The sequence below is a fragment of the Heterodontus francisci genome, chromosome 29 (assembly GCF_036365525.1).
Source record: "Heterodontus francisci isolate sHetFra1 chromosome 29, sHetFra1.hap1, whole genome shotgun sequence".
In the NCBI taxonomy this organism is placed as follows: domain Eukaryota; kingdom Metazoa; phylum Chordata; class Chondrichthyes; order Heterodontiformes; family Heterodontidae; genus Heterodontus; species Heterodontus francisci.
The window spans coordinates 49702668-49846846 of NC_090399.1; the positions used below are offsets into that span (position 1 = coordinate 49702668).

The window sequence follows — 144179 nt, forward strand, 5'->3', positions numbered from 1 at the left end:
ATGGATCCAGAGAATGATCCGTGGTTAAGAGCTAAAGTTTCAATACTCAATGCTGAGACCGAAAGGCTGTAAAGTGCCTAACTGATAGATAAGATACCTCTTGAGCTTTATTGAATCAGTGGTGGTAGACGAGGACAGAGAGATAAGACTGAGAGTGGAGCAGGGTATTAAAATGTCAGGAGACCGGAAGCTCAGGGTCGTACTTGTGAACTGAATGGAAAGCGAACACCCATCTACATTTGGTCTCCCGATTGTGGAGGAGTCCGCATGGTGAGCAGCAAATGTAGTATAATAAGTTGAAAGAATAAATAAATCCTGCATTAAATGGTGCAGAGGACACCGATCCTATTTCCTCATCCTCCTCAGTGCCTTTTTACCTGTTTTAAGTACTCCAAGGTACTTCTTAGTTCGAATCGTCCTCAATAGCTGTTCATGACCACGGTTCAGCAGTTAATTATTTTCATCCTCAGTGAGTCATCACAACTGCAACACACATCCATCCTCTGCAGACATGTCTATGTTTCAATTACCATGAGTATTTAATTTGACAGAAACTCCATTTTAATGAACATTGCTCAATAAATCATGACAAACATACTTAGAATAAATGTAAAATTAGAGCTAGGCCATTCACAGGTGCAGTCAGGAAACATTTCTTCACACACAGGGTGCAACTCTCTCCCTCTCGGCCAATGATCTAACGGAATGCCAGAACAGACTGAATTGTCTATTCCTGTTCCGATTGCTTGCAAAACAACATCACAATAGATAAACCCACCCCATTCCATCTATAAATCTGCCACCTCTTGTAGAGGACCTGTAGCCTTAGATCAGGGCAAGGACGGCATTGCCAATGGCTGTGGAGGTGACAGCTGCCCTAAGAACATAGGAAATGGGTACAGGAGGAATCCGTACAGCTCCTTGAGCCTGCTCCACCATTCAGTAAGATCATGGTTTATCTGATCTTGGCCTGAACTCCACTTTCCTGTCTGTTTCCCATAACCCTTGACTCCTGTATGGTTCAAAATGAATTTCTCTGAATTAGGATTCTTCCAGGCGGGAGCAGGTGACCTCTGTAACATCTCCCAGTTCACATTCCACTGCTGTATAGGAGAAGTGACCAATGCTCTTTATGCCAGGAGAGAGGAGTAGATTGTGTTCTCTCTGATCAGAGAGAAGCAGATGGAGCATGCGCGTAGCCTTTACCAGCATTGTGGGTTTCCCCGTGGTGCTGGGTGCCGTCAACTGCACACGTGACTTTGCGAGCACCAATTCTAAATGCAGAGATGTAGCAAAGGGTTTCACTTCCTGAAACGAGAGCTGGTGTGCGACCATGCTCAGCACATCATGCAGATGCACGTCTTCTATCCTGGCAGCAGTCATAATGCCTTTATTCTGCACCAGTCTGCTGTTCCCTCAGTATTTGAGCCTCCAGGGTTAAACCAGAGGGCAGCTGCTGTGCGACAAGGGCTATCCACTTAACACCTAGCTCATGAGTCTGTTGCACAATCCAAAAACATGTGACCAGCATGTTTATAATGAGAGCCTTGCTGCCACACAAAATATCATAGAGCTGGCGTGTGAGGGTTCTGCTGCCTGGAGCACACTGGAGGAGCCCTGCAGCACTCACCAGAGCATGTATCCTGATTCCACGTCATCTGCTATATCCTCTACAACCTTGTCATCATGAAGGCACAGCCCTGCCCACCAAGGATACAGCAAGCAGTTCAAGGTGGGATTAGATTGTGATTGATACAGGGCTATGGGGAGAGAGCGGTGTTGTGCCTAATACGCATTTACTCTTAAAGAATCTGCGGAATCCAATTGGTGAAAGGTATATCAATATTTTATTCACACGCTAAATCATCAAGTACAAGCTCTCACTACTTGTACAGTATCAAAACTCATCAAAGTACAAGTTCTCACTACTTGTACAGTATCAAAACTCATCAAAGTACAAGCTCTCACTACTTGTACAGTATCAAAACTCATCAAAGTACAAGCTCTCACTACTTGTACAGTATCAAAACTCATCAAAGTACAAGCTCTCACTACTTGGACAGTATCAAAACTCATCAAAGTACAAGCTCTCACGACTTGGACAGTATCAAAACTCATCAAAGTACAAGCTCTCACTACTTGTACAGTATACTATCCGTCAAGACACGAGGTGATCAGTCTCGGACTTGCAGCTGCTCTTCTGTTCTCTGAGCCCCTGGTTCAGGGTATCTGCTCGAGTGTTCTTCCCCGGGGTTCTCGTACCTTCCTCAGTTTCAGTCAAGGGTTAAATCTTGTTTCCAAGACCCTCCCCTCTTAGTTACTTACAGAGTCTGGTATACCGACATAATGGTAATTCCTTATTTGGCTCAGTGAGAAACTGTTGAAAACTTCACAGTTTCCTGTTATCTGCTATGAGTCACATCTTATCCAGTAACTATGACTGCCCCCTTTATCTACTACATGAATGACAGGGTCTGGTATCATCAATAAGTCTTATCTATACTGTTTACAATTCCTCGGCCATCTGTGTGCTGTGGCCCCTTTGTTTTAACTAACTTTTTATGTGTTTTTACTGGGTCTACTGCGGGGCAGTGGGATTAGTTTGGGATTGATACAGGGATATGGGGAGAGAGTGGGGCACTGGGATTAGTTTGGGATTGATACAGGGCTACGGGGAGAGAGCGGGGCAGTGGGATTAGTTTCGGATTGATACAGGGCGATGGGGAGAGAGTGGGGCAGCGGGATTAGTTTGGGATTGATACAGGGCTATGAGGAGAGAGTGGTGCAGTGGGATTAGTTTGGGATTGATACAGGGCTATGGGGAGAGAGTGGGGCAGTGGGATTAGTTTGGGATTGATACAGGTATATGGGGAGAGAGTGGGGCAGTGGGATTAGTTTGGAATTGATACAGGGCTATGGGGAGAGAGTGGGGCAGTGGGATTAATTTGGGATTGATACAGGGGTATGGGGAGAGAGTGGGGCAGTGGGATTAGTTTGGGATTGATACAGGGATATGGGGAGAGAGCGGGGCAGTGGGATTAGTTTGGGATTGATACAGGGCTATGCGGAGAGAGTGGGGCAGTGGGATTAGTTTGGGATTGATACAGGGCGATGGGGAGAGAGTGGGGCAGTGGGATTAGCTGGGGATTGATACAGGGCTATGGGGAGAGAGCGGGGCAGTGGGATTAGTTTGGGATTGATACAGGGCTATGGGGAGAGAGCAGGGCAGTGGAATTAGTTTGTGATTGATACAGGGTTGTGGGGAGAGAGTGGTGCAGTGGAATTAGTTTGGGATTAATACAGGGCTCTGGGGAGAGCGGGGCAGTGGGATTAGTTTGGGATTGATACAGGGATATGGGGAGAGAGTGGGGCACTGGGATTAGTTTAGGATTGATACAGGGCTATGAGGAGAGAGTGGTGCAGTGGGATTAGTTTGGGATTGATACAGGGATATGGGGAGAGAGTGGGGCAGTGGGATTAGTTTGGGATTGATACAGGGCTATGGGGAGAGAGTGGGGCAGTGGGATTAGTTTAGGATTGATACAGGGATATGGGGAGAGAGCGGGGCAGTGGGATTAGTTTGGAATTGATACAGGGCTATGGGGAGAGTGGGGCAGTGGAATTAATTTGGGATTGATGCAGGGAAATGGGGAGAGAGTGGTGCAGTGGGATTAGTTTGGGATTGATACAGGGATATGGGGAGAGAGCGGGGCAGTGGGATTAGTTTGGGATCGATACAGGGCTATGAGGAGAGAGTGGTGCAGTGGGATTAGTTTGGGATCGATACAGGGCTATGGGGAGAGAGTGGGGCAGTGGGATTAGTTTGGGATTGATACAGGGATATGGGGAGAGAGTGGGGCAGTGGGATTAGTTGGGGATTGATACAGGGATATGGGGAGAGAGTGGGGCAGTGGGATTAGTGTGGGATTGATACAGGGATATGGGGAGAGAGTGGGGCAGTGGGATTAGTTTGGGATTGATACAGGGCTATGGGGAGAGAGTGGGGCAGTGGGATTAATTTGGGATTGATACAGGGCTATGGGGAGAGAGTGGGGCAGTGGGATTAGTTTGGGATTGATACAGGTATATGGGGAGAGAGTGGGGCAGTGGGATTAGTTTGGGATTGATACAGGTATATGGGGAGAGAGTGGGGCAGTGGGATTAGTTTGGAATTGATACAGGGCTATGGGGAGAGAGTGGGGCAGTGGGATTAATTTGAGATTGATACAGGGGTATGGGGAGAGAGTGGGGCAGTGGGATTAGTTTGGGATTGATACAGGGATATGGGGAGAGAGCAGGGCAGTGGGATTAGTTTGGGATTGATACAGGGCTATGCGGAGAGAGTGGGGCCGTGGGATTAGTTGGGGATTGATGCAGGGCTATGGGGAGAGAGTGGGGCAGTGGGATTAGTTTGGGATTGATAGAGGGCTATGTGGAGAGAGCAGGGCAGTGGGATTAGTTTGGGATTGATACAGGGCTATGGGGAGAGAGCAGGGCAGTGGGATTAGTTTCTGTTTGATACAGGGCTATGGGGAGAGAGCAGGGCAGTGGGATTAGTTTGGGATTGATACAGGGCTATGGGGAGAGAGTGGGGCAGTGGAATTAGTTTGGGATTGATAGAGGGCTATGTGGAGAGAGCAGGGCAGTGGGATTAGTTTGGGATTGATACAGGGCTATGGGGAGAGAGCAGGGCAGTGGGATTAGTTTCTGTTTGATACAGGGCTATGGGGAGAGAGCAGGGCAGTGGGATTAGTTTGGGATTGATACAGGGTTGTGGGGAGAGAGCAGGGCAGTGGGATTAGTTTGGGATTAATACAGGGATATGGGGAGAAAGTGGGGCATTGGGATTAGTTGGGCATTGATACAGGGCTATGGGGAGAGAGCAGGGCAGTGGAATTAGTTTGGGATTAATACAGGGATATGGGGAGAGAGTGGTGCAGTGGGATTAGTTTGGGATTAATACAGGGATATGGGGAGAGAGTGGGGCAGTGGGATTAGTTTGGGATTGATACAGGGCTATGGGGAGAGAGTGGGGCAGTGGGATTAGTTTGGGATTGATGGATATGGGGAGAGAGTGGGGCAGTGGGATTAGTTTGGGATTAATACAGGGATATGGGGAGAGAGTGGGGCATTGGGATTTGTTGGGCATTGATACAGGGTTGTGGGGAGAGAGCAGGGCAGTGGGATTAGTTTGGGATTAATACAGGGATATGGGGAAAGAGTGGTGCAGTGGGATTAGTTTGGGATTGATACAGGGCTCTGGGGAGAGCGGGGCAGTGGGATTAGTTTGGGATTGATGGATATGTCGAGAGAGCGGGGCAGTGGGATTAGTTTGGGATTGATACAGGGCTATGAGGAGAGAGTGGGGCAGTGGGATTAGTTTGGGGTTGATACAGGGCTATGGGGAGAGAGTGGGGCAGTGGGATTAGTTTGGGATTGATACAGGGCTATGGGGAGAGAGTGGGGCAGTGGGATTAGTTTGGGATTGATGGATATGGGGAGAGAGTGGGGCAGTGGGATTAGTTTGGGATTGATACAGGGCTATGGGGAGAGAGTGGGGCAGTGGGATTAATTTGGGATTGATACAGGGCTATGGGGAGAGAATGGGGCAGTGGGATTAGTTTGGGATTGATACAGGTATATGGGGAGAGAGTGGGGCAGTGGGATTAGTTTGGAATTGATACAGGGCTATGGGGAGAGAGTGGGGCAGTGGGATTAATTTGAGATTGATACAGGGGTATGGGGAGAGAGTGGGGCAGTGGGATTAGTTTGGGATTGATACAGGGTTATGGGGAGAGAGTGGGGCAGTGGGATTAGTTTGGGATTGATACAGGGCTATGTGGAGAGAGCAGGGCAGTGGGATTAGTTTGGGATTGATACAGGGCTATGGGGAGAGAGCAGGGCAGTGGGATTAGTTTCTGTTTGATACAGGGCTATGGGGAGAGAGCAGGGCAGTGGGATTAGTTTGGGATTGATACAGGGCTATGGGGAGAGAGCAGGGCAGTGGGATTAGTTTCTGTTTGATACAGGGCTATGGGGAGAGAGTGGGGCAGTGGAATTAGTTTGGGATTGATACAGGGTTGTGGGGAGAGAGCAGGGCAGTGGGATTAGTTTGTGATTGATGCAGGGTTGTGGGGAGAGAGCAGGGCAGTGGAATTAGTTTGGGATTAATACAGGGATATGGGGAGAGAGTGGTGCAGTGGGATTAGTTTGGGATTAATACAGGGATATGGGGAGAGAGTGGGGCATTGGGATTTGTTGGGCATTGATACAGGGTTGTGGGGAGAGAGCAGGGCAGTGGGATTAGTTTGGGATTAATACAGGGATATGGGGAAAGAGCGGTGCAGTGGGATTAGTTTGGGATTGATACAGGGCTCTGGGGAGAGCGGGGCAGTGGGATTAGTTTGGGATTGATGGATATGTCGAGAGAGCGGGGCAGTGGGATTAGTTTGGGATTGATACAGGGCTATGAGGAGAGAGTGGGGCAGTGGGATTAGTTTGGGGTTGATACAGGGCTATGGGGAGAGAGTGGGGCAGTGGGATTAGTTTGGGATTGATACAGGGCTATGGGGAGAGAGTGGGGCAGTGGGATTAGTTTGGGATTGATGGATATGGGGAGAGAGTGGGGCAGTGGGATTAGTTTGGGATTAATACAGGGATATGGGGAGAGAGTGGGGCATTGGGATTTGTTGGGCATTGATACAGGGTTGTGGGGAGAGAGCAGGGCAGTGGGATTAGTTTGGGATTAATACAGGGATATGGGGAAAGAGTGGTGCAGTGGGATTAGTTTGGGATTGATACAGGGCTCTGGGGAGAGCGGGGCAGTGGGATTAGTTTGGGATTGATGGATATGTCGAGAGAGCGGGGCAGTGGGATTAGTTTGGGATTGATACAGGGCTATGAGGAGAGAGTGGGGCAGTGGGATTAGTTTGGGGTTGATACAGGGCTATGGGGAGAGAGTGGGGCAGTGGGATTAGTTTGGGATTGATACAGGGCTATGGGGAGAGAGTGGGGCAGTGGGATTAGTTTGGGATTGATGGATATGGGGAGAGAGTGGGGCAGTGGGATTAGTTTGGGATTGATACAGGGCTATGGGGAGAGAGTGGGGCAGTGGGATTAATTTGGGATTGATACAGGGCTATGGGGAGAGAATGGGGCAGTGGGATTAGTTTGGGATTGATACAGGTATATGGGGAGAGAGTGGGGCAGTGGGATTAGTTTGGAATTGATACAGGGCTATGGGGAGAGAGTGGGGCAGTGGGATTAATTTGAGATTGATACAGGGGTATGGGGAGAGAGTGGGGCAGTGGGATTAGTTTGGGATTGATACAGGGATATGGGGAGAGAGCAGGGCAGTGGGGTTAGTTTGGGATTGATACAGGGCTATGCGGAGAGAGTGGGGCCGTGGGATTAGTTTGGGATTGATACAGGGCTATGGGGAGAGAGTGGGGCAGTGGGATTAGTTGGGGATTGATACAGGGCTATGGGGAGAGAGTGGGGCAGTGGGATTACTTTGGGATTGATAGAGGGCTATGTGGAGAGAGCAGGGCAGTGGGATTAGTTTGGGATTGATGCAGGGCTATGGGGAGAGAGTGGGGCAGTGGGATTAGTTTCTGTTTGATACAGGGCTATGGGGAGAGAGCAGGGCAGTGGGATTAGTTTGGGATTGATACAGGGCTATGGGGAGAGAGTGGGGCAGTGGAATTAGTTTGGGATTGATACAGGGCTATGGGGAGAGAGTGGGGCAGTGGGATTAGTTTGGGATTGATACAGGGATATGGGGAGAGAGTGGGGCAGTGGGATTAGTTTGGGATTGATACAGGGTTGTGGGGAGAGAGCAGGGCAGTGGAATTAGTTTGGGATTAATACAGGGATATGGGGAGAGAGTGGTGCAGTGGGATTAGTTTGGGATTAATACAGGGATATGGGGAGAGAGTGGGGCATTGGGATTTGTTGGGCATTGATACAGGGTTGTGGGGAGGGAGCAGGGCAGTGGGATTAGTTTGGGATTAATACAGGGATATGGGGAAAGAGTGGTGCAGTGGGATTAGTTTGGGATTGATGGATATGGGGAGAGAGTGGGGCAGTGGGATTAGTTTGGGATTGCTACAGGGCTATGGGGAGAGAGTGGGGCAGTGGGATTAGTTTGGGGTTGATGGATATGGGGAGAGAGCGGAGCAGTGGGATTAGTTTGGGATTGATACAGGGTTATGGGGAGAGAGTGGGGCAGTGGGATTAGTTTGGGATTGATACAGGGCTATGGGGAGAGAGTGGGGCAGTGGGATTAGTTTGGGATTGATGGATATGGGGAGAGAGTGGGGCAGTGGGATTAGTTTGGGATTGCTACAGGGCTATGGGGAGAGAGTGGGGCAGTGGGATTAGTTTGGGGTTGATACAGGGCTAAGGGGGAGAGAGTGGGGCAGTGGGATTAGTTTGGGATTGATGGATATGGGGAGAGAGTGGGGCAGTGGGATTAGTTTGGGATTGATACAGGGCTATGGGGAGAGAGTGGGGCAGTGGGATTAATTTGGGATTGATACAGGGTTGTGGGGAGAGAGCAGGGCAGTGGAATTAGTTTGGGATTAATACAGGGATATGGGGAGAGAGTGGTGCAGTGGGATTAGTTTGGGATTAATACAGGGATATGGGGAGAGAGTGGGGCATTGGGATTTGTTGGGCATTGATACAGGGTTGTGGGGAGGGAGCAGGGCAGTGGGATTAGTTTGGGATTAATACAGGGATATGGGGAAAGAGTGGTGCAGTGGGATTAGTTTGGGATTGATGGATATGGGGAGAGAGTGGGGCAGTGGGATTAGTTTGGGATTGCTACAGGGCTATGGGGAGAGAGTGGGGCAGTGGGATTAGTTTGGGGTTGATACAGGGCTAAGGGGGAGAGAGTGGGGCAGTGGGATTAGTTTGGGATTGATGGATATGGGGAGAGAGCGGGGCAGTGGGATTAGTTTGGGATTGATACAGGGTTATGGGGAGAGAGTGGGGCAATGGGATTAGTTTGGGATTCATACAGGGCTAAGGGGGAGAGAGTGGGGCAATGGGATTAGTTTGGGATTCATGCAGTGCTAAGGGGGAGAGAGTGGAGCCGTGGGATTAGTTTGGGATTGATACAGGGCTATGGGGAGAGAGAGGGGCAGTGGGATTAGTTTGTGATTGATATAGGGCTCTGGGGAGAGTGGGGCAGTGGGATTAGTTTGAAAAGGAGATCCCATGCCTGAAATCCCTGGGGAATCTGATGGAACAATGCTGGGGTGCGCATGAGTTATCCTCAAATTCCTGTTCAGTGTAGTTTCTCCGACATGCAGTGACAGTGCAAGTGATTGGATTTTTGCCAGGACAGTGGTGAAGATGTCGTTCTGTTGCTCTTTGAGTGTCATTGACATGGAAGGAGTCTCAGTTCAATTTCCTGCCCCCTCCCCAGATTTGCAGCTTTAACCCACCATACCCAGGCCCAAGAACATGGGTGCATTTGTTTATATGTTCGACATTCAAGGAAATAAAGATTTGGCAGACAATTTTGCCTGATGACAGTGCTCCTTTAAGACATTGTGACGTGAGTTTTCACAGACCGGGTAAGATGAAACTGGAAGTAAAGTGAGTGACTGCATGCGTGAGATGGCCGTCAGTAAAGCCATCTTAATCGTGACCAGTGATTTAACCTGCTCCATCTGCCAATCCCTGTTTGTGGAGCCGGTGAGACTGGACTGTGAGCACAACTTCTGTAAATCCTGTATCCAGAAGTGTTGGGGAAAGAAAGCAGCGTCAGGCTGTGTCCTGCCCGGAATGTCAGACAGTTTTCCTCAGGAGAAACTACACCAGTAACAAGGTGTTGACCAATCTCTCCGAGTCAGCTCGGCAGCTGGAGCTGAACCTGAATCCGGAGGAGGCTCGGTCTCACTGTGAGGAACACGATGAGAAGCTGAAACAGGACAGAGAAAGGGACCAGTCTCACTGTGAGGAACATGATGAGAAGCTCATGTTATTCTGTGAGGAGGATGAGATTCTGATGTGTGCTCGTTGTGTCGATTCTCCTGCACATTCCTGCCAATGCACAGGGCAGTTCGAATGTACAAGGTCAGGGGACACTGCATCCATTGTTAATTGCATTTATTGGGCTGTAATCCGGAATGTTTGAAGTTGATGGACAAATTTTTGTCAGTCCTCCAGCTTCACAGCATCATCGAAATCACAGAATGGTTAGAGCACAGAAGGAGACCATTTGGCCCATTGTGTCTGTCCCGTCTCTCTGCAAGACCAAATCACCTCGTCCCACTCCCCCGCCTTTTCCCCAGAGCCCTGCAATTTTTTTTCTTTTCAGATAGTTATCTAATTCTCTGGTGAAGGCCTCAATTGAATCTGCCTCCACTACACTGTCAGGTAGTGCATTCCAGATCCCAACCACTCACGTTGAGTAAAATAGTTTTTCCTCGTATCGCCATTGCTTTTTTTGACAACCTTAAATCAGTGACCTCTGCTCCTCAACCCTTCCGCCCACAGAAAGATTTTTTACCCATCTACCCTGCCCACACCCCTTATGATATTTGAACTCCTCTATCAATTCTCCTCTTAATGTTTTAGAGATACAGCACTGAAACAGGCCCTTCGGCCCACCGAGTCTGTGCCGACCATCAACCACCCATTTATACTAATCCCACAGTGGCGCAGTGGTTAGCACTGCAGCCTCACAGCTCCAGGGACCCGGGTTCAATTCTGGGTACTGCCTGTGTGGAGTTTGCAAGTTCTCCCTGTGTCTGCGTGGGTTTCCTCCGGGTGCTCCCGTTTCCTCCCACAGCCAAAAGACTTACAGGTTGATAGGTAAATTGGCCATTATAAATTGCCCCTAGTATAGGTAGGTGGTAGGGGAATATAGGGACGGATGTGGTAGGAATATGGGATTAGTGTAGGATTAGTATAAATGGGTGGTTAATGGTCGGCGCAGACTCGGTGGGCCGAAGGGCCTGTTTCAGTGCTGTATCTCTAAATAAGTAAAATAATCCTACACTAATTCCATATTCCTATCACATCCCCACCTGTCCCTATATTTCCCTACCACCTACCTATACTAGGGGCAATTTATAATGGCCAATTTACCTATCAACCTGCAAGTCTTTGGCATGTGGGAGGAAACTGGAGCACCCGGAGGAAACCCACGCAGACACAGGGAGAACTTGCAAACTCCGCACAGGCAGTACCCAGAATCGAACCCGGGTCGCTGGAGCTGTGAGGCTGCGGTGCTAACCACTGCGCCACTGTGCCACCCAATATTCTTTTGTCTCGAGAGAGCAGCCCCGGGTTCTCCAGCCTATCCACGTGACTGAGGTTCCTCATCCCTGGAACCATTCTTGTGATCTTTTCTGCACCCTCTCTCATGCCTTCATATCCTTCCTAAAGTGCAATGCCCAGAACTGGATACACTACTCGAGTTGAGGCCAAATAGGGGTTTTATAGAGGTTCATCATAACTTCCTTTTGTACTCTATGTCCCTATTTATAAAGCCTAGGATCTCGTCTGCTTTATTTACCACTTTCTCAGCCTGCCCTGCCACCTTCAATGATTTGTGCACACAGACCCTTGGGTCGCCCTGTTCCTACACCCCCTTTAGAATTGTACCCTTTTGCTCGTTCTTCTTACCAAAATGTATCACCTCACACTTCTCTGCATTAAATTTCATCTGCTACATGTCCACCCATTCCAGCAGCCTGTCTAAGTCCTCTTGAAGTTTACACTATCCCCCTCACCGTTCACAATACCTCCAAGGTTAGCGTCCTCCACACATTTTGAAATCTTGCCCTGTATAACAAAGCCTCGGGTCACTAATATAGATCAAGAAACGCAGTTGGTCCTAACACTGCCCCGTGGGGAACCCCACTATATATCTTCATCCAGTCCAAAAAACAAGCCGTCACCACTGCTCTCCGTTTCCTGTCACTTAACCAACTTTGTATCCATTCTGCTACTGTCCCTTTTATTCCATGGGCCTTAACTTTGTTGACAAGCCTGCTATGGGGCACTGTATCAAATGCCTTTTGGAAGTCCATGTACACCACATCAACTGCATTACCCTCATCAACCCTCAAAAAACTCAAGTTAATTGAACACAATTCACAAATCTGTGCTGACTCACTTTAACGAATTCACATTTGTCCAAATGACTGTTATTTTATCTCAGATTATCGTTTTTAAAAGCTTTCCCACCACTGAAGTTAAACTGATTGGCCTGTATTTGCTGGGCTTATTCTTACTCTCTTTTTGAACAGGAGTGTAACATTTGCAATCCACCAGTCCGCTAACACCACTCCTGAATCTGAGGAGGATTGGATGATTGGAAACATAAAAGGGAATCCAAGTCTTCTCCAGGCATATAAATAGTAAAATGGTGGTAAAATGAGAAGTGGGCTGATTAGGGACCAAAAGGGGATTTCTGCATGGAGGCAGCAGGCCTGGTTGTTATACTAAATGAGTACTTTGCATCTGTCTTTACCAAGGAAGAAGTTTTTCCCCAAGTCATAGTGAAAGAGGTGGTAATTGAGACACTGGATCAGCTAAAAATTGATAAAGAGAAGTTATTGGATAGCTGGCTGTGCTTAAAGTTGATAAGTCACCAGGGCCGGATGAGATCCATCCAAGGATACTTAGGGAAGTAAGGGTGGAAATTGCAGAGACACTGACCATAAACTTCCAATCATCCTTAGATACAGGCATCGTGCCAAAGGTCTGTCGAATTGCAAATGTTACACCTTTGTTCAAAAATGGATGTAATGATAAGCCCAACAACTATAGGTCAGTCATGAGGGGCTAATTAGAGTAGATAGGGAGAAACTGTGTCCAATGGGGGAAGTGCCAAGAACCAGAGGACACCCATTTAAGGTGACTGGCAAAAGATGCAATGGCGACATGAGGAAAAACGTTTTATGCAGCGAGTGGTTAGGATCTGGAATTCACAGCCTTAGAATGTGGTGGAGGCAGATTCAACTGTGGCTTGAAACAGAATTGGATACTTACCAAAAGAGAAAACATTTTCAGGTCTACGAGGAAAAGACGGGGGATTGGGACCAGCTGAGCTGCACTAGCAGAGAGCTGGCAGAGACATGACAGGCAGAATGGCCTCCTTCTGTGTTGTAACCATTCTATGATTCTATAAATAAACAAACCAAAGTGTTCAAGGAAAATTATAACAAGCACACAATTTTGTCCCTATGATTTTGCTCCTAGTTTGCTTGCAGCAGTGTTCTGCAAATCAGTTTTCAATTCCTGGACACTCCAGGATAATCCTGGAGGGTTGGTAACCTGAGCTGTAGTGTAATGTAGCTTTAAGCAGGTTTCTTTCATTATAGATTGTATTTCTACGGTTACTGCAGTGTGCTGTAGCTTTTAGTGTGGTGCTGTTCATTGGAGATGGGAGGACGGGATATAACCTCAAATAAAAGCAAAATACTGCGGATGCTAAAAATCTGAAATAAAAACAAGAAATGCTGGAACCACTCAGCAGGTCTGGCAGCATCTGTGGAAAGAGAAGCAGAGTTAACGTGGGGAAATTGGATGATATTGAGAGGGCGGACATTCCGACACTGAAGGGTACATCATTTACTAGTTTTGGCCCCAAATGAGCAATTCAAAGTTCATGATTTGAATTCAAACTTTGGCTGTGAAAACTGCCCAGGTTGTAATAATAATCCCCAGTATAACTTCTCTGGTTGTGAAGGGATCCTGACCCCACAAGTACCTCTAGATCACCTTACATCAATGCCCCTTATTGCCCAGTTACCAATAAACATCATCAGAAGACGACATTGGATGAATTACAGCATGAACTGATGAGGAGAGATGAGAAGAGATGAGGAATGCAGGGAAGGGTAGGATGACAGTGTGTGTGAAAGGGTGGGGAGTTGGATGGGGTACATTGTGTGTGTGAAAGGGTGGGGAGTTGGATGGGATACAGTGTGTGTGTGAAAGGGTGCGGAGTTGGATGGGGTACAGTGTGTGTGTGAAAGGGTGGGGAGTTGGATGGGATACAGTGTGTGTGTGAAAGGGTGCGGAGTTGGATGGGGTACAGTGTGTGTGAAAGGGTGGGGAGTTGGATGGGGTACAGTGTGTGTGTGAAAGGGTGCGGAGTTGGATGGGGTACAGTGTGTGTGTGAAAGGGTGGGGAGTTGGATGGGATACAGTGTGTGTGTGAAAGGGTGCGGAGTTGGATGGGGTACAGTGTGTGTGAAAGGGTGGGGAGTTGGATGGGGTACATTGTGTGTGTGAAAGGGTGGGGTGTTGGATGGGGTACAGTGTGTGTGTGAAAGGGTGGGGAGTTGGATGGGGTACAGTGTGTGTGTGAAAGGGTGGGGTGTTGGATGGGGTACAGTGTGTGTGTGAAAGCGTGGGGAGTTGGATGGGGTACAGTGTGTGTGTGAAAGGGTGGGGAGTTGGATGGGATACAGTGTGTGTGTGAAAGGGTGCGGAGTTGGATGGGGTACAGTGTGTGTGAAAGGGTGGGGAGTTGGATGGGGTACATTGTGTGTGTGAAAGGGTGGGGTGTTGGATGGGGTACAGTGTGTGTGTGAAAGGGTGGGGAGTTGGATGGGGTACAGTGTGTGTGTGAAAGGGTGGGGTGTTGGATGGGGTACAGTGTGTGTGTGAAAGGGTGGGGAGTTGGATGGGGTACAGTGTGTGTGTGAAAGGGTGGGGAGTTGGATGGGATACAGTGTGTGTGTGAAAGGGTGCGGAGTTGGATGGGGTACAGTGTGTGTGAAAGGGTGGGGAGTTGGATGGGGTACATTGTGTGTGTGAAAGGGTGGGGTGTTGGATGGGGTACAGTGTGTGTGTGAAAGGGTGGGGAGTTGGATGGGGTACAGTGTGTGTGTGAAAGGGTGGGGTGTTGGATGGGGTACAGTGTGTGTGTGAAAGGGTGGGGAGTTGGATGGGGTACAGTGTGTGTGTGTGAAAGGGTGGTGAGTAGGATGGGGTACAGTGTGTGTGTGAAAGGGTGGGGTGTTGGATGGGGTACAGTGTGTGTGTGAAAGGGTGGGAAGTTGGATGGGGTACAGTGTGTGTGTGAAAGGGTGGGGTGTTGGATGGGGTACAGTGTGTGTGTGAAAGGCAGGGGAGTTGGATGGGGTACAGTGTGTGTGTGAAAGGGTGGGGAGTTGGATGGGGTACAGTGTGTGTGTGAAAGGGTGGGGTGTTGGATGGGGTACAGTGTGTGTGTGAAAGGCAGGGGAGTTGGATGGGGTACAGTGTGTGTGTGAAAGGGTGGGGAGTTGGATGGGGTACAGTGTGTGTGTGAAAGGGTGGGGAGTTGGATGGGGTACAGTGTGTGTGTGAAAGGGTGGGGATTTGGATGGGGTACAGTGTGTGTGTGAAAGGGTGGGGAGTTGGATGGGGTACAGTGTGTGTGTGAAAGGGTGGGAAGTTGGATGGGGTACAGTGTGTGAGTGAAAGGGTGGGGATTTGGATGGGGGACAGTGTGTGTGAAAGGGTGGGGGGAGTTGGATGGGGTACAGTGTGTGTGTGAAAGGGTGGGGAGTTGGATGGGGTACAGTGTGTGTGTGAAAGGGTGGGGAGTTGGGTGGGGTACAGTGTGTGTGTGAAAGGGTGGGGAGTTGGATGGGGTACAGTGTGTGTGTGAAAGGGTGGGGATTTGGATGGGGTACAGTGTGTGTGTGAAAGGGTGGGGAGTTGGATGGGGTACAGTGTGTGTGTGAAAGGGTGGGGATTTGGATGGGGTACAGTGTGTGTGTGAAAGGGTGGGGAGTTGGATGGGGTACAGTGTGTGTGTGAAAGGGTGGGGTTTTGGATGGGGTACAGTGTGTGTGTGAAAGGGTGGGGAGTTGGATGGGGTACATTGTGTGAGTGAAAGGGTGGGGTGTTGGATGGGGTACAGTGTGTGTGTGAAAGGGTGGGGAGTTGGATGGGGTACAGTGTGTGTGTGAAAGGGTGGGGTGTTGGATGGGGTACAGTGTGTGTGTGAAAGGGTGGTGAGTAGGATGGGGTACAGTGTGTGTGTGAAAGGGTGGGGTGTTGGATGGGGTACAGTGTGTGTGTGAAAGGGTGGGGATTTGGATGGGGTACAGTGTGTGTGTGTGAAAGGGTGGGGTGTTGGATGGGGGACAGTGTGTGTGTGAAAGGGTGGGGGGAGTTGGATGGGGTACAGTGTGTGTGTGAAAGGGTGGGGAGTTGGATGGGGTACAGTGTGTGTGTGAAAGGGTGGGGAGTTGGATGGGGTACAGTGTGTGTGTGAAAGGGTGGGGAGTTGGATGGGGTACAGTGTGTGTGTGAAAGGGTGGGGAGTTGGATGGGGTACAGTGTGTGTGTGTGAAAGGGTGGGGATTTGGATGGGGTACAGTGTGTGTGTGAAAGGGTGGGGAGTTGGATGGGGTACAGTGTGTGTGTGAATGGGTGGGGTTTTGGATGGGGTACAGTGTGTGTGTGAAAGGGTGGGGAGTTGGATGGGGTACATTGTGTGTGTGAAAGGGTGGGGTGTTGGATGGGGTACAGTGTGTGTGTGAAAGGGTGGGGAGTTGGATGGGGTACAGTGTGTGTGTGAAAGGGTGGGGTGTTGGATGGGGTACAGTGTGTGTGTGAAAGGGTGGTGAGTAGGATGGGGTACAGTGTGTGTGTGAAAGGGTGGGGTGTTGGATGGGGTACAGTGCGTGTGTGAAAGGGTGGGCAGTTGGATGGGGTACAGTGTGTGTGAAAGGGTGGGGTGTTGGATGGGGTACAGTGTGTGTGTGAAAGGCAGGGGAGTTGGATGGGGTACAGTGTGTGTGTGAAAGGGTGGGCAGTTGGATGGGGTACAGTGTGTGTGTGAAAGGGTGGGGTGTTGGATGGGGTACAGTGTGTGTGTGAAAGGCAGGGGAGTTGGATGGGGTACAGTGTGTGTGTGAAAGGGTGGGGAGTTGGATGGGGTACAGTGTGTGTGTGAAAGGGTGGGAAGTTGGATGGGGTACAGTGTGTGAGTGAAAGGGTGGGGATTTGGATGGGGGACAGTGTGTGAAAGGGTGGGGGGAGTTGGATGGGGTACAGTGTGTGTGTGAAAGGGTGGGGAGTTGGATGGGGTACAGTGTGTGTGTGAAAGGGTGGGGAGTTGGGTGGGGTACAGTGTGTGTGTGAAAGGGTGGGGAGTTGGATGGGGTACAGTGTGTGTGTGAAAGGGTGGGGATTTGGATGGGGTACAGTGTGTGTGTGAAAGGGTGGGGAGTTGGATGGGGTACAGTGTGTGTGTGAAAGGGTGGGGATTTGGTTGGGGTACAGTGTGTGTGTGAAAGGGTGGGGAGTTGGATGGGGTACAGTGTGTGTGTGAAAGGGTGGGGTTTTGGATGGGGTACAGTGTGTGTGTGAAAGGGTGGGGAGTTGGATGGGGTACATTGTGTGAGTGAAAGGGAGGGGTGTTGGATGGGGTACAGTGTGTGTGTGAAAGGGTGGGGAGTTGGATGGGGTACAGTGTGTGTGTGAAAGGGTGGGGTGTTGGATGGGGTACAGTGTGTGTGTGAAAGGGTGGTGAGTAGGATGGGGTACAGTGTGTGTGTGAAAGGGTGGGGTGTTGGATGGGGTACAGTGTGTGTGTGAAAGGGTGGGCAGTTGGATGGGGTACAGTGTGTGTGTGAAAGGGTGGGGTGTTGGATGGGGGACAGTGTGTGTGTGAAAGGGTGGGGGGAGTTGGATGGGGTACAGTGTGTGTGTGAAAGGGTGGGTAGTTGGATGGGGTACAGTGTGTGTGTGAAAGGGTGGGGAGTTGGATGGGGTACAGTGTGTGTGTGAAAGGGTGGGGAGTTGGATGGGGTACAGTGTGTGTGTGAAAGGGTGGGGAGTTGGATGGGGTACAATGTGTGTGTGTGAAAGGGTGGGGATTTGGATGGGGTACAGTGTGTGTGTGAAAGGGTGGGGAGTTGGATGGGGTACAGTGTGTGTGTGAATGGGTGGGGTTTTGGATGGGGTACAGTGTGTGTGTGAAAGGGTGGGGAGTTGGATGGGGTACATTGTGTGAGTGAAAGGGTGGGGTGTTGGATGGGGTACAGTGTGTGTGTGAAAGGGTGGGGAGTTGGATGGGGTACAGTGTGTGTGTGAAAGGGTGGGGTGTTGGATGGGGTACAGTGTGTGTGTGAAAGGGTGGTGAGTAGGATGGGGTACAGTGTGTGTGTGAAAGGGTGGGGTGTTGGATGGGGTACAGTGTGTGTGTGAAAGGGTGGGCAGTTGGATGGGGTACAGTGTGTGTGTGAAAGGGTGGGGTGTTGGATGGGGTACAGTGTGTGTGTGAAAGGCAGGGGAGTTGGATGGGGTACAGTGTGTGTGTGAAAGGGTGGGGAGTTGGATGGGGTACAGTGTGTGTGTGAAAGGGTGGGGTGTTGGATGGGGTACAGTGTGTGTGTGAAAGGCAGGGGAGTTGGATGGGGTACAGTGTGTGTGTGAAAGGGTGGGGAGTTGGATGGGGTACAGTGTGTGTGTGAAAGGGTGGGGAGTTGGATGGGGTACAGTGTGTGTGTGAAAGGGTGGGGAGTTGGATGGGGTACAGTGTGTGTGTGAAAGGGTGGGGATTTGGATGGGGTACAGTGTGTGTGTGAAAGGGTGGGGAGTTGGATGGGGTACAGTGTGTGTGTGAAAGGGTGGGAAGTTGGATGGGGTACAGTGTGTGAGTGAAAGGGTGGGGATTTGGATGGGGGACAGTGTGTGTGTGAAAGGGTGGGGGGAGTTGGATGGGGTACAGTGTGTGTGTGAAAGGGTGGGGAGTTGGATGGGGTACAGTGTGTGTGTGAAAGGGTGGGGAGTTGGATGGGGTACAGTGTGTGTGTGAAAGGGTGGGGAGTTGGATGGGGTACAGTGTGTGTGTGAAAGGGTGGGGATTTGGATGGGGTACAATGTGTGTGTGAAAGGGTGGGGAGTTGGATGGGGTACAGTGTGTGTGTGAAAGGGTGGGGTTTTGGATGGGGTACAGTGTGTGTGTGAAAGGGTGGGGATTTGGATGGGGTACAGTGTGTGTGTGTGAAAGGGTGGGGATTTGGATGGGGTACAGTGTGTGTGTGAAAGGGTGGGGAATTGAATGGGGTACAGTGTCCATGTCCTCGATCTGGGGTGCATAAGGCTGCCTTGTGATCTTAAAAATAGCAACATTTCTAATTTCAACAGAGCAAACTGACTGAAGCATATCTGAACAACATTCTGCCACATCCACGTGTTGTATTGTCTATGTAATTCTATGCACCTATGCATGAGTTAAATGTCTGGGCCTGCTACTTTCAAGAAATCAGCTGGAGAATGCGAGCCAGTGGTGAAAGAGTGCTGCAACTTTCCTGCATTTAATAACTGAGGGGTTAAAAAAAAACAGATTGTTGTCACTGTGGAAGCTGTACAGAATTCTCGAGAGTCTACAGCATAGCATCAGGCCATTCGGCATCACTGGTCTATACTGGTGTTTATGCTATGTTAACATAGCTTCTGCCAAATGTATCTCTGCTATTTGCCTTAACTAGTCCCTCCGTGTGGATCGCATTCGACATTGCAACCTCTGTCTGCATAAAGACATTACTCCTGAATTCGTTATTGGATTTCTTGGTCACTATCTTATATTGATGGCCACTAGTTTTGGCCGCCCCCCATGATTAGAAACATCTTTCTATATTTACCCAAGCAAAAGGGCGGCACAGTGGCAGCCTCACAGCTCCAGGGACCCGGGTTCGATTCTGGGTACTGCCTGTGCGGAGTTTGCAAGTTCTCCCTGTGACCGCGTGGGTTTTCGCCGCGTGCTTTGGTTTCCTCCCACAGCCAAAGACTTGCAGGTTGATAGGTAAAATTGGCCATTGTAAATTGCCCCTAGAGTGGGTAGGTGATGGGGAATATGGGATTACTGCAGGGTTAGTATAAATGGGTGGTTGTTGGTCGGCACAGACTCGATGGGCCGAAGGGCCTGTTTTAGTGCTGTATCTCTAAATAAATAAATAAATGTAAAAACCATTCATATATTTTTATACCATAAACCAGTAGTTGCTTTGAAGCTGTACCTGGTCTAATTGAATACTTTTCAATTTGCCTTTGTAAAGAAAGGGGTACACACTAGTGTCACATGTAACATTCCCTGAACACCTGTCTCCACAGTTTGTGAATACAATCCCAGACATTGCAATGGATTACAGTGAGATCTGATTCCATTTCTAGGACCAGCTGAAATTGTCCTTGGATTCCATGGAGGATGAAAAGAAAAGTAAAAGTGAATTAAAAGAGCAGCAGGAGAGGAAGATTTCAGAACTGAGTGTGAGTATTACTCTTGTTACCTTTAAACACTGTGACCCTTTAACAACCCACTGCTTAAATGATCTTTCACCATCTTAGGAACTCACAGCATCCCTGGAACAAGATATCTCTGCACAATTTGCCAAAATTCATCGATTTCTTGAAGATAAAGAGAAAAATTTAATCGAAGAGCTGAGGAGGCAAAAGGAGGAAGATCTACGACCAATGGAGAAGAACCTGAAAAGAATTGAAGAGGAATTGGCATCACTTGAGGAGAACATATTGAAGCTTTGTGTAGACATCGATCAGCAAGACAGTATCTCTTTTCTCAAGGTGACCCGTTACAATCCAATCCCCAAGCTGTCGGTGTGAGTGTAAACAGCATTTAATAATAGGGCTCAAACCACATCACAACGATGCAATGTGCAGTATAACTGAGGACAAAGAGGTATCCGTCAGGATTGAGTTCTCAGTGTCAAGGAGGCTATCCCACACTGTCAGCTCTTCAAACTGGCTGCAGTATAACTGGAACCAGAGTAAAAGGTCCAGTCAAGGTGTGGGAAAGAGCTGGGCTGCACCTAAACTAAGGAAGGACAAAGAGATTTCTGAGGAACATTGAGGCAGCAATCGGAAATCATTCAAACTTGGTAGGTAGGGGAGGGCCAGCAGGAAACTCAACCCAGCAGAGACAAACTATAGGGTAGAAGGTCGTCAGCAGGTGGTTCCACAGACAGAAGGGTGGAAAGTCCTCTGGGGAGGCAGCACAAAATGGGCGATAGTGATCAGCAGCTGGTTTTATTTCCCTTTCCTGTTAGCACACACACAGACCCACCTTGAATAGACGGTAGACTTGAAAAGCAGAGAAGCTGTCTTAAAACTGTATAGAATCTTGGTTAGATCACACTTGGTGTACTGTGGACAGTTCGAGTCTCCCCATTTTAAGAAGTATATAGTGCGACTGGAGAAGATGCAAGAAAAAAATTACAATGATGATACCAGACTGAGAACTTATTTAACAGAAAAGACTGAACAAACTGGGGCTCTTTCCTCAAGAAAAGGGAAGACTGAAGGGTGACCTGAAAGAAGTCTTTAAAATTATGAAAGGGTTTGATTGGATAGATGTAGGATGTGGTTCCACTTTTAAAGGTGTCAAGAATTTGGGGCCATCAATCTCAGACAGTCACTATTAATTTCAATGGGGAATTTTGGAGAAACTTCTTTATTTAAAGAGTGTTTATAATGTGAACCGTGCTGCCAGATGGAGTAATTCAGGCAAATAGTGTAGATACATTTAAAAGGAAGCTGGATAAAAACATGAGTGAGAAAAGAAAATGTTATGTTGATGAAGTTAGATGAAGAGGGGTGAGAGGAGGTTCGTGTGGAGCACAAGACATCAGCCTAGACCACTTGGGCTGAAGGGCTGTTGCTGTGCTGTGCTGTAGACTCTATGTTATTTGAGATAATAGTGTGTTTAGTTCTGGTGACTGTGACTGAAGCAGTGCAGAGCAGAGCGGTGAGGCTAATTCCCAGTGTCAGGGTACTCAGCCATGAGGAAAGACTGGAGAGACTTAAACGCTTCACTTTGCAGAGGAGGAGGGAATATTGAGAGACTAAACCGTGTGATATCAGCTCAGTTACCCAGTGAACACATCTCCCAATATAACCTCAATAGAAACAGAAATGGAGAAGTGTTTACAGGAGGCCGAGCCAATATCACCCATGTTACATAATCACCCAATGTCAAAATAAACCCTGAAGTGTCAGAGAGGCGGTTTTATTGAGGTAGAAGGGAGAGTAAACAGGATGGGGAAGGCAAGTCAGAATCCAACTTTAATTGTTGGACAAGGGAAGTTGGGAAATGTAATTTTGGGACTGATATCAGGAGGTTTATTTCATACAACAATGATGAACATTTGGAATGATCTACTGGATTGCATTAGGAGAGGAAGCAATCAGATGATTCAGTGTTGGGGAGCATTGTTCAGGTGGAAAAACTGATAGGTGAATGGCATCCCTCATCAGTCAGTACCCTGTGAACTCACCATCTGAATATCTCCTACAGGTTACTGAGGTTTCCTCATTGAGAATTTGTGATGGGACCCCTTAATGTTCTCCACTTCTCGTCTGTGACATGTGCAGGTAGAGTCGCATGCGAACTAGCCCTGAGAGCATAAGAACATAGGAGCAGGAGTCGGCCATTCAGCCCCTCTTGATGGTCCACAGCGCCTCATGGATGCCCAGTTTTGAGCTGCGAGATGTGTTCAAAATCTGTCCCATTTAACACAGTGGTAGCGCCACACAACACGATGGTGGATACCCTCAATGTGAATATCCAGTGAGCATTAGGAGGCTGTTTGACTCCGTGGGCATCACAATAAGCCTAATCCTGTTCTCATCTGACACACAGTTGCATGTTGCTCCAGAGCTGCCTGGAAGTGCCCAGGAGCTGGTACATAAACTGTTATCTCCCTATCGAGGGGATGCTGAGGTTAGGAATAACATCATTGTCCCCAGCTCAGGGAAACAGACCAGAGACAAGCTCTGAGTTACTGGGAAAATAGAGACTAGAAATAAAAGGAACTGATCAGTGAACCTTCAAAATCTTCAGCATCAGAGGAAACACTGTCGAGTGTATTCCGGGGGTAACTGACATGCTATCACAGCACTGGAACCCGTCAGTGAAAACTCCACCCAGATCCATTCACACTTTATTAAAACAACTGATTATAACATTATTAAAACACAATCTCAACCATATATTTATTAATACATTTCTGATTCTCTGTCCTGCAGGAACTGAAAAGATTGAGAGAAACGTGAGTATCCAGTTCAAACTCACACACGGTCTGACACTGTGATCACAGTTTGTATCCAGCAGTGAGTGATTAAATCAATCCCATTGAAACAGGTACCTGGACAAAGGTGAGAAAGGTGAAGGTGCAGAGAGAGGTGGAGATCAAGAAGATAACAATGAAATCCGAGATTTAGAAGAAGATGAAGAAGAGGAAAGTGAATTTTCAGAGGGAAGTGAAGATGAAGAGATACTGGTGTCTCCAAGACTGAAATACGCAGGATTTCGAGGCCCATTACTCTATGCAGTGTGGAAGGAAATGAAACAGATCATCTCTCCACGTAAGAAACTCCACAGCTTTGTGCCCAATTTCTGTCGAGTTTCCTGCACTCTTTCCCCTCTCCTGAAGGCACTGCCTGTTACTGGGTACAGATCACGGGGGCAGCAGCCTCAGGGACCTCACTCACATTTATCCACATTTAAGAAAGGATATACTTGCACTGGAGACGGTGCAGCGAAGATTTACTAAATTGGTCCCTGGGATGAGAGGCTGAGATAATTGGGCCTATATTCTTTGGAGTTTAAAAGAATGAGAGGTGATCTAATTGTGACATACAAGATTCTGAAAGGACTTGATAGGATAGAAACTGAGAGGTTGTTCCCACTGGTCAGGGAATCTAGAACAGGGGACACAGTCTCAGGATAAGGGGTCAATCATTCAGGACTGAAATGAGGAGAAATTACTTCTTTGGAATTCTCTACCCCAGAGGGTTGTGGATGCTCCATCATTTAATACATTTAAGGCTGGGATAAAGAGATTTTTGGTCTCACAGGGAATCAAACGATATGGAGAGTGGGCAGGAAAGTGGAATTGAAGCCCAAGATCAGCCATGATCATATTGAATGGTGCAGCCTGAATGGGCTGCATGGTCTACTTCTGCTCCTAGTTCTTGTGTTCAAGGGGCCAATCTTTATGTGGGGCCTTAGACTGAGTGATTTAAGCACAAGGGCATCAGAATATCATCTTATTTCACATTCAGACACTTGCACTTTCCAGTAGGACTCAATGGACAGTGATCAGACTGGAACCCCTGGTTCATTGTGTTCCTCTCGGGCCCAGGACTCACTGAACAGTGATCAGACTGGGACCTGTAATATCTGTTCACTGTACACACTGTAGTCTGGGAATATATCTAACTGTAACCTGTACCCAGTCTGCACTATTTACTGATACAGAAATTATGGTCCAAGTCCAGTTATACAGACAGATCTTAACATGTATCCGTTCACCTTCATCTGTCTAAAATATTTAATGTGATGTTATGTTTATTTCCCTCAGTCCCAGCCTCACTGACCCTGGACCCAAACACAGCGCATCAATATCTTGTCCTGTCTGAGGACCGGACCAGTGTAAGCGACAATGGCACTGAATTACAGCTCCCAGATAACCCAGAGAGATTCAGTACTACTGTTTCTGTCCTTGGGTCACAGGGATTTACATCAGGGAAACATTACTGGGAGGTGGAGGTCGGGGCCAAGACTAAGTGGCATGTGGGTGTGGCCAGAGAGTCAGTGAACAGGAAGGGAGAGCTAAAACTGTTGCCTACCCATGGATTCTGGGTTGTGATGTTGAGAATTGATGGGAAATACAGAGCTGCTGAAAGCTCATTTGTCCCACTGACTCCGAGTGTGAACCCCAGGACAATCGGAGTTTACCTGGACTATGAGGGAGGAGAGGTGACCTTTTACAATGCTGATGATATGTCCATTCTGTACACTTTCACTGACACATTCACTGAGAAACTCTTTCCTTATTTCAATCCTGGACCATATTCTAAGGGTAAAAATACTGCTCCTCTTAAACTGTGGCATTTCCAACCATAGATTCCCAAACTGATGTGTCAGAGTACAGAGAGAAATGGGTCGATATAAACCCCCCCCCCACCAACTCCGAGGGGAGAGGTTCGGTTCGGTGGAGTAGGGGGGGTGGGTGTGTAAATGTTTTCCTTACCCCACCCCTCCACACAAGTGCACTCTCGTGCTCATGCTCCCGACCTGCTTCCTCATATATATTTATTATATGAGTTCCCACCGTGAGCTCCTGGCCACTTACACCAGCTGCCCAACCTGGAGCTCTTCAGTCCTGGTCATTTCACCAGGAGAGGCCCTGATGCTGTATGTGAATCCGGGGTCCGTGTTACAAATTCCGCATGGCTGTTCACTCTCAGGAAACTGGAGTAACGGGATGCTGGAGTCACAATCCACTGTTCACACACATGTAGGGGTAGTACCAGTAACAATACATCCAGTCAGGATCCACCGAAGGTCCACATAACCTGACTGCAGACCATGAGCTACACCACAACCCGAGAACACTGAGATATTCCGAGGGCCTCTGCAAGTCGGAACTAACCATGAAAACACATAAAACTTTTGTTAAGAAGTTAATCTGGGATCGGCCTTTGTTTTCAGATAAGGGAATGGATTTTGGGGTTGTTTCTTATTGTTGTTAAAGCCATTGTAAATTGTGCATTAATTATAAATATTGTTTAATTCTAATGTGTTTTTTTTACAATACAATAAATTACTCTCCTGTACATTAAGCTAGTTTATACCTGAAGTTTATTTGCAAATGCAGTCACTAAGTTAAATGTAAGGGGGTTGACTTTCCATTATCTTTATCAGTGCAATTCAGGTGAATCAGCTGAACCAGTGCAAATGATCGAGTAAACTCATTTATGCTTGATGTAACTTTAACCCTGATGTAAAAGTCATTTTACTCCATGCTGGCCCCCACCCTCAGATGGAAAGAATGAGCCGGGTGAGTTTCTGCCGATTGTGCCCCTGTAAGGAGTGTTTTCTAATGAGGCATCTCAGTCGGCACATTTTATATACATCAAAAAATGATTTAATTTACAAAGGAAGTGTTTAGTGGACACCAATGAAAGGAGTAAATGGTTCAGGATAGATTTTCAAATTATTTTTAGTGCTTTAAAATTCAGAGATGGGAGTGACTCACTAACAGCTCAAACTCGGTTCACAGCGCCAACATCTATTTGTATTTCCCCCGGATTCCTTCGGTTCAGGAGAGAGAACCACAGAACCAAGTTGCCCAAATTGGCACTAAACTGCCATTCTCACTCTAGAGGGCTGTTGTCCCAGTCAAGTGTTACTCTTACCTATGAAGCAGATTTTGGGTGCCTGCAATTCCTCACTTTTTTATATGCTTTTTCCACCCAGACTTCAGTCAGGTCCCCACTTTCTAGGTTTCCCTCCCCACTTGCCTCCATTTCACTGCCTCCTGTCCTTGGCTGCATCATCCTCCAGCTCTGAACCCTGACGATTCACTCTGGGCGTATAATACCAACGAGGCCACTTCACTGACCTCTGATGTCTCACTGACTGAGCCTTTCCCTCAATGACCCCTCACTTCACACACCCCTCCCTCAGTGCCCTCACCTCCCTCTCCAAAGTCACTGCCCTTTCCTTATGACCAACAAACATCTTTCCATCTCTATTACATCTGGTTCTTGGTGATAATTCCTCCCCCCTCCTTCTGCATCTCAACAGCACATTCACCATCCGACCGATCAACCCGCCCCCGCCCCTTTTAAACACCTTTGGCTGTGGGACCCACTTGAAACCCGCGTTGCCCTTTTAAGTGAGGTGGGCATTGCCCCCTGAGCCGCTCACCTTCCTGGAGTGGGCGGGGTCTCCAGTGCCTGGGCAGCAGACTGGGAGGGGTGAGCACTCCTTCCAGACTCTGGTCAGGCCTGGCCCTCCACACTGACTGCAGTTTGCGGTCAGCGATGGAGCAAGGGTACTTGCCGCTGCAGCAGAGTAAATCCCTCTGGCGTGAATTTCACCAGTCTCGCCGCGCAGACGTACTGAGACTGAGAGCAGCGTTCTTTCCCGGGCCTGAAGCTCGAATGACGTCACCAGGCTGTCCAAGCAGCCAATCACATTAAAGGCTTTTCACAGACACGCAAACAGGAAACAAAAAGCAGCCAAATAAATTCATTTTGAAAAATGTTACATCAAGCAGATTAAGTCGTGGGACGTACACATGGGGTGAAGGTAGATGCTAAAATATTCTGAAAAAAGCATTTTTTTCTTTCAAAAAAGCTGTCACTTAATAGATTTAGCTTTAAAAAGGTACTAATTTATGAGTAACAGCACTCCATGCATACAAAATGAATATTTTCAGAGCCAGTTCTGTTCGTCAAGTTTTATCAATCACATCACTGTTAAAAACCCAGTTACACCTGATTGAACAAAGTGTAACTTTTTGTGGGATTTCTGACGGCGATATGGGAGTGGGAATGTTGACGTTCTTCATGATTTCCTGATTGCTTGCACTTAGGGACTGTGAATTCTGGATGCTTACATATTCACTGGTGCCGGAGCACCGAGTGACAGACTGTAACTCCAGGACTTTGTGCTAATCTGCACATGCCCGACATCCAGAAGTTGTGGTCAGTTTCAAAGGTAATGGCAGCGATTGCTGACAATTCACCGTCAATACTCTCCCCTCCCCCCCTCAAAATATCAGCCATTGATCTAGAAATGGTGCAATTTGCTGCATTTTGGAACCTTTTCACACTCCGCAGTTTTTAATCCACATTTTGCCACTACTTTATGAGTATGTGAGGTTGATCACCACAGGGACTCACTTCAATGGTGCATCATTAGGAGGGCCGGAACCATTTGCTCATTGGCTGACACAAAACACAACAGCGATGAAAACAGGAAATGTTGCCAACACTCAGCATGTGTGGACAGGGAAATAGAGTTAACATTCCAGCTGGAGCAACATTTCAGAGCAACAGCAATGACCTGTATTTATATAACTGTAAAAGTCTTTAATGTAATAGAACGTCCTAAGCCACTCACAGGATTGCAATCAGTCAAAATTTGACCCCCGCACCACATTATGAAATAGTGGGACAGATGACCAAAAGCTTGTTTTAAAGGAGTATCTTAAAGGAGAGAGATGTCAAGAAGCCAGAGAGGGTTAGCCAGAGTTTAGGGCCCAGGCAACTGAAGGCGTGGCCAGCAATGATGGATGCTTAAGAGGCCAGAATTGGAGGAGCACAGTTACCCCAGAAGATTGTGGGCTGGAGGAGATTACAGAGATAGGGACAGGTGAGACGATGAAGGGATTTGAAAGAAAAGATGAGAATTTTAAAGTTGAGGCACTTCTTGACAGGGAGCCAGTGTAGGTCAGCGAGCACAGGAGTGATAGGGGAATGGGACTTGGTGCAAGTTAGGGCACAGGCAGCAAAGTTTTAGATGATCTTAGGTTTATGGAGGGTAGAACGCGTAAGTCTAGAGGTAACAACAGCATAAATGAAGGTTTCAGCAGCTGATGAGCTGAGGTGGGGGCGAAGTGCGGCGATATCACAGAGATGGAAATAAATGGTCTAGGGATGCCTCGGGTATGTAGTCGGAAGCCCAGTTGCAAACCATCTGGTTAAGTCTCAGACAGTTGCTAGGAAGAGAATGGAGATGGTGACTTGGGAATGGAGCTTGTTGTGGGAACCCAAAACAATTGCTTCGGACTTCCCAATATTTTGTTCAAGGAAAGTTCTGCTTATCTCGTAATGAATGTCAGACAAGCAGTCTGACAATTTAGAGAGAGGAAAGGGTTGAATGACCTCGAGCTGAATGTACATATGGAAACTGTTCTCGGATGATGTCACCAAGTGGTAGCACATAGATTAGAGAGAGAGAGGGGGCCAAGGATAGATCCTTGGAGGATACCAGAGGTAATGGTATGGGAGCAGAAAGAGAAGCCATTCTCTGGCTACGACAAGATAGATAAGTATGGAACCAGAAAAGTGCATTCCCATGCAGATGTTCAACAGACGAGAGGTGTGGGAAGAACTGGAAAAGTTAGAGAAGTAACAGGTTTGAAGCAAATACAGATGCAGGGGATGGGAGGAAGCAAAGGACAAAAGAGAATGTGTGTGATTGGGAGGAAGGCAGGAGAAATTAAATTATAAAAGGAATAATGGTGCAAGACAAAATGGGATGGTAATGCGACAAGTGTAGAAAAACATGGAGGAGCTGTAAATGGCAAAAGCAGAATCATTAGTAATTGTTGTCTGAAAAAATATAAGCAATGCTATGATCTGAAATCACTGAACTCATGTTGAATCCGGAAGGCTGTGAAGTGCCGAATTAAAAGATGACATGCTGATCCTCCATCTTGTGTTGAAGCTCATTAGAATAGTATAGGAGTGTGAAATCAGAGTGGGAGTGGGAGAACGGAGAATTAAAGTGGAAGTGACCAGAGACTCAGGGTCAATCGCATGGAGTGAATGGAGGTGTTCTGCAAAGTGATCGTGCAGTCTGCAGTTGGTCTCCCCGATGTAGAGGAGACTACATGTGAGCAGTGAATACTGTATACTAAATTGAAAGAAGTACAAGTAAATCACTTTTTCACTTGGAAGGAGTGTTTGGTGCCTTGGACTGTGGGAGAGGAGGAGTTAAAAGGTCAGGTTTTTTTTAAGAGATACAGCACTGAAACAGGACCTTCGGCCCACCGAGTCTGTGCCGACCATTAATCATCCATTTATACTAATCCTACACTAATCCCATATTCCTACCACATCCTCACCTGTCCCTATATTTTCCCTACCACCTACCTATACTAGGGGCGATTTATAATGGCCAATTTACCTATCAACCTGCAAGTCTTTTGGCTGTGGGAGGAAACCGGAGCACCCGGAGGAAACCCATGCAGACACAGGGAGAACTTGCAAACTCCACACAGGCAGTACCCAGAATTGAACCCGGGTCCCTGGAGCTGTGAGGCTGCGGTGCTAACGACTGCGCCGCCCCTTTTTGCATCTCCTGTGCTTGCATGGAAGGGTGCCGAGGGAACGGAGTGTTGTTTGGGTGACTGAGGAGTGGAGTAGGGTATCGCGGAGGGAACAATCCCTTTGGAAGGGGAGGGGAACGTGTTTAGTGGGGACATCATGCTGCAGCTGATGAAAATGGCAGTGGATCAACAATTGACTATGGAGGCTGGTGGGGTGGAAGGTGAGGATAAGCGGAACCTTATCATGATTCTAGGAGGGAGGGGAACAGGTGAGAACAGAAGAACGAAGAACAGTACAGCACAGGAACAGGCCATTCGGCCCTCCATGCCTGCGCCGATCTTGATGCCTGCCTAAACTCAAACCTTCTGCACTGCCGGGGACCGTATCCCTCTATTCCCATCCTATTCATGTATTTGTCAAGATGCCTCTTAAACGTCGCGATCGTACCTGCTTGCACCACCTGCCCCAGCAGCAAGTTCCAGGCACTCACCACCCTCTGTGTAAAGAACTTGCCTCGCACATCCCCTCTAAACTTTGCCCCTCGCACCTTAAACCTATGTCCTCTAGTAACTGAATCTTCCACCCTGGGAAAAAGCTTCTGACTATCCACTCTGTCCATGCCGCTCATAACTTTGTAAACCTCTATCATGTCGCCCCTCCACCTCCGTCGTTCCAGTGAAAACAATCCGAGTTTTTCCAACCTCTCCTCATAGCTAATGCCCTCCAGACCAGGCAACATCCTGGTAAACCTCTTCTGTACCCTCTCCAAAGCCTCCACGTCCTTCTGGTAGTGTGGCGACCAGAATTGCACGCAATATTCTCAGTGTGGACTAACTAATGTTCTGTACAGCTGCAGCATGACTTGCCAATTTTTATACTCTATGCCCCGACCGATGAAGGCAAGCATGCCGTATGCCTTCTTGACTACCTTATCCACCTGCATTGCCACTTTCAGTGACCTGTGGACCTGTACGCCCAGATCTCTCTGCCTGTCAATACTCCTAAGGGTTCTGCCATTTACTGTATACTTCCCACCTGCATTAGACCTCCCAAAATGCATTACCTCACATTTGTCCGGATTAAACTCCATCTGCCATTTCTCCGGCCAAGTCTCCAACCGATCTACATCCTGCTGTATCCTCTGACAATCCTCATCACAATCTGCAACTCCACCAACCTTTGTGTCGTCCGCAAAATTACTAATCAGACCAGCTACATTTTCCTCCAAATCATTTATATATACTACAAAGAGCAACGGTCCTAGCACTGATCCCTGCGGAACACCACTAGTCACATCTCTCCATTCAGAAAAGCACCCATCCACTGATACCCTCTGTCTTCTATGACTGAGCCAGTTCTGTATCCATCTTGCCAGCTCACCTCTGATCCCGTGTGACTTCACCTTTTGGACCAGTCTGCCATGAGGGACCTTGTCAAAGACTTTACTGAAGTCCATATAGATAACATCCACTGCCCTTCCTTCATCAATCATCTTTGTCACTTCTTCAAAAAACTCAATCAAATTAGTGAAACATGACCTCCCCTTCACAAAACCATGCTGCCTCTCGCTAATAAGTTCGTATTGTTTCCAAATGGGAGTAAATCCTGTCCCGAAGAATCCTTCCTCTCTAATAATTTCCCTACCACTGAAGTAAGGCTCACCGGCCTATAATTTCCTGGATTATCCTTGCTACCCTTCTTAAACAAAGGAACAACATTGGCTATTCTCCAGTCCTCTGGGACCTCACCTGTAGCCAATGAGGATGCAAAGATTTCTGTCAAGGCCCCAGCAATTTCTTCCCTTGCCTCCCTTAGTATTCTGGGGTAGATCCCATCAGGCCCTGGGGACGTAACTACCTTAATGCTTTGCAAGACACCCAACACCTCCTCCTTTTTGATAATGAGATGACTGAGACTATCTGCACTCCCTTCCCTAGGCTCATCATCCACGAAGCCCTTCTCTTTGGTGAATACTGATGCAAAGTACTCATTTAGTACCTTGCCCATTTCCTCTGGCTCCACACATAGATTCCCATCTCTGTCCTTGAGTGGGCCAACCCTTTCCCTAGTTACCCCCTTGCTCTTTATGTACGTATAAAAAGCCTTGGGATTTTCCTTAATCCTGTTTGCCAATGACTTTTCATGACCCCTTTTAGCCCTCCTGACTCCTTACTTAAGTTCCTTCCTACTGTCTTTATATTCCTCAAGGGATTCGTCTGTTCCCAGCCTTCCAGCCCTTATGAATGCTTCCTTTTTCTTTTTGACTAAGCTCACAATATCCCGCGTTATCCAAGGTTCCCAAAACTTGCCAAACTTATCCTTCTTCCTCACAGGAACATGCTGGTCCTGGATTCTAATCAACTGACATTTGAAAGATTCCCACATGTCAGATGTTGATTTACCCTCAAACAGCTGCCCCAATCTAAATTCGTCAGTTCCTGCCTATTATTGTTATAATTAGCCTTCCCCTAATTTTGCACCTTCACCCGAGGACTACTCTTATCCTTATCCACAAGTACCTTAAAACTTATGGAATTATGGTCACTGTTCCCAAAATGCTCCCCTACTGAAACTTTGACGACCTAGCCGGGCTCATTCCCCAATACCAGGTCCAGTATGGCCCCATCCCTAGTTGGACTATCTACATATTGTTTCAAGAAGCCCTCCTGGATGCTCCTTAAAAATTCTGCCCCATCCAAGCCCCTAGCACCAAGTGAGTCCCAGTCAATATAGGGGAAGTTAAAATTACCCACCACTACAACCCTGTTACCTTTACATCTTTCCAAAATCTGTCTACATATCTGCTCCTCTACCTCCCGCTGGCTGTTGGGAGGCCTGTAGAAATCCCCCAACATCGTGACTGCACCCTTCTTATTCCTGAGCTCCACCCATATTGCCTCGCTGCACGACCCCTCCAAGGTGTCCTCCCACAGTACAGCTGTGATATTCTCCTTAACAAGTAATGCAACTCCTCCACCCCTTTTACACCCCCCTCTGTCCCGCCTGAAGCTTCTAAATCCTGGAACATTTAGCTGCCAACCCTGTCCTTACCTCAACCAAGACTCTGTAATAGCAACAACATCATAGTTCCAAGTACTAATCCAAGCTCTAAGTTCATCTGCCTTACCTGTTATACTTCTCACATTGAAACAAATGCACTTCAGACCACCAGTCCAGCTGTGCTCCGCGACATCTCCCTGCCTGCTCTTCCTCTTAGTCTTACTGGCCTTATTTACTAGTTCCCCCTCATTTATTTCACCTGCTGTCCTACTGCTCTGGTTCCCACCCCACTGCCACAGTAGTTGAAACCCTCCCGAGTGACGCTCGCAAACCTCGCAGCCAGAATATTTGTGCCCCTCCAGTTTAGATGCAACTCGTCCTTCTTGTACAGGTCCCATCTGTCCCTGAAGAGATCCCAATCGTCCAGATATCTGAAACCCTCCCTTCTACACCAGCTGTTCAGCCATGTGTTTAGCTGCACTATATTCCTATTTCTAGCCTCACTGGCATGTGGCACAGGGAGTAATCCCGAGATTCCAACCCTTGAGGTCCTGTCTTTTAACTTTCTACCTAACTCCCTAAACTCCCCCTGCAGGACCTCGTCACTCTTCCTGCCTACGTCGTCGGTACCGATATGTAACACAACCTCTGGCTGTTCACCCTCCCCCTTCAGAATGCCCCCTGTCCGTTCAGAGACATTCTTGACCCTGGCACCAGGGAAGCAACATACCATCCTGGAGTCTCTTGCACGTCCACAGAGTGGGAAATGGAATGGACTCGGTCGACGGCCCTGTCAACCATGGTGGGGGGCGGGGGTTAATTCTTGGTTGAGGAAAAAGGAAGACATATCAGAAGCGCGGGTGTGGATGGATGCATCATCTGAATAGATGCGACGGAGATGGAGAAACTGGAATGGAGTCAAGATAAATGTGGGAGTCAGTGGGATTATAGTGAATATTGGTCGATAGCCCATTCTAGAAATGGAGACAGAGAAGTTGAGGAAGGGATGGGAAGAGTTGGAGATGGACCATGTGAAGGTGAGTGTTGGGGTAGGAGGAGGTGGATCTTGGAAGCAAAGTTGCTGAAATTTTCCAGTTCAGGGTGAGAACAGGAAGTAGCACTGATACAGTCATTAATGTACCAGAAAAAGAGGTGAGGGAGGGGGCCTGAGTACGGTTGGAACAAGGAATGTTCCACATAGCCCACAAAAAGGAAGGTATAACCAGGACCTATGTACCAACCCAGAGCAACACCTTTTATTTGAAGGAAATGAGTGGAGTTGAATGAGAAGTTGTTCAATGTGAGACGTTCAGCCAGGTGGAGGAGGGTGGTGGTGGATGGGAACTGATTGGGCCTCTGTTCAAGGAAGAAGCAGAGAGCCCTCAGACTGTCCGGGTGGGAGATGGAGGTGTAGAGAAAATGGATGTCCATGGTGAAGAGGGAATGCTTAGGGCTAGGAAACTGAAAACTGTTAAAGTGGTGGAGGGCGTCAGAAGAATCATGATGTTGGTGGGAAGAGGCTGCATAAGGTGAGGAACAATGAGCTGAGATAGAAAGAAATCAGTCTGTGGAGAAAGAACAGGTTGAAACAATAGATCTACCGAGGAGGTTCTGTTTGTGGATCTTGGCAAGGAGATAGAAATGGGCTGTGTGGCATTGGGGAAGTATGAATTTGAAGGCCATGGAGGGGAGATGCAGTTGGAGGAGATGAGGTCAGTTAGTCTGGAAAACAATGGCTTCATGCTCGCTGGTAGAGTCATGGTCTAGGAGGAGATTTTGGACAGTTAGCATTCAGCGTCCACAAGCTAAAGACTAATTCATCAAACAACACTTGTCAGCAAGTTTAATGCCAATGTTAGGATTGGAACTGAGAAATAGGAGTGCTGCAGGTTCAGAGGAAGATGGGTTAGAGTGGGTTAGGAGTGTAGACAAATTGAGACAGCTGATGTCACACTGACAATTTCTAATGAAAAGATCTAGATAGATTAAGAAGCCAGAGAGACGGGTCCAGGCGGAAGTAGAATTCTTTAAGTGGGAGAAAGTGTTCACCCTGCAGGGGCAAAATTCCTGGCCAAAGTAGTGCATGCAGAGGCAAAAGTGACAGAAGAAGGACTGACAGGAGCCTGAATCAATGTCTCATCCAACAGTGCAGTACTGTCTCAGTGTTATACTGAAGATAGATGGACCAAGGAAGTGAAGGTTGCAGTTAGATAAAACCAACACTTCCATTTGGATTAAAACAACTCTAACATTACAACAATGGAAATCATGTTCTTTCACATTATATTCAAGGTTGAGGCAAGTGACTACCATTGACAGAGGGAAAAATCACCTTATTAAAATATACTTATTGATAAAGTTAAGGATAATTTATATTTATATTTAAACTTAAAGAATTGCCTACAGGAACATCAAGTCATGAAGGATTTCAATTACTTAGAGAGACTAGAGAAGCTGGATTGTTCTTAGAGCAGAGAACATTAACTGGAGATATAATAGAGGCATTCAACATTATGGAAGGTTTAGTAGAGTAAGAGAAACTGTTTCTAGCGGCAGGTAGGTCAGTAACACAGATTGATGAAAATTGACATATGAATCAGGGTGGGAATGAGGATATTTTTTAACAGAGAGTGTTAATGATCTGCAATACACTGTCTGAAAGGGCAGTGGAAGCAGATTCAATAGTAACTTTCAAAAGGGAATTGGATAAGTATTTGAAGGACAACATTTTGCAGGGCTATGGGGAAAGGACAGTGCAGTGAGACTAGCTGAGTGCTGTTGCAGAGAGTCGGCATGGACATGATGGGCTGAATGGCCTCTTTCTGTGCTGTAACGATTCCATGATCAAAGTCTGTTTTGTGGTGTGGACAGGGTATTGTCATATGTAGCAGGTGAGTTTACCCTCCCCACCCTGTGAAGAATGCAGAATGACATGAGCCGAATATCACAGCAAATATCCTCCCCAAATTGAGTCACGGGTTGGGGTGCTGGGGTGGGGTTGGGTTAAGGTGGGCCTTTGGTTCAAAAACAACATTCTGTGAATGCTGAAAATCGAAAATTGCAACAGAAAATGCTGGAAGAAACTCAGTATGTCAGGCAGCATCTGTGGAGATAGAAACAAATTACATCAGAGCTGGCAATGTCTGAAAGTCTCCAGTTCATACTCGGTAACTTTCACCAAGTTCCGTTCACGCATCACTCCTGTGTTCACTGACCTACATTGGCTCCTGGCCTGGCAAAGCCTCATTTTAAAAGTCTCATTCTAGTTTTCAAATCCCTTTGTGGCCTCACCTGTCTCATCTCTAACCCCCTTCAGCCCTATAAACCTCCAAGATATCTGCGCTCCTCCGATTCTGGTGTCCTGCACATGAACAATTTCCACCGTGCCACAAGCGGTGGCAGCGCCTTCAGCTGCCTGGGCCTGAATCATGGAATTCCCTCCCTAAACCTCTCTGTTTCTCTTGCCTCCTTCAAGATGCTTTCTTTGGCCAAAATTTTATCAATTGCCCAAACATATCCTGGAATAAAAACAGAAAGTGCTCGAAATACTCAGCAGGTCTGGCAGTATCTGTGGAGAGAGAAACAGTTCTGATGAAAGGTCACAGACCTGAAACATTAACTCTTTTTCTCTCTCCACGGATGCTGCCTGACCCGCTGAGTATTTCCATTACTTTCTGTTTTTAATTCAGATTTGCAGCATCCGCATTATTTTGTTTTTACTAATATCTCCTGTTGTCGCTCGGTGTCAATGACTGTTGTTGCAGTGATGATAGGGAAAGAAATCGAAAATGTTGAAAACACTCAGTAGGTGTGACAGCACTGGTGGAGAGAGAAAAAAGAGTTAACGTTTTAACTTTCATTATCGGCGTGAAATGCGAAGTATGTTTTTCTCTCCCCCCAGATGACACCAGACACTGCTAAGTATTTAGTCATAGAGCCATAGCGTGAGACGGCACAACAGGAAGGCAATCGGCTCGTCTCGCCCATGCCGGCTCGAAATCGAGCAATCCAATCAATCCTATCCCCCAACCCCAACCCACTCTATCCGAGTAGCCCTACGAGTTTATTTCCCTCAAGTGCCCATGCATATTCCTTTGGAAATCATTGATCGTCTCCATCTCCATCACTCTAGTTCCAGGTCATTATTTCAGGCAATTTCTATTTATTTCGAGCACTTGCAGTAGATTTCACCTTTTTAATGATGGTGATTGTGGAGGAAGCACAAACAGAAATGGCGGCCTGATTGCCCACAGTGCAGCGCGGTGTGGAAAATGCCCCATTCCTTTCGGCGGAGGACGCAGCGCGCATGTGCGGGGTGGCCGGCACTGCCGGCGGATGTGGAGCGGGCGGGTGAAGCTGTCGCTGCGGAGCCGGAGGCCGCGTTTTGATCCGTCAATCTGTTCTTCCCCTGAGGCCGGCCGCGGATGGCGGCGCAGAGAGTCGGAGGACGGTAGGTAGGTATGGTAGGCCGGTAACTGGGGGATCCGGGGGCTCAGCGTGGACCCGCTGCCCGGCCGCCAGCTCCCGGGCCCGGCCCGAACAAAGCGGCGACGGCTCCCGGGCCCGGCCCCAGCACAAAGCGGTCGCAGGCTGCACATCACCGGAAAAACACCCCGACCCCCAGTCCGAGAGAATTCCTCAATCCCTGAGATTCACCTCTCCCCCCAATTCAAACCCAGAGACTCCCCCAAACCAATCCCAATCCCAGAGATTCCCCCTACCTCCCCATCCCACAGATCCTCCCCCTCCCCATCCCACAGATCCTCCTCCTCTCTCCCCATCCCACAGATCCTCTTCCTCCCTCCTTCCCCATCCCACAGATCCTCCTCCTCTCTCCCCATCCCACAGATCCTCCTCCTCCCTCCCCATCCCACAGATCCTCTTCCTCCCTCCCTCCGCATCCCACAGATCCTCCCCATCCCACAGATCCTCTCCCTCCCTCCCTGTCCCACAGATCCTCCCCCTCCCCATCCCACAGATCCTCCCCCTCCCCATCCCACAGATCCTCCCCCTCCCCATCCCACAGATCCTCCCCCTCCCCATCCCACAGATCCTCCCCCTCCCCATCCCACAGATCCTCCCCCTCCCCATCCCACAGATCCTCCCCCTCCCCATCCCACAGATCCTCCCCCTCCCCATCCCACAGATCCTCCCCCTCCCCATCCCACAGATCCTCCCCCTCCCTCCCCATCTCACAGATTCTCCCTCTCCCTGCCCATCCCACAGAGCCTCTCCCTCCCTCCCCATCCCACAGATCCTCCCCCATCCCACAGATCCTCCCCCATCCCACAGATCCTCCCCATCCCACAGATCCTCCCCCATCCCACAGATCCTCCCCCATCCCACAGATCCTCCCCCATCCCACAGATCCTCCCCCATCCCACAGATCCTCCCCCATCCCACAGATCCTCCCCCATCCCACAGATCCTCCCCCATCCCACAGATCCTCCCCCATCCCACAGATCCTCCCCCATCCCACAGATCCTCCCCCATCCCACAGATCCTCCCCCATCCCACAGATCCTCCCCCATCTCACAGATCCTCCCCCATCCCACAGATTCTCCCCCATCCCACAGATCCTCCCCCTCCCTCCCTCCCTCTCCCACAGATTCTCGCCCTCCCTCCCTCCCCATCCTACAGGTCCTCTCCCTCCCTCCCTCCCTCCCCATCCCACAGGTCCTCTCCCTCCCTCCCCATCCCACAAGTCCTCTCCCTCCCTTCCTCCCCATCCCACAGATCCTCCCCCTCCCTCCCTCCATCCCACAGATCCTCCCCCTCCCTCCCTCCCCATCCCACAGATCCTCCCCCTCCCTCCCTCCCTCCCTCCCAATCCCGCATATCCTCCCTCCCCCTCCCTCCCTCCCCATCCCACAGATTCTCCCCCTCCCACAGATTCTCCCCCTCCCTCCCTCCCTCCCCATCCCACAGATCCTCCCCCTCCCTCCCTCCCTTCCCATCCCATAGATCCTCCCCATCCCATAGATCCTCCCCCTCCCTCCCCATCCCACAGATCCTCCCCCTCCCTCCCTCCCTCCCTCCCTCCCCCTCGCACAGATCCTCCCCCTCCCACCCCATCCCACAGATTCTCCCCCTCCCTCCCTCCCACCCCATCCCACAGATCCTCCCCCTCCCACCCAACCCCACAGATCCTCCTCCTCCCGTCGTCCTCATCCCACAGATCCTCCCCCTCCCTCCCTCCCCATCCCACAGATTCTCCCTCTCCCTTCCCATCCCACAGATCCTCCTCCTCCCTCCCTCCCCATCCCACAGATCCTCCCCCTCCCTCCCTCCCTTCCCATCCCACAGATCCTCCCCCTCCCTCCCTCCCTTCCCATCCCATAGATCCTCACCCTCCCTCCCCATCCCACAGATCCTCCTCCTCCCTCACCCCTCCCTCCCCCTCGCACAGATCCTCCCCCTCCCACCCAATCCCACAGATCCTCCCCCTCCCACCCCATCCCACAGATTCTCCCCCTCCCTCCCTCCCACCCCATCCCACAGATCCTCCCCCTCCCACCCAATCCCACAGATCCTCTTCCTCCCGTCGTCCTCATCCCACAGATCCTCCCTCACCCTCCCCCCCTCATTCCCACCCTCCCTCCCCATCCCACAGATCCTCCAACTCCCTTCCCATCCCACAGATCCTCCTCCTCCCTCCCTCCCCATCCCACAGATCCTCCCCCTCCCTCCCTCCCCATCCCACAGATTCTCCCTCTCCCTTCCCATCCCACAGAGCCTCTCCCTCCCTCCCCATCCCACAGATTCTCCCCCCTCCCTCCCCATCCCACAGATTCTCCCCCATCCCACAGATTCTCCCCCATCCCACAGATTCTCCCCCATCCCACAGATCCTCCCCCTCCCTCCCTCCCTCCCTCCCAATCCCACAGATCCTCCCCCTCACACCCTCCCTCACACCCCATCCCACGGATCCTCCCCCTCCCTCCCTCCCCATCCCACAGATCCTCCCCCTCCCACCCTCCCTCCCTCCCCATCCCACAGATCCTCCCCCTCCCACCCTCCCTCACTCCCCATCCCACAGATCCTCCCCCTCCCTCCCTCCCTCCCCATCCCACAGATCCTCCCCCTCCCTCCCTCCCTCCCTTCCCATCCCATAGATCCTCACCCTCCCTCCCCATCCCACAGATCCTCCCCCTCCCTCCCTCCCTCCCTTCTTTCCCATCCCATAGATCCTCCCCCTCCTCCACATCCCACAGATCCTCCTTCTCCCTCACCCCTCCCTCCCCCTCGCACAGATCCTCCCCCTCCCACCCAATCCCACAGATCCTCCCTCTCCCACCCCATCCCACAGATCCTCCCCCTCCCTCCATCCCAATCCCGCATATCCTCCCCCTCCCTCCCTCCCCATCCCACAGATCCTCCCCCTCCCACCCCATCCCACAGATCCTCCCCCTCCCCATCCCACAGATTCTCCCCCTCCCTCCCTCCCCCCATCCCACAGATCCTCCCCCTCCCTCCCTCCCTCCCCATCCCACTGATCCTCCCCCTCCCTCCCTCCCCATCCCACAGATCCTCCCCCTCCCTCCCTCCCCATCCCACAGATCCTCCCCCTCCCACAGATCCTCCCCCTCCCTCCCTCCCTCTCCCACAGATTCTCCCCCTCTCTCCCTCCCCATCCCACAGATCCTCCCCCTCCCTCCCTCCCCATCCCACAGATCCTCCCCCTCCCTCCCTTCCCATCCCATAGATCCTCCCCCTCCCTCCCCATCCCATAGATCCTCCCCCTCCCTCCCTTCCCATCCCATAGATCCTCCCCCTCCCTTCCTTCCCATCCCACAGATCCTTCCCCCTCCCTCCCTCCCCATCCCACAGATTCTCTCCCTCCCTCCCTCCCCATCCCACAGATTCTCCCTCTCCCTTCCCATCCCACAGAGCCTCTCCCTCCCACCCCATCCCACAGATTCTCCCCCATCCCACAGATTCTCCCCCATCCCACAGATTCTCCCCCATCCCACAGATCCTCCCCCTCCCCATCCCACAGATCCTCCCCCTCCCTCCCTGTCCCACAGATCCTCCCCCTCCCCATCCCACAGATCCTCTCCCTCCCTCCCTCCCCATCCCACAGATATTCTCCCTCTCTCCCTACCCATCCCACAGATCCTCTCCCCCCCTCCCTTCCCATCCCACAGATCCTCCTCCTCCCTCCCTCCCCATCCCACAGATCCTCCCCCTTCCTCCCTCCCCATCCCACAGATTCTCCCTCTCCCTTCCCATCCCACAGAGCCTCTCCCTCCCTCCCCATCCCACAGATCCTCCCCATCCCACAGATCCTCCCCATCCCACAGATCCTCCCCATCCCACAGATCCTCCCCATCCCACAGATCCTCCCCATCCCACAGATTCTCCCCCATCCCACAGATTCTCCCCCATCCCACAGATTCTCCCCCATCCCACAGATTCTCCCCCATCCCACAGATTCTCCCCCATCCCACAGATTCTCCCCCATCCCACAGATCCTCCCCCTCCCTCCCTCCCTCTCCCACAGATTCTCCCCCTCCCTCCCTCCCCATCCCGCAGGTCCTCTCCCTCCCTCCCTCCCTCCCTCCCCATCCCATAGATCCTCCCCCTCCCTCCCCATCCCACAGATCCTCCCCCTCCCTCCCTTCCTCCCCATCCCACAGATCCTCCCCCTCCGTCCCTCTCTCCCAATCCCACAGATCCTCCCACTCTCCCTCACACCCCATCCCACAGATCCTCCCCCTCCCTCCCTCCCCATCCCACAGATCCTCCCCCTCCCTCCCTCCGTAATCCCTCCCTCCCCATCCCACAGATCCTCCCCCTCCCTCCCTCCCTCCCCATCCCACAGATCATCCCCCTCCCTCCCTCCCCATCCCACAGATCCTCCCCCTCCCCATCCCACAGATCTTCCCCCTCCCTCCCTCCCCATCCCACAGATCCTCCCCCTCCCTCCCTCCCTCTCCCACAGATTCTCCCCCTCCCTCCCTCCCCATCCCACAGATCCTCCCCCTCCCTCCCTCCCTCCCCATCCCACAGATCCTCCCCCTCCCTCCCTTCCCATCCCATAGATCCTCCCCCTCCCTCCCCATCCCACAGATCCTCCCCCTCCCTCTCTCCCTCCCTTCCCATCCCATAGATCCTCCCCCTCCCTCCACATCCCACAGATCCTTCTTCTCCCTCACCCCTCCCTCCCCCTCGCACAGATCCTCCCCCTCCCACCCAATCCCTCAGATCCTCCTCCTCCCGTCGTCCTCATCCCACAGATCCTCCCCCTCACTCCCTCCCCATCCCACAGATTCTCCCTCTCCCTTCCCATCCCACAGATCCTCCTCCTCCCTCCCTCCCCATCCCACAGATCTTCCCCCACCCTCCTTCCCTCCGCCCCTCCCTCCCCATCCCACAGATCTTCCCCCCCCTTCCCTCCCCATCCCACAGATCCTCCCCCCCCTTCCCTCCCCATCCCACAGATCATCCCCCTCCCACCCTCCCTCCCGCACCCCCCCATCCCACAGATCCTCCCCCTCCCTCCCTCCCCATCCCACAGATCCTCCCCCTCCCTCCCTCCCCATCCCACAGATCCTCCCCCTCCCTTCCTCCCCATCCCACAGATCCTCCCCCTCCCTTCCTCCCCATCCCACAGATCCTTCCCCCTCCCTCCCTCCCCATCCCACAGATTCTCTCCCTCCCTCCCTCCCCATCCCACAGATTCTCCCTCTCCCGCCCTCCCTCCCTCCCCATCCCACAGATCCTCCCCCTCCCCCCCCCCTCCTCATCCCGCAGATTCTCCCCCTCCCTCCTCATCCCGCAGCTCCTCCCCATCCCACAGATCCTCCCCCTCCCTCCCACCCCATCCCACTGATCCTCCCCCTCCCTTCCCATCCCACAGATCCTCCTCCTCCCTTCCTCCTCATCCCACAGATCCTCCCCCTCCCTCCCTCTCTCCTCATCTCGCAGATCCTCCCACTCCCTCCCTCCCTCCCCATCCCGCAGATCCTCCCCATCCCACAGATCCTCCCCCTCCCTCCCTCCCCATCCCACAGATCCTCCCCCTCCCACAGATCCTTCCCCTCCCTCCCTCCCGATCCCACAGATGCTTCCCCTCCCTCCCTCCCGATCCCACAGATCCTCCCCCTCCTTCCCTCCCCCTCCCACAGATCCTCCCTCCCCCTCCCCCTCCCACAGATCCTTCCCCTCCCTCCCTTCCCATCCCATAGATCCTCCCCCTCCCTCCCCATCCCATAGATCCTCCCCCTCCCTCCCTTCCCATCCCATAGATCCTCCCCCTCCCTCCCTTCCCATCCCATAGATCCTCCCCCTCCCTTCCTTCCCATCCCACAGATCCTTCCCCCTCCCTCCCTCCCCATCCCACAGATTCTCTCCCTCCCTCCCTCCCCATCCCACAGATTCTCCCTCTCCCTTCCCATCCCACAGAGCCTCTCCCTCCCACCCCATCCCACAGATTCTCCCCCATCCCACAGATTCTCCCCCATCCCACAGATTCTCCCCCATCCCACAGATTCTCCCCCATCCCACAGATTCTCCCCCATCCCACAGATTCTCCCCCATCCCACAGATTCTCCCCCATCCCACAGATTCTCCCCCATCCCACAGATCCTCCCCCTCCCCATCCCACAGATCCTCCCCCTCCCTCCCTCTCCATCCCACAGATCCTTCCCCTCCCTCCCTTCCCATCCCATAGATCCTCCCCCTCCCTCCCCATCCCACAGATCCTCCCCCTCCCTCTCTCCCTCCCTTCCCATCCCATAGATCCTCCCCCTCCCTCCACATCCCACAGATCCTTCTTCTCCCTCACCCCTCCCTCCCCCTCGCACAGATCCTCCCCCTCCCACCCAATCCCACAGATCCTCCCCCTCCTCCCAATCCCTCAGATCCTCCTCCTCCCGTCGTCCTCATCCCACGGATCCTCCCCCTCACTCCCTCCCCATCCCACAGATTCTCCCTCTCCCTTCCCATCCCACAGATCCTCCTCCTCCCTCCCTCCCCATCCCACAGATCTTCCCCCACCCTCCTTCCCTCCGCCCCTCCCTCCCCATCCCACAGATCATCCCCCTCCCACCCTCCCTCCCTCACCCCCCCATCCCACAGATCCTCCGCCCCCTTCCCTCCCCATCCCACAGATCATCCCCCTCACACCCTCCCTCCCGCACCCCCCCATCCCACAGATCCTCCCCCTCCCTCCCTCCCCATGCCACAGATCCTCCCCCTCCCTCCCTCCCCATGCCACAGATCCTCCCCCTCCCTCCCTCCCCATCCCACAGATCCTCCCCCTCCCTTCCTCCCCATCCCACAGATCCTCCCCCTCCCTCCCTCCCCATGCCACAGATCCTCCCCCTCCCTCCCTCCCCATCCCACAGATCCTCCCCCTCCCTTCCTCCCTTCCCCACAGATCCTTCCCCCTCCCTTCCCCACAGATCCTTCCCCCTCCCTCCCTCCCCATCCCACAGATTCTCTCCCTCCCTCCCTCCCCATCCCACAGATTCTCCCTCTCCCGCCCTCCCTCCCTCCCCATCCCACAGATCCTCCCCCTCCCCACCCCCTCCTCATCCCGCAGATTCTCCCCCTCCCTCCTCATCCCGCAGCTCCTCCCCATCCCACAGATCCTCCCCCTCCCTCCCACCCCATCCCACTGATCCTCCCCCTCCCTTCCCATCCCACAGATCCTCCTCCTCCCTTCCTCCTCATCCCACAGATCCTCCCGCTCCCTCCCTCCCTCCCTCCCAATCCCATAGATCCTCCCCCTCCCCCCCTCCTCATCCCACAGATCCTCCCCCTCCCTCCCTCTCTCCTCATCTCGCAGATCCTCCCCCTCCCTCCCTCCCTCCCCATCCCGCAGATCCTCCCCCTCCCTCCCTCCCTCCCCATCCCGCAGATCCTCCCCCTCCCTCCCTCCCTCCCCATCCCACAGATCCTCCCCCTCCCTCCCTCCCCATCCCACAGATCCTCCCCCTCCCACAGATCCTTCCCCTCCCTCCCTCCCGATCCCACAGATCCTCCCCCTCCTTCCCTCCCCCTCCCACAGATCCTCCCTCCCCCTCCCCCTCCCACAGATCCTTCCCCTCCCTCCCTTCCCATCCCATAGATCCTCCCCCTCCCTCCCCATCCCATAGATCCTCCCCCTCCCTCCCTTCCCATCCCATAGATCCTCCCCCTCCCTTCCTTCCCATCCCACAGATCCTTCCCCCTCCCTCCCTCCCCATCCCACAGATTCTCTCCCTCCCTCCCTCCCCATCCCACAGATTCTCCCTCTCCCTTCCCATCCCACAGAGCCTCTCCCTCCCACCCCATCCCACAGATTCTCCCCCATCCCACAGATTCTCCCCCATCCCACAGATTCTCCCCCATCCCACAGATTCTCCCCCATCCCACAGATTCTCCCCCATCCCACAGATTCTCCCCCATCCCACAGATTCTCCCCCATCCCACAGATCCTCCCCCTCCCCATCCCACAGATCCTCTCCCTCCCTCCCTGTCCCACAGATCCTCCCCCTCCCCATCCCACAGATCCTCTCCCTCCCTCCCTCCCCATCTCACAGATCCTCTCCCTCCCTCCCTCCCCATCCCACAGATCCTCTCCCCCCCTCCCTTCCCATCCCACAGATCCTCCTCCTCCCTCCCTCCCCATCCCACAGATCCTCCCCATCCCACAGATCCTCCCCATCCCACAGATCCTCCCCATCCCACAGATCCTCCCCATCCCACAGATCCTCCCCATCCCACAGATTCTCCCCATCCCACAGATTCTCCCCCATCCCACAGATTCTCCCCCATCCCACAGATTCTCCCCCATCCCACAGATTCTCCCCCATCCCACAGATTCTCCCCCATCCCACAGATTCTCCCCCATCCCACAGATCCTCCCCCTCCCTCCCTCCCTCTCCCACAGATTCTCCCCCTCCCTCCCTCCCCATCCCACAGGTCCTCTCCCTCCCTCCCTCCCTCCCCATCCCAGAGATCCTCCCCCTCCCTTTTCATCCCACAGATCCTCCCCCACCCTCCCTTCCTCCCCATCCCACAGATCCTCCCCCTCCGTCCCTCTCTCCCAATCCCACAGATCCTCCCCCTCCCACTCTCCCTCACACCCCATCTCACAGATCCTCCCCCTCCCTCCCTCCCCATCCCACAGATCCTCCCCCTCCCTCCCTCCCTAATCCCTCCCTCCCCATCCCACAGATCATCCCCCTCCCTCCCTCCCCATCCCACAGATCCTCCCCCTCCCTCCCTCCCCATCCCACAGATCCTCCCCCTCCCTCCCTCCCCCATCCCACAGATCCTCCCCCTCCCTCCCTCCCCATCCCACAGATCCTCCCCCTCCCTCCCTCCCATCCCACAGATCCTCCCCCTCCCTCCCTCCCTCTCCCACAGATTCTCCCCCTCCCTCCCTCCCCATCCCACAGATCCTCCCCCTCCCTCCCTCCCTCCCCATCCCACAGATCCTCCCCCTCCCTCCCTTCCCATCCCATAGATCCTCCCCCTCCCTCCCCATCCCACAGATCCTCCCCCTCCCTCTCTCCCTCCCTTCCCATCCCATAGATCCTCCCCCTCCCTCCACATCCCACAGATCCTTCTTCTCCCTCACCCCTCCCTCCCCCTCGCACAGATCCTCCCCCTCCCACCCAATCCCACAGATCCTCCCCCTCCCATCCCACAGATCCTCCTCCTCCCGTCGTCCTCATCCCACAGATCCTCCCCCTCACTCCCTCCCCATCCCACAGATTCTCCCTCTCCCTTCCCATCCCACAGATCCTCCTCCTCCCTCCCTCCCCATCCCACAGATCTTCCCCCACCCTCCTTCCCTCCGCCCCTCCCTCCCCATCCCACAGATCCTCCTCCTCCCTCCCCCCCCGCATTCCACAGATCCTCCCCACCTTCCCTCCCCATCCCACAGATCATCCCCCTCCCACCCTCCCTCCCTCACCCCCCCATCCCACAGATCCTCCCCCTCCCTCCCTCCCCATCCCACAGATCCTCCCCCTCCCTCCCTCCCCATCCCACAGATCCTCCCCCTCCCTTCCTCCCCATCCCACAGATCCTCCCCCTCCCTCCCTCCCCATCCCACAGATTCTCTCCCTCCCTCCCTCCCCATCCCACAGATTCTCCCTCTCCCGCCCTCCCTCCCTCCCCATCCCACAGATCCTCCCCCTCCCCCCCCCTCCTCATCCCGCAGATTCTCCCCCTCCCTCCTCATCCCGCAGCTCCTCCCCATCCCACAGATCCTCCCCCTCCCTCCCACCCCATCCCACTGATCCTCCCCCTCCCTTCCCATCCCACAGATCCTCCTCCTCCCTTCCTCCTCATCCCACAGATCCTCCCGCTCCCTCCCTCCCTCCCTCCCAATCCCACAGATCCTCCCCCTCCCCCCCTCCTCATCCCACAGATCCTCCCCCTCCCTCCCTCTCTCCTCATCCCGCAGATCCTCCCCCTCCCTCCCTCCCTTCCTCCCCATCCCGCAGATCCTCCCCCTCCCTCCCTCCCTCCCCATCCCACAGATCCTCCCCCTCCCACAGATCCTTCCCCTCCCTCCCTCCCGATCCCACAGATCCTCCCCCTCCCTTCCCATCCCACAGAGCCTCTCCCTCCCTCCCCATCCCACAGCTTCTCCCCCATCCCACAGATTCTCCCCCATCCCACAGATTCTCCCCCATCCCACGGATCCTCCCCCTCCTTCCCTCCCCATCCCACAGATTCTCCCCCTCCCTCCCTCACCCCATCCCACAGATCCTCCCCCTCCCTCCCTCCCACCCCATCCCACAGATCCTCCCCCTCCCTCCCGATCCCACAGATCCTCCCCCTCCCTCCCTCCCGATCCCACAGATCCTTCCCCTCCCTCCCTCCCCATCCCACAGATCCTCCCCCTCCCTCCCTCCCTCCCCCTCCCACAGATCCTCCCCCTCCCTCCATCCCAATCCCGCATATCCTCCCCCTCCCTCCCTCCCCATCCCACAGATCCTTCCCCTCCCTCCCTCCCCATCCCACAGATTCTCCCCCTCCCACAGATCCTCCCCCTCCCTCCCTCCCTCCCTCTCCCACAGATTCTCCCCCTCCCTCCCTCCCCATCCCACAGATCCTCCCCCTCCCTCCCTCCCTCCCCATCCAACAGATCCTCCCCCTCCCTCCCTCCCTTCCCATCGCACAGATCCACCCCCTCCCTACCTCCCTCCCTTCCTTCCCATCCCATAGATCCTCCCCCTCCCTCCACACCCCACAGATCCTCCTTCTCCCTCCCCCTCACCCCTCCCTCCCCCTCGCACAGATCCTCCCCCTCCATCCCACCCAATCCCACAGATCCTCCCCCTCCCACCCAATCCCACAGATCCTCCTCCTCCCGTCGTCCTCATCCCACATATCCTCCCCCTCCCTCCCTCCCCATCCCACAGATTCTCCCTCTCCCTTCCCATCCCACAGATCCTCCTCCTCCCTCCCTCCCCATCCCACAGATCCTCCCCCTCCCTCCCTCCCCATCTCACAGATCCTCCCCCTCCCTCCCTCCCTCCCCATCCCACAGATCCTCCCCCTCCCTCCCTCCCTTCCCATCCCATAGATCCTCACCCTCCCTCCCCATCCCACAGATCCTCCCCCTCCCTCCCTCCCTCCCTTCTTTCCCATCCCATAGATCCTCCCCCTCCTCCACATCCCACAGATCCTCCTCCTCCCTCACCCCTCCCTCCCCCTCGCACAGATCCTCCCCCTCCCACCCAATCCCACAGATCCTCCCCCTCCCACCCCATCCCACAGATTCTCCCCCTCCCTCCCTCCCACCCCATCCCACAGATCCTCCCCCTCCCACCCAATCCCACAGATCCTCCTCCTCCCGTCGTCCTCATCCCACAGATCCTCCCTCACCCTCCCCCCCTCATTCCCTCCCTCCCTCCCCATCCCACAGATCCTCCAACTCCCTTCCCATCCCACAGATCCTCCCCCTCCCTCCCTCCCCATCCCACAGATTCTCCCTCTCCCTCCCCATCCCACAGATCCTCCAACTCCCTTCCCATCCCACAGATCCTCCCCCTCCCTCCCTCCCCATCCCACAGATTCTCCCTCTCCCTTCCCATCCCACAGAGCCTCTCCCTCCCTCCCCATCCCACAGATTCTCCCCCCTCCCTCCCTCCCCATCCCACAGATTCTCCCCCATCCCACAGATTCTCCCCCATCCCACAGATTCTCCCCCATCCCACAGATTCTCCCCCATCCCACAGATTCTCCCCCATCCCACAGATTCTCCCCCATCCCACAGATTCTCCCCCATCCCACAGATTCTCCCCATCCCACAGATCCTCCCCCTCCCTCCCTCCCTCCCAATCCCACAGATCCTCCCCCTCCCACCCTCCCTCACACCCCATCCCACAGATGCTCCCCCTCCCTCCCTCCCCATCCCACAGATCCTCCCCCTCCCTCCCTCCCAATCCCACAGATCCTCCCCCTCCCTCCCTCCCCATCCCACAGATCCTCCCCCTCCCTCCCTCCCCATCCCACAGATCCTCCCCCTCCCTCCCCATCCCACAGATCCTCCCCCTCCCTCCCCATCCCACAGATCCTCCCCATCCCACCCTCCCTCCCTCCCCATCCCACAGATCCTCCCCCTCCCACCCTCCCTCCCTCCCCATCCCACAGATCCTCCCCCTCACACTCTCCCTCCCTCCCCATCCCACAGATCCTCCCCCTCCCACCCTCCCTCACTCCCCATCCCACAGATCCTCCCCCTCCCTCCCTCCCTCCCCATCCCACAGATCCTCCCCCTCCCTCCCTCCCTCCCCATCCCACAGATCCTCCCCCTCCCTCCCTCCCTCCCCATCCCATAGATCCTCACCCTCCCTCCCTCCCTCCCCATCCCATAGATCCTCACCCTCCCTCCCCATCCCACAGATCCTCCCCCTCCCTCCCTCCCTCCCTTCTTTCCCATCCCATAGATCCTCCCCCTCCCTCCCTCCCCATCCCACAGATCCTCCCCCTGCCTCCATCCCAATCCCACATATCCTCCCCCTCACTCCCTCCCCATCCCACAGATCCTCCCCCTCCCTCCCTCCCCATCCCACAGATCCTCCCCCTCCCACAGATCCACCCCCTCCCTCCCTCCCTCTCCCACAGATTCTCCCCCTCCCTCCCTCCCCATCCCACAGATCCTCCCCCTCCCTCTCTCCCTCCCCATCCCACAGATTCTCTCCCTCCCTCCCTCCCCATCCCACAGATTCTCCCTCTCCCTTCCCATCCCACAGAGCCTCTCCCTCCCTCCCCATCCCACAGATTCTCCCCCTCCCTCCCCATCCCACAGATTCTCCCCCATCCCACAGATTCTCCCCCATCCCACAGATTCTCCCCCATCCCACAGATTCTCCCCCATCCCACAGATTCTCCCCCATCCCACAGATTCTCCCCCATCCCACAGATTCTCCCCCATCCCACAGATTCTCCCCCATCCCACAGATTCTCCCCCATCCCACAGATCCTCCCCCATCCCACAGATCCTCCCCCTCCCTCCCCATCCCACAGATCCTACCCCTCCCTCCCCATCCCACAGATCCTACCCCTCCCTCCCCATCCCAATCCCGCATATCCTCCCCCTCCCTCCCACCCCATCCCACGGATCCTCCCCCTCCTTCCCTCCCCATCCCACAGATTCTCCCCCTCCCTCCCTCACCCCATCCCACAGATCCTCCCCCTCCCTCCCTCCCTCCCCATCCCACAGATCCTCCCCCTCCCTCCCTCCCGATCCCACAGATCCTCCCCCTCCCTCCCTCCCGATCCCACAGATCCTCCCCCTCCCTCCCTCCCGATCCCACAGATCCTTCCTCTCCCTCCCTCCCCATCCCACAGATCCTCCCCCTCCCTCCCCCCCTCCCTCCCTCCTCCTCCCACAGATCCTCCCCCTCCCTCCATCCCGATCCCACAGATCCTCCCTCCCCCTCCCTCCCTCCCGATCCCACAGATCCTACCCCTCCCTCCCCATCCCACAGATCCTACCCCTCCCTCCATCCCAATCCCGCATATCCTCCCCCTCCCTCCCACCCCATCCCACGGATCCTCCCCCTCCTTCCCTCCCCATCCCACAGATTCTCCCCCTCCCTCCCTCACCCCATCCCACAGATCCTCCCCCTCCCTCCCTCCCTCCCCATCCCACAGATCCTCCCCCTCCCTCCCTCCCGATCCCACAGATCCTACCCCTCCCTCCCTCCCGATCCCACAGATCCTCCCCCTCCCTCCCTCCCGATCCCACAGATCCTTCCCCTCCCTCCCTCCCCATCCCACAGATCCTCCCCCTCCCTCCCTCCCTCCCCCTCCCACAGATCCTCCCCCTCCCTCCATCCCAATCCCGCATATCCTCCCCCTCCCTCCCTCCCCATCCCACAGATCCTTCCCCTCCCTCCCTCCCCATCCCAAAGATTCTCCCCCTCCCACAGATCCTCCCCCTCCCTCCCTCCCTCCCTCTCCCACAGATTCTCCCCCTCCGTCCCTCCCTCCCCATCCCACAGATCCTCCCCCTCCCTCCCTCCCTCCCCATCCCACAGATCCTCCCCCTCCCTCCCTCCCTCCCTTCCCATCCCATAGATCCTCCCCCTCCCTCCCCATCCCACAGATCCTCCCCCTCCCTACCTCCCTCCCTTCCTTCCCATCCCATAGATCCTCCCCCTCCCTCCACATCCCACAGATCCTCCTTCTCCCTCCCCCTCACCCCTCCCTCCCCCTCGCACAGATCCTCCCCCTCCATCCCACCCAATCCCACAGATCCTCCTCCTCCCGTCGTCCTCATCCCACATATCCTCCCCCTCCCTCCCTCCCCATCCCACAGATCCTCCCCCTCCCTCCCTCCCCATCCCACAGATCCTCCCCCTCCCTCCCTCCCTTCCCATCCCATAGATCCTCACCCTCCCTCCCCATCCCACAGATCCTCCCCCTCCCTCCCTCCTTTCCCATCCCATAGATCCTCCCCCTCCTCCACATCCCACAGATCCTCCTTCTCCCTCACCCCTCCCTCCCCCTCGCACAGATCCTCCCCCTCCCACCCAATCCCACTGATCCTCCCCCTCCCACCCAATCCCACAGATTCTCCCCCTCCCACCCAATCCCACAGATCCTCCTCCTCCCGTCGTCCTCATCCCACAGATCCTCCCTCACCCTCCCCCCCTCATTCCCTCCCTCCCTCCCCATCCCACAGATCCTCCAACTCCCTTCCCATCCCACAGATCCTCCCCCTCCCTCCCTCCCCATCCCACAGATTCTCCCTCTCCCTTCCCATCCCACAGAGCCTCTCCCTCCCTCCCCATCCCACAGATTCTCCCCCCTCCCTCCCTCCCCATCCCACAGATTCTCCCCCATCCCACAGATTCTCCCCCATCCCACAGATTCTCCCCCATCCCACAGATTCTCCCCCATCCCACAGATTCTCCCCCATCCCACAGATCCTCCCCCTCCCTCCCTCCCAATCCCACAGATCCTCCCCCATCCCACAGATCCTCCCCCTCCCATCCTCCCCCATCCCACAGATCCTCCCCCTCCCTCCCTCCCAAACCCACAGATCCTCCCCCCCCCTCCCTCCCCATCCCACAGATCCTCCCCCTCCCTCCCTCCCCATCCCACAGATCCTCCCCATCCCACAGATCCTCCCCCTCCCTCCCCATCCCACAGATCCTCCCCCTCCCACCCTCCCTCACTCCCCATCCCACAGATCCTCCCCCTCCCACCCACCCTCCCTCCCTCCCCATCCCACAGATCCTCCCCCTCCCACCCTCCCTCCCTCCCCATCCCACAGATCCTCCCCCTCCCACCCTCCCTCCCTCCCCATCCCACAGATCCTCCCCCTCCCACCCTCCCTCCCTCCCCATCCCACAGATCCTCCCCCTCTCACCCTCCCTCACTCCACATCCCACAGATCCTCCCCCTCCCTCCCTCCCTCCCCATCCCACAGATCCTCCCCCTCCCTCCCTCCCTCCCCATCCCATAGATCCTCACCCTCCCTCCCCATCCCACAGATCCTCCCCCTCCCTCCCTCCCTCCCTCCCTCCCTTCTTTCCCATCCCATAGATCCTCCCCCTCCTCCACATCCCACAGATCCTCCTTCTCCCTCACCCCTCCCTCCCCCTCGCACAGATCCTCCCCCTCCCACCCAATCCCACAGATCCTCCCCCTCCCACCCCATCCCACAGATTCTCCCCCTCCCTCCCTCCCTCCCCATCCCACAGATCCTCCCCCTCCCTCCATCCCAATCCCGCATATCCTCCCCCTCCCTCCCTCCCCATCCCACAGATCCTCCCCCTCCCTCCCACCCCATCCCCCATCCCACAGATCCTCCCCCTCCCCATCCCACAGATTCTCCCCCTCCCTCCCTCCCCCCATCCCACAGATCCTCCCCCTCCCTCCCTCCCTCCCTCCCCATCCCATAGATCCTCCCCCTCCCTCCCTCCCCATCCCATAGATCCTCCCCCTCCCTCCCTCCCCATCCCATAGATCCTCCCCCTCCCTCCCTCCCCATCCCACAGATCCCCCCCTCCCTCCCCATCCCACAGATCCTCCCCCTCCCTCCCTCCCCATCCCACAGATCCTCCCCCTCCCACAGATCCACCCCCTCCCTCCCTCCCTCTCCCACAGATCCTCCCCCTCCCACAGATCCACCCCCTCCCTCCCTCCCTCTCCCACAGATTCTCCCCCTCCCTCCCTCCCCATCCCACAGATCCTCCCCCTCCCTCCCTCCCCATCCCACAGATCCTCCCCCTCTCTCCCTTCCCATCCCATAGATCCTCCCCCTCCCTTCCTCCCCATCCCACAGATCCTTCCCCCTCCCTCCCTCCCCATCCCACAGATTCTCTCCCTCCCTCCCTTCCCATCCCACAGAGCCTCTCCCTCCCTCCCCATCCCACAGATTCTCCCCCATCCCACAGATTCTCCCCCATCCCACAGATTCTCCCCCATCCCACAGATTCTCCCCCATCCCACAGATCCTCTCCCTCCCTGTCCCACAGATCCTCCCCCTTCCCATCCCACAGATCCTCTCCCTCCCTCCCTCCCCATCCCACAGATCCTCTCCCCCCCTCCCTTCCCATCCCACAGATCCTCTCCCCCCCTCCCTTCCCATCCCACAGATTCTCCCCCATCTCACAGATTCTCCCCCATCCCACAGATTCTCCCCCATCCCACAGATTCTCCCCCATCCCACAGATTCTCCCCCATCCCACAGATTCTCCCCCATCCCACAGATTCTCCCCCATCCCACAGATCCTCCCCCTCCCTCCCTCCCTCTCCCACAGATCCTCCCCCTCCCTCCCTCCCTCTCCCACAGATTCTCCCCCTCCCTGCCTCCCCATCCCACAGGTCCTCTCCCTCCCTCCCTCCCTCCCCATCCCACAGATCCTCCCCCTCCGTCCCTCTCTCCCAATCCCACAGATCCTCCCCCTCCCACCCTCCCTCACATCCCATCCCACAGATCCTCCCCCTCCCACCCTCCCTCACACCCCATCCCACAGATCCTCCCCCTTCCTCCCTCCCCATCCCACAGATCCTCCCCCTCCCTCCCTCCCTAATCCCTCCCTCCCCATCCCACAGATCCTCCCCCTCCCTCCCTCCCCATCCCACAGATGATCCCCCTCCCTCCCTCCCCATCCCACAGATCCTCCCCCTCCCTCCCTCCCTCTCCCACAGTTTCTCCCCCTCCCTCCCTCCCTCCCCATCCCACAGATCCTCCCCCTCCCTCCCTCCCTCCCCATCCCACAGATCCTCACCCTCCCTCCCTTCCCATCCCATAGATCCTCCCCCTCCCTCCCCATCCCACAGATCCTCCCCCTCCCTCCCTCCCTTCCTTCCCATCCCATTGATCCTCCCCCTCCCTCCACATCCCACAGATCCTTCTTCTCCCTCACCCCTCCCTCCCCCTCGCACAGATCCTCCCCCTCCCACCCAATCCCACAGATCCTCCCCCTCCCATCCCATCCCACAGATTCTCCCCCTCCCTCCCTCGCACCCCATCCCACAGATCCTCCCCCTCCCACCCAATCCCACAGATCCTCCCCCTCCCTCCCTCGCACCCCATCCCACAGATCCTCCCCCTCCCACCCAATCCCACAGATCCTCCCCCTCCCTCCCTCCCCATCCCACAGATTCTCCCTCTCCCTTCCCATCCCACAGATCCTCCTCCTCCCTCCCTCCCCATCCCACAGATCTTCCCCTACCCTCCCCCACAGATCCTCCCTCCCCCCCCGCATCCCACAGATCCTCCCCCCCCTTTCTCCCCATCCCACAGATGATCCCCCTCCCTCCCTCCCCATCCCACAGATCCTCCCCCTCCCTCCCTCCCTCTCCCACAGTTTCTCCCCCTCCCTCCCTCCCTCCCCATCCCACAGATGATCCCCCTCCCTCCCTCCCCATCCCACAGATCCTCCCCCTCCCTCCCTCCCCATCCCACAGATGAACCCCCTCCCTCCCTCCCCATCCCACAGATCCTCCCCCTCCCTCCCTCCCCATCCCACAGATCCTCCCCCTCCCTCCCTCCCTCTCCCACAGTTTCTCCCCCTCCCTCCCTCCCTCCCCATCCCACAGATCCTCCCCCTCCCTCCCCATCCCACAGATCCTCACCCTCCCTCCCTTCCCATCCCATAGATCCTCCCCCTCCCTCCCCATCCCACAGATCCTCCCCCTCCCTCCCTCCCTTCCTTCCCATCCCATTGATCCTCCCCCTCCCTCCACATCCCACAGATCCTTCTTCTCCCTCACCCCTCCCTCCCCCTCGCACAGATCCTCCCCCTCCCACCCAATCCCACAGATCCTCCCCCTCCCATCCCATCCCACAGATTCTCCCCCTCCCTCCCTCGCACCCCATCCCACAGATCCTCCCCCTCCCACCCAATCCCACAGATCCTCCCCCTCCCTCCCTCGCACCCCATCCCACAGATCCTCCCCCTCCCACCCAATCCCACAGATCCTCCCCCTCCCTCCCTCCCCATCCCACAGATTCTCCCTCTCCCTTCCCATCCCACAGATCCTCCTCCTCCCTCCCTCCCCATCCCACAGATCTTCCCCTACCCTCCCCCACAGATCCTCCCTCCCCCCCCGCATCCCACAGATCCTCCCCCCCCTTTCTCCCCATCCCACAGATCATCCCCCTCCCTCCCTCACCCCCCCATCCCACAGATCCTTCCCCCCCTTCCCTCCCCATCCCACAGATCATCCCCCTTCCACCCTCCCTCCCTCACCCCCCCATCCCACAGATCCTCCCCCTCCCTCCCTCCCCATCCCACAGATCCTCCCCCTCCCTCCCTCCCCATCCCACAGATCCTCCCCCTCCCTCCCTCCCCATCCCACAGATCCTCCCCTCCCTTCCTCCCCATCCCACAGATCCTCCCCCTCCCTTCCTCCCCATCCCACAGATCCTCCCCCTCCCTCCCTCCCTTCCTTCCCATCCCATTGATCCTCCCCCTCCCTCCACATCCCACAGATCCTTCTTCTCCCTCACCCCTCCCTCCCCCTCGCACAGATCCTCCCCCTCCCACCCAATCCCACAGATCCTCCCCCTCCCATCCCATCCCACAGATTCTCCCCCTCCCTCCCTCGCACCCCATCCCACAGATCCTCCCCCTCCCACCCAATCCCACAGATCCTCCCCCTCCCTCCCTCGCACCCCATCCCACAGATCCTCCCCCTCCCACCCAATCCCACAGATCCTCCCCCTCCCTCCCTCCCCATCCCACAGATTCTCCCTCTCCCTTCCCATCCCACAGATCCTCCTCCTCCCTCCCTCCCCATCCCACAGATCTTCCCCTACCCTCCCCCACAGATCCTCCCTCCCCCCCCCCGCATCCCACAGATCCTCCCCCCCCTTTCTCCCCATCCCACAGATCATCCCCCTCCCTCCCTCACCCCCCCATCCCACAGATCCTTCCCCCCCTTCCCTCCCCATCCCACAGATCATCCCCCTTCCACCCTCCCTCCCTCACCCCCCCATCCCACAGATCCTCCCCCTCCCTCCCTCCCCATCCCACAGATCCTCCCCCTCCCTCCCTCCCCATCCCACAGATCCTCCCCTCCCTTCCTCCCCATCCCACAGATCCTCCCCCTCCCTTCCTCCCCATCCCGCAGATCCTCCCCCTCCCTCCCTCCCACCCCATCCCGCAGATCCTCCCCCTCCCTCCCTCCCACCCCATCCCACTGATCCTCCCCCTCCCCTCCCTCCTCATCCCGCAGATTCTCCCCCTCCCTCCTCATCCCGCAGCTCCTCCCCATCCCACTGATCCTCCCCCTCCCTCCCTCCCACCCCATCCCACTGATCCTCCCACTCCCTTCCCATCCCACAGATCCTCCTCCTCCCTTCCTCCTCATCCCACAGATCCTCCCGCTCCCTCCCTCCCTCCTCATCCCACAGATCCTCCCCCTCCCCCCCTCCTCATCCCACAGATCCTCCCCCTCCCCCCCTCCTCATCCCACAGATCCTCCCCCTCCCCCCCTCCTCATCCCACAGATCCTCCCCCTCCCTCCCTCCCTCCCCATCCCGCAGATCCTCCCCCTCCCTCCCCATCCCACAGATCCTCCCCCTCCCTCCCTCCCCATCCCACAGATCCTCCCCCTCCCACAGATCCTTCCACTCCCTCCCTCCCGATCCCACAGATCCTCCCCCTCCCTCCCTCCCCATCCCACAGATCCTCCCCCTCCCACAGATCCTTCCACTCCCTCCCTCCCGATCCCACAGATCCTCCCTCCCCCTCCCCATCCCACAGATCCTCCCTCCCCCTCCCCATCCCACAGATCCTCCCTCCCCCTCCCCATCCCACAGATCCTCCCCCTCCTCCCCATCCCAAAGATCCTCCCCCTCCCACCCTCCCTCACTCCCCATCCCACAGATCCTCCCTCCCCACCCTCCCTCACTCCCCATCCCACAGATCCTCCCTCCCCCTCCCCATCCCACAGATCCTCCCCATCCCAAAGATCCTCCCCATCCCACAGATCCTCCCTCACTCCCCATCCCACAGATCCTCCCCCTCCCTCCCCATCCCACAGATCCTCCCCCTCCCTCCATCCCAATCCCGCATATCCTCCCCCTCCCTCCCTCCCCATCCCACAGATCCTCCCCCTCCTTCCCTCCCCATCCCACAGATTCTCCCCCTCCCTCCCTCCCCTCATCCCACAGATCCTCCCCCTCCCTCCCTCCCTCCCCATCCCACAGATCCTCCCCCTCCCTCCCTCCCGATCCCACAGATCCTTCCCCTCCCTCCCTCCCCATCCCACAGATCCTCCCCCTCCCTCCCTCCCCATCCCACAGATCCTCCCCCTCCCTCCATCCCAATCCCGCATATCCTCCCCCTCCCTCCCTCCCCATCCCACAGATCCTCCCCCTCCCTCCCTCCCCATCCCACAGATTCTCCCCCTCCCACAGATCCTCCCCCTCCCTCCCTCCCTCTCCCACAGATTCTCCCCCTCCCTCCCTCCCCATCCCATAGATCCTCCCCCTCCCTCCCCATCCCACAGATCCTCCCCCTCCCTCCCTCCCTCCCTTCCCATCCCATAGATCCTCCCCCTCCCTCCACATCCCACAGATCCTCCTTCTCCCTCCCCCTCGCTCAGATCCTCCCCCTCCCACCCCATCCCACAGATTCTCCCCCTCCCTCCCTCCCTCCCACCCCATCCCACAGATCCTCCCCCTCCCACCCAATCCCACAGATCCTCCTCCTCCCCTCGTCCTCATCCCACATATCCTCCCTCACCCTCCCCCCCCTCATTCCCTCCCTCCCTCCCCATCCCACAGATCCTCCCCCTCCCTTCCCATCCCACAGATCCTCCTCCTCCCTCCCTCCCCATCCCACAGATCCTCCTCCTCCCTCCCTCCCCATCCCACAGCTTCTCCCCCCTCCCTCCCTCCCCATCCCACAGATTCTCTCCCATCCCACCGATCCTCCCCATCCCGCAGATCCTCCCCCTCCCTCCCTCCCCATCCCGCTGATCCTCCCCCTCCCTCCCCATCCCACAGACCCTCCCCCTCCGTCCCTCCCTCCCAATCCCACAGATCCTCCCCCTCCCACCCTCCCTCACTCCCCATCCCACAGATCCTCCCCCACCCTCCCTCCCCATCCCACAGATCCTCCCCCTCCCACCCTCCCTCACTTCACCCATCCCACCCTCCCTCACTCCCCATCCCACAGATCCTCCCCCTCCCACCCTCCCTCACTCCCCATCCCACAGATCCTCCCCCTCCCTCCCTCCCCATCCCACAGATCCTCCCCCACCCTCCCTCCCCATCCCACAGATCCTCCCCCTCCCACCCTCCCTCACTTCACCCATCCCACCCTCCCTCACTCCCCATCCCACAGATCCTCCCCCTCCCACCCTCCCTCACTCCCCATCCCACAGATCCTCCCCCTCCCTCCCTCCCCATCCCACAGATCCTCCCCCTCCCTCCCTCCCCATCCCACAGATCCTCCCCCTCCCTCACTCCCCATCCCACAGATCCTCCCCCTCCCTCCCCCCCCCCGCATCCCACAGATCCTCCCCCCCCCCCCCCTTCCCTCCCCATCCCACAGATCATCCCCCTCTCACCCTCCCTCCCTCACTCCCCATCCCACAGATCCTCCCCCTCCCTCCCCCCCCCGCATCCCACAGATCCTCCCCCCCCCCCCTTCCCTCCCCATCCCACAGATCCTCCCCCTCCCTCCCTCCCATCCCACAGATCCTCCCCCTCCCTCCCTCCCCATCCCACAGATCCTCCCCCTCCCTCCCTCCCCATCCCACAGATCCTCCCCCTCCCTCCCTCCCCATCACACAGATCCTTCCCCCTCCCTCCCTCCCCATCCCACAGATTCTTTCCCTCCCTCCCTCCCTCCCTCCCCATCCCACAGATCCATCCCCCCCCCTCCCTCCCCATCCCACAGATCCATCCCCCCCCCTCCCTCCCCATCCCACAGATCCATCCCCCCCCCTCCCTCCCCATCCCACAGATCCATCCCCCCCCCTCCCTCCCCATCCCACAGATCCATCCCCCACATCCCTCCCCATCCCACAGATCCTCTCCCTCCCACCCCATCCCACAGATCCTCCCTTTCCCTCCCTCCCTCCCCATCCCACAGATCCTCCCCGTCCCTCCCTCCCCATCCCACAGATCCTCTCCTTCCCTCCCTCCCCATCCCACAGATCCTCCCCCTCCCTCCCTCCCCATCCCACAGATCCTCCCCCTCCCTCCCTCCCCATCCCACAAATTCTCCCCCTCCCTCCCTACCCCTATCCCACAGATCCTCCCCCTCCCTCCCTCCCTCCCCATCCCACAGATTCCCCTCCCTCCCTCCCCATCCCACAGATCCATCCCCCCCCTCCCTGTCCTTCCCACAGATCCATCCCCCCCACCTCCCCATCCCACAGATCCATCCCCCCCCCATCCCACAGATCCATCTCCCCCCTCCCTCCCCATCCCACAGACCCATCCCCCCTCCCTCCCCATCCCACAGATCCTCTCCCACCCTCCCCATCCCACAGATCCTCACAGAAATACCCTCTCTAACAATCCCACAGATTACTCCCCCACCCAATCCAATGCCAATCCTGAGACTTCCGCTCCCGGTCCCAGAGTCTCCCCCTACTCCCTCCCAGTCCCGGAGATCACTCCCATCCCTCCCTCCTTCCCAGTGTCAGAGTTTTCCACCTCCCTCCCAATCCCAATGATTCCTCCAACTCTCTCAATCCCAGAAATCCCCCCTCCCAAACCGCAAGAATAACCTCCTCTGTCCCAATCCCAGAGATTCCTTCCCCACCCCATCCGTTCCTAATCCCAGTAATTCCGCCACTCCCTCCCAATCCCAGAGATTCTTCCCTCCCAATCCAATACCAAGCTTAGAGACCCACTCCTCCCTCCCAATGCCAGAGGCTCACTCCTCCCTCCCAGTCCAAGATTCCCACCGCCATCCCAGAGATCCCCTCCCCTCCCCCCCAATGCCAGAGAGCCCCCATCCCTCCCAATCGCACTGATTCCTCCCTTCCTCCAGTCCCAGAGATTCCCCTGTCCTTCCCAGTCCGACATTCTCCCCACAAGCCCCCCATTCCAGAGATTCCACCCCCTCCCCTACCCAGTCTCAGAGATTTCTGTTCCTCTCTTCAGGTCCCAGTGATTCCCCACCCCTACCCCGCTTCCCTCCCGGCCCCAGAGATTCCCCGCCCCTTCCCTCCCGGCCTTGGAGATTCCCCCCCACTCCCGCCTTCCCTCACGTCCCCGGAGTTTCCCCCCCCTTCCCTCCCGGTCGCAGCGATTCTCTTTCCCCCACACCCCCCAACCTTCCTTTCCCCCCTGTACCTGGAGATTCCCTCTCCCCTTCCTTCCAGGCCCTGGAGAACTGCCCTGGCCCAGTGATCTGCCCGCCCCCCCACTTCCTGGTGCCACAGCTCTGCCCAACCTCACTCCCACAGTGCCGCAGATCCACACCCCCTTTCTCCTGGTGCCACTGTTATTCCCCCCCATCCCTCACCAATCTCAGATTCTCCCTTCCCTTCCCTCCCAGTCCAGTCCCAATCCTAGAGATTCCACCTCTCTCCCAATCCCAGAGATTCTCCTCCAATCAGGGAAATCCCCAATCCCAGAGATTTTCCTCCTCACTCCTCGAGATTTCCTTTTGATCTAGCAACAACTTGTATTAATGTAGTGTGTTTCATGGGATTGTTGTCAAACAAAATATGGCCTGTCCTTTTTTTATTTGTAGCATGTGAGCATTGCTGGCTCGGACAGCATTTATTGCCCATCCCTAATTGCCCATGAGAAGGTGGTGGTGAGCTGTTTCTCGAACTACCGCTGTCCATGTAGTGTAGATACACCCACAGACCTGTTAGGGAGGGAGTTCCAGGTTTTTGACTCTGACAGTGAAGGAACGGCGATATCGTTCCAAGTCAGGATGGTGTGTGACATGGAGGGGAACTTGCAGGTGGTGGTGTTCCCATGCACTTGCTACCCTTGTCCTTCTAGTTGGTAGAAGTCGCAGGTTTGGAAGGTGCTGTCTAAGGAGCCTTGGTGCGTTGCTGCAGTGCATCTTGTAGATGGTACACACTGCTGCCCCTGTGCATTGGTGGTGGCGGGAGTGAATGTTTGTGGATGGTGTGCCAATCAAGCGGGCTGCTTTGTCCTGGATGGTGTTGAGTTTCTTGAGTGTTGTTGGAGCTGCTTCCAGCCAGGCAAGTGGAGAGTATTCCATCACAGTCCTGACTTTTCCCTTGTAGATGGTGGACAGGCTTTGGGGAGTCAGGAGGTGAGTTACAAGCCACAAGGCTTGCTTTATATCTAATTAGTACTGGCTAATCTAATTACAATTTTGATGAAGTAACAGAGAAGGTGGTGAAGGGAATGTGGTAGATGATGTCTATATGGATTTTAAGAAAACATTTGATAAGGTACCACATAAAAGGCTGGTTAACAAAAGTGAGTCTCATGGAATCGGAGGGTCAGTTTTCAGTTGGATAAAAGATTGTCTTAAGGACAGAAAACAGTGAGTCACAGTAAATGATTGCTTTTCAGACTGGAGGATGGTAGACAGTGGTATTTCTCAAGGGTCAGTACTAGGACCACTGCTTTTTTTGCTATATATAAATAACATGGATCTTGGACTACAGAGTAGAATCTCAAAATTGGCTGATGGCAGCAAACAGTGAGGATGACCTGAACCGCTTCCAACAGGACATAGACTAACAGAATGGGCAGAGAGGTGGCAGATGGAATTTAATACTGACAAGTGTGAGGTGATGCATTTTGGCAGAAGGAATATGGAGAGGCAATATAGACTTAATGGCACAGTTCTAAAGAATGTGCAGGAACAGAGGGACCTGGGGGTGCATGTGCATAGATCTTGGAGGTGGCGGGACATATTGAGAGAGTGATTAGTAAAGCATATGGGATCTTGGGCTATAAACGGAGGCATTGAGTACAAAAGCAGGGAAGTTATGCTGAACCTTTATAAAGCTTTGGTTAGGCCCTGACTGGAATATTGTGTCCAGTTCACCATGCTTCAGGAAGGATGTGAGGATCCTTGAGAGGATGCAGAGGAGATTTACCAGAATGGTTCCAGGGATTTTAGTTACAAGGTCCGGTTGGAAAAACTGGGTTTGTTCTTAGAACAAAGGAGATTGAAGGGAGATTTAATGGAAATGTACAAGATTATGACAGGCTGAGATAAATTTGACAAGGAAAAACTGTTCCCATTAACTAATGGTACAAAGACTAGGGGACACAGATAGATGGTTTTGAGCAAGTGATGCAGGGGGAATGTGAGGGAAGCAGTTTTTCACACAGCGGGTGGTAATGACCTGGAACTCTCCACAAGGGTGGTGGAAGCAGAGACAATCAATGACTTCAAAAGGAAATTGGATGGCCACTTGAGAGAAATAGACTTGCAGGGTTACGGGGATGGAGCGGGGAGTGGAACTGACTGCATAGCTCCGCGGAGAGCTGGCATAGACTTGATGGGTCGAATGGCTTCCTTCTGTACTGTAAATAACTCTGTGACTCTATATAGCTGGTTCAGTTCAGTTTCTGGTCAATGATAACCCCTAGGATGTTGATGGTGGGGCTTCAGTGATGGTAAGCTGTTGAATGTCAAAGGGCGATGATTACATTTTCTCTTGTTGGAGATGGTCATTGACTGGCATTTATGTAGCACGAATGTTACTTACCACTTATCAGCCTAAGCGTGAATGTTGGCTAGGTCTTGCTGCATATGGATCTGAGGAGTTGTGAATGGTACTGAACACTGTGCAATCATCAGCGAGCATCCCCAATTCTGACCTTATGGAGGGATTGATGAAGCAGCTGAAGTTGGTTGGGATTAGGACACTACCCTGAGGAACTCCTGCAGTGATGTCCTGGGGCTGAGCTGATTGGTCTCCAACCAGGACCACCTGCGCTAGATATGATTTCAACCAGCAGAGAGTTTTCCCCCTTATCTCCTTTGACTTCAATCTTGCCTGGTCTCCTTGATGCCTGACTCGGTCAAATGCTGCCTTGTTGTCCAGGGCAGTCACTCTCACTTCACTTCTTGTATTCAGCTCATTTGTTGATATTTGGACCAAGGCTGTAATAAGGTCTAGAGCCAAGTGTTCTTGCAAAACCCAAACTGAGCATTGGCGAGCAGGTCATTGCTGTGTAAATGCTGCCTGATAGCACTGTCGATGAAACCATCCATCGGTTTGCTGATGATTGAAGGCAGGCTGATGGGGCGGGAATTGGCTGGCTTGGATTTATCCTGCTTTTTGCTGACCGTACATAGCTGGGCAGTTTTCCACATTGCTGGGTAGATGCCAGCGTTGTCACTGCACTGGAGCAGCTTGGCTAGGGGCATGGCTACTTCTGGATAAAGGCCTGCTCGGGTGTGAAATTGAAACCTGACCCAGGCCCGATCTGACCACATCTAACCCGGGCCCGAGTCCTTTGATATTTTCCCATGCCTGACCCGACCCGACTACCGCAATAAAGTTAATTTTGAAGATGACTTCCCTCCTTGAACAAGGCAGCAGTGTGTCCACGTTCAGCCCGACCTGAACCGAGCCTGAATGTCAGACCCGACCTGACCCGAGCCCGACACATGTCGTCGGGTTTGCTCGGATTCGGGGCGGGTAGCCATACTTTAGTTCTGCAGCACAAGTCTACAGCGCTTGCCTCAGCCCATCGGCTGCTGAAAGCCTCATCCAGTTTATCTTCAGACTCTGCTATTAATGTATGTGAGCAAATCTTTGCAGGTGGCAGAACTACTTAAGGTTGTTAATAAAGCTTATGGGATCCTTGGCTTCATTAATAGAGGAATAGAGTACAAAAGCAAGGAAGTTGTGCCAAACCTTTATTTAACATTGAATAGGCCCCAATTCTGGGCACCGAACTTTGGGAAGAATGTCAAAGCCTCGGAGAGGGTGCAGAGGAGATTTACTAGAATGGTACAAGGGATGAGGTTATGAGGATGGAGAAGCTGGGGTTGTTCTGCAGAGAGGCTTAAGAGGAGATTTGATAGAGGTGTTCAAGTAGCTACTTCAGTGATTGAAGGGTCAGTAAGTAGAGGTTACATGAGGAAACATTTGTTACACAGTGAGTTGCAGTAACCTGGAATGCACTGTCTGAATGGACAGTGGACGCAGGTTCAGTACTAACATTCAAAAGAGAATCCATTACAGGGCAATGCCGAAAGAATAGGTGAGTGGGATTAATTATCTCTGCCAAAAAGCCAGCACAGGCGCTGGAGGCTGACTGACCTCCTTCTGTGTTTTATCATCCCACCTCCCACCCTCCGTAAACTTCAGCTCATCCAAAACTCTGCTGCCCCTGTCCTAACTTACACCAAGTCCTGTTCACCCATCACCCCTGTACTCGCTGACCTACACTGCCTCCTGGTCTGCCAATGCCTAGGTTTTAAAATTCTCATTCTTGTGTTCAATTCTCTCCGTGGCCTCGGATCCCCTCCCTATCTCTGTAATCTCCTCCAGCCCCACAACCCTCCGAGATATCTGCGCTCCTCTAATTTCAGCCTCTTGAGCGTCCCCGATTTTAATCATTCAAGGCCTTGAGGTCAGGAATTTCCTTCCTTAAACCTCCCTGCCTCTCTACCTTGTTTTCTTCCTTTAAGGCACTCCTTAAAACCTACCTCTTTGACCAAGCTTTTGGTCACCTCTCCTACTATCTCCTTACATGGCTCGTTGTCCTATTCTGTTTGATGACCCTCCTTGTGAGGCATTGTGGGATGATTTACTACATTAAAGGTGCTATATCAATGCGAGTTGTTTTTAAATAAGCTGCACTTGGGCTGATCAGCCCTGGTATTTGTTTGCCTGTAAGTGACAGCTGCTGGGATCCAGTGTTGGAACTAGTTCTTATTTATCAAATTCGTGTCAATATACATTGGGCCTCAACAGGAGTATTGTGCACTGTTCTGGGCACCGCACTTTTGGAAAGATGCCCGGGCCTTTGAATGGGTACAGAGGAGGTTTACCAGGGCACGATCAGGGATGAGGGTCTTCAGTTATGTGTAGAGATTGAAGAAGCTGGGGTGGTTGTTCTTAGAGCAGAGAAGGGGGGATTTGATAGAGGTGCTCAAAACTATGAGGGGTTTTGACAGAGCAAGTCAGGAGAAACCGTTTCTTCTGGCAAGGGGATTGGTAACCAGAGGTCATAGTTTTAAAATAATCGGTAAATGTTTTCACTTTGAATATTGTTAAGATCTAGAATGCACTACCTGAAAGGGCGGTGGAAACATATTCCATAGGAACTTTCAAAGGGCAATTGAACAAGTGCTTGATGAGGAGTAATTAGCTGCGTATGGGGAGAAAGCTGCAGTGTGGCACTGAATTGGACAGCTCATTCAAAGAGCTGGCACAGACAGGACGGGCCGAATGGTCCCCTTCTATGCTGTAAGATTCCATACCAGAAGAAAATGTCGAGTTAGCCGATGTGTTTCCTGTGTGACACTCATTTGTCCCACATACTCACGTCATCAGTTACAGTCCTGCACTGACCAGGGTGAGCTAAATAAACAGGTGAGCGGGGGGAAAGGAATAGAAGGATATCCTGTGAGGTGGGAGGAAGCTCGTATGGAGCATGAGCACTGACATAGGTCATGTCCCTAAGTTCCATGGGCTGAAAAAGAAACTTCCACAAGTCCAACCCTGACACTGCAGTCCATGGGCCTTTCCAGCCTCACTGGGGTAAGAGTTGGCCATTTTGCTGCAATATTGTCACCTGTTTGGTGTACCTCATGCTTAAATCAACAGATGTGTCCACACGAGTCCAAAACTAGGGGCCATTAATATAAGATAGTCACCAATAAATCCAACAGGAGAAACCTCTTTACCTAGAGTTGGTTAGAATATGACACTCACTGCCACATGGAATAGTTGAGGCAAATACTATAGATATATTTAAGGGGAAGCAGGATAAACACATGAAGGAGAAAGGAATAGATTATAGAGAGATACAGCACCGAAGCAGGCCCTTCGGCCCAACGAGTCAGCGCCGACCATCAACCATCCATTTATACTAATCCTGCATTAATCCCATTTTCCTTCTCACATCCCCACCTTCCCCCAATTCTCCTACCACTTACCTACACTAGGGGCAATTTCTTTTTGTTTACAATGGCCAATTTACCTATCAACCCACAAGTCTTTGGCATGTGGGAGGAAACCGGAGCACCCGGAGAAAACCCATGCGGTCACAGGGAGAACTTGCAAACTCCGCACAGGCAGTATCCAGAACCGAACCCGGGTCGCTGGAGCTGTGAGGCTGCAGTGCTAACCACTGCACTGCCCAATTATGTTGATAGGGTGAGATGAAAAGGGGTGGAAGGAGGTTCATCTGGAGCATAAACTGCAGTATAGACCAGTTGGACCGAATGGTCTGTTTCTGTGCTGTAGATTTTATGTAATTCGATGTAAGTGTTGTCCAGCTGAATGTATGTAAATGAGTCTGACCCCTCTCTTTTTCACCAGACATCTCATTCCGAACATTCCTCGGTGTTGATGGCTGTTGAGAAGTCCTGGTGAGGGCACCGAGTACCTGACCAGACCCTGTCTGACCTCAGTATCTACCTGCGGATTTGATAAGGTAACTGGATCCATCCCCCTCTCTCCTCAGCATAGCCAAAGGGACACATGGGCAGCCATCTTAAACAGTTGGCTGGCAGCCATTTTGAGCATCTTGATCCTGGAACTGAGGGGAAATGGTTTCTGGGTGATGCCTAGTGATACATGGGCCGGGCCCGACACTGACTCTTCCCATGGGCCGGGCCCGACACTGACTCTTCCCATGGGCCGGGCACGACACTGACTCTTCCCTCGGGCCCGGCCCGACAGTGACTCTTCCCACGGGCTGGGCCCGACACTGACTCTTGCTCCCCCACTCCCCCCCGCCCCCCCCCCCCCCCGAAGCTGACTCCTGGGCCCCCTGCCCTGACCTGACACTGACTGTTGCATCCCCCCCAACACCCCCCTCCCGACGCTGACTCCTGTGCCCCTGCCTTGGCCTGACACTGACCCCATGTCCCCCCGCCCCCACCCAGTCCGGCCTGACCTTACCTGACCTGACATTGAATGTTGTGTTCTTGATTTCTCAATACAAACATACCAAACAATCTGATGCTGAATGGTGAGTTGTAAAGGGTTCTTTACTGCAAAATAACAGGAGAGCCCTAAGATACATGTGCTGACTGTTGACTAACACTGTGATGATGTGTACTAAATTATTTACATATTCAACAGTATGTTAACTCATGCTCAAACAGTTAAAGTAATATCACAACATCCCTGTTCCTGAAATGGAGATTTCATAAATTATAAGCTATGTACATAATGAAATAGGATATTTGTGAACAATATTTACAAATGTATTGACTCTCATAATCATCAATCAAGTGCCTCTGGAATGTATAGATGGTCTACCGACTCGACCTGACCTTGTAACTCTGAAACTTTGTTGAGACTTGGAGTTTCAATACTTTTCTTTTGACTATTAGATTTGGATTGACAATCATCTTGCACTTGAGTGTTGTACAGCGATTCTTCTTAGCTCCATTCTTAGAATTTGAATGTGAACGTGTTGACGCTATAGAAGTATAAAGCATGATGTTGTTGGTGAACTCTTTCAGCTGACATCTGTTCCTTCTCACCGTCGCTCCATTAGGGTGCTTACTTCATATGACCGTGGCTGATTACAGATCTTGGACACTTCTGCAGGGAACCCCGTCTTTTCTTGCAGGTGGATCACTCTGACTTGTTGTCTGATCTGTAAAGGTGGTAGCTCCACACCTGCACCCTTATCATGTGTAACTTTCATTTTTTCCTGGTTGTCCAACAGTTTGTCTTGGATTGACAATGATCTTATCAAGTGATGACTCAGAAGAGTTGTCTTGACTTGCCTTCTGAACATGAGCTCTGCTGGGGATGGTAGTCCTGTGTCTAGAGGTGTTACTTTTAAATGTAACATTGCTACCTGGAGATCTTGGCTCGTTTCTCTGCATTTCAGAATTCATGACTGTACTGTACGCACTATCCTTTCTCTTAGAACCCTTGACCTCAGATAATATGGGGACGATGTAACATGATTCACAGCCCACTTTACACGCATCTTGAAATGGCTTACTGGTGTACTGTGGACCGTTATACGAAGATATGAACATATGAATTAAGAGCAGGAGTAGGCCACTTGGCCCTTTGAGCTTGCTCTGCCATTCAATAAGTTCATGGCTGAACTGATTACTCCAAGTTTCCACCGATCCCCGATAACCTTCCACCCTCTTGTTTATCAAGAATCTATCTACCTCTGCCTTAAAAATATTCAAAGACTCTGCTTCCACTGCCTTTTGAGGCAGAGAATTCCAAAGACTCACAACCCTCTGAGAGAAAAAAATTCTCCTCATCTCTGTCTTAAAAGGGAGACCCCTTAATTTTAAACAGTGACCCCTAGTTCTAGATTCTCCCACAAGGGGAAACATACTTTCCACATCCACCCTGTCAAAACCCCTCAGGATCTTGTATGTTTCAGTCAAGTCTGATACTATCTGCTCCGGGGAACCGAAGAGAGTAAAGATTGTGCTCATTGTGTTTGCTACCAATGCACTTGACGTATCTCCCAATTGGTAAATGATCAGAAACTTGGAGAAGTAATCGGTAACCAACAGAAAATCATCACCTTTGACAATAATTGGTCAGTGGCTATCCTTGACCATGGATGTGATGGAACATCATGAGATTAAATGGTTCTCTGTGCTGGCTTGGTTGATGCTCTTCACATGCATTGCACATCCTCACTGATCCCTTTACGTCACCATTGATTCCAGGCCAATAAACTGTTTCACGTGCATGTTCTCTGGACTGTTCAATGCCCATGTGACCTTGATGTAATTGTGTAAGGATATCTTGATGAAGTGTTTTTGGAAACAACACTTACCTTCCTCTTAAAAATAATGGGACTGGATATTCCTAACTCATCACGTTATGGCCAAAAGGTTCTGAGGTCTGTGGAAACCTCTTGCACTCTGTCAGGTCATCCGCTGTTGATGAGCTGCCATAATGTCTTTAGAACAGGATGTTTGGAAGTCTCTTCTTGGAGCTCTTCATGTTTCTTCTGTCCAAATCGCATTAGGCCAATATTGTACACGTCTTCTAGCTCTACACTGATTGCATCGACTTGGACATCTAGCGGTATGTCTTCTCGTTTCTTGGGGTTGGGTAATCTGCTCCGTGTATCAGATGTAATCATGAGGTTTCCAGGTTTATATCGAACCTCGCAGTTGTACCCTTGCAGCTTAATGAATAGCCTTTGTAGTCCAGGTGCGCGCTAGTGAGTGGGTTTCGCCAAATCATTGCCAACGGCTTGTGATCTGTCTCGACAACAAAAAGTTTGCCTAATAGAAATCTTGTAATACCAAATACTAACGCTAATGTTTCCCATTCTATGTTCAAATAATTTGCCTGAGTGGGTGACAAACCTTTGGAGCCAAATGCAATTGGTCTACCTTCCTGTAATAGACATGGACCAAGACCCTTTTGTGAAGCATCTACCTGAAGTGTAGTTTCATTTCCCGGGTCATAATATTACAGACATGCTTCTGTCGGAAGAGACTGTTTCAGCGAATGGAATGAATTCAGCGTACTGATGAATTTTGTGCCACAAGAATGGCATATCTTTCTAGAGAAGCTCACACAGTGATGATACTTTCTCAACTAAACTCGAGATATACGGTGCTAGAAAACTGAATAGATCCAAACATCTCTGTAAATCTTCCTTGTCTTGAATAGACATTGATTGTATATCTTGAATCTTACTGGGATCAGGTCGGATCGCTGTATTGGAGTAGATTGAGCTGAAAGAGTTGATGTGGTTCATACATTAATAGCTCATATATTGTTATTGAATACGAGAGCTTCTCTTCTGGCTGTTTTCCATTAAGATGTGAAGATTCTTGTCGTGCTCTTCTTTAGTACTTCCCATGACTGCTGTGTCTTCTGCAATGCAAACACATCTTTTTCACTAATGTGATCCATATCCTGTTGGAACAGGTCTTGACCTATTGACAGACCAAATGGAAACCAATATCTTCCAAATAGTGTTAGCTCCTGTGAACCTTCAGAAAGGTGGACTGACCAGTATCCATGTTTTGCGTCTAGCGTCAAGAAAAACATGGCTCTTGCAAATCTTGGATTTAAGTCTTCCAAAGTAGGAATTTTGTGAGGACATCTTTTGAGTGCTCAGTTCAATCTTCTAGGATAATGGCAACAGTAAGTGCTGGAGATACTCAGCAGATCTGGCAGCATCTGTGGAGAGAGAAGCAGAGTTAACATTTCAGGTCAATGACTTTTTATCAGAACGGGCAAAAGTTAGAAATGTAATTGAGCAAGTGAAGCGGGGGAGTGGAAAGAAAAACAAAAGGGAAAGTCCGTGATGGGGCGGAGGATGGGAGAGATTAAATGGCAAATATGTCATGAAATAAAAGGCGAAGGGAGTGGTTGTAGTAAAAGACAAAGCATTTGTCCAGAGTGTTAATGGCAGATTAATGAACTACTCTGTCCAAAAGCAAAAACATGAAAAACAAATTTAAGACCAGATCGTGGTCTGAAATTGTTGAACTCGATGTTGAGTCCAGAAGGCTATAAAGTTCCTAATTGGAAGATGGGGTGCTGTTCCTCGAGCTTGTGTTGAGCTTCACTGGAACACTGCAGCAGGCCAAGGACTGAAATGTAGACTTGAGAGCAGGGTGGTGAAAGACCTGAAACATTAACTCTGCTTCTCTCTCCACAGATGCTGCCAGACCTGCTGAGTATTTCCAGCACTTCCTGTTTTTATTTCAGATTTCCAGCTGCAGCAGGATTTTGCATTCAATCTTTTAGGATCAAGACATACTTTGATGTTACTATCTTTCTTGGTCAAGGTGGTTTTCGAGCTGCACCAATCAGTGTGCTGCTGAACACAGCCAATATTCCCTTCTCATTCCATCATGTCCAGCTCAGCTTTTAGCTTGTCCTTTATGTGGACACTGCATTTCTGTGGTGGATCTATGGAGGGAACTGTGTCGTCTTTCAAATGAAGAACAGTATCTCCTCTAAAGCTGCCCACGGTTTCAGATCCGTCCGGTACTTCTGTTGTAAATCCTGAGTGGACTCAGTGGGATTACATTTACCTTGGTTGTGTAGCACTGGCACACTATTGATTTTGTGAATGGTCATGATCTGGAGTTCACTACATGCTGGTAGTCCTGCTACTGCTGGGCCCTTGGTGTCAACAACATAGAAGACTTGTGTGACCAGGCTGTATGTCCATATCTACACTCCAACGTCAAGGCTCCCATGCAGCATATTGGTGAACCATTATGTGCAGTAAGTCTAGCTCTTGTTACCTGTAGCATAGATTCCCATTTCGCCAGATATGTGTGCTTTAGTATTGGAAGAGGTAAAATGTTGGAGCTCGCCCCAGGATCAATCTTTAGTCACAGCTTGTGTTTGCCACTCTTGTCAATTGAAATCATATGCCCAAACGTGAATCGCTTCCAGCTGTGTGGCATTCTTGTGGTTTGCGACAGTCACCGTGTGAAAGACTTGTTCACTTTCAGTGCCTTCTCTGCTGTCCAGGTCCTTACCGACTTCATGGACATGCTGTGTTTACACTGATATTTGGAGAACCCTTCTGTTTCTTCCACTAGGCAGTGCCTGTTTCTCATTGAACTGTGGCTTGCTGTGGCTCTGACGACTACTTTATTGCCAGACCTTCTGACAGTCTTGCCCACTGCCCTGTTAGACCACATGTCTTGGCTGGTGCATTCGACCACATTTGGCACACGCCTTGCCCTGTCGAGGTATCTTGGCTTCCTCACCTATGATTGCTGCTGCTCCATGCGCTTGTATGTACTGTCTGCTTGCGGCTATGCCTTCATACTTCCTACCTGCCTTAAGGAGACTTTTGTTGTTGATTCTTTTTCTTTATCCGACAGGTCTTTTGGAATGCCTCTATTGGGGTTGAATCAAACACTAGCGCCATTATCCTCTTGGACAATTCTGCATCTGAAAAATCACAGATTTTCCTCTTCTACAGGTGTCTGCTCACAAATTGATCAATGGTTTCTTTTGCTGTTGTCTAAAGGCCATCGACTCCAGTCCATGGATCCTTCAATTACTTTGTCCTTCAGTTGGTCTTCTAATGTTGTCCTCAGTTTTGATGGGTCCCTCTGGTCTGCTTCCTATAGTCCAGAACTGTTGATGCAATGGAGAACTTCATTGTCAATCACAATTTTGATTTTAATTGCTTGTTTGTCAAGCTCTGTGACTGCAAGATCCAGAAAGCATGATTCCATGTGCTGTTTGAAGAATTGGAACTCGTGGAGGAGATCGTAAGCCTTCCAGTTCATCACGGGGAATTTTGTGGTCATGGCGCCAAACATCTCGTCCACAAGAAATCTCTGCTGGAGCTTTCCCCTTTAATTGCTTTCTTTTTTTCAAAAAAATCTTCCCCTGAAGGAAAAAAACACAGTGCCGGTCTGCTGTGCCTGCAGTGTTGGACCTCTGCTATATCCTGAGCTCTGTGGCTGCAGTGTTGGACCTCTGCTATATCCTGAGCTCTGTGGCTGCAGTGTTGGACCTCTGCTATATCCTGAGCTCTGTGGCTGCAGTGTTGGACCTCTGCTATATCCTGAGCTCTGTGGCTGCAGTGTGGGCTTAGACTCTCTACATGGGGAGACTGTGCCCACGAGGCACTTTTGGCGGGAAAACAACAAAACGTAAGGGTAGTGCCGTATCGCAGCCCCGACTTGAACCGAAACGCTTTGCATTTCGCAAGGCTGATTTACTGCCTTTGCTGCCAGCTCCCATTTGAACAAACGATCCCTTCGTGTACTCACACTTTCCCAGAGAACCAATTTGTTTTGAGGATGGTCTTCAAATTCGACCCTGTTGCGAAGCTGCCGTTTCCTCCAGCAATCTGTAGTCTTGTCCTAAGCTCCACAGCTTTCTACAGGAGAAATTGTCATCCTCGATGGTGATCTCTGTCCTGTGTCAAACATTATTCCCATCATGCTGAGCACCTCGGCAATGCAGCTACTCAGTTGGGTTCCGCTGCCATCATATTGTGTTCTTGCTTTCTCAATACAAACATACCAAACAATCTGAAGCTGAATGGTAAGTTGAGTGAAGGGTTCTTTACTACAAAGAAACAGAATTGCAGGAGAGCTCTAAGATACATGTGCTGACTGTTTACTAATGCTGTTGCAAGTGCTGTATCACATATTGGCTTACATCACTTCCTGTGATGATATATATTAACTATTTACATATTTAACAGTATGTTAATGAATGCTCAAACAGTTAAAGCAACATCACAACACTAACTCTACGGCCCGATGCTGATGCCCCCCCCTCCCCCGCCCGACACTGACGCCACCCCTCCCCCGCCCGGCGCTGGCGCTCCCCCCTCTGCTCCTCCCTCCGACACTGACGCTCCCTCCTCCACTGCCCGACGCTGACGCTCCCCCCCAATACCCCCCCCACCTTTGCCCTGGTCCAACACTGTCAGCCCCCCCCCCCCATGCCCCCAATGTGACTGTCTGATACTGAGCGTCTCTTCCCCCACCAATCTGAGACACTGAGCTCCCCCTCTCCCCCTACTCCCCAGTTCAACGTTAACCCCACCCAACCCACCCCACTGCCCCTCTTTCTGGTGTTCTGATCGCTGTATCTTGACTGACCTGTTTCTCTGTGGTTTATTCACAGCTCCTGATTTCTGTTTGACCTCTCCTGAGGGACGCGCGATCATGTCCCAAGCGGGGTTTCGAGTGGGCGCGGAGTTCTCGTCGTACAGTGAGCTGCACCGCGAGTTCCGGCGCTACCAGAGGGACTGCGCTGTACAGCTGTGGACCAGGCATTCGCGAACCATCGAGGCCCAGAGGCGGAGGGCGCCCAAACGGCCCATGAACGACGCGCTGAAGTTCGCCGAGATTGACTACGCCTGCATTCATGGGGGCAAATTATTCCGGGCCAGAGGGTCCGGGAAGCGGACAAACCAGAGGTGAGAATGTACTCGCCTTGTGGGTGGCGGAAAGCTCCAACAGAATCTCCCCATCTGCCCCTGACTGGGTTTGTGATGGCGCAGTCACTGGGTAACTTCACTATACAGACCACAGTCCCACTCTGACAGCAACTCATTGCAATCTGGGGTACACTGCCTGAAAGGACGGTGGAAGCAGACAGAATAGTGACTTTCAAAAGAGAGGTGGATCAATCCTTTAAGGGGAAAATTTTCCAGGGTTTTGGGAAAGAGCTCTGGAATTGGCTAGCTCTGCCAGAGAGCCGTTATGCTGAGCCCCCACCTCCCCAGTTCAATGGTAACCCCACGCAGCCCGCTACGCTTCCCCCTCCCTACTCCCAGCCACAGAGGAGGAAACTGAACCAATGTCCTATCCCAGGCTAGCTGTGGCTCCGTCGGTAACATGCTTGTCTCATGGGTTCAAATCCCATCCAGAGGCTTGAGCACTAAAATCTCAGCTGAGACTCCAGTGCATTACTGAGGGAGTGCTGCACTGTCGGAGTTGATGTCTTTCAGATAAGGCATTAAACCGAGGGTCCATCCGCCCTCTTGGATAGATGTAGAGAATCCCCGGGCTCTATTTCGAAGAGCAGGGGAGTTCTCCCTGGTGTCCTGGCCAATATTTATCCCCCTATCAACCTCACTGAAACAGATAATCTGGCTATTATCACATTGCTGGTTGTGGGATCATGCTGTCCATAAATTGGCTGCTAGCGTTTCCAACATTGCAACAGTGACCACACTTGAAAGAAGTATTTGGCTGGAAAGAGCTTTGTGAAGTCCTGAAGTGGTGCAAGGCACAATATAAATTCCTCCTTTCACTGCTGCTGCCAAGTGCCTGTGTGAACCTGTGCAAAGATCTGCATTTGATTCCACAATGGGCTGCTGACATATCTTGGATTCCACAGAAGGTGGCCATTCGACCTGTCATGTCCATGCCAGCTCTCTGAGAGCAACTCACCTAGTCACATTCCTCTGCCCTTTCCCTGTAGCCCTGCACATTTTTTGTCTTCAGATAATTCCCTTTTGAAAAGCATAATTGAATCTACCTCCACCACACTCTCCGGCAGGACATTCCAGATCCTAAACACTGACTATGTCACCATTGCTTCTTTTGCCGGTCACCTTAAATCCGTGTTCTCTGGTTCTGGATCCTTGTGCCAATGGGAACAGCTTCTCTCTTATCTACTCTGCCCAGACCCCTCATGATTTGGAACACTGCTATTAAATCTCTTTGGGGAACAGCCCCGGCTGCTCCAAACTATCTCCGTAACTAAAGTCCCTCATCCCTGGAATCTTGTTTGGGATCAAATGATGTGTCCATTCTGGAGGGCACTGGGCACTTGAGAACCCTGCGCCCCACCCAGAGTCGGTACTTTCAAGATGAGATGGTGGTTTGAAATAAACAAAAGCTCAACTTCAATATTTGAACAAGCTTGAGTCACAAACAATCACACCAACAGTCCCTGAGCGGTCTGTGATGTAACCCAGTTTGACACACTTTACCTGACCGTAAAGGTGAACTTCATAATCTTTCTCTGGGACCATGTGCTGATTGTCAAGGAAGATCAAAGCCAGTCTCCCGTCAATCCACTAATGTGATTCTGCTCATTGTCTGTTTCAGAACCAACAAGACGAAGTGTCCCTGCGTTATTAAAGTACGCCTCTCTCCGGATGGGGACAAGTTTGTGGTGAAAGAGATGGTTGAATCCCATAACCACTCAGTACAGGAGGTAAGAAAAACCAACGGGCATGTACCGGCTGGTGTAGAAATCCTGACCCCCATCACATTCAATTGCTACCTTCTGTACACACCCTGTTAAGTTTCTACCTCTCCCTCTCCCACTTTGTGGCTGTCTAAATAAGGCACACAACACACTGGGCTTTATGATGACAGAGAGTACTAAAGCCAAGAAGTTATGCTAAACCTTAATAAATCACTAGTTAGACTGGAGTATTGTGTCCAATTCTGGACACTGCACTTTAGGAAGACGTCATGGCCTTGGTGAGGGTGGGGGTTTGTACAGAGGGCATTTACTAGAATGGTTCACAAGGACACAAGAAAAAGGAGCAGTAGTAGACCATATAGCCCATTGAGCCTGCTCCACCATTCAATACAATCATGGCTGATCTTGGGCTTCAATTTCGCATTCCTGCCTGTTCCCCAGTTCCCCATATGCCCTGTGAGACCAAAAATCTGTCTATCCCAGCCTTAAATGTATTGAACGATGGAGCAACCATCTGGGGTAGAGAATTCCAAAGATTCACAGGTTCCTGGGATGAGGGACTTCAGTTATGAGGATAGATTGGAGAAAGTAGGATTGTTCTCCTTAGAGAAGATTAAGAGGAGATTTGATAGAGGTGTGCAATATCATGGACGGTTTTGATGGAGTAATTGTTCTCAGTGACGGAAGGATCAGTAACCAGAGGACACAGATTGAAGGTGATCGATAAAACAACCAGAAGGGGAAATGAGAATTTATTTTTACGCAGCGGGTTGTTGTGATCTGGATTGCACTGCCTGAAAGAGTGGTGGAAGTAGATTCAATAGTATCATTCAAAAGAGAATCGGATAAATACTTGAAGGGGAGAAATTTTCAGGGCTGTGGAGAAAGAGCAGGGGAGTAGGACTAATTGGATTGCTCTTTCAAAGAGCCGGAACAGACACGATGGGCCGAATGGTCTCCATCTGTGCTCCATCGCTCTCTGAGCTTCCTGAACATTTTGTAAAGTACAGTCTGGAGTTGTACTCCATGTGAAGTCAGACTGCCTTTTCACTCTGAGATCAGGTCAGGTTTCTGATATTGAAGTCACTGTTTTGCCCTGAACTGCTGATAGTTGAAGCTCGTACTAAGCAGTGAGGTGACAGGGTAGCTGGGAATCTTAGCTTTGCTGGTGTTAGGTGAGGGAGGAATGTTGGCCTGGACACTGGGAGAACATCCCGCTCTTCAAGCAGTGTTTATGGGATCGTTAATGTCCCTTCTCCCGAGGCAGCGGCACATGTCAGCAGGGCTTGAGATTCTGGTTCCATCTGAAGGCAGCACCACTGACAATACAGCACTCCCCCCAGTAATGCACTGGATTGTCAGCCCAGCCTCTCTGTTCAAACCCCCCGACAGCCTGGACCCAAAGAGACCAAGCCAAACTAACAACCTTCACATCAAAATCCATTTTGCTTCCTGTATTTTACTGCCCTTTTCCACAAAGGCAGATTCCTGGCCTTTGGTTTCATAGTGCTAGCAGTCCGTCTGTACCTTGCCCCAGTGGCCATTCATTGTGTGAGTGCAGCAGACTGTTTGAGGATGGTGCGAGCGCTCTCTTTTATTTGAAATGATAATTTTGAAACTTTAAAGTGTGTTGCCGGAACTGTGACCAACGTATGCAAGGTGCTAAACTTCAGGAATGAAAGACTTGTGGAGAGCACCTTTCCTGCATGCTTCACTCTTAACGTCCGATCACACTTTAGGTATCACACCTCAGTGTGCCTCTGACTCACTGTGTGTCACACCAGTGGAGACCTGTTACACACTCATGCACTGTCTGACGCAGGTAGTCACGCACACACAGTTAGGTGTGTAGTCATGCACATGCACTGTCTGATGCAGGTAGTCTTGCACACAGTTTCTGACCTAGTCACTCACTGACTCTCTCACTCTCTGACACGAGTAGTTACACGTGTAGTCACGTACATGCCCCCTCTGACACAGGTAGTCACTGACGCAGGTAGTCACTGACACGGGTGGTCACACACAAGCACTCCCCCACAAGTACTCGCAAAATTTCACACGTGCGTGTTCTCAGAAGTTCCAGGCGCGACACAGCCCGCTGTTTTATTAAATACGATACGGAAAAACAAAACAAGATACTTCCACGTGGGGACAACAAAACTGTGGTCATGAATATCAGATAATCACTGATAAATTCAGCAGGGAATTTCGGAGAAAGATCTTCACTAGGAGGCTGATGAGAATGTGGAACTCGCTAGCACTGGGAGTAACTAAGGCGAATAGTGTAGATACAAGTAAGGGGAAGCTAGATCAGCACAAGAGGGAGAAAGGAATAGAAGGATATGTTGATGGGGTGGGAGGAGGCTGATGGGGACTATAAACACTGGCGCAGTCTAGTTGGGCTGACTGACCTGTTTCTGTGCTGTACATTTAACGTACTGTAATGCGGTGATGTACAGATCATCGGTGAGATTGCAGTTAATGGAGCTTATTTCCACCTCTTCAACATAGCCCAACTCTGCTCCACCTCATCTCATCTGTTGCTGAAACCCTCCCTCATTGTGCCTTTGTTACCTCTAGACCTGACTATTCTAATACACTACTGGCCGACTTCCCACATTCCTGTTCATCTGAGGTTATCCAAAAAAGCTGCACATGTCCTTACTCGCACCAAGTCCCATTCCGCTATCGGCCCTGTGCTTTGGCTTCCAGTCAAGCAACACTTAAGAATCTAAAATTCTCATGTTTTGTTTTCATAGTCTCGCCCCTCCCTATCTCTGTAACCTCCTCCAGCCCCACTACATTCCGCGATATCTGCGCTCCTCTCATTCCGGCCTCTTGACTATTCCCGATTTTAATCACTCTACCAGTGGTGGCCGCACCTTCAGCTTTCTCGGCTCTAAGCTCTGGAATTCCCTCCCTGCTCCTCTCCACCTCGCTTTGCTCCTTTTAAGACATTCTTTAAAACCTACCTGCTTGACAAAGCTTTTCATCGCCTGCCCGAATATGTGGCTCCACGTCAAATTTTACTGAAAGCTCGAACGAAGCACCTGGCAGAATTTTACTACATCAAAGGCACTGGATAAATAGAAGTTGCTGTTGTTGTTGTTGAAATATTAAAATGTGTTCCTTTCTCCTCACTTTTAGGCCGAACGGGAACGTTGCCCCCGTCAGAGACGCTTTGACAAGGCAGTGCAGAATAACAGAACAGATATTAAAGAGAACCTGGGGGAAGCAGCAGACCAGGGCATCCAGCGGGAGGAACCCAAAAAGGAAAAGTGGGGCAGTCCAAAAATGAACCGAACAGACTTGGAGATGATGGTGCCCGCACTGGCACTGGTCAAGGGTAGGTGTCAGCATGCCTCACCGTCCCCTCCTGTCGGATAGTACACTGCTCCCTCACTGTCAGACCGTCCCCTCCTGTCAGATAGTACACTGCTCCCTCACTGTCACACCATCTCCTGTCAGATAGTACACTGCCCCCTCACTGTCAGACCGTCCCCTCCTGTCAGATAGTACACTGCTCCCTCACTGTCAGACCGTCCCCTCCTGTCAGATAGTACACTGCTCCCTCACTGTCAGACCGTCCCCTCCTGTCAGATAGTACACTGCTCCCTCACTGTCAGACCGTCCCCTCCTGTCAGATAGTACACTGCTCCCTCACTGTCAGACCGTCCCCTCCTGTCAGATAGTACACTGCTCCCTCACTGTCAGACCGTCCCCTCCTGTCAGATAGTACACTGCTCCCTCACTGTCAGACCGTCCCCTCCTGTCAGATAGTACACTGCTCCCTCACTGTCAGACCGTCCCCTCCTGTCAGATAGTATACTGCTCCCTCACTGTCACACCATCTCCTCCTGTCAGATAGTATACTGCTCCCTCACTGTCAGACCGTCTCCTCCTGTCAGATAGTACACTGCTCCCTCACTATCACACCATCTCCTCCTGTCAGATAGTACACTGCTCCCTCACTATCACACCATCTCCTTCTGTCGGATAGTACACTGCTCCATCACTGTCACACCATCTCCTCCTGTCAGATAGTACACTGCTCCCTCACTGTCACACCATCTCCTTCTGTCGGATAGTACACTGCTCCATCACTGTCACACCATCTCCTCCTGTCAGATAGTACACTGCTCCCTCACTATCACACCATCTCCTTCTGTCGGATAGTACACTGCTCCATCACTGTCACACCATCTCCTCCTGTCAGATATTACACTGCTCCCTCACTATCACACCATCTCCTTCTGTCGGATAGTACACTGCTCCATCACTGTCACACCATCTCCTCCTGTCAGATAGTACACTGCTCCCTCACTGTCAGACCGTCCCCTCCTGTCAGATAGTACACTGCTCCCTCACTGTCACACCATCTCCTCCTGTCAGATAGTACACTGCTCCATCACTGTCACACCATCTCCTCCTGTCAGATAGTACACTGCTCCCTCACTGTCACACCATCTCCTCCTGTCAGATAGTACACTGCTCCCTCACTGTCAGACCGTCCCCTCCTGTCAGATAGTACACTGCTCCCTCACTGTCAGACCGTCCCCTCCTGTCAGATAGTACACTGCTCCCTCACTGTCAGACCGTCCCCTCCTGTCAGATAGTACACTGCTCCCTCACTGTCAGACCGTCCCCTCCTGTCAGATAGTACACTGCTCCCTCACTGTCAGACCGTCCCCTCCTGTCAGATAGTACACTGCTCCCTCACTGTCAGACCGTCCCCTCCTGTCAGATAGTACACTGCTCCCTCACTGTCAGACCGTCCCCTCCTGTCAGATAGTACACTGCTCCCTCACTGTCAGACCGTCCCCTCCTGTCAGATAGTACACTGCTCCCTCACTGTCAGACCGTCCCCTCCTGTCAGATAGTATACTGCTCCCTCACTGTCACACCATCTCCTCCTGTCAGATAGTATACTGCTCCCTCACTGTCAGACCGTCTCCTCCTGTCAGATAGTACACTGCTCCCTCACTATCACACCATCTCCTCCTGTCAGATAGTACACTGCTCCCTCACTATCACACCATCTCCTTCTGTCGGATAGTACACTGCTCCATCACTGTCACACCATCTCCTCCTGTCAGATAGTACACTGCTCCCTCACTGTCAGACCATCTCCTCCTGTCAGATAGTACACTGCTCCCTCACTGTCACACCATCTCCTCCTGTCAGATAGTACACTGCTCCCTCACTGTCACACCATCTCCTTCTGTCGGATAGTATACTGCTCCCTCACTATCACACCGTCCCCTCCTGTCAGATAGTACACTGCTCCCTCACTGTCACACCATCTCCTCCTGTCAGATAGTACACTGCTCCATCACTGTCACACCATCTCCTCCTGTCAGATAGTACACTGCTCCCTCACTATCACACCATCTCCTCCTGTCAGATAGTACACTGCTCCCTCACTGTCACACCGTCCCCTCCTGTCAGATAGCACACTGCTCCCTCACTGTCACACCATCTCCTCCTGTCAGATAGTACACTGCTCCCTCACTGTCACACCATCTCCTCCTGTCAGATAGTACACTGCTCCCTCACTGTCAGACCGTCCCCTCCTGTCAGATAGTACACTGCTCCCTCACTGTCAGACCGTCCCCTCCTGTCAGATAGTACACTGCTCCCTCACTGTCAGACCGTCCCCTCCTGTCAGATAGTACACTGCTCCCTCACTGTCAGACCGTCCCCTCCTGTCAGATAGTACACTGCTCCCTCACTGTCAGACCGTCCCCTCCTGTCAGATAGTACACTGCTCCCTCACTGTCAGACCGTCCCCTCCTGTCAGATAGTACACTGCTCCCTCACTGTCAGACCGTCCCCTCCTGTCAGATAGTACACTGCTCCCTCACTGTCAGACTGTCCCCTCCTGTCAGATAGTACACTGCTCCCTCACTGTCAGACCGTCCCCTCCTGTCAGATAGTATACTGCTCCCTCACTGTCACACCATCTCCTCCTGTCAGATAGTATACTGCTCCCTCACTGTCAGACCGTCTCCTCCTGTCAGATAGTACACTGCTCCCTCACTATCACACCATCTCCTCCTGTCAGATAGTACACTGCTCCCTCACTATCACACCATCTCCTTCTGTCGGATAGTACACTGCTCCCTCACTGTCACACCGTCCCCTCCTGTCAGATAGTACACTGCTCCCTCACTATCACACCATCTCCTCCTGTCAGATAGTACACTGCTCCCTCACTATCACACCATCTCCTTCTGTCGGATAGTACACTGCTCCCTCACTGTCACACCGTCCCCTCCTGTCAGATAGTACACTGCTCCCTCACTATCACACCATCTCCTTCTGTCGGATAGTACACTGCTCCCTCACTATCACACCATCTCCTCCTGTCAGATAGTACACTGCTCCCTCACTATCACACCATCTCCTTCTGTCGGATAGTACACTGCTCCCTCACTGTCACACCATCTCCTTCTGTCGGATAGTACACTGCTCCCTCACTGTCACACCATCTCCTCCTGTCAGATAGTACACTGCTCCCTCACTGTCACACCATCTCCTCCTGTCAGATAGTATACTGCTCCCTCACTGTCAGACCATCTCCTCCTGTCAGATAGTACACTGCTCCCTCACTGTCACACCATCTCCTTCTGTCGGATAGTATACTGTTCCCTCACTGTCACACCATCTCCTCCTGTCAGATAGTACACTGCTCCCTCACTGTCACACCATCTCCTTCTGTCGGATAGTACACTGCTCCCTCACTGTCACACCGTCCCCTCCTGTCAGATAGTACACTGCTCCCTCACTGTCACACCGTCCCCTCCTGTCAGATAGTATACTGCTCCATCACTGTCACACCATCTCCTCCTGTAGGATAGTATACTGCTCCCTCACTGTCACACCATCTCCTCCTGTCAGATAGTACACTGCTCCCTCACTGTCACACCATCTCCTCCTGTCAGATAGTACACTGCTCCCTCACTGTCACACCATCTCCTCCTGTCAGATAGTACACTGCTCCCTCACTGTCACACCATCTCCTCCTGTCAGATAGTACACTGCTCCCTCACTGTCACACCATCTCCTCCTGTCAGATAGTACACTGCTCCCTCACTGTCACACTGTCTCCTCCTATCGGACAGTACACTACTCCCTCACTGTCACACCATTCCTCACCCCAGCATTTTCGCCTGTGCAACCCCACTTGTTGGACCTGACTACTCATTCCCACTGATGTTCGGAGCTCACTTTGTGTTCTAAGTGTCTTGTTCGCCCTGTATATTAGATCCGATCTAGTATTTTTACTCGGGAAGGTTAAAGCACCTGCTGCTGTGGACTGGAAATCTCACAGAGAAGGCCGAGAAAATGATTCAGCATTCAGGCTGGATCTGTGGAAAGGGAGCTTTACTTTGTCACTAACCCATGCTCTATATGCTGTTGAAATGTTTGGGACGGTGTCGAGCAAACTTGGGTGGAAATGCCTGTCCCTCTAACAGTGTGGATAGGCTGAACGGCCTGTCCCTCTAACAGTGTGGATAGGCTGAACAGCCTGTCCCTCTAACAGTGTGGATAGGCTGAACGGCCTGTCCCTGTGTAACAGTGTGGACGGGCTGAACGGCCTGTCCCTGTGTAACAGTGTGGACGGGCTGAGCGGCCTGTCCCTGTGTTACAGTGTGGACGGGCTGAGCGGCCTGTCCCTGTGTTACAGTGTGGACGGGCTGAACGGCCTGTCCCTGTGTAACAGTGTGGACGGGCTGAACGGCCTGTCCCTCTGTAACAGCGTGGACGGGCTGAACAGCCTGTCCCTCTGTAACAGCATGGACGGGCTGAACGGCCTGTCCCTGTGTAACAGTTTGGACGGGCCGAACGGCCTGTCCCTGTGTAACAGCGTGGACGGGCCGAACGGCCTGTCCCTGTGTAACAGCGTGGACGGGCCGAACGGCCTGTCCCTGTGTAACAGCGTGGACGGGCCGAACGGCCTGTCCCTGTGTAACAGCGTGGACGGGCCGAACGGCCTGTCCCTGTGTAACAGCGTGGACGGGCCGAACGGCCTGTCCCTGTGTAACAGCGTGGACGGGCCGAACGGCCTGTCCCTGTGTAACAGCGTGGACGGGCCGAACGGCCTGTCCCTGTGTAACAGCGTGGACGGGCCGAACGGCCTGTCCCTGTGTAACAGCGTGGACGGGCCGAACGGCCTGTCCCTGTGTAACAGCGTGGACGGGCCGAACGGCCTGTCCCTGTGTAACAGCGTGGACGGGCCGAACGGCCTGTCCCTGTGTAACAGCGTGGACGGGCCGAACGGCCTGTCCCTGTGTAACAGCGTGGACGGGCCGAACGGCCTGTCCCTGTGTAACAGCGTGGACGGGCCGAACGGCCTGTCCCTGTGTAACAGCGTGGACGGGCCGAATGGCCTGTCCCTGTGTAACAGCGTGGACGGGCCGAACGGCCTGTCCCTGTGTAACAGCGTGGACGGGCCGAACGGCCTGTCCCTGTCTAACAGCGTGGACGGGCCGAACGGCCTGTCCCTGTCTAACAGTGTGGACGGGCTGAATGGCCTGTGTCTGTGATTGTGCCTGGTGACTGACAGTGTGGCCTGTCTCTCTCTTGCTTACAGATGGCACTGTGGTGGTGGTTGTCAGCAAGGCCAATGTGCTGCAGGCCATCTATTTCCAGGACAGCAGCATGAAGCTGACATTTGAGAAGTTCCCGGAGGTGCTGCTGTTGGACGCCACCTACAGGTGGGAGGGCCTGCGGCTCCCCACCTACCTGCTGCTGGTGATTGATGGCAATGGGGAGAGTGAGCTGGTGTGCCTGTGGTTCGTGCAGAATGAGGAGCGGGAGACCATCAAGCAGCTGCTGCGCATCTTCAAGCAGAAGAACCCAGCGGCGGAGAGGATCCAGACGGTGATGTGCAGCGGCCGGCCCTTACGCGGGGAAGTGGTGTCCGAGGTCCTGCCCCACTCCAAGCCGCTCACCTGCCTTTTCCATGCCCTGCGCACCTTCCGGACGGATGTCACCACCGAGAAGCTGCATGTGACCATTGGGCAGAAGTGAGTACTGACTCTCTGCTCCTGTCCCAGGACCGAGGGGCGTCCAATCCATGGACCGAGGGTAGCAGGGCCTTTCTCCATGGAGATTCTCCCAGATCAGGCCAGGCTGGAACCAGCCCTTGTGTCCCCTTCGCCTGCCTGCCTTCCCCACTTCTCGTCCTCTGCTCCCCCCCCCCCACCCCACACCACACAAGCCCCCTCAGCCTGTTTCGCCCGCCTCCTCCCCCTGGCCCGTTCCCTTCACCTTCCTGCCCCTTCTCTGCTGCCACCTCCTACCCCCATCCCCTTCACTGCCCCCTCCCATCGCCTGTGCCCGCTCTCTAGGCACACCCATCATTAGTGTTCACTTCGTGTCAGGGGGCTGCTGGAACCCAGTATGGGGCAGTGTCTATTAGGAGAGGGCTGACGATACCAAGGAGAGGAAATGTCTGTGTCTCTGTTTTGTTTCCATCGATCTATATCTGTATTGCTCTATCTGTACCTCCTATCTAATTATTTGCCTATATCTATTAGCTGTCTATATATCTCCATCAGTCAGTTTATCTATCAACGAACTATTTAATTAATGTCTCTATCTCCCTCTGATGTCTCCAGCCATATTTTATCAATGTAAATATCTACTTATAAATTTCTCTATCTGTATCTATATAGTTCTTGCTTTCTGCATGATCTATGTTTAACTTTAACGTATGTTTCTGTATATTTATCTATTTTGTCTATTCATCTAGGTTCTGCCTTTCTCTGTTTTATCAAGCTATTTCTGTCTGAATCTCTATCTCTATCTATCGCCATCTAACTTTCTCTGCCTGCCTAGTTTTCTCTCCTGTACTTTTTTTAAAATTATTTTTCGGGATGTGGGTGTCGCTGACCAAACCAGCCTTTATTGTCCATCAGTAGTTGTCTTTGAGAAGGTGGTGGTGAGCCACCTCTTTAAACCGCTGCAGTCCCTGTGGTGAAGGCACTCCCATGGCGTCATTAGTTAGGGAGTTCCAGGATTTTGACGCAGGGACAAGTGATGTGTGTTTCAAGTCAGAATGGTGTGTAGCTTGGAGGGGAACTTGCAGGTGGTGCCATTCCCATGCATCTGCTGCCCTTGTCCCTCTACATAGTAGAGGGCATGGGTTTGGAAGGTGCTGTCGAAGGAGCCTTGGTGAGTTGTTGCAGTGCATCTTGTAGATGGTACACACTGCTGCCACTGTGTGTTGGTGGTGGAGGGAATGAATGTTTAAGGTGGTGGATGGGGTGTCAATCAAGCAGGCTGCTCTGTTGAGTCTCTTGACTGTTGGAGCTGCTCTCATCCAGACAAATGGAGAGTGAGTATCTATCCATCTCTCTCTATCGGTCTGTAGAAAATGCTGGAAATATTCAGGTCAGGCTGCATCGCTGGAGGGATTAACAGTTAATGTTTCAGATCTTTTGTCAGAACTGGAGTTGGAGATTTAACCGTTTTAAAACGAGTACAGAGGCAGGGAAGTGGGGGAGGGGAGGAAATAACAGAAGGAAAGGTCTGTGTTCGTATACAGGAGTGGAGAGATGAGATGATGACGCAAGGAAAAAGTGGATGATAAGGGGGCAAGTAACAAAGGATGGGTTCAGAGGAGATGGAAACTGTTTCAGCAGATTAGCAAACAGGAAGGAAGCTTGGATAATGTGCCCGAGTGTTGCCATGACCTGGGAATATGGAGGAAGAAAGGCAGGTAGATCCCAGGGGTGTGGACCAGCCCTCCAGCGGTGTACTGATAGGGGATCCCCACCCCAAACACCAGTCCCTATCTCGTCCATTGCCAGTGGCTCCATTAGCCACCATCGCAGTGGTTAAGATCTAAAGTTGTTCAGTGTTGAGTCTGGAAGGCAGTCAGGGCCTAAACAAAATGTGAGGAGCAGTTCGTCAAACTTCCATCGAGTTGCACTGGAACAATGTAGGAAACCGAGGTCACCGTGGAATTGGGACAGGGAAATAAAATAACAAGTGACCGGAAGCTCCGGGTCATGCTTGCAGACTGAATAGAAGCATTCAACAAAGCGGTCATCCTATCTGCGTTTAGCCTCCCCAGCGTGGAGGAAACTGAATCATAAGCAGTGAGTACAGTGGGTCAAGTGGGAAGAAGTACAGGTTAATCGCTGCCTGTTGTCCAGCATTTCCAGCATCCACATTATTTTGCTTGGGTAGCCATCTACATCCATTTTTTTTTTGTCTTTACGCAAGGCACCAGTTGGTGTTCAGACATAACGATTTAGATGTCAGACAACACAGTGTCAGAGGCAGATAAAGATCGAGAGAGAAGGAAAGGCAGGAATATGCTGCTCGTTTCTCTAGCCTGGGGGAAGAACTCAGGAATTTATTTGCAAGCAGCTTGCTGCCAATCTTTCGGAGAATTACTATCTTGTTATTGTGCCTACCAGACAGGAGCTGCAAATTTGTCTCACTCACTTAAGTGCTGATCTCTGAAATTCCCTCTCAAAATCCTCCCCGCTTCTCTACCTCTCTCTCCTTCGTAAACATAAAATCTTTCCTCTTTAATCAAGCTTTTGGTCACCTGTCCTAATATCTCCTTATGTGTCTGTTGTGCTACGTTCAAGATGCTGTGTCAATGTGAGCTGTTGCCCATTTATGCCAAGCAGCCTTAAAGGGACAGGGCCTTAGCAGCGGAATAATACTGTGCACTGGCACGATGCTCCCATCCTTATGGAAGCTGCGCGAGGAGCAATGCCAGGGGTGGTGCGGCAGTATTTCCTAATCTTGTTTCTCCCCCTCCTCCCTTTCAGAAACCTGCTGCTGGAGATCCTCCACAACATGTGCTACGCGGCATCGGCCGAGGAATACGACCTATTGTACCATCAGCTGCTCGACACCAACACCCAGCGAGCCATTGACTACTTCCACAAGAACTGGCATGAGATCCGCAGCCAGTGGGTGGAGGGCTTCAAGCACGAGAGCGAGACCTACTTGACCAGCACCATTAACCGGGTTGAGTTACTGAGCCAGAAGCTGCAGGCTATGGTCGGGAGGTTCACTGACTCGGCCACCTTCGTGCAGGACCTCCTGAAGGCCATCGACACCCTGCGGACGGAGTGCGACTACCGGGCGGTGCGCATGTTCCAGAAGGCGCCTCTCGTGGCCCTGGAGGCCAGCTCCGCTGCCTCGGCCTACTTCAACCTGCTCACTGGCTTTGCATTCTCCCGGGTGCAGCGGGAGCTGGAGGAGGCTCAGTGGGTGACCTTCCTCAGCGTGGAGCCTGAGCAGGCCCAGCCCGTGTCCCGGCGACGGGCTGTGGTGACGGGCCAGACCAGCTGCCAGTGCGCCTTCCACACCTCCATGAAGCTGCCCTGCCGGCACATTCTGGCCTTCCGGCAGCTGCGGGGCTGCGACCTCTTCGAGCCGGCGCTCTGCTCTACCCGCTGGACCCGGGAGCACTACCTGAGGAACCACCCAGTCTTCCGCACCAGCGCCGACCTCCCGGCCGCCAGCTCCCCTCTCCCGCCGCAGCAGCCCGAGTCGCCGAGTGAGCAGACGACAGTGCAGCAGGAGCGATACCGCCAAGCCTTCAAGGTAGCTCAGAAACTCTCCATGCTCGCTGCTGAGTGTCCTGCCGAGGAGTTTGACGGCTGCTTAGCCGTCATGACTGCTGTCACCAACATCTGGGCCAGAGGTGGCCAGGTGCAAGTCACCGAGATTAATGGTTGGTAGAGACGCAACTTTGGGGAATCAGTCATAAATTCAAAATGAAAACTATGTAACGGGGTGGGGGATGTGGAGCAGAGGAGGCGAAAACAGGAAGGGCAAAAATAGGAACATTCCCTGCCAACACACAGACACACATCCCCCCCCCTCCACACCCACCCATACACACACACACACACACACACATCTCCCCTGTGCACCAACACCCACATAACCCTCCTCCCCCCCCACCCCACACACACATTCCACCACCCACAAACAGAAGGCAGTGACATAGTGGTATTGTCACTGGACTAGTAACCCAGAGACCCAGGGTATTTCTCTGGCGACAAGGGTTCAAATTCAATTAATAAAAATCTGGAATTAAAAGCTAGTCTAATGATGGCCATGAAACCATCGCCAATTGTTGGAAAAACCCATCTGGTTCACTATTGTCCTTTGGGGAAGGAATTCTGCTGTCCCTACCTGGCCTGGTCTACATGTGACTCTTACATGCCCTCTGAAATGGCCTAGCAAGCCATTCAGTTGTATCTAACCGCCAAGAAGTCAATGATACCGGATGGGCCACCCAGCATTGACCAAGGCACCGGAAACGACAACGGCAAACCCAGCCCTGTCGACCCTGCAAAGTCCTCTTTATTAACATCTAGGGGCTTGTGCCAAAATTGGGAGAGCTGTCCCACAGACTAGTCAAGCAACAGCCTGACATAGTCATACTCATCGAATCACACCTTACAGGCCATGTCCCAGACACTGCCATCACCATCCCTGGGTATCTCCTGTCCCACCGGCAGGACTGACCCACCAGAGGTGGTGGCACAGTGGTATACAGTTGGGAGGGAGTTGCCCTGGGAGCCCTCAACATCGACTCTGGACCCCATGAAGTCTCATGGCATCAGGTCAAATATGGGCAAGGAAACCTCCTGCTGTTTACCACCGATTACCCTCCCTCAGCTGATGAGTCAGTACTCCTCCATGTTGAACACCACTTGGAGGAAGCACTGAGGGTAGCAAGGGCGCAAGGTGGGGGACTTCAATGTCCATCACCAAGAGTGGCTCGGTAGCACCACTACTGACCGGGCTGGCCAAGTCCTAAACGACATGGCTGCTAGACTGGGTATGCAGCAGGTGATGAGCGGACCAACAAGAGGGAAAAACAGATTTGACCTCATCCTCAACACTCTGCCTGCCGCAGATGCATCTCTCGCTGACAACATTGGTAGGAGTGACCGCCACACAGTCTTTGTGGAGACGAAGTCCTGCCTGCACATTGAGGATGCCCTCTGTCGTGTTGTGTGGGACTACCACTGTGCTAAATGGGATAGATTTCAAACAGATCTAGCAATGCAATACTGGGCATCCATGAGGCGCTGTGGGTCATCAGCAGCAGCAGAATTGTACTCGACCTCAATCTGTAATCTCATGGCCCGGCATATCCTCCACACTACCATTACCATCAATCCAGGAGACCAACCCTGGTTCAGTGAAGAGTGCAGGAGGGCATGCCAGGAGCAGCATCAGGCATACCTCAAAATGAGGTGTCAACCTGGTGAAGCTACAACACAGGACTACTTGCTTGCCAAACTGCTTAGGCAGCATGCGATAGACAGAGCTAAGTGATCCCATAACCAACGGATCAGATCTGAGCTCTGCAGTCCTGCCACATCCAGCCGTGAATGGTGGTAGACAATTAAACAACTAACTGGAGGCGGTGACTCCACAAATATCCACATCCTCAATGATGGGGGAGCCCAGCACATCAGTGCGAAAGATAAGGCTGAAGCATTTGCAACAGTCTTCAGCCAGAAGTGCCGAGTTGATGATCCATCTCGGCCTCCTCCTGAAGTCCCCAGCATCACAGATGCCAGACTTCAGCCAATTCGATTCACTCCGCGTGATATCAAGAAACGACTGAAAGCACTGGATACTGCAAAGGCTATGGGCCCTGACAATATTCCAGCAAAAGTACTGAAGACCTGTTGTGCTCCAGTATTTGCTGTGCCCCTAGCCAAGCTGTTCCAGTACAGCTACAACACTGGCATCTACCCAGCAATGTGGAAAATTGCCCAGGTATGTCCTGTACACAAAAAGCAGGACAAGTCCAACCCGGCCAATTACCGCCCCATTAGTCTACTTCGATCATCAGTAAAGTGATGGAAGGTGTCATCAACAGTGCCATCAAATGGCACTTGCTTAGCAGTAGCCTGCTCAGTGACGCTCAGTTTGGGTTCTGCCAGGGCCACTCAGCTCCTGACCTCATTACAGCCTTGGTTCAAACATGGACCAAAGAGCTGAACTTGTGAGGTGAGAGTGACTGCCCTTGACATCAAGGCAGCATTTGACCGAGTATGGCATCAAGGGGCCCTAGCGAAACTGAGGTCAATGGAAATCGGGTAAGACTCTCCGCTGGTTGGAGTCATACCTAGCGCAAATGAAGATGGTTGTGGTTATTGGAGGTCAATCATCTCAGTTCCAGGACATCACTGTAGGAGCTCCTCAGGGTAGTGTCCTAGGCCCACGCATCTTCAGCTGTTTCATCAATGACTTTCCTTCAATCATAAGTGGGGATGTTCGCTGATGATTGCACAATGCTCAGCACCATTTGCGACTCCTCAGATACTGAAGCAGTCCAGGTGGAAATGCAGCAAGAAATGGGCAATATCCAGGCTTGTGCTGATAAGTGATTAGATTAGATTAGAGATACAGCACTGAAACAGGCCCTTCGGCCCACCGAGTCTGTGCCGAACATCAACCAACCATTTATACTAATCCTACACTAATCCTATATTGCTACCAAACATCCCCACCTGTCCCTACATTTCCCTACCACCTACCTATACTGGTGACAATTTATAATGGCCAATTTACCTATCAACCTGCAAGTCTTTTGGCTTGTGGGAGGAAACCGGAGCACCTGGAGAAAACCCACGCAGACACAGGGAGAACTTGCAAACCCCACACAGGCAGTACCCGGAATCGAACCCGGGTCCTTGGAGCTGTGAGGCTGCTGTGCTAACCACTGCGCCACTGTGCCGCAGTGGGCACACAAGTGCCAGGCAATGACCATCTCCAATAAGAGAGAATCAAACGACCACCCCTTGACATTCAATGGCATTACAATCGCTGAATCCCCCACTATCAACATCCTAGGGGCTCCCATTGACCAGAAACTGAACTGGAGTACCCATATAAATACCGTGGCTACAAGAGCAGGTCAGAGGCTAGGAATCCTGAGGTGAGTAACTCGCCTCCTGACTCCCCAAAGCCTGTCCACCATCTACAAGACACAAGTCGGGAGTGTGATGGAATACTCTCCACTTGCCTGGATGGGTGCAGCTCCAACAACACTCAAGAAGCTCGACATCATCCAGGACAAAATAGCCTGCTTGATTGGCACCCCATCCACAAACATTCACACCCTCCACCTCCAACACACAGTGGCAGCAGTGTGTACCATCTACAAGATGCATTGCAGCAATGCTCCAAGGCTCCTTAGACAGCACCTTCCAAACCCGTGACCACTACCACCGAGAAGGACAAGGGCAGCAAATGCATGCGAACACTACCACCGGCAAGTTCCCCTCCAAGCCATACACCATCCTGACTTGGAACTATATCGCGGTTCCTTCACTGTCATTGGGTCAAAATCCTGGCACTCACTTCCTAACAGCACAGTGGGTGTACCTACCCCAAATGGACTGCAGCAGTTCAAGAAGACAACTTACCACCACCTTCTCATTGGCACTTAGGGACAGGCAATAAATGCTGGCCTAGCCAGTGGCGCCCACATCCCATGAATGAATAAAAAAAGGAAAAAAAACACCCCCCCCCCCCCCCTCCCCACACACACACCCCACATCCCCCCCCCCCCCCCCCCCCCACACACACACACACACTCTCAGCAGGTCAGTTGATCTCTGAAAGGGAAAGGTTTAGGACTGAGTGTTTCCCATCGGCTCAACAACAGTTCCGACTCGACCCCTAACCTGCATGTCGCTCGTCCACGTGATGCTGAGCCACCTGCTGTGTTGCTGTACATGTTGCCTGTGAAGAGAAAGAGACTGACACAAAGTTGAGCAGGGCAGCAGGAGGCAGTCCAAAGTTGGGGTAGAGAAGCAGAATAGAAAGGTAGTAGTTATTGGGAGATAGTTAGCATCTTCTGCAGTCGCGACGGAGGCCCCTGGAGGGTGTGGTGCCTGTCTGGATACCAGGGGAAGGGTTGGAGACTCTGGAGGGTGCGGTGACTGCTTGGGTACCAGGGTGTGGGTCGGTGACCCCTGGAGGGTGCGGTGACTGCCTGGGTACCAGGGTAAGGGTCAGAGGCCCCTGGTGGGTGCGGTGCCTGCCTGGGTACCAGGGTATGGGTCGGTGACCCCTGGAGTGTGCGCTGCCTGCCTGGGTACCAGGGTATGGGTCGGACGCCCCTGAAGTGTGCGGTGACTGCCTGGGTACCAGGGTAAGGGTCAGAGGCCCCTGCAGTGTGCGGTGCCTGCCTGGGTACCAGGGTAAGGGTCGAAAGCCCTTGGAGGGTTTGTTGTCTGCCTGGGTGCTAGGGTAAGGGTCGGAAGCCCCGAAAGGGTACGCTGCCTGCCTGGGGACCAGGGTAAGGGTTATCTTGAGACAGATGAAAAGTAATTTGAAAAAGGAGGGCAGGAAAAGATCCAGTTATTGCTTTCATGTCGAGAGCAATGACATAGTAAAGAAAAGAGAGGAGGTTCTGCTAAGAGAGTATCAGCAGCTAGGAGCTAAATGACTATGCAGGGCCTCAAGGGTGGTAATCTCAGGATTATTACCTGAGCCACACAGTAATTGGCAAAAGGCAAACATCAGGAAGGTGGACACATGGTTCAACCAGTGGTGTGGGCAGGTGAGGTTGTGGGACACTGACCACTAGTGGCGCAGGAGAGAACCTGTAACACTGGGACGGGAGGGAGCCGGTAGCACTAGGGCGGGAGGGGGACTGTAACACTGGGACGGGATGGGGCCTGTAACAACACCAGAACGGTCTCCACCAGAACCCAGCTGGGACCAGGGTCCTTGCAGAAAGGATAAATCAGGCAGTAGAAAAGATTTTAAACCAATGGCATGGGGGAGGGAAGAAAAATAAAAGTCGCCTAAAGACGAAAAGAAAGGATGGGAGCAATGTCCAGCTTATTAATATATAGTGTTCAAGGTAATATAAGTATTTCAGGTTCAGAAACAAATAAAACTAAATCACAAAATAACTGATGAGAATACCACAGAAGTGATAAAACACCAGGAATGTGATAAGGTAAAACATATTAAAATCAGCATCAGGGAATAAAGGCAAGGACGGGGCCTACTGTCCAATTACAAGTTCTACACACTAATGCACGTAGCACGAGAAATGTAACAATTGAATTCGAAGCGCAAATTCAGCTAAATGAGTCTGACGTAGTGGCCATTTCTGAGACCTGGCTACAAGCTGGACAGGACTGGGTGTTAAATATAGCAGGGTGGAAGGTCTTTGGAAAGAATAGGGAAATTGGTAAATGTGGAGGAGGATCAATAATGCTCAGGAACTCGATTCGAGAGAGGGGATATCAGTAAGATGAACAGGCAGGAGAAACGCTATGGGTAGAATTGAGGCATAGCAAAGGATGCAAGACTTTGGTTGGAGTGGCTTATACACTTACAGATAGCAGTGATAAAGTTGTGGGATACATAAAACGTGGAGATCACAGATACTTGTTGCAAAAGCAAAGTGGGTATAACGGGAGACTTCAATTTTCACAAACTGGGGGAAGCAGAACAGATCAGTCCCAAAGACAGTGAATTTCTCAAGAGTATTTGGGACAGTTTTCTGCAAAATGAGAACTAGTCGTTTGGTAGTACAGAACTTGAGTATTGCTGAAAACAGACATTTTGTTGAAACTTTTCGTCTTGCACTCATCAGGACAATTCGCAAGAATACCAATGTAAGGGAAAACAACAAATTTATACTGTATGAGAAGAGAGTGCTGATTGGCTGGCAAGTGGGCTCTGATTGATAGAGATGCTGCCATGGAGAATGCACCAGCTTATGGTGACTGACAGTTAACTGTCAAGCTTGTTTGAAATTTAAACCAGGCAGCTTGACTCTGATTGGTTAAGGCATTGCCCTGAGGAATGAACCAGTGAATGGCAGTGGCTTATTTTGTTTAGCTGAAACAGGCGCAATATATGTGCATGTTCTTTCTGTCTGCAAAGAACAGGGCCCTGTGTATTAATATATGTAGCTTTAACAAAATGTCTCCATTTTCAGCAAAATGAGAACAGGCCATCTTAGATATAATGATGAATAATGAGCCTGAATTCGTCAATAATGTGACCATAACGGGATTGAAGTTGATATTGGGCTCGGGAGGGAGAAGGATGAGTCACACACTAAAGTTTTAAATTTAAGGAAGGCTGTCTTTGGAGGGATGAGACAGGAATTGGCCGCAATAGACTGCGCAGAGCAGTTAATGGATAAAACTACAGAGGAACAGTGACAGTGTTCAAAAAGGTATTTGGTAGGATACAAGACCTGTACACACCTCGAAAGAGTAAGTACTCCACTTGTAGAATCTAACACCCTCGGTCAACCAGGGCAGTGAGAGATAGTATAAAATAAAAAGAAAGGATTTATACGAATGCACAGAGCAGTAGAGACCCAGAGGACTGGGAGAGATAGAAAGAACAGCAAAGGGATGCACAGAAAGTAGTAAGAGCTACAAATATGGAATATGAGAAAAAGCTTGCGAGGGATATCAAGGACAACACTAAAGGATTTTGCCAATACATTAAGAGAAAGGGGGAGGGTAAGAATAATGTGGACTCTGCAAATATAGATGCTGTTATATTATAATTGAAACATCAGGAAAAGGCAGATTTGCTCAATATGTATTTAGAAAATGATAGTCCTGTTAGTCTTTAGTGGGAAAGTTACTAGAATCTGTTATTAGGGACAGAGTGACTGAGCATTCGGACAAATACGAACTGATAAACAGAGCCAGGGTAAATTTATAAAGGGTGGGCCATGTCTAACAAACCTAGTTGAATTTTTTTGAGGAGCTAATATAATGTGATGGATAAATGCATGTCTATGCATGTTATTTATATGGATCACCAGAAGGCATTTGATAAGGTTCCACATAAGAGACTGTTAACAAAAATAAGAGAGCATGGAATTGGAGGCAGCCTTTTTGGCTTGGATGTAGGATTGGTGAGGAGGTAGGAGACGGGGAGTAGGGAATAATAAGTATGTCCTCAAATTGTCAGGGTGCGACTTGTGTGCCCCAGGAATCAGTCTGGGACTGGGACATCAACTTTTCACTATATTTATAAATGACTTTGATGAGGGAGTGAGAGCCATATATAGAAGGTTGCTGAAGACACCACAATAGGTGGCATAAATAGCATAGATGGGAGAAGAAAGTTGCAAAGGGCTCTTGATAGATTATGTGAGTGAGCAAAACTGTGGCAGATGGAGAGCTATGGGAAAGTGGGAGGTCATCCATTTTGGACCGAAGGCAGACAGATCAGAGTATTTACTAAATGGTGAAAAATTGGAAGCTGGATGAACAGAAAGATTTAATGGTCCAAGTTGAAATCACTAAAAGCCAGTGGACAGTACAAAAAAAAACTGGAATGCCAGCCTTTATCTTGAGGGCTGTAATACAAAGGAGACGAAGTTATGTTCCAGTTATAGAGAGCTCTGGTTGGACATCACCTGGAGAACTGCATTGAGTTCTAGGCATCGTACCTCAGGAAGGATATATGTAGCTTTGGCCTTGGAGAGAGTGTAGTACAGATTCATCAGAATGATCCCAGGCTGAAAGGTATAAGCTTGCATTCCCTTGAACGTTGAAGATTAATGGATGCTCTAATTGAAGTGTTTAAGATGATTTAAGGATTGGATTGCACAGGTAAAGATAAATAATTTCCCCTGGTGGGGCAGTCCAGTACTAGGGGGCATAACTTTAAAATAAGAGGCCATTCAGGGGTGATGTCAGGAAGCATTTCTTTACACAAGGGGTAATCTGGGACTCTCATCACCAAAGAGAAACTGATAGATTTTTGATGGGTAAGTGTGAGGAACCAAGGCAATTAGATGCATTTGAGATACATTTTAAGCACAATATAAATTAATGGCAGAACAGGCTTGAGGGACTGAATGGCCTCCTCCTGTTCCAAAGTCTGTGTTTCAGAAAATGTTTGCTGATGATCCTAAGATTGCTGTTTATTTCTGTTTGACACTCTCGTTTAGTCTTCATATACCTGTGTGTGCAGGATATGCAGTAATAAAGGGTGTTAGAGGGCACAGACAGCGATATGAGGGGCTAGAGGGCACAAACAGCGATACGAGGGGCTAGAGGGCACAGACAGCGATACGAGGGGTTAAAGGGCACAGGCAGCGATACGAGGGGTTAAAGGGCACAGACAGCGATACGAGGGGTTAAAGGGCACAGACAGCGATACAAGGGGTTAGAAGGCACAGACAGCGATACAAGGGGTTAGAAGGCACAGACAGCGATACGAGGGGTTAGAGGGCACAGACAGCAATACAAGGGGTGAGAGGGTACACAATAGCTTTAATTACCACGCTTGTCTTCTGTCACTTTTTACCTATTACTGTGCATGTCCTTTCATTTTTCATTAATGACTGTCCTCTAACACATTTATTATATGCCCCCTAACCTTTTATTTTTACTGCATGTGTCCCCCTAACACCTTTTATTACAACACGTACTCTCTAATAGAGTAATAGGGGTGTTCTACAGACCACTTAATTGTGGAAGAAATATGTGAGCAAATCTATGAAAAGATGTAGAATAATCATGAGAGATTTCAACTGCACCCAAATAAAGTGATGAGAATGTGGTGAAGGACAAATGAGAATGGAGTGTTTACAGTGTGCAGCGGACTCCTTTATTATCCAGTATGTGAGAAGTCCAACAAGAAAGGATTCATATTTTGGTCTAGTAATGGGAAATGAAGTAGAGCAGGTAAGGGAAGTAACTGCAGGTGAACTTCTAGGCAATAGCAGTCACAATACAGAGGTGTAAGATAGGGCAAGATTCAAACTAAAAATACATGTACACAATGTGCATATAAAATAAAGAAGATGGTAAAAGAGGTTGGGAAAGAATTCCACTGGAAAGACAGACAACACAAAATTAAATGATCAAAGAATGTAAAAACAAATAGTAAAGTATTGTGCAAGATACATCAGTAACAAAAGAAAAATCAGGATAGGGATAGGGCTTCGAAGGGATATACATGATAAACTCACATAATAGGGAAATGGCAGGAATACTCAATATTAACTTTGCCTCGGTATTTGCTAGGGAGACTAACATGGTGGACAATGACAGAAGAGATTGAAAAAGATATAAAGGCATTTAAGATAGAAAGGAGGGAGATAAACTAATAAATCTTAGAGAAGATAAAACCCCTGGTCTGGATTGATTGAGTCTATAAATATTAAAAATTAGGGATGAGATAGCAGAGGCACTGTTACATATATAAAAATTTGTTGTCATTGGTTATTGACCTGTGTGTCCGCTATCGCTGGTTCATGCCGCGTGTGTCCGTTATTGCCGGGTCGTGCCGCACGTCGGCTCTGTTGCCATTTAGTGCCGTAAGTCGTCTCTATCGCCATTTAGTGCCGCGCATCTCTGCTATTGCTGGTTAGTGCTGCGCATGTCTGCCATCGTCGGTTAGTGCCATGCGTCTCCTCTATCGCTGGTGACTGCCGCGCATGTCTGCCATTGCTGGTTAGTGCCGCGCGGCTTCTCTATTGCTGGTTAGTGCCGCGCATGTCTGCCATTGCCGGTTAGTGCCGCGCTTCTCCTTCGAAGATGGTTAGTGCCGCGCATGTCTGCTATCACCATTTAATGCCGTGCGTCGTCTCTATCGCCAGTTATCGTAGAGCCGCACATGTCCTCTGTTGCTGTTTAGCGCCCCATGTGTCCTCTGTCGCCGGTTAGTGTTGCACGTCTTCCCTGTTTCCAGTTATCATCGTCCGTGTCCTCTGATACTTTTTATTACTATACTTGTCCTTTAACATCACTCACTGGTGTTTGCTAAATTATTTTCAGTGAATTGCACAAGAGGGGAGAGATCATCAGCTCCACCCAATGTACCAAGCGATATTGACAATATACATCAGAACTGATTTCAGGCCCGTCGTGTGTACAAGAAGACGGCTGCAAGTTCACCATGATTGCCCACATTTCAGATGATCCCAAGAGTCGAACTGAGGTTGCATTCTGTCCCCAAATTTGGACACAGCTTCTGTATGTGTATAAGTACAGATGTGTATTAGATACATGTACACCCCTGCACACATACCCCCGATCACTGCATAGTGAGCTATCGACAGGTCTTTGATTCAGCTTTGAAGTAAGTTAATCTGTAAACGTGAAGGTAAATTTGGCTTGAGAGAGATTTTATGGTGATCTTGGAAAAGCTTCCAAGATTTGTGAAGGGAATTGACGAATTGTTCCCATCAGTGAAGTGTTCAATTACTGAGAGATATGAGTCTAAACATGACGTTTGGGAGTAAGGAGGAGAGACCGATGGGCTTTTTATCCCAAGGGTAACAGTTACAGAATGAGTGGGCAGAGAAACACATTGAAGTGGACAGTTTTCGCGATCTCTGACGAGAGAGGGCATTGAGGGTATAGTGGCGTTTGTCCAAACTATTCCACAGGTACTGACATTCCTATGGTACCTGATCCAAGCATCCATTCTTCTCAAAGTAGCCTGGATAGTGATGTGGCCAGGCAAGTGACAATAGAGGGGCATCATCATCCAGCCTGATGATGCCCGTGACTGGCGTACAAACAGGAGGAGGCCATTCAGCCCCTCCAGCTGGCTCCGTCATTCAATGAGATCAGCAGGAATTGCTGGACAGTGAGTGGGCTGATTTTCCTTGCCCTCGCTAGCCCGCAGAAACCCGAGAACGGTCATACCGCCCAGGCTGGTTGGCTGGCTCAGGGCAGCTCATTTATTGCAGGTCAAGAATGGAGCCTGGGTCTTTCCTGTTCAGTCTGGCACTGTACAGCATCTTGCATGGTGTCCTTCCCTTATCAGGCCACTGGTGAGAAAGAGAGAGCCCAAAAAATTCTTAAGAATAGAAAATGTTGGAAATATGCAGCAAGTAAATCAGGATCTGTAAGAAGAGGGATTATGACGTGTAACCCGTGTTTAACCCTTCCTCAAATTCCAGTAGGTTCTTCCTTGACTGGCATCAGTAAGAACTATTTTCCAAAATTACCTAAAAATGCATTCGTTAGGTATGGACTTGTCTCAGTTGGTCACACGTTCACATCTCCGTCAGGAGTTTGGGGTTCAAACCCCACTCCAGGATTTGAGCGCCTGAACCATCACTTGGGGCAGTACTGAAGGAGGGGCTGCTGCATTGTTGTGTGAAAGATTAAACTAAAGAGCTGTTTAGGCAGATGATTCATTCTGGAATTCCCTCGCTAATGTCTGTTCAGCTCCCTCGCCGCCTTTTAAGACCTTCCTTAAAATCCACCTCTTCTGCTGACCCCTCCGAATACCTCCTTTGGGATGTTCTTTCCACACGAGAGGGGTAGTATCTGAGTGCGAGTTGGTGATGTAAAAGATCCCACAACACAAGTTGAAGGAGAGTGGGGAATTCTCAGTGTCCTGGGCCAACCATCATCCCACAACCAACTGGCACAGATGAACTGGTCATTTATCTCAGTTTGTGGGACTCTGGGCATGTGATTGCCTACAGGATAATGGTCAGTACACTTTGCAGGTAGTTCTTGGGCTGCAAAGGGCTTTAGGACATCCTGAGATTTGATCTGGCAATATGTAAATTTGTATAATTTCTACTATATTTTTTGAGACATTTGCAGTAGAACTTTGCTGCCAGATTCTGATAGTGTAGCACTGTTATAATCCATAGGGTGATATTAAGATGGGAAGGGCTGAACAGAGCATCATTTGGAGAACTGGTGGGGAGGAGGGAGAGGACAAACTGGGCTGAAAGCTACCTGTCGAGTTAGGGGATGGTTCAGTTGAAGATGGTTGATGCACAAATACTTGACTAGAACAAAGTGCAAGACCTTGCATGGAGCACCTGAGGGATATATCTACCAATTGAGAGAGAGTGCCTGTCAGGCTCAGTCCTCGGTCCGTGCTTAGTTAGCTAATCTCAGCTAGGGCACCAAGCATTGAAGAGATGGCATCAGTGTCCAGAGCTGGTTCAGAGAGTGGACTCATATTGTTTGGTGGAGCGGGTTAGTTCAACAAAAACTTTAACATAGTAAGATGTTCCAAGGCTCTTCGCTATTAAACTATAATTGACACAAGCCACATAAGGAGATAGTAAGGGCAGGTAACCAAAAGCATAGTCAAACAGGAGCGTCGTAAAGGAGGAGAGGTTTAGGGAGGGAATTCCAGAGCTGAAGGCGTGACTGCCAGTGGTAGAACAATTAAAATTGAGGATGTTCAGGAGGCCAGAATTGGAGGAGTGCAGGTATGTTTCAGGGATGTCGCACTGGAGATGGTTTGAGAGAAAGGGAGGGATGTGAAGACAAGGTTGATAATGACCGGGAGCCAGTTCATTGAGTTCCATCATCTTGTCACTGGCAAAAGCAGGGCCAAAAAAAGCTGGTGGAATTCTCTCAAATCCAAGGACTCCTAGAGTTATCCACGTGGCTCTCCTCTCTCTGTGGCCTGTAAGGGTCTTAATATGAAATGGGTCGTACTGACCTGTGCCCACATGCTAGTGTGTGCAAACCTGGATCACTGAACGGCTCACTATTTGTCACTGTCACACAAAGAAGTCAGCAGGTTAGTGTGGTTGGAGGTGATAGTCTCACTTGCAGTGGATACTGGCACTGTTGTTAAAGTGATGTTTTTTTAGTGCCTCAGTCTGTGCTGTACCTGACAAACATGCAAGGTTTGGTCAGAATGTGGCATGTTCTGTTTGCTGCTTACAATGCTAGTGCACTGTATGTCAGACAGGGCAGCAGGGCTGTTCCACAGACAGCGATCAGTCACACAGACAGTTAGCCTGTCGTTGTGGGATATGTTGAGTGGCAAATGTTGCCTGGGACACCAGGAGAGTTCTTTATTACCACGAGGTGAACAATGTCCACCTAAATGGGCAGCTCAGACCTGGTATAGTGTATCTTCAGAAAGACCAGAAATATTGGGCCATTCAGGACTCTGGACACACACGAGACATGATCCTCTCCCTACGCCAGCCGGACTGCCCCACTAGGGCCACAGCTTGCAGACAGATGGAGTTTGTGGGCTGCCTGAGTTAGATACCATAGGAATGTACAGGATTGAAAGAAACCACTGCATAATCTGGCCTAAATTAAATTTCAAAGAGTACGCTGCACCTCTCCTCCTCCCCTCCCTCTCGGCACCCCCCTCCCTTTCGGCCCCCCCATCCCCCTTGGCTTCCCCCTTCCCTCTTCCCTCTTCCACGGCTCTTCTCCCCCTCGCGAACCCCTCCTCCCCTCCCCCTTGCGACCCCTCCTCGCTCCACCTCGCGACCCCTCCTCCCCTCCCTCTCACGGCCCTCCTCCCCTCCCTCTCTCGGCCCTCCTCCTTCCCCCGTGACACCCCCCTCGCGACTCCCCCTCGTGACACCCCTCCCCCTCGCGACTCCCCCTCCCTCCCCTCCCCCTTCCTCCCTCTCGCGACTCCCCGTCCCCCTCCCTCCTCCACACCCACCCTCCCCCCATGTCCTCTCCCCTCCCTCCTCCCCATGTCTTCTCCCCCCCCACCCCCATGTCCTCTCCCCCCTCCCCCATCCAGTTTCTATATCTGACCAGTTCTCTCTCGAATGTGTTGGCATGATCTGCCTCTTGGTTCCGTGTGTTCATCGCCCTTTCTGCCAAGCGTTGAATCTAAGTTGTTGAGATTCTCTTTGGAGCTTCTGTGCAATGGCTGATTCTTGCTGATCAATGTACCCAATTGATTCTCATGTGAATGAAAGCATTTCTTTTTAATTAATACATCAAGTCTTTTTCAATAGGTGGAACATTTTTCTGACAATGTTGGAATAGCTCAATGTATAGCACTGGTTTGAATTATCTTCCTTGTGTAAAAGGTCCTACGTGATTGTGAATTGTTCACACTTTTTAACAGTTGTAGTGAAGCCTGTGAACCTATAGAATGATTTCTGTACAATAAAAGATTTTTTTCACGGGAAGCCTGGAACTTTCATTTTGTGTAGAATCTCTTCTCTAGTTATGTGGACACTAAATAGCTCCCAGTGGGGAAATGGATGGCAGTCCCTGGGCACTGGATAGTTCCCGGTGGGAAGTAGGCAGCTACGGGAAATGGATATTAAGTCCAACAAAACAATGCACTAAAATGGGGACGCATAGCATCCTCATTGTTTTGTATCACACAAAGATAACTGGCACTAATTGAGTTCAATAAATCCAAACATAATTACTGAAAAATTACTGGTTTGGTCTTGTCTCCCTATAGTGTAAAGAGTGCCACCTACTGAAAGACTGCAGAAGCACAAAGGAAGGAACGGCAAGTAAAAGGGACAACAGTCAATTTCCTTGCTGGTTCCAGTACTGCTAACTGCATTAGCAATATTTTCCTGTGAAGAAATTGGTGGGGAACAGTGATTCCAGTACTTGTAAGTTTGGAAAGATTGTCTCCCTGGTTTCCTCGCGATCCTGGTGCCGATGTGTTATGGTCCCATTGAGTCACCGCTTGCTGCAGTCTGAGAGCCAGTGGCACTGCAGATGAGAGTTTCATGGACTTGCCCCAAAACTGCACTGAGGGTAAGATGCACATTTTGTTATGAAACGCAACTGCTGTGAGGGTTTTCTGTTAAAGAAATGAGGAGTTTCTTCAGTAGGATAGGCTGCAGATCTTGTATTTGAAGATAATAAACAGCCTAAGAAGAGGGGAATCACTGCTGGATATAGTAATGGGAAATGAAGCAGAGCAGATAAGCCCAGGGGAACATCTAGTTAATACCAATCATAACAAAATAAAGATTAAGATAATGATTGAGAAAGACATATGCAAGACAAAAAGCAAAGTTATATATTGGAAAAAGCTGATTTTAATGGGATGAGGATGGAACTAGGGAAAGTAAACTGGAAAAAATAAATGACAACAGCCGTGGAAAATATTTAAAGGTGTTGAATGAAGTTCAGGAGAACTATATTCCACTACAAAATTAGAACAATCTCGCCAATAATAGAAAACCATAGATGAATAGCCATTTGGCCAAAACTCAAACTAAAGAAAAAGGTATACACTAGGCACGTAGACAATAGAGAGGATGACAAAATAGGATATGAAGAGGTTAGAAATGAAGTAAAAAACAATTAGGAAGGCAAAAAGGGACTAGAATGTTAAATGTTAGAGGAATATAAAGAGAAATGGTGAAGTATTCTGCAGACTCAAAAGAAAAATCCAGGCAGGGCCTCGGGAATACACGATAAACTCAGAGGAAATTTAAATAATTACTTTGCCTCAACATTTTCCAGGGAGCCCAACAGATGAACATAAGATTAGAAGTGGAGATCAAAAGAAGATATAAAGACATTTAAGACAGAAGTGGGGCAGATAATTGATAAACTAATCAAATCTAGAAAGCATAAAACCCCTGGTCTGGCTGGACTGTATCCATACATATTAAAAGGAGGTGGGGAAGAGATAACAGAGGAGTTATTACTTATCTTTTCTAATGAATTCTTATAAATGTAATTGTGCCAGAGACCTAGTGGACAGCTAATGTTATTCCTACACTTAAAAATGGAGACAGAACAAGTCCAAGGAATTATAGACCAGTTAGCTTAACATCAATGGCGGGAAAGGTAATGGAATCCTTACTCAAAGATGTATTAAAATCTAGAAACTGAAAATATAATGAAATGTAGTCAGCAGGGATTTCAAAAGAAAATGTCATGCTTGACAAGCCTTCTTAAATTCTTTGAAAAAGTATTGGAGTACAGAAGGGTAATGCAGTAAATGCAATATATTTGAATTAAAAGGCCTGACAGAAGGTACTGCATCAGCAGACTTGTGATTAAGGTCTGGAAACGAGTTGCAGAACGGATAGTCAAATGGCTACAAAACAGAAAATAGAGAGTAGGGGTTAAAGGTAGGTACTCAGCCTGCAGAATGCTAGGAAGTGATGTTCCATGAGGATTGTTGCTGGGACCAGTGCTGTTCACCATTTACATAAATGATCTGGATTTGGGCATCACAATTTGAAAGGTGCAAAACAGAATAGTGTACACATGCAGTGGCAGAACCAGGCCAATCACAAGCTCAATCTGAGTTCACGCCTCCCCTGACAAACTGACCTGACTGCACTGCTTGCACTTCAAGACCCTCTACCCGGTCTGATTGGGCAGCAATATCTGCAGAATGGTGAGTGGCTACACAGCATCCTGCACACTGGGCAACTGAAATACCTCTGCCCGGTAAGTACCACTCTGGTTTCACCAGGGACTTGGCACAGTCCCACTTGCACACCGAGCGCCGGTACAGCTTCTCTCCCCCCAGTGTGGATCTGGTCACAACCCCTGAATGCCAGCTGGCACCCAGAGCACGTACCCCCATACCCTTCCAAATTGTGAGTTGGTGGGCCATGTTGGACTGCTCCCTAGTGTGTGTACACACTGGTCACATTCGGTAGCCTTTTCAGATCACACCCCGCTGTGTGTACATGCTGGTGAACAAGTGACACACTGGTCACACTCGGTAGCCTTGTCGGATCACAACCCCGCTGTGTACACACACACCGGTGAATTGTGAGACTGCTGCTAGGCTGAAAGCTCTCTTTGCAAACACCACACTGTAACATCCTGCCTCTGGGCTGGGTGTGCTGATATCTTGCGAGTGTGGACAGCCTGTGATGAATGAGTCCCATTCCTGATCATTCTCCAATGACCCCCTGCTGTAGAGAATGTGTTTGTGGATGTCAGCGATGTACCCAGCAGTTGAACAGCCCACCAACCCATATTGTTGAAGCTGTACAGACCAGCCAATCAGTAGAGGAGGGGATAGAATTGAGGAATCAAAGCACTAGACTCATTTAATGAATAAACAGATTGTACATCGCCGACATAATCTAGGGCTGCAGATACTGTCCGCCAACCTACAGGGTCATTCACTGGCCAGGTTTGATACTCCTGGTCACTATCCAATCCTCCTGGCTGGTAATGCTTCTGTGTGCATCTCTCTTTGGCACTTATACTATACTGAACTAAGCATTCACTGTCCGGCCCTCTACTATATTGCATGAGGTACAAGGTTCCTTTAACTGGGTCACCTTCCGAACTCCATATTATTCAATATGAACCCAGATGTGACGAATTGCTTTTCTGATTATTGAATAAAAAATGAGTAATAGACGCCACTTTTGGCCTTGTGATCTCCATACTCATATTCACACAGCATCTGCATGTGTCTGTTCCTGAGCTTCCGATTCCATTCCCTCTCCCGACCACTGACTGAGGCTGAACCAGACTGATCGCAACCTTGGCGACCCATCAGTCCCCGACTTTAGCTTCCGACCACAAATCTGCTCCATCGCCAAGATCGCATACTTCCACCTCCGTGACATCACCCATCTAGGCCCCTGCCTCAGCTCTGCGACTGCTGAAACAGTCTCAAATATTTCAATGTTCTCCTTGCATCCCAGCTTCCATCCTCTGTAAAGTTCAGCTCATCCAAAACTCTGCTGCCTGCATCCTAACTCGCACCCAGTGTCATTCACCCATCACCCCTGTGCTTGTAGGCCTAGAGAGGCTCTCGGTCTGCTAACACCTTCATTTTAAATTGTCAGCCGTGTGTTCAAATCCCTCCATAGCCTCGCCCCACCCTATCTCTGTAATCTCCTCCAAGCCTACAATTCTTGTATTCCTCTAACTCTGGTCTCTTGTCCATTCCCCAACTCCCTTTGTTCCACCTGCCAAAGCGCTAAACTCTGGTATTCCCTCCGTACACCTCTCCGCCCTCTACCTTGTTCTTCTCTTTTACGACACTCTTTAAAACCTACCTCTTTGACCAAGTGTTCGGTGATCTGCCCTAACATCTCCTCATGTGGTTCAGTGTCACATTTTGACTGACTATGCTCCCATGAAACCCCTTGGGACATTTTCCTATATTAAAGGCTTTACATAAATGCAAGTTGTTTCAATGCGATTGTTGGGAAAATGATAAGATGATATGTGGAGTGTGAGTGTTTTCTTCCTCAGTTACTGACTGTCATTTAATATTTGTTAAGTAAATGTACGTATGTAAAGTGCACTTACCTGTATTGTGTCTGAAGTGTTTCTAATAATATTAACACTTGTGGCTGAAGCAGTGTCACCATAGCATCACCTGTGGCGAGGCAGCAACTTCTATTGCACAGCACCATCCCATCTGAACCCCTGTGGACGGCTGTCATTGGAACACATTTCACTGTAAATGAAATATTTGCATTTCTGAGGCAGCTTTCAGGACCTCAGGACACACCATAGTGTTCTGCAGCCAATGAAGTACTTTTGAAGAGCAGTCACTGTTTTAGTTCAGGCTCCAGGAGTCTCTGAGCGGCCTAGCTTCCAGAATTCATGCGGTCCAATCCTGCTCCCTTAACCCAGTGGCAGGCTCACAGACACAGGGTTTTCCAGGTGCGCATCTCCCGCTGGGATAAGAGACTGATTTAGTCGTGTAACTGATATGAGCAGACTCACGGCTCTCCCCAGAATCTAAAAACACCAACACAGAAACAGCTGAAGACGTAGGGAGGGAAGATTTTGAACTCACTTTCAGGAGGTAAACCTGGTGCTGCGGATCCAGCCGCCTGTCACAGAAACCTAGTCAGACTGCAGGCTGTGTGCATTATATAAAGTACTGATGGATCACTCATTCCTCACTGTCAGCAGTGAACTTCACACACTGACTGTTGATGCAATGGGTCCAGGTGTAGGAATCAGCAGCTCTTGGAACTTCACATTGTAGTGGGGCAGTACACTCTTCCCATTGGTGAAAGGTCATCGACATGAATCATTTACAGCACAGAAGGCAGCCATTCGACCCATCGAGTCTATGCCGGCTCTCCGCGGAGCTATCCAGTCAGTCCTAATCTCCTGCTCCATCCCCGTAGCCCTGCAAGTCTATTTCCCTCAAGTGGCCATCCAATTTCCTTTTGAAATCATTGATCATCTGTGCTTCCACTACCCTTGTAGGCAGCGAGTTCTGGCTCATTACCACCCGCTGTGTGAAAAAGTGCTTCCTCACATTCGCCCTGCATTTCTTGCTCAAAACATTCAATCTGTACCCCCTAGTCTTTGTACCATTAGTTAATGGGAACATTTTTTCCTTGTCAAGTTTATCGAAGCCTGTCATAATCTTGTACATTTCCATTAAATCTCCCTTCAATCTCCTTTGTTCTAAGGAGAACAAACCCAGTGCTTCCAACCTAACCTTGCAACTAAAATTTCCCCCATCCCTGGAACCATTCTGGTAAATCTTCTATGCACCCTCTCAAGGACCCTCACATCCTTCCTGAAGTGTGGTGACCAGAACTGAACTCAATACTCCAGTTGGGGCCTAACCAGAGCTTTATAAAGGTTCAGCATAACTTCCCTGCTCTTGTACTCAATGCCTCTGTTTATGAAACCCAAGATTCCATATGCTTTACTAATCACTCTCTCCATATGTCAGAAAGGTTACAGCATAGAAGGAGGCCATTCACCCATCATGTCCATGCAGCTCTCTGCAACAGCAACTCACTGAGTCCCACTCCCCTGCCTTTTCCCCAGTGTCCTGCAATTTATTTCTCTTAAGATAATTATCCAATTCTCTTATGAAAGGCTCAATTGAGCCTATCTCCATCACACTCTCAGGCAGTGCTTTCTAGATCCTAACCCAGGGATCAGCAACTGTTCAAAAAAGAATTTCCTAAAATGAAAACTACTGGGAGCTGCAATGAAAAATTCAGCATTTCTAAACCAAATAATTGACAAATATACGTGCAAACATATGAATCAGGAGCAGGAGTCGGCTATTAGGCCCATCAAGCCTGCTCCGCCATTCTATAAGGTCCTGGCTGATCTGTTTGTGCACTCAACTCCACTTTCCTGCTTATCCACAGTATCCTTTGACTCCCTTGTTTGTCAAGAATCTGTCTACCTCTACCTTAAAAACATTCAATGACCCTGCCTTCAATGCTCTCCGGGGAAGAGAATTCCACAGACTCACGACCCTCTGAGAGAAGAAAATTCTCCTTATCTCTGTCTTAAATGGGAGACCCCTTATTTTGAAACTGTACCCCCTAGTTTTAGTCTCTCCCACAATGGGAAACATCCTTTCAACATCCTGTCAAGTCCCCTCAGGATCCTATATGTTTCAATAAGATCACCTCTTATCAACAAATTGCTATCTCTGGTAGAATGCATAATTTGCATATATAATACATACAATGCATGTATTGAATTATGTATCAATAGAAAAACAAATTAAAATAGACGCAACTCTGAATTCTCACATTTTTTGACCTTTTACTATAGTTTTGCCAGTCAAGTCATCTTTAAAAGAAACTTTAACCTAGGATACACAGAATAAAGACAATTTTTTAGCCATTGATCCTCACGGTAAAAATAGTATCTTCTAATAGCATAATCAGGTTAAGTTATCATCTCATCTATATTAGAAACAACAGTGGTTGCAACCATACAACCTGTCCCTCGAATCAAAGGCATTATTTATAACTATGGTGTCGCTATACCACTCAAATACAATGCTGTTTCTCATTCAAATAATCATTTGTAACCACAAGTGCAGCATAATGATTTGTCTTTTATCCCCCCAATAAAAACATGGCACTTAGTTATCTTGGTTTAATTTTTTTAGACTTTTTTCATGTTAATGTGATCCAACTAGAAAAGATTGGGAGCTGCAGGTTACAGACCCCTGTCCTTAAACCACATTTTTTTTATTCATTCATGGGATGTGGACGTCAATGGCTAGGCCAGCATTTATTGCCCATCCCTAATTGCCCTTGCGAAGGTGATGGTGAGCTGCCTTCTTGAACCGCTGCAGTCCATGTGGGGTAGGTACACCTGCAGTGCTGTTAGGAAGGGAGTTCCAGGATTTTGACCCAGCGACAGTGAAGGAATGGCGATATAGTTCCAAGTCAGGATGGTGTGTGACTTGGAAGGGAACTTGCAGGTTGTGGTGTTCCCATGTATTTGCTGCCCTTGTCCTTCTAGTTGGTAGAGGTTGCGGGTTTGGAAGGTGCTGTCTAAGGAGCCTTGGTGCATTGCTGCAGTGCATCTTGTAGATGGTACACACTGCTGCCACTGTGCGTTGGTGGTGGAGGGAGTGAATGTTTGTAGATGGGGTGCCAATAAAGCGGGCTGCTTTGTCCTGGATGGTGTCGAACTTCTTGAGTGTTGTTGGAGCTGCACCATCCAGGCAAATGGAGAGTATTCCATCACACTCCTGACTTGTGCCTTGTAGATGGTGGACAGGCTTTGGGGAGTCAGGAGGCGAGTTACGCACCTCAGGATTCCTAGCCTCTAACCTGCTATTGTAGCCACGGTATTTATATGGCTACTCCAGTTCAGTTTCTGGTCATTGGTAGCCCCTAGGATGTTGATACTGGGGGATTCAGCAATGGTAATGCCGTTGAATGTCAAGGGGAGATGGTTAGATTCTCTCTTGTTGGAGATGGTCATTGCCTGGCACTTGAGTAGCGCGAATGTTACTTGCCACTTATCAGCCCAAGCCTGGATATTGTCCAGGTCTTGCTGCATTTCGACACGGACTGCTTCAGTATCTGAGGAGTCGCAAATGGTGCTGAACATTGTGCAATCATCAGTGAACATCCCCACTTCCGACCTTATGATTGAAGGAAGGTCATTGATGAAGCAGCTGAAGATGCTTGGGCCTGGGACACTACCATGAGGGACTCCTGCAGTGACGTCCTGGAGCTGAGATGATTGACCTCCAACAACCACAACCATCTTCATTTGCGTTAGGTATGACTCCAGCCAGCGGAGGGTTTTCCCCCTGATTCCTGTTGACCTCAGTTTTGCTCGGGCTCCTTGATGCCATACTCGGTCAAATGCTGCCTTGATATCAAGGGCAGTCACTCTCACCTCTTGCGTTCAGCTCTTTTGTCCATGTTTGAACCAAGGCTGTAATGATGTCAGAAGCTGAGTGGCCCTGGCAGAACCCAAACTGAGCGTCACTGAGCAGGTTATTGCTAAGCAAGTGCCGCTTGATGGCACTGTTGATGACACCTTCCATCACTTTACTGATGATTGAGAGTAGGCTGATGGGGCGGTAGTTGGCTGGGTTGGACTTTTCCTGCTTTTTTTGTACAGGACATACCTGGCCAATTTTCCACATTGCAGGGTAGAAGACAGTGTTGTCGCTGTACTGGAACAGCTTGGCTCAGGGCGCGGCAAGTTCTGAAGCACAGGTCTTCAGTACTATTGCCGGAATATTGTCAGGGTCCATAGCCTTTGCAGTATACAGTGTCTTCAGTCGTTTCTTGATATCACGCGGAGTGAATCGAATTGGCTGAAGTCTGGCATCTGTGATGCTGGGGACTTCAGGAGGAGGCCGAGATGGATCATCAACTCGGCACTTCTGGCTAAAGATTGTTGCAAATGCTTCAGCCTTATCTTTCGCACTGATGTGCTGGGCTCCCCAATCATTGAGGATGGGGATATTTGTGGAGCCACCTCCTCCAGTTAGTTGTTTAATTGTCCACCACCATTCACGGCTGGATGGGGCAGGACTGCAGAGCTTAGATCTGATCCGTTGGTTATGGGATTGCTTAGCTCTGTCTATCGCATGCTGCTTCCTCAGTTTGGCACGCAGATAGTTCTGTGTTGTAGCTTCACCAGGTTGACACCTCATTTTCAGGCTTGCCTGGTGCTGCTCCTGGCATGCGCTCCTGCACTCTTCATTGAACCAGGGCTGGTCTCCTGGCTTGATGGTAATGGTAGAGTGGGAGATATGTCGGGCCATGTGGTTACAGATTGTGGTTGAGTACAATTCTGCTGCTGCTGATGGCCCACAGCGCCTCATGGATGCCCAATTTTGCATTGCTAGATCTGTTTGAAATCTATCCCATTTAGCACGGTGATAGTGCCACACAACACGACGGACGGTATCCTCAATGTGAAGGCGGGACTTCGTCTCCACAACAACTGTGCGGTGGTCACTCCTACCAATACTGTCATGGACAGAAGCATTTGCAGCAGGCAGATTGATGAGGACGAGGTCAAGTATGTTTTTCCCTCGTGTTGGTTCCCCCACCACCTGCCGCATACCCAGTCTAGCAGCTATGTCCTTTGGGACTAGGCCAGCTCGGTCAGTAGTGGTGCTACCGAGTCACTCTTGGTGATGGACATTGAAGTCCCCCACCCAGAGTACATTTTGTGCCCTTGCCACCCTCAGTGCTTCCGCCAAGTGGTGTTCAACATGGAGGAGTACTGAGTCATCAGCTGAGGGAGGGCGGTAGGTGGTCATCAGTAGGAGGTTACCTTGTCCATGTTTGACCTGATGCCATGAGACTTCATGGGGTCCAGAGTCGATGTTGAGGACTCCCAGGGCAACTCCCTTTCTCTGTGGGACAGCTCTGCCAACTTTGGCACAAGCTCCCAGATGTTAGTAAGGAGGACTTTGCAGGGTCGACAAGGCTGGGTTTGCCCTGGTCGTTTCTGGTGCCTAGGTCGGTACCAGGTGCTCCGTCCGGTTTCATTTCTTTTTATTGACTTTGTAGCGGTTAGGTACAACTGAGTGGCTTGCTAGGCCATTTCAGAGGGCATGTAAGAGTTAACTTCTCCTTTGTTATCTCTTGCCCAACCCCCACCTCACTTGTTTATAATCTGTGACTTTTCTAATATTTGTCAGTTCCGAAGAAGGGTCACTGACCCGAAACGTTAACTCTGCTTCTCTTTCCACAGATGCTGCCAGACCTGCTGAGTGAATCCAGCATTTCTTGTTTTTGTTTCAGATTTCCAGCATCCGCAGTATTTTGCTTTTATTATATAAGAGTTAACCATATTGCTGTGGCTCTGGAGTTACATGTAGGCCAGACCAGGTAAGGAAAAGTGAACCAGATGGGTTTTTACAACAATCGACAGTGGTTTCATGGCCATCATTAGATTAGCTTTTTAGTTCCAGATTTATTGATTGAATTCAAATTTCACTTTCTGCTGTGGTGGGATTTGAACCCATGTCCCCAGAGAAATACCCTGGGTCTCTGAGTTTCTACTCCAGTGATAATACCAGTACGCTACCACCTATCCTACTTGCAGGATAAAAAAGATTTTCCTCATCCCGCCGTTGCTTCTTTTGCCAATCACCTTAAATCGATGTCCTCTGGTTCTTGACCCTTCTGCCAATGGGAACAGTTTCTCCTTATCTACTCTGTCCAGACTTCTCAACGTTTTGAACTTCTGTAACAGGTCACCTCTTGATCTTCTCTTCCATGAAAAAACCAGCTTCTCCAGTCTTTCCATGTACCTGAAGTCCCTCATCCCTGGAACCACTCTCATTAATCCAAAAACTTGCAGGTTGATAGGTAAATTGGCCATTGTAAATTGCCCCTAGTGTAGGTAGGTGGTAGGAGAATGGTGGGGATGTGGTAGGGAATATGGGGTTAATGTAGGATTAGTATAAAAGGGTGGTTGATGGTCGGCACAGACTCGGTGGGCCGGCACAGACTCGGTGCGCCGAAGGGCCTGTTTCAGTGCTGTATCTCTAAATAAATAAATATTCCGCAGCCTTTTTAATGTCTTAACAACCTTCCTAAAGTATGGTGCCGAGAATTGGACACAATACTCCAGTTGAAGCCAAACCAATTCTGTTACCACAACTTACTTGTTTTTGTACTCTTTTGTCTATTATGATCAGGATCCCATATGTTTTATGAACCACTTTCTCAACCTGCCCTGCCAACTTTAGAATTTCCTTTATTCTATATTGCCACAAATACTCTCCAGAGGCGATGCCAGACCTGTTGAATATTTCCAGCATTATTCATCAGGAGTGGGAAAGCACACTGCAGCCCGCTGCTGCTCGGCAGCTTTTAATGGGGCAAGGGGCGGTCCTCCCGACACACCACCATCAGCGGTGGGAGAGCGCACTGCAGTCGGCTGCTTCTGGGCAGCTTGAGAATGAGAGGGCGGGGGCGATCCTCCCAACACATCGCCATCAGCGGTGGGAGAGCGCACTGCAGCTCGCTGGCTTGACAATGGTATCCTGGCACGGCGCCATCTAATGTCCAGGAGTGCGGGGTTGCTTTTACACTTCTCGTCGACAATAGAAAGGTCCGGCACCAGGGCAATGAGCAGACCGGGACAAGGAGCGGGCGAGGATTCATTTCCACCAACATACACGGCTACCCTGAGCGCGCCGCCTGCCGGGTTACCGAGTGCGCATGCGTTTCGCCCAGAGGCCGCCGGGATTTGTAGTCCTGGCGGGGAAGCGCTCGCTGTGGAAACAGCCGCCATTGTCAGTTGTCCAGTTAGTGCTGGTTGCACCTTCATAACCCAAAGAAATGACACAAATATCGCTGCCTGTAAAAAGTGAACTTTCACTCGTCTTGTAGTTCGTATTTCAGCAAGATTTTTAAAAATTCTTTCATGAGATGTGGGCTTCACTGGCAAGACCAGTATTTGTTGCTTTTGGCAGCTGAGTGGTTTGCTTGGCCATTTCACAGGGCAGCTAAAAGTCAACATCATTGGTGTGGGTCTGGAGTCACATGTAGGCCAGACAAGGTAAGGAGGGCAGATTTCCTTCTCTGAAGGACATTAGTGAACCAGATGAATTTTTATGACAATTGGTTATAGTTTCATGGCACCATTATTGTAACCAGCTTTCAGTTCCAAATTTTTCACGAGTTAATTGAATTTGAATTCCACCAACTGCCTTGGAGGGATTTGAACCTATGACAGGGCATTAGTATGGGTCTCTGGATTATTAGTCGAGTGACATTACCACTATAATTTTTTTAACACCTTATCAATTATTTAAATTGTTTCTAAAAGTCCAGGGTAAAATTGTTTGTGCAGCCTAACTAAATTACAAAGTATTCTCATAGTGTAACGCAGCATATTCTGTGATATTTTGTACGAGAGAAAACGTGGCTCTCGAAACATGCGGGTCGTCCCAAAGTGACTCTTGTCTAATATGGGCCAATCAGAAAAATCTTATAAAACACAAGACTTCCTTGCCGTTTCCCTCTGGCATCAAGAAACAGCAACAGTTAAACTGAACTCGGCATTAACCACTGCTCCCATTTTCTTTTCCATAGCAGGTTCTGGTACTGGAGGATGGCTGCACCAGAGCAGCTGGAAGTGGAGGAGGTGTAGGCTGGTGTTTAGGATGGGAATCCCCTATCAATACATGACCAGTGCTCCTCAGCCCTGGAGTCTATTCCATCCCATTCCAGGGCCCTGGCAACCCTTTCCCCTTTACCAGATTTTCCAATATTCCCTTCTGCTAATCTGCTCTAACCATTTATACCTCCTCCGAATTCATCTTTTGTTTCTTTACTTGTCCCATTATTATCCTATTTGCCTTGCATTATGTTATGGTCCTGTAGTTTTTTTTTCAGAATATGCGGTTTGCCTTTAAGGCTTGCAAGGGATCACTTGCTTTAAGAACCAGCAAGCCTCAGGAGTTCTCGGAAAGTGCATTTTCGTTGCCTTAGAAACAGCCTTTTGGAGACTGAGATTCAAACGGTGCATTCTCGTTACCATAGAAACAGTCACGAGAAGTGAGTCTCATGCAATACATTTGTTACAATTCAGTTTTAAACTGGCTTTTAGTTGAAGACAGAAATAAAAATAAGAAATGCTGGAAATATTCAGCAGGTCTAACAGCATCTGTGGAGAGAGAAGCAGAGTTAACTTTTCAGGTCAGTGACCCTTCTTAAGAGCTGACAAATATTAGAAATGTAAAAGATTTGAAGCAAGTAAAGTGGGGTGTGGGGCAAGAGATAACAAAAGAGGTATTGATAGGACAAGGTCACAGAGAATAACTGACCAGAAGGTCATGGAGCAAAGGCAAATGGTATGTTAGTGGTGTGCTGAAAGTCAAAGCGTTAGTACTGAGAGGGTGTGAATAGACTGTAAAGCACAAAGCACTCCAAGCACAAACATTAACATTTTAAAAACAAACTAACAGTGGGTAGGCACAGTAGAAACAAACTAAACACACTAAAAAACCTAAAATGAAATAACCAAATAAAAAAGAAAAAATAACTAAACCTAAAAAGGGGGGCCCGTCATGCACTGAAATGTTTTAGTTGAAGACAGTTTATTCTAACAGAACACAGACTCACAGACAGAGACATACAGACACAGCTGGTGTTGGCACCTGAAGAAAGAGCTCTCAACCATTTAAACTGAAGGAATAGGATTTTAGTCTGTTTAATTATTATTTCTGAAAATTCTGAAAAAAATAATCAAAGCAAAACAGAAACCTCTGGTAATTAAAATTGGAGAAGGGTGAGTTACACTGTGACAATCTTTTATCCCTCAAAAACTCTAGGGTCAGATTGATTCTGTTGAAAGTGTTTGCAAGTTGTTAGTTGTTGAAGTTCGCTAGAGAAGGAAAGCAACATTCTGTGAGGACTTCAGGCAACATTGGACTGCAAATTTGCAAGGACTCTAATTTTTTCTATTTTAAATGTTGTTTATATCTTCATAGTGTTTAAGAATCTAGTTCTTCTAATTAAAGAGTTAATTTGTTAATTTAAAGACACCTGGTTTGGTTCGCCTCATTCGGGGGTTAATAGATGGTACAATTTAGCTGTGTCTGTCTTTAATTTGGAAAGTTTTAAATGATATGTTAGCCGATCTGTGGAGCGACGGGATTGAATTAACAGTGTGTTGGTTCCACCACAATCGGAATCGTATATTTTGATTGGGGGCTTTGACAGGAGCGGTTGGTCGTAAGAACTATCATTCCTTTTCTCGTTTAATTTTTTCTGCCCTCTACCAGATCGCAGACCTTCCCCTTTATCCCTTTACCTACCCCTTTTACATGGCTGTGTAATTGCATAAAAGCCATTGATCTGCAACATCTTCCAGTTCTGATGAAAGGTTACTGATGAAAGGCCCTGAAACGTTACTTTGGTTTCTCTCTCCACAAATGCTATATGAACTTTCGAGAAATGTGTGTTGTTATAGAATCATAGAATGGTTACAGCACAGAAGGAGGCCATTTGGCCTGTCATGTCTGCCGGTTTTCTGCAATATCAACTCACCTAGTCCCACTGCCCCGCCTTTCCCTGTAGCCCTGCAATTTTTTTGCTCTTCAGATAATTATCCAATTATCTTTTGAAGGCCTTGATTGAATCAGACTCCAGCACCCTCAAGCAGTGCATTCCAGATCCTAACCACTTACTGCTGTCATAGTCCTGTGGTTTTTTTTTCTCTCCTCGGGAAATATTGTGGTACGCCTTTATGGCTGTAAAAGATTAGTACAAAGTACATTCTGGTTGTCGGACAACAACCAAACAGAGAGAGAGAACAGAGATTCAGTGTATCAGTTTTGACTTTTGAAAACTGGTGGCAAAAAACTGGTTTGTTCAGTTGACCGACAGTTCCAGCACGTGAAGGAAGGAGAGCTCTCTGTCAATTTAAAACCTGTGTAGTTTCTCAAAATTCCAAAAAGCTTCAAACCAAATTAATTCCATAAAGAAGTAAGAAAAAATGGCTCTTTCACAACAAATTATTGAGATCTATTGTGTTGATCACTGGAAAAAAGAAGAGTTTTATACTACAACTGCCGAATTGAACTGTTGAACACCTATCTCTGGAAGGACCCTTTTCTCATCGGACCTTGGAAGACTGCAAGTGAACTTTGTGTTTTATTAGAAGAACGTTCGTAAAACAGTTTTTTCTCATGTTGCCATTGCTTCTTTTGCCGGTCACTTTAAATCGGTGTCCTTTGTTCTCAATCCTTCCAGCATTGGGAACAGTTTCTCCCTATCTACTCTGTCTAGACCCTTTATGATTTTGATCACCTCTGTCAAATCTCTTAATCTTCTATTCTGCAGGGAGAACAGCCCCAGCTTCTCCAACCTACACACATAACTGAAGTTCCTCATCCCTGGAACCATTCTCGTAAATCTTTTCTGAACCCTCTCTAACGCTTTAACATCCTTCCTAAAGTGTGGTGCCCATTACTGAACGCAATAGTCCAGTTGAAGCCGAACCAGTCTTTTATACAGGTATCATAACTTCCTTGTTTTTGTACTCTATGCTTCTCTTCATAAAGTCCAGGATTCCATGTACTGTATTAAGCTCTTTCTCAACCTGCCCTGCAATATATCCTCAGGTCCCTCTGCTCCTGCACCCCACTAGAATTGTACCCTTTATTTTATATTGCTTGTCCTTGTTCTTCCTACCAAAATGAATCACTACACACTTCTCTGCATTAAATTTCATCTGCCACTTGTCCGTCCATTCCACCAGCCTGTCTGTGTCCTCGTGAGGTTTATCACTATTCTGCTCACAGTTCTCAATACTTCCACCTGCAAATTTAGAAATTTTACTCTGTACACCCAAGTCTAGGTCACTAACATATGTCAAGAAAAGCAGTGGTTCCAACACTCACCCCTGGGGAACCCCACTGTATACCTTGCTCCAGTCCAAAAACCAACCGTTGACCGCTACTCTCTGTTTCCTGTCACTCAACCAACTTCATATCCTTGCTGCTACTGTCCCTTTTATTCCATGTGCTCTAACTTTGTTGACAAACCTGTTATGTGGCCCTTTATCAAATGCCTTTTGGAAGCCCATGTACGCCACACCAACTGCATTATAGTCATCAACCCTCTCTGGAACCCCATCAAAAAACTCAAGCAAGTTAGTTAAACACAATCTGTCTTAATAAATCTGTGCTGGCTTTCCTCAACTAATCCATACTTGTCCAAGTGACTAATAATTTTGTCTTGAATTATAGTTTCTGGGCTCCTTACACCTTTTTCTTGAACAAGAGTGTAACATTTGCAATTCCCGAGTCCTCCGGCACCACTCCTGTATCTAAGGAGGATTGGAAGATTACAGCCAGTTCCTCTGCAATTTTCACCCTTACTTCCGTCAGTTTCCTTGGATGCATCTCATTCAGTCCCAGTAACTTATTGCCTTTAAATACAGCCAGCCTACCTAATATTGTTATCGATTTTTAGACCATCCAGTGTCTCAATGACCTCCTCCTTCACCATAACTTGGGCAGCATCTTCTTCCATTTTAAAAATAGATGCAAAGTACTCATTTAGCACCTCAGCCATGCCCTGTGCCTCCATGTGTAAATCCCCTTTTAGGTCCCTAATCGGCCCCACTTTTTCACCCTTTTACCATTTATTTGTCTAGAGAAGACCTCCAGATTCCTTTTTCCATTAGCTGCCAGTCTCTTCTCATGCTTTCTCTTTGCTTATGTTATTTGTTTTTTCACTTCCCCTCTGAAACTTCCATATTCGGCCTGGTTCTCAATGTTATTATCCACCTGACATCTGTCATGTGCACCGTTTATCTGCTTCGTCTTTTTTCTGATATCCAGTATCTTGAGTATAGAAGATTATAGGGTGATGTAATTAAAGTGTTAAAGATGATTAAAGGATTTGATGGGGGATAGCGAGAAACTTACTTCCTCTGGTCGGGGAGTCCAGATCAAGGGGCCATAACCTTAAGATTAGAACTAGGCCATTCAGGAGTGATGTCATGAAACACTACTTCACACAAAGGCTAGTGGAAATCTGGAATTCTATCCCCCAAAAGATGTTGAGGCAGGCTGACAATTGAAAATATCTCTACCGAAATTGGTAGATTTTTGTTAAGCAAGGGTATGAAGGGTTATGGAATGGTGATGAGTAGATAGAAAGAAGATGTGGTTCAAGTATGATCTAATTGAATGTCAGAACAGGCTCAAGGGGCTGAATGTCCTCCTCCTGTTCCTATGTTCCTAACTACAGTATTTGGTTTTCCTCTTTAAGATGATGTTTAAAGTTTTCCCAGGTGAAAGTGGCTCTGCAGTGGCAACTATAATCAAAAATGTATCTGCAGCTCTGCCCCGCATTATTGGCATCAAGCTAAAATGTGCCTATAGACTTACCTGGACACTCACTGCACGTGACACTGAGCCACTTTGTCCTGAGGTCAACTAATTTGAATATTGCTGTCTGGGACAAGGATACAAGACCTTCCAGCAATGGGTTATTTGTACCTGGGGGGGATGGAGAAGAGAGGACACCTGGCACAGCCGCAGGGCTTATAACAACTAAATGCTTCAAAACCCGGCAGTGTCTATTGACACCATGGTGTCAACCGATGTGTTCAAGATGGGGTGGGCCTTATGGCAGAACTTACAGCAAACAGTCTAACTTACAGCGCACAGAGTCTTACAGATTCTATTTAAAAAGAGTTTCTACAAACTGCAGCAAACAGAACTCATGACCAAAACTGCAGCCAAGTCTCCAATTAAAATCGGGGCGATTGCTCCAGCAAAATGCAGTTAGTGGAGGATAATTACATAATTTACATTATGTGCCTAAAACTAATACCAACTCCCAGCCGCTTACAGCAGTGTGGTTCCCAGGCGTGTTTGACGGAGGGGTTGTCACCATATGCAGCCATTAAACTCGGAACTGGCATTTGGGCGCGTGGAACATCAAGGGCCATGAACATCTCTGAATGTGGTATGATGGGAGTGTTAATGGGAATATGGCAAAGGAGGGAAGCCATACCTGGGGAACACAAGAACTAGGAGCAGAAGTAGGCCATATGGCCCATCGAGCCTGCTCCACCATTCAACACAATCATGGCTGATCTTGGGCTTCAATTCCACTTTCCTGCCCACTCCCCGTATCCGTTGATTGCCTGCGAGACCAAAAATCTATCTATCCCAGCCTTAAATGTATTCAATGATGGAGCATCCACAACCCTCTGGGGTAGAGAATTCCAAAGATTCACAACCCTTTGAGTGTAGTAATTTCTCCTCATCTCCGTCCTGAATAATTGGCCCCTTTTCCTGAGACTGTGTCCCCGTGTTTTAGATTCCTTGACCAGTGGAAACAATCTCTCAGCTTCTACCGTATCAAGCCCTTTCAGAATCTTGTACATCTCAATTAGATCGCCTCTCATTCTTCTATACTGCAGAGAATATAGGCCTAATTTACTCAGCCTCTCATCATAGGAGAACCCCCTTATCCTAGGGACCAATCTAATAAATTTTCACAGCACTGCCTCCAATGCAAGTATATCCTTTCTTAAATGTGGAGACCAAAACTGCACACAGTATTCCAGGTGTGGTCTCACCAAACCCCTGTCCAGGAGCCAGTGCCCACAGCTGCTGATTTGAAGGAGGTGCAAGTGGATTTTAGCGATACCGACTAATGTCCATGAATGTTTTGTCAAACTCAGCCCCACTCCTACCTGTCCAGTTGAAGCTGTACGGGACCGGGAACTAGACATTTTGGTCCAAAGTCTCAGTCCTTTCCTGCTTTCGATAGGACCTTCCCTCCCAGCCTGTCGTGCCTGCTGGCCCTTTGAAGCCTTACCTGCCACGTCCTTCTCTTCCACCTTTTCTTGTCCCTTTCTGTTTGAATGCTGACAGGTTGCATTTACTAGGATTCTGAGACACTCATTGAAAAATTCACACTGGGGTAGTCTCCACTATGGGCACCATACGGGGATGCGGTACGTAAATTGCACCCATTTTGAAAAGTATTTTACTTTCCCAGTTTCTACTTAAATTTATTTATATATCTCCGAACACTAAATGACTTGGCGCAGTGGAGCAGCATTTCAAAATGTCATTTTTTGTAAAAAAAAAAGTTTCCTTTGAAAGATATTTCCCGATATATTTAAGATGAGTAACTTGATGCAGTTCTGTTAATATAGGTGAAAATGAGTTTATCAGAAAAAATAAGCATTTTTTTAATGTGTCACTCCACCACCTGTGAGTAACCCAAGTTTAAATGACTGAAAATGACAGGACCATTTGTTAGTTATTTTTGGATACAGTCATCAGTTTCTTATTAAATTTTTTTAAAAAGGCACTCAAAAGATTTTAAAAGATGCCTATTAGTTGTCCTTGCACTCAAAACAACAGCTTAACTTGAAGATTCTCCTCAAAGCTCCACATATGAGCTTCAATCAGTGGAAACTCCCAATGATGATTAATTCAGTCAGAGACGGATTTTAATGTGATGTTTATTAAAACAACAAAACAGGTTGTAGAAAGTCGATTTTTACCAATCTGTGCTTGAATTTCTGCAATCTCTTGCACAGGTTGTGCTGATTTTGTATGAATTGTGGCAAAGAAACCAATGCAACTGAGTGGAAACTCTCAGTCACTGGCTCCATTCTTCCTGCACAAGAAGATGGCCTGTAATGTAAGTGAGAGGTAGGCTGCAAGAGGAGCTCCTCTCAACATGTTAGGACCCTTGTCTGGCTTCTCAGCCTTGACCACCATTGCTGGCTGTGCCTTACGCTGGTATGATCCTCAGCTCTGGAATTCCCTCCCAAATTCTCTCTGCCTCTCTACCTCTCTCTTTTCCTTTGATACATTCCTTAAAGCCTTACTCTTCAACCAAGCTTTTGGTCGCCTGTCCTAAAATCCACTTATGTGGCTCAGTGTCTGATAATGCTCCTGTGAAGTGCCTTGGGATGTTTTACTACATTGAAGGGACTACATAAATACAAGTTTTTATTTATTTAGTCTTGGCATGTCAGCGTTGCTAGCAAGTCAAGCATTTATTGCCCATCCCTATTTGTCTTTGTGAAGGTGATGGTGAGCTGCGTTATTGAACCACTGCAGTCCATGTGGTGTAGGTACACCCACAGTGCTGTTAGGAAGGGAGTTCCAGGATTTTGACCCAGCGACAGTGAAGGAACGGCGATATAGTTCCTTCCAATATAGGATGGTGTGTGACTTTGAGAGGAACTTGCAGGTGGTGGTGTGACCATGGTCTGTTGCCCTTGTTGTTCTTGGTGGCTGACATGATGGGTTTGGAAAGTGCTATGGAAGGAACCTTGACAAGTTGCACCTTGTGGATGGTCCTCACTGCAGTCATGGTGCTGGAGGGAGTGAATGTTTAAGTTTGTGTATGGGGTGCTGATCAAGAAGGCTGCTTTGTTCTGGATGGTGTTGAGTTTCTTGAGGATTGTTGGAGTTTCACCCATCCAGGCAAGTGGAGAGTATTCCATCACATTCCTGACTTGTGCCTTGTAGATGGCGGATATTAATTGTGTGATTATATGGAGCTGAAGGGAGTTAATTGGGGTTTTAGTTGAGCCCTTAAAAGCAGTCGCTGACAGGGACTGGGAGAAGGATTTGTGTGAGGAGCTACATGTTTGTAATCCTTTTATTCTGCACAATAAATATGAAACTGAGTAAATATAGGCTCCACCTTATCCTTCGACAACAAGCTTTCTGGAGTTGAACATCGTAGCAAAGGATGGTTGCCTAAAGCTGAAGGTTGGGAAATAGGATTTTTTTTTTTGAATAGAAAACTAAAGTCTCAAGGGCCACTGTGAAAAATATGGCAGAAAGCAAGTGCAAATTGTTAGGGTATGATTACCTTCTGGTATTTTCTGAACCATATAACCAGTGGAAGAATGAAGTGGCTGTGTGGACAGGGGATACATCTCTACCAAAAGGAAACAAGATATGGCCTTGGCATTGTCACTTCCTACCAAAAGTAAAATCAGAAGTAAAGTCATTTCTGAACTGAATGCTTGTCAGCTGGATACTGATGAAGGGTTGGATCTTCTGTTGGGATTTTGGCTACAATTTACAAGAAGGGTGACCTATTGAATGTGTGTGAGGCACAGTCAGACTTTGATAGATTTCAGAAAACAGATGGTTATTCAATGGGGGAATATATCATGGACTTTAACAGACTGTATTAAAGATTGAGAAATTTCAATTTGGAGATCCCTGGTTCAGTGCTAGCTTTTAAATTGCTAGATTGTGCTAGGGTATCAGATATGGTTCTAACTGGGGCTCGGTTCTTGGGCAAAGACTCTCTGTTGGATCAGATGTCAACAGCCTTGCAAATATTCCTGGGGAAACAGTCATTTCCCGTAGTCCTGGTAGAACAGGCGGGACACACTGCGGTGCCACAAAGAATGGAGGACTCGATATTTATAAGATTTACAAATAATCCAGATGCTGGAAGCAGGCATAAGTACAATGGAAGAGTTAAAGACAGGAGGAATGAGGATGAAAGCACCTTTAGCAGGTCTGAATATTACAGTGGAAGACAGGGTTGGAACAGCAAAGGCGAATTAATCCCAGGAATGCCCAAGGAATGGTTAATAGGTGCTTCAGATGTGACTCAAAGTATCATTATGCAATGAACTTCCCCAAGCAGAGGGGCAGAGTCTTCGAAATAACACATGACGCAGAACGTTCTGAGGCAGAAGAGGAAGATACTGATGGATTTGAAGGAATTGTACTATTCACAGGAGTTTTAGTCCTGTGATGAATGTGTTGGTCGCGGATTCGTTCAACTGTGCAGTATTGGATAGTGCTTGTAATTTGACAGTATGTGGAACTGATTGGTTCTAGTGTTATCTGGATTCACTCAGTAGTGAGGATCGACGCAAGGTTAAGGAGTATAAAAGTGCTACTAGCTTTAGATTTGGTGATGACTACACAGTGAAGGCACTGAAGAGAGTAGCAACCCCATATAAAATAGCTGGGGTAAGCCACTTTATCACGATTGATGTAGTCTCCTTTACTCTTGAGTAAGCCTTCAATGAAAAAGGCACAGATGAAACTTGATATGGAGCATGATAAGGCAATTGTTTTTGGGAAGCCAGTGAATTTGCAATTTACCCAGTCAGGGCATTATTGTCTCCCTTAACAAAACCTGACATTTCTGGTCAGTGTGTTAGAGGAGTATTGATGGCATCAATTTTTTTTATTCATTCATGGGAAGTAGGCATTTGCTGCCCTTGTCCTTCTAGTTGGTAGAGGTCATGGGTTTGGAAGGTGCTGTCTGAGGAGCGTTGCTGCAGTGCATCTTGTAGATGGTACGCACTGCTGCCACAGTGCGTTGGTGGTGGAAGGAGTGAATGTTTGTGTATGGGGTGCCAATCAACTGAGCTGCTTTGTCCTGGATGGTGTCGAGCTTCTTGAGTGTTTTTGGAGCTGCATTCATCCAGGCAAGTGGAGAGTATTCCATGGTGGACAGGCTTTGGGGAGTCAGGAGCTGAGTTACTTGCTGCGGGATTCCTAGTCTCTGACCTGCTCATGTAGCCACGGTATTTATATGGCTATTCCAGTTCAGTTTCTGGTCAATAGTAACCCGTAGGATGTTGACAGTGGGGATTCAGCGATGGTAATGCCATTGAATGTCAAGGGGAGATGGTTAGATTCTCTCTTGTTGGAGATGGTCATTGCCTGGCACTTGTGCGGCGTGAATGTTACTTGCTACTTATCAGCCCAAGCCTGGATATTGTCCATGTCTTAATGCATTTCTACATGGACTGCTTCAGTCACGAATGGTGCTGAACATTGTGCAAACATCAGCGAACATCCCCACTTCTGACCTTATGATTGAAGGAAGGTCATTGATGAAGCAGCTGAAGATGCTTGGGCCTAGAAACTACCATGAGGAACTCTTGCAGTGATGTCCTGGAGCTGAGATGATTGACCTCCAACAACCACAACCATCTTCCTTTGCGCTAGGTATGACTCCAAGCAGCGGTGAGTTTTCCCCCTGATTCCTGTTGACTTCAGTTTTGCTAGGGCCCCTTGATGTCATACTCGGTCAAATGCTGCCTTGATGTCAAGGGCAGTCACTCTCACCTCACCTCTTGACTTCAGCTCTTTTGTCCATGTTTGAACCCAAGGCTGTAATGAGGTCAGAAGCTGCGTGGCCCTGGCGGAACTCAAACTGAGCATGACTGAGCAGGTTATTGCTAAGCAAGTGCCGCTTGATAGCACTGTTGATGATGCCTTCCATCACTTTTCTGATGATTGAGAGTAGACTGATGGGGCGGTAATTGGTCGGGTTGGACTTGTCCTACTTTTTGTGCATAGGACATACCTGGGCAATTTTCCACATTGCTGGGTAGATGCCAGTGTTGTAGCTGTACTGGAACAGCTTGGCTAGGGGCGCGGCAAGTTCTGGAGCACAGGTCTTCAGCCATTTCCTGATATCACGCGGAATGAATCGAATTGGCTGAAGTCTGGCATCTGTGATGCTGGAGACTTCAGGAGGTGTTATAAATCATTGTTTTAAAAGGCAAATTGTCTTAAAGTTGCACAGGCAGTTTGCTCACCCTTCTTGTCAGAGATTAAAAACCCTACTAAAAGATGCAGGTGTGATTGATGGAGAGTTTGTGAGAATAATGGAAGAGATCAGTGAAAAGTGAGATTTGTAAAGTATCAGAGAACACCGTCACGTCTTATTGTCAGTCTTCCATTGACACGTGACTTTAATGAGGTAGTTACCATGGATTTAAAGGTATCTGACAAAGACAAGAATATTTTCATTCTCCATTTTATAGACGTAGCAACTAGATTTAGTCTTTCTACAATAATAAATAGTAAGGACAAAAGGGTGATTATAGACAAAATTATGGAAAAATGGATAGGGACTGGGTTTGGGTCACCAGCTCGGTTTCTGATTGATAATGGAGGGGAATTTACCAGTGACAAGTTCAGGGAGATGTGTGAAAACATGAATATTATGGTTATGCATACTGCAGCTGAAAGTCCTTTCAGCAATTGGCTTTGTGAAAGCAATCACACAGCAGTTGATGAAATGTTACATAAAATCTTGGCAGACCGGCCAAACTGCAAGTTGACAGCTGCCCTGGCATGGGCAGTTCATGCGAAGAATTCACTTCAGGTGGTTGGAGGATATAGTCCCTATCAATTGGTCTATGGCCGGAATCCCAAACTGTACTGTGCGACAGTTGTCCTGTTCCAGAAGGTACTACAATTAGTTCAGTTTTTTCTACACATTTGAATGCTTTGCATACAGGGAGTCGGGCTTTCGTCAAAGCTGAGGTCTGTTGAGAAAATCCATAGTGCTCCGAGGCATCGTATAAGGCTATCTGAGGTGGAATTTAGTGTAGGAGGTTTGGTCTGCTATAAAAGAGAGGACCATAGGGAATAGAAGAACCCTGGTAAGGTAATCAGTCAGGATGGTAAAACAGTAGTTATCAAGCAGGGAAATTAAACTGTTAAGGCCCATTCTTAATTAATTGGGGTTGATTGCAAAATCTCAGAATCTGAGCAGCTGAATGAGGGAAATGAGGCACCTTGTACCTCGAATATTCGTGTTTTGTGAGGAAGGTCCTGAGGCACAGGTAGATAAAGAGTTGGATAGTAATATAACTGATCATGATGCTCGGGGAAGAGTTATTGCATCCAAAGGCCAATTGCCTCGAGAAGGTATTCGGATGACATATATTCCAGAGGGGTCTGATAAATGGATGGATTGACAATTGTGGGGTGTGCAGGAAAATCTGCAGGGAAGTTTAAATATTGGTTAAATGTTCAAGAACCCAGAGCCATAGGGACTGGCAGAATGGGGTGAAAGAGTGGACGGTAAGAAAGCGCAGTACAAGATTTGATAGTGGGTCAGGAAGTGACTCTTGCGTAAGGAAGCGATCACGTACTGGAGAAAGAGCCTCCGATAAAGTGCGAGATCTTCTAGCAGTAGTTCCAATAGACATCAAAGTGCTAATAGAGGCCGTAGTATGAAGAGATTCCACAATGAAACAAAGGCTAGAGGGCAGTCTAGGAATAGAACTAGAAGCAGAAGTCCTCATGATCGTGAAGTTTTAGTGGCTGCCAATAAACTTGAGGATAAACTAATAAGAGAAGCAAAACATAAGGAATTAGAGAGTTGGAGAGAGTTTGGAATCTATTTTGAGGTACCAGATAGGGGAGAGCCAGCCTTGTCACATAGATTTGTACTGAAAAAATCCTTCCCAGTTGAACTAATAAGGCTAATGCGAGGTTAATTACGAAGGGTTTTGAAGAGCGATTCGGGGATACAGATGTTAGAGTGGACTCACCCAGAGCTGAAAAAGTAATCGTGAAAATCGTTTTGGCATTTTGGCCACATATTCATGGGAATCTCGATCCATAGACGTAAAAGCTGCATTTCTGCAGGGTGATACTTTTCAGAGAGAAGTGTTTCTGAAACCACCGAAAGAGGCAGCAGATACAGAAGGAAAAATATGGAAACTGAAAAAATGCGCCTTTGGCCTTAATGATGCTTCCAGGGTGTGGTATTTCTCAGTGAGATCTGTTTTGTTGAAAATTGTTGTGTTCAACTAAAAATAGATCCTGCAATGTATTATTGGTATCATAAAGGGAAACTTTCAGGCATCTTCATGATGCACGTTGATGATTTTGTATGGGGTGGTACTGTGGGTTTTGAGAAATATGTTATTAATAAGCTTGATGCAGAATTTAAGATTGGGAGTCAGGCTTGTGGGGCCTTTAAATATATTGGTTTAGATAATAAGCAGAATAAGTCTGGAATAAAATAAAAGCAAAATACTGCAGATGCTGGAATTCTGAAACAAAACAAAAATACTCAGCATGTCTGGCAGCATCTGTGAAGAGAGCAGCAAAGTTAATGTTTCAGGTCTGTGACTTTTCATCAGAACTGGAAAAGTTTAGAAAATAATTAGGTTCTAAGCAAGTGAAGGGGGGAGGGTGGGAAAACAAAGGGGAAGGTGTTTGAAAGAGCAGGAGAGATTAAGCAACAAAGCTGTCCTGGGACAGAGGCAAAGCATTTGTTAATGCTTGTGCTGTGATGTGTGAGTGGGTCTCACTATGGGGCAGTATACAGGTCACTGTGATTAGTGCGAAGGGTGTGGTGTGGGAGTGGGTCTCAGCATGGGACAGCATACAGGACTTTGATCAGTGCGGAGGGTGTGATGTGTGAGTGAGTCTCAGCGTGGGACAGTATACAGGTCTTTGATCAGTGCGGAGGGTATGATGTGTGAGTGGGTCTCAGTGTGGGACAGTATACAGGTCTTTGATCAGTGCGGAGGGTATGATGTGTGAGTGGGTCTCAGTGTGGGACAGTATACAGGTCTTTGATTAGTGTGGAGGGTGTGATGTGTGAGTGGGTCTCAGTGTGGGACAGTATACAGGTCACTGTGATCAGTGCGGAGGGTGTGATGTGTGAGTGGGTGTCACTGTGTGAGCAGTGCGGAGGGTGTGATGTGTGAGTGGGTCTCAGTGTGGGACAGTATACAGGTCACTGTGTGATCAGTGCGGAGGGTGTGATGTGTGAGTGAGTCTCAGTGTGGGACAGTATACAGGTCACTGATCAGTGCGGAGGGTGTGATGTGTGAGTGGGTCTCACTATGTGATCAGTGCAGAGGGTTTGATGTGTGACTGTGTCTCAGTTTGGGACAGTATACAGGTGACTTGATAGTGTGGAGGGTGTGATGTGTGAGTGAGTCTCAGTGTGGGACAGTATACAGGTCACTGATCATAGCGGAGGGTGTGATATGTGAATGAGTCTCAGTGTGGGACAGTATACAGGTCACTGATCATTGCGGAGGGTGTGATATGTGAGTGAGTCTCAGTGTGGGACAGTATACAGGTCACTGATTAGTGCGGAGGGTGTGATGTGTGAGTGGGTCTTAGTGTGGGGCAGTATACAGGTCACTGTGATCAGTGCGGAGGGTGTGGTGTGTGAGTGGGTCTCAGTGTGGAAAGTATACAGGTCACTGTGATCAGTGCGGTGGGTGTGGTGTGTGAGTGGGTCTCAGTGTGGGACAGTATATAGGGCACTCTGCGATCAGTGCGGCGGGTGTTATGTGTGTGTGGGTCTCACTGGGATAGTATACAGGTCACCGTATGATCAGCGCAGAGGGTGTGAGTGGGTATCACTGTGGAACAGTCCATACAGGCTGCTGTGTTTTGACAAGTTATAGCTTCTGAAAGTTATAGCATATGAAATATGGTGAAGTCCACATGGAGAGTATGGCTTTCCTGATGTGTGGAGGTGACCAGCACATGGTAAACGTGTTCAGTGGAAAAGCAACTGAAAGGTACTGTCACAGCTAAAGTTGGGAGGTGGAAGTGATCGATGGAATAAGACAGTGAGTTTGCACATCCTTTTCCTCAACCTGGAGACAGTATTGATTATAACGTTTTCACAGCTCCAATGTAAACCCTTTAGCACTCAATCACCATCCCTGAATCATACAGGCTGGTGGAGATCCCCAGCTCCTTCACTGTCCTTTGGTGATCAAGTTGTCATCAACTGGGGAGCAATACAGAGACCCATCAATTCCCTATCTTTACTGCTTCCCAGTGGCTGCACTGTCCCCAGGTTAGAGAGGGGGGTTTGGTCAGGGGTCCTGCTCACTGAATCGGGGCAAAAGGCGCCATTTGATGTGATTCTTCAATACGTGGAAATACCTCTTGATGCCAACATAATTAAAATACTATATTTAACTTCTGGCTAATAATCTTCTGACATAAACATTGGCTTCATAAGCAGTGATTTGTTAAATAGCAGAATAATTAGAATTATACAATATCTAGAACTGATGCATAATCTAGAATTAGTTTAATGGTTCAAACAACATCGTTTGCCTCCAAAAATCTATGCCCTTTTCTAAAAACAAAGGCCCACCCCAGACTAACCCCTTAACAAAAGTTTGATGTGTGCTCACAGTTAGCTCAGACTTGCCGAGGCACTCGAAATACCTAATTGTTCCTGGGTTGTGGTGCAGCTCATGGTCTGTAGTCACGTTAAGTACCGGATCTTCAGCTGGTCCTGATTTTTATGTATTTTTACTAGTACTGTGTGTGAACAGTGCAATGTGACTCCAGGGTCACATTGCTGCAGTTTCCTGACAGAAAGAGCTTTTCTGGAATTTGTTACACGGACCCCGGATTTACAAAGAGCAGCAGGGCCTTTCCCGGTGGAATGACCAGGACTGAAGAGTTTCAGATTGGACAGCTGGTGCAAGCAAGGAGGAGCTCACATTGGGACCTCTTCATCCTGCACAGTAATACACATCCCAGTTTGTGATCACAGCCAAAGAGCTCAGCGCCAGGAACATGTACAGTTCACCAGCCCAACTCTCTCAACCCCATCATTTATTGCCAAGGCACTTTGCCAGTGCTGTTTCCTGCTGTCTCTCCAAATTAATGTGTGAGATGTGCAATATTCACTCAGCAGTGGACAATATTCTCTGTAGTCTGACACACAAATTTGGGAACCTATGGTTCAAAATGCCGCAGTTTAAGAGGAGCAGCATTATCACCCTTATCACATACTCCAGGAGAGTAAAAAGGAGAGTTCATCAGTGAATGTGTCAATGAAAGTGTACAGAATGGACATATCATCAGCATTGTAAAAGGTCACGAGTCCTTCCTCATAATCCAGGTAAACTCCGATGGTCCTGGGGTTCACACTTGGAATCAGTGGGATGTATCTGGTTTCAGTGACTTCAGTGGCACAGTGGTTAGCACCGCAGCTTCACAACTCCAGCGACCTGGGTTCAGTTCTGGGTACTGCTTGTGCGGAGTTTGCAAGTTCTCCCTGTGTCTGCGTGGGTTTCCGCCGGGTGCTCCGGTTTCCTCCCACAGCCAAAGACTTGCAGGTTAATAGGTAAATTGGCCATTGTAAATTGCCCCTAGTGTAGGTAGGTGGTGGGAGAATGGTGGAAATGTGGTAGAGAATATGGGGTTAATGTAGGATTAGTATAAATGGGTGGTTGTTGGTCGGCACAGACTCGGTGGGCCGAAGGGCCTGTTTCAGTGCTGTATCTATCTATCAATCAATAAATAAATAGCCACAATTGTTACTCAGCCACACAGTCCAGTAACCGTGTTCAGGGCCCAGCTTTATCATTCCCTTCCTGACCACACTCAATGCCCACTCAGTCTTGTTCCCGACCTCGATCTCCCAATAGTGTTTCCCTGATTGAGGTGTACAAAATCATGAGAGGTATAGACAGGGTGGATAGCAAGAGGCTTTTTCCCAGAGTGGGGGTTTCAATTACTAGAGGACACGAGTTCAAAGTGAAAGGGGAAAAGTTTAGGGGGGATATGCGTGGAAAGTTCTTTACGCAGAGGGTGGTGGGCACCTGGAACGCATTGCCAGCGGAGGTGGTAGATGCGGGCACGATGGAGTCTTTTAAGATGTATCTAGACAGATACATGAATGGGCAGGAAGAAAAGAGATACAGAACCTTAGAAAATAGGCGACATGTTTAGAGAGAGGATCTGGATCGGCGCAGGCTTGGAGGGCCGAAGGGCCTGTTCCTGTGCTGTAATTATCTTTGTTCTTTGTTTGTTCTTGTTCTGATATGAATCCCTGTGATCCCAGGAAACATGGAGCTGTGTGAAATCTCTGCTGGTTTTCAGGGAGCTGTAATTCTGTGTCACAGTCTCTCACACTGATCCAGTCCTCAGACAGTATGAGATATCGATGCGCTGTGTTTGGGGCCAGGGTCAATGAGGCTGGGACTGGGGAAGAGAAATAACATCACGTTAAATATTTTAGACAGAGGAAATTGTTTGGAGACACGTTAATATCTGATGTCTTTACTACTGGACATGGCAATCAGCCCATATAAGTAAATAACAGTAAATGTTACATACTGGATACACCTAGTCTAATGATGGCCAAGAAACCATTGTCGATTGTTGTAAAAACCCATCTAGTTCACTAATGTCCTTTAGGAAAGGAAATCTGCTGTCCTTACCTGGTCTGGCCTACATGTGACTCCAGACCCACAGCAATGTGGTTGACTCTTGGAAGTCCTCTGAAATGGCCGAGCAAGCCACTCAGTTGTATCTAACCGATGCAAAGTCAATAAAAAGGAATGAAACCGGATGGATCACCCAGCATCGACCTAGGCACAGGAAATGACGACGGCAAACCCAGCCCTGTCAACCCTGCAAAGTCCTCCTTACTAACATCTGGGGGCTTGTGCCAAAGTTGGGAGAGCTGTCCCACAGACTAATCAAGCAACAACCTGACATCGACATACTCACGGAATCATACCTGACTGACAATGTCCCAGATACTGCCATCACCATCTCTGGGTATGTCCTGTCCCACCGGCAGGACAGACCCACCAGAGGTGGCGGCACAGGGATATACATTAGGGAGGGAGTTGCCCTGGGAGTCCTCAACATCGACTCTGGACCCCATGACGTCTCATGGCATCAGGTCAAACATGGACAAGGAAACCTCCTGCTGAATATATTCCGACCGCCCTCCCTCAGCTGATGAGTCAGTACTCCTCCATGTTGAACAGCACTTGGAGGAAGCATGGAGGGTGACAAGGGCACAGAATGTACTCTGGGTGGGGGACTTCAATGTCCATCACCAAGTGTGTCTCGGTAGCACCACTACTGACCAGGCTGGCCGAATTCTAAAGGACATATCTGCTAGACTGGGTATGTGGCAGGTGGTGAGGGAACCAACAAGAGGGGAAAACATACTTGACCTCGTCCTCCCCAATCTGCCAGCTGCAGATGCATCGGTCCAGGACCGTATTGTAGGAGTGACCACCACACAGTCGTTGTGAAAACGAAGTCCCGCCTTCACATTGAGGATGCCCTCCATCGTGTTGTGTGGTACTACCACCGTGCTAAATGGGATAGATTTCGAACAGATCTCGCAATGCAAAACTGGGCATCCATGAGGCGCTGTGGGCCATCAGCAGCAGCAGAATTGTACTCAACCACAATCTGTAACCTCATGGCCTGGCATATCCCCCACTCTACCATTACCATCAAGCCAGGAGACCAACCTGGTTCAATGAAGAGTGCAGGAGGACATGCCACGAGCAGCACCAGGCATACCTCAAAATGAGGTGTCAACCTGATGAAGCTACAACACAGAACTATCTGCGTGCCAAACTGCGGAAGCAGCATGCGATAGAGCTAAGCGATCCCATAACAAATGCATCAGATCTGAGCTCTGCAGTCCTGCCACATCCAGCCGTGAATGGTGGTGAACAATTAAACAACTAACTGGAGGAGGTGGCTCCACAAATATCCCCATCCTCAATGATGGGGGAGCCCAGCACAACAGTGCGAAAGATAAGGCTGAAGCATTTGCAACAATCTTCAGCCAGAAGTGCCGAGTTGATGATCCATCTCAGCTTCCTCCTGAAGTCCCCAGCATCACAGATGCCAGACTTCAGCCAATTCGATTCACTCCGCGTGATATCAAGAAATGACTGAAGGCACTGCATACTGCAAAGGCTATGGGCCCTGACAATATTCTGGCAATAGTACTGAAGACCTGTGTTCCAGAACATGTCACGCTCCTAGCCAAGCTATTTCAGTACAGCTACAACATTGGCATCTACCCTGCAATATGGAAAATTGCCCAGGCATGTCCTGTACACAAAAAGCAGGACAAGTCCAACCCAGCCAATTACTACCCCATCAGCCTACTCTCAATCATCAGTAAAGTGATGGAAGGTGTCATCAACAGTGCTATCAAGTGGCACTTGCTTAGCAATAACCTGCTCAGTGATGCTCAGTTTGAGTTCCGTCAAGGTCACTCAGCTCCTGACCTCATTACAGCCTTGGGTTCAAATGTGAACAAAAGAGCTGAACTCAAGAGGTGAGGTGAAAGTGACTGCCCTTGACATCAAGGCAGGATTTGACAGAGTATGACATCAAGGAGCCCCAGCAAAACTGAGGTCAATGGGAATCAGGGGGAAAACCCTCCGCTGGCTGGAGTCATACCTAGCGCAAAGGAAGATGGTTGTGGTTGTTGGAGGTCAATCATCTCAGCTCCAGGACATCACTGCAGGAGTTCCTCATGGTCGTGTCCTAGGTCCAAGCATCTTCAGCTACTTCATCAATGACCTTCCTTCAATCATAAGGTTGGAAGTGGGGATGTTCGCTGATGATTGCACAATGTTCAGCACTATTCGTGACTCCTCAGATACTGAAGCAGTCCATGTAGAAATGCAGCAAGACTTGGACAATATCCAGGCTTGGGCTGATAAGTGGCAAGTAACATTCGTGCCACACAAGTGCCAGGCAATGACCATCTCCAACAAGAGAGAATCTAACCATCTCCCCTTGATATTCAATGGCATTACCATCGCTGAACCGCCCACGATCAACATGCTAGGGGCTACCATTGACCAGAAACTGCATTGGTGTAGCCATATAAATACTGTGGCTACAAGAGCAGATCAGAGGCTAGGAATCCTGCGGCGGGTAACTCACCTCCTGAATCCCCAAAACCTGTCCACCATCTGCAAGGCACAAGTCAGGAGTGTGATGGAATACTCTCCACTTGCCTGGATGGGTGCAGCTCCAACAACACTCAAGAAGCTCTACACCATCCAGGACAAAGCAACCCGCTTGATTGGCACCCAATCTACAAACATTCACTACCTCCACCACTGATGCACTGTGGCAGCAGTGTGTACCATCTACAAGATGCACTGCAGCAATGCACCAAGGCTCCTCAGACAGCACCTTCCAAACCCGTGATCTCTACCAACTAGAAGGACAAGGGCAGCAAATACATGGGAACACCACCACCTTTAAGTTCCTGTCCAAGTCACACACCATCCTGACTTGGAACGAGATCACCGTTCCTTCACTGTTGCAGGGCCAAAATCCTGGAACTCCCTTCCTTACAGCACTGTGGGTGTACCTACCCCACATGGACTGCAGCGGTTCAAGAAGGCAGCTCACCACCTTCTTCTCAAGGGCAATTAGGGATGGGCAATTAGGGATGGGCAATATATGCTGGCCTGGCCAGCGACGCCCACTTCCTTTGAATGAATTTTAAAAAAGTTTGATATATTCCTAGATTCCAGTATGTACAGTGAACAGATAGAGTCATAGAGTTCTACAGCACAGAAACAGGCCCTTCAGCCCATCGTGTCCATGCCAGCCATCAAGCACCCATCTATTTTAATCCCATTTTCCAGCACTTGGCCTGTAGCCTTGTGTGCTATGGCAATCAAGTGCTCATCTAAATAGTGCTGAAATGTTGTGATGGTTCCTGCCTCTACCATCCCTTCAGGCAGTGTGTCCCCGATTCCAAACACCCTCTGGGTGAAAAAAGTTTTCCTCAAATCCCCTTCAAAGCGTTTGAATGCTCTATGTGTGCAAGGTGTTTTAACTTATCCAATATCTTGCTGCAGCATCAGAGAATCCACACAGGAGAGAAACCATTTGAATTGAATGTGCAGAAAGAAATTTGACATGTCCAGCCACTTGATAAATCATCAGTGAACGCACATTGGGGAAAAGCCATTTGAAGATATTTTGTGTGCAAAGCACTTTTGGCGATCCAGCCACGTAATAGATCATCAACAAACCCACAGTGGAGAGAAACCGTTTGAATGCACTGTGTGTACAAAGCAGTTTGACTCCTCCAGTCATTTGATGCAGCACCAGAGAACCCACACCAGGGAGAAGCCATTGTCAGGCAGGCACCCCACCTGCCAAGAATGAGTCACATATTTTGCCACATGAATATTAAAATGTAAAATTGTTGCTGGGAAGAAAAGAAGGCCTATTCCAAGGGGTTGCCAAGCCCCTGACTTGGAAAGGACAAAGGGGCCACTCCCTGCTCCAGTTTAATCCACAATGGACATTTGATTACCAGACTTTGAAGGTGGAGAGGCTAACATTCCAGGTTAACTGCTTAGATGGCCGAATACACAAACAGATGTGGTCAGACCAGTTTAGTCACATGACTAACTGGCTGTTGGAGTTTTTTGAATTTGCCACAGAGAATTTGAAGGCAGAAAGCTCTTTACTCCTGGACTGAGAACATCTCTCTGCTGTCTGTTCCCATCTCTTGCTCACAGAACTGAAGACCCATTGAAGACACATGAACCCCAAGAGAGAGAATTCTGCTACAGTGAACAAGGTTTAAGAAGAATACTGGGCCCCAATGAAAAGCAAGAGGACTTACAAAAGGACTACAGTGAGCACGAAGCACAGTAACAAGAAACTCTGCTGATATTGCCTCAAACCTCTCTATTTTTCTTCTCTTTTCTGTCTATATTTGCATGTGCGTATCACATATGCACGCGAGCGTGGGGCGCAGTGTGTATCCATAGGGGTAATATTAGAGTTTAAGTTTTAATAAATTTCACTTTTCTTCCTTCAGCCTAAGAAGGCCTATTTGTGCTCATTTCTTTGCCATTTAATTGGGAAAGCGATGAACAAGGATTCACCAAAGGGGGAGCTCAAAATACAGTGTGTTTAAAATTAAACCCTGTTACACTAAGACCAGGTGAAGGCTGAAAGAGACTCCGAGACACCTTTCTCACGTGGTCATAACACTGTTCAGATGCACCAAGTGCTCGAAGCAGTTTAATTCATCCAGTTGTTTGCTGCAACATCAGCAAATCCATAGTGAGGAGGCCACTTGACCTGTTCTGTGTTGTGAGATACAATTTGAGATGTCTGGTTGTCTGTCACACCAGTGAACTGACACCAGAGAGAAAGTGTTGAATGCACTGGGTTCACAACTGTCCCTGTTTCACTGAGATTCACATGGTGAAAGCAACTAAAAACAGTTGAGGTTTGCAGTTGGTCAGTCTTTAGAATGGCCTCTTTTGCTGCAGTATCTGTGCCAATGAAGTTGATTATATCACTGCTCACAATCTCCGAACACCCTATCACACTTTCCCCGGTGAATGACAGAATTGTTGACTAACAGCACTGCATTTCTCCAAGGGAATGTGTAATTAGAAGAGCGTCATAGAAATTCTAGCACTGGCAGAGTAGGCCATTTGGCCCATTGTACCCTGTTAGCTCTGTAACTGGAACCCTGTCACTCCAATCCTGAATTCTTTTTTTCCCAAGTGTCCACGTTACGCATTTGCAGAAAGCGTTTTGGCCGTGTGGTTGACAGTGTGGAGGAGAGCTTTAGACTGTAGGAAGATATGGATGGCCTGGTCAGTTGGGCTGGAAAGTGGAATTCAATCCGAAGAAGTGTGAGGTAATGCATTTTGTGAAGTGCAGCAAGGCAAGGGAATATTCAATAAATAGGAGGATACTAATTGGTGTGGAGGAACAGAGGGACTTTGGAGTGTATGTCCCACTGATCCTTAAAGGTAGCAGAATAGGTCAATCAGGTGGTTAAGAAGGCGTATAGCACGCTTTCCTTTATTAGCCGAGGCATAGACTATAAGAGCAGGGAGGTTATGCTGGTACTGTATTCAACACTCATTAGACCACAGCTAGAGTACTGTGTACTGTCCTGGTCACCAGTTATAGGATAGGTGTGATTGCCCTGGAGAGGGTACAGAGGAGATTTACAGGAGATATTGCCAGAACTGGAAAATATTGGTCAGGGGTCCTCCTCTGAGCACTGTCTCCGGTTAGAGAGGGGGATTGGTCAGGGGCCCTGCTCCGATCACTGTCCCTGGGTTAGAGGGATTTGTCAGGGGTCCTGCTCCGATCATTGTCCTTGGGTTAGAGAGAGGGATTGGTCAGGGGTCCTGCTCCGATCACTGACCTTGGGTTAGAGAGAGGGATTGGTCAGGGGTCCTGCTCCGATCACTGACCTTGGGTTAGAGAGAGGGATTGGTCAGGGGTCCTGCTCCGATCACTGACCTTGGGTTAGAGAGAGGGATTGGTCAGGGGTCCTGCTCCGATCACCTGTCCCCGGTTAGAGAGGGGGATTGGTCAGGGGTCCTGCTCACTGAATCGGGACAAAAGGCGCCATTTAATGTTATTGTTCAATATCAGGAAATACCTTTTGATGCCAACATAATTAAAATAATCTATTTAACTTGTGGCTGCTAAGAATCTTCTGGCACAAACCTTGGCTTCATTAAGAGACTGTTTTATTAAATAGCAGAATAATTAGAATTATACAATTATGTACAACTGATGCACAATCTAGAATTGTTTTAACGGCACAAAAACACCATTTCTCTTCAGAAATGCATGCCCTTTTCTAAAAACAAAGGCCCACCCCAGACTAACCCCTTATCAAAAGTTTTATTTGTGCTCATGATTAACTTCAACTTGCCGAGGCGCTCGAAATATCTCAGTATTCCTGGGTTGTGGTGTAGCTCGTGGTATGCAGTCAGGTTCAGTGCAGGATCTTCAGCTGGTCTGCAGTCAGGTTCAGTGCAGGATCTTCAGCTGGTCTGCAGTCAGGTTATGTGCAGGATCTTCAGCTGGTCTGCAGTCAGGTTATGTGCAGGATCTTCAGCTGGTCTGCAGTCAGGTTAAGTGCAGGATCTTCAGCTGGTCTGCAGTCAGGTTATGTGCAGGATCTTCAGCTGGTCTGCAGTCAGGTTAAGTGCAAGATCTTCAGCTGGTCTGCAGTCAGGTTAAGTGCAGGATCTTCAGCTGGTCTGCAGTCAGGTTATGTGCAGAATCTTCAGTTGGTCTGCAGTCAGGTTATGTGCAGAATCTTCAGCTGGTCTGCAGTCAGGTTATGTGCAGGATCTTCAGCTGGTCTGCAGTCAGGTTATGTGCAGGATCTTCAGCTGGTCTGCAGTCAGGTTAAATGCAGGATCTTCAGCTGGTCTGCAGTCAGGTTATGTGCAGGATCTTCAGCTGGTCTGCAGTCAGGTTATGTGCAGGTTCTTCAGCTGGTCTGCAGCCAGGTTAAGTGCAGGATCTTCAGCTGGTCTGCAGTCAGGTTATGTGCAGGATCTTCAGCTGGTCTGCAGTCAGGTTAAGTGCAAGATCTTCAGCTGGTATGCAGTCAGGTTATGTGCAGGATCTTCAGCTGGTCTGCAGTCAGGTTATGTGCAGGTTCTTCAGCTGGTCTGCAGTCAGGTTATGTGCAGGTTCTTCAGCTGGTCTGCAGTCAGGTTAAGTGCAGGATCTTCAGCTGGTCTGCAGTCAGGTTAAGTGCAGGATTTTCAGCTGGTCTGCAGTCAGGTTAAGTGCAGGATTTTCAGCTGGTCTGCAGTCAGGTTATGTGCAGGATCTTCAGCTGGTCTGCAGTCAGGTTATGTGCAGGATTTTCAGCTGGTCTGCAGTCAGGTTATGTGCAGGATCTTCAGCTGGTCTGCAGTCAGGTTATGTGCAGGATCTTCAGCTGGTCTGCAGTCAGGTTATGTGCAGGATCTTCAGCTGGTCTGCAGTCAGGTTATGTGCAGGATTTTCAGCTGGTCTGCAGTCAGGTTAAGTGCAGGATCTTCAGCTGGTCTGCAGTCAGATTATGTGCAGGATCTTCAGCTGGTCTGCAGACAGGTTATGTGCAGGATGTTCAGCTGGTCTGCAGTCAGGTGAAGTGCAGGATCTTCAGCTGGTCTGCAGTCAGGTTAAGTGCAGGATCTTCAGCTGGTCTGCAGTCAGGTTATGTGCAGGATCTTCAGCTGGTCTGCAGTCAGGTTAAGTGCAAGATCTTCAGCTGGTCTGCAGTCAGGTTATGTGCAGGATCTTCAGCTGGTCTGCAGTCAGGTTCAGTGCAGGATCTTCAGCTGGTCTGCAGTCAGGTTATGTGCAGGATCTTCAGCTGGTCTGCAGTCAGGTTATGTGCAGGTTCTTCAGCTGGTCTGCAGTCAGGTTATGTGCAAGATCTTCAGCTGGTCTGCAGTCAGGTTAAGTGCAGGATCTTCAGCTGGTCTGCAGTCAGGTTAAGTGCAAGATCTTCAGCTGGTCTGCAGTCAGGTTAAGTGCAGGATCTTCAGCTGGTCTGCAGTCAGGTTAAGTGCAAGATCTTCAGCTGGTCTGCAGTCAGGTTAAGTGCAGGATCTTCAGCTGGTCTGCAGTCAGGTTAAGTGCAGGATCTTCAGCTGGTCTGCAGTCAGGTTAAGTGCAAGATCTTCAGCTGGTCTGCAGTCAGGTTAAGTGCAAGATCTTCAGCTGGTCTGCAGTCAGGTTAAGTGCAAGATCTTCAGCTGGTCTGCAGTCAGGTTAAGTGCAAGATCTTCAGCTGGTCTGCAGTCAGGTTAAGTGCAGGATCTTCAGCTGGTCTGCAGTCAGGTTAAGTGCAAGATCTTCAGCTGGTCTGCAGTCAGGTTAAGTGCAGGATCTTCAGCTGGTCTGCAGTCAGGTTATGTGCAGGATCTTCAGCTGGTCTGCAGTCAGGTTATGTGCAGGTTCTTCAGCTGGTCTGCAGTCAGGTTATGTGCAAGATCTTCAGCTGGTCTGCAGTCAGGTTAAGTGCAGGATCTTCAGCTGGTCTGCAGTCAGGTTAAGTGCAAGATCTTCAGCTGGTCTGCAGTCAGGTTAAGTGCAGGATCTTCAGCTGGTCTGCAGTCAGGTTATGTGCAAGATCTTCAGCTGGTCTGCAGTCAGGTTAAGTGCAGGATCTTCAGCTGGTCTGCAGTCAGGTTAAGTGCAAGATCTTCAGCTGGTCTGCAGTCAGGTTAAGTGCAGGATCTTCAGCTGGTCTGCAGTCAGGTTATGTGCAGGATCTTCAGCTGGTCTGCAGTCAGGTTAAGTGCAAGATCTTCAGCTGGTCTGCAGTCAGGTTAAGTGCAGGATTTTCAGCTGGTCTGCAGTCAGGTTATGTGCAGGATCTTCAGCTGGTCTGCAGTCAGGTTATGTGCAGGATCTTCAGCTGGTCTGCAGTCAGGTTATGTGCAGGATCTTCAGCTGGTCTGCAGTCAGGTTATGTGCAGGATCTTCAGCTGGTCTGCAGTCAGGTTATGTGCAGGATCTTCAGCTGGTCTGCAGTCAGGTTATGTGCAGGATCTTCAGCTGGTCTGCAGTCAGGTTATGTGCAGGTTCTTCAGCTGGTCTGCAGTCAGGTTATGTGCAGGATCTTCAGCTGGTCTGCAGCCAGGTTAAGTGCAGGATCTTCAGCTGGTCTGCAGTCAGGTTATGTGCAGGATCTTCAGCTGGTCTGCAGTCAGGTTATGTGCAGGTTCTTCAGCTGGTCTGCAGTCAGGTTATGTGCAGGATCTTCAGCTGGTCTGCAGTCAGGTTAAGTGCAGGATCTTCAGCTGGTCTGCAGTCAGATTATGTGCAGGATCTTCAGCTGGTCTGCAGTCAGGTTAAGTGCAGGATTTTCAGCTGGTCTGCAGTCAGGTTATGTGCAGGATTTTCAGCTGGTCTGCAGTCAGGTTATGTGCAGGATCTTCAGCTGGTCTGCAGTCAGGTTATGTGCAAGATCTTCAGCTGGTCTGCAGTCAGGTTATGTGCAGGATCTTCAGCTGGTCTGCAGTCAGGTTATGTGCAGAATCTTCAGCTGGTCTGTAGTCAGGTTATGTGCAGGATCTTCAGCTGGTCTGCAGTCAGGTTATGTGCAGGATTTTCAGCTGGTCTGCAGTCAGGTTATGTGCAGGATTTTCAGCTGGTCTGCAGTCAGGTTATGTGCCGGATCTTCAGCTGGTCTGCAGTCAGGTTATGTGCAAGATCTTCAGCTGGTCTGCAGTCAGGTTATGTGCAGGATCTTCAGCTGGTCTGCAGTCAGGTTATGTGCAGGATCTTCAGCTGGTCTGCAGTCAGGTTATGTGCAGGATTTTCAGCTGGTCTGCAGTCAGGTTAAGTGCAGGATCTTCAGCTGGTCTGCAGTCAGGTTATGTGCAGGATTTTCAGCTGGTCTGCAGTCAGATTATGTGCAGGATCTTCAGCTGGTCTGCAGTCAGGTTATGTGCAGGATCTTCAGCTGGTCTGCAGTCAGGTTAAGTGCAGGATTTTCAGCTGGTCTGCAGTCAGGTTATGTGCAGGATCTTCAGCTGGTCTGCAGTCAGGTTATGTGCAGGATTTTCAGCTGGTCTGCAGTCAGGTTATGTGCAGGATTTTCAGCTGGTCTGCAGTCAGGTTATGTGCAGGATCTTCAGCTGGTCTGCAGTCAGGTTATGTGCAGGATCTTCAGCTGGTCTGCAGTCAGGTTATGTGCAGGATTTTCAGCTGGTCTGCAGTCAGGTTATGTGCAGGATTTTCAGCTGGTCTGCAGTCAGGTTAAGTGCAGGATTTTCAGCTGGTCTGCAGTCAGGTTAAGCGCAGGCTCTTCAGCTGGTCTGCAGTCAGGTTATGTGCAGGATCTTCAGCTGGTCTGCAGTCAGGTTATGTGCAGGATCTTCAGCTGGTCTGCAGTCAGGTTATGTGCAGGATCTTCAGCTGGTCTGCAGTCAGGTTATGTGCAGGATTTTCAGCTGGTCTGCAGTCAGGTTATGTGCAGGATCTTCAGCTGGTCTGCAGTCAGGTTATGTGCAGGATTTTCAGCTGGTCTGCATTCAGGTTATGTGCAGGATTTTCAGCTGGTCTGCAGTCAGGTTAAGCGCAGGCTCTTCAGCTGGTCTGCAGTCAGGTTATGTGCAGGATCTTCAGCTGGTCTGCAGTCAGGTTATGTGCAGGATCTTCAGCTGGTCTGCAGTCAGGTTATGTGCAGGATCTTCAGCTGGTCTGCAGTCAGGTTAAGCGCAGGCTCTTCAGCTGGTCTGCAGTCAGGTTATGTGCAGGATTTTCAGCTGGTCTGCAGTCAGATTATGTGCAGGATCTTCAGCTGGTCGACAGTCAGGTTAAGCGCAGGCTCTTCAGCTGGTCTGCAGTCAGGTTATGTGCAGGATCTTCAGCTGGTCTGCAGTCAGGTTAAGTGCAGGATTTTCAGCTGGTCTGCAGTCAGGTTATGTGCAGGATCTTCAGCTGGTCTGCAGTCAGGTTATGTGCAGGATCTTCAGCTGAGTATATGTATTTTTACTGTGTGTGAACAGTGCAGTGTGACTCCAGGATCACATTGCTCCAGTTTCCTGACAGCAAACAGCATTCCTGGATTCACAAAGAGCAGCAGGGCCTCTCCCGGTGGAATGACCAGGACTGAAGAGTTGCAGATTGGATAGCTGGTGTAAGCGAGCAGGAGCTCACATTGGGGACCTCTTTAATTTGCACAGTAACACACGTCCCAGTTTGTGATCACAGCCCAAGAGCTCAGAGCCAGGAACATGTACAGTTCACCAGCCCAACACTCTCAACCCTATCATTTATTGCCAAGACCCTTTCCCAGTGCTGTTTCCTGCTGTGTCTCCAAGTTCGTGTGTGATATTTGCAATATTCACTCAGCA

General features: G+C 50.2%; 2 protein-coding genes and 1 pseudogene across 4 annotated transcripts in view; 2 read left to right on the forward strand and 1 right to left on the reverse strand.

The window, feature by feature from the left end:
- The first annotated feature begins 9598 nt into the window (after positions 1-9598).
- LOC137346279 (zinc-binding protein A33-like) lies at positions 9599-25604 on the forward strand (annotated as a pseudogene).
- Positions 25605-37166: 11562 nt separating this feature from the next.
- On the forward strand, positions 37167-103444 carry LOC137346275 (zinc finger SWIM domain-containing protein 1-like). 3 transcript variants are annotated; one of them, XM_068009740.1, is made up of 8 exons: positions 37167-37295; positions 67237-67351; positions 74500-74794; positions 76437-76545; positions 79687-79885; positions 85136-85571; positions 88338-89251; positions 99339-103444. In XM_068009740.1, exons 3-8 carry the CDS (start codon positions 74541-74543, stop codon positions 99413-99415), a joined length of 1989 nt encoding a protein of 662 aa, XP_067865841.1. In that variant the 5' UTR covers positions 37167-37295; positions 67237-67351; positions 74500-74540; the 3' UTR covers positions 99416-103444. The 3 variants fall into 3 exon arrangements, with proteins under 3 accessions (XP_067865841.1, XP_067865843.1, XP_067865842.1); XM_068009742.1 differs by having other exon boundaries at positions 88338-89121; XM_068009741.1 differs by having other exon boundaries at positions 37167-37291.
- Positions 103445-143054: 39610 nt separating this feature from the next.
- Positions 143055-144179, reverse strand: part of LOC137346277 (zinc-binding protein A33-like) — a 14444-nt gene continuing 13319 nt past the window's right edge. The window contains exon 6 of the mRNA XM_068009744.1: positions 143055-144179. This exon is cut by the window's right edge and continues 585 nt beyond it. The gene's annotated coding sequence lies outside the window, so the exon portion shown is untranslated.

Coding starts and splice junctions, on each gene's coding strand:
- LOC137346275 (XM_068009740.1), top strand. CDS start 74,541: ATGTCCCAAGCGGGGTTTCGAGTGGGCGCGGAGTTCTCGTCGTACAGT. Junction 79,886..85,135: donor CGCACTGGCACTGGTCAAGG/GTAGGTGTCAGC, acceptor TCTTGCTTACAG/ATGGCACTGTGGTGGTGGTT. Junction 89,252..99,338: donor GCAAGTCACCGAGATTAATG/GTTGGTAGAGAC, acceptor AATTATTTTCAG/TGAATTGCACAAGAGGGGAG.